The sequence below is a fragment of the Panthera leo genome, chromosome C1 (assembly GCF_018350215.1).
Source record: "Panthera leo isolate Ple1 chromosome C1, P.leo_Ple1_pat1.1, whole genome shotgun sequence".
NCBI lineage: Eukaryota > Metazoa > Chordata > Mammalia > Carnivora > Felidae > Panthera > Panthera leo.
In genome coordinates this window covers 109,907,066-110,028,961 of record NC_056686.1, presented here as the reverse complement: position 1 = coordinate 110,028,961, position 121,896 = coordinate 109,907,066, and the positions used below count along the sequence as shown (strand labels likewise).

Below are 121,896 nucleotides of genomic sequence, written 5' to 3'. Positions count from 1 at the left end.
TAGTAGCTTTGTCCTTGAGGGTTCTGTGATGGAATAAATTTGTGAGCAGGAATTAAAGTTATTCCTCATTTTTAGTTTTTGTATTGTTTGTTTTGTTTTTTCTTTGGGTTATATATACATATGAATAGAATAATATTTGACATGATTGAATATGCAAGGGTAAAGTGTTGCTTCACAAAATACTTTCCACTTTTGTAGATATGTTTAACAGTGTTAGGTCATGATGTGAAATGTGTTGCTGTATGTTGTAGTCTGAATACTGTTCTAGGTTGGGCCATTGAAATGCAGTTGTTATGGGTAAAATTTATGATCGAACAATCTGTAGTGTAGGGATTTTTTTTTTTTTTTTTTTTTTTTGCTACAAGACTGTTTACAAAGGCAAAAATATTAAGAGGAAAAGAATTCCCAGTGGGTAGAGGGTTTTTTTTTCAAGGCATCATTGAGGTATAGGCCTCAGGCTACCATGCAGGGTAGAGATTCCTCAGAAACCACATAAAATGATCGTGGAACTTCTGGCCTCCAAATCTCTATTTCTGGTCAGAGTAAGGAGGATACAATTTCTTTCTTTCTTCTTCTTTTTTAATGTTTATTTATTTTTGAGAGAGAGAAAGAGAGAGTGAGAGCTGGGGAGGGGCAGAGAGAGAGAGGGAGACACAGAATCCGAATCAGGCTTCATGCTCTGAGCTGTCAGTGCAGAGCTGGATGCAGGCCTTGAACCCACAGTCCGCAAGATCATGACCTGAGCCAAAGTCGGACGCTCAACCAACTGAGCCACCCAGGCACCCCAGGTGGATACAATTTTAGTTGCTCTCTTTACTCCCAGCAAGGGGATCCCTTGCCCATCCAACTTCAGGTCTGCCTGGGCTGGTGTACCCAAGGCCACTCTGTGTGCACTGGCACAGGGCCACACTTCTTTGTGGCTTTGGGCTGTGTAAGAAATTACCACAAAACATGGTGGCATTAAAAAAAAATAAGAAGTATTATCTTTAATAGTTTCATAGTTTCATAGTTTAACTGAGTGAATCTGGCTTGAGGTCTTTCCCCAGGTCGCAGTTAAGACATGGACAGGGATTGTAGTCATCTGACAACAGGGGGATTGAATTCCAAGAGGCTGCAAAAGCTGATGCTGGCTGTTGGCTGCAGGCCTCACTTCCTGCTCACATAGATGTCTCCTTGGGGTCTCCTTGAGTCTCAACACCAATGTGGCAGTTGGTTTCTCCCAGAGTGAGTAATGCAAGAGAAAGCAAGATGGAAAGTCTCTTATGACTTTACCTCAAAAGACATACTCCATAATTTCCACACTACCCTATTCTTAATGCACTTCATCCATGTTCACTACAGGAGGGGACCACACAGGGTGTGAACACCAGGAGGCAAGAGTCCTTGGAGGCCATTTCCAAACCTTCTTACAGACTCCTGAAGCAATCTGATATACAGAGTGCACTAATTTACTTTAGCAGAATAAGGACCTAAATTATAGTTGCCAAGAAGTGATGGAGTTTCCATAAGATTGTAATTCAGATCGGGGGCACCTGGGTGGCTCAGTTGTTTAAGCATCCGACTTCAGCTCAGGTTATGTTCTCCCAGTTCATAGATTCAAGCCCCGCATCAGGCTCTATGCTGATGGTTCTGTGTCTCCCTCTCTCTCTGCCTCTCTCCTGTTCATATTCTGCCTCTCTCTTGCTCTCAAAAATAAATAAAACATTAAAAAAATTTTTTAAAAAAGAATATAATTGAGATCAGCTCGGGAATGAGAAGATGAACCCATATTAAATTAAACCTATATTAAAAGAACAGTAGGCAATCACTATGACATGGACACCTTATTGAAAAATCCTAGGGCATAGACATGCTTAGAGAAAATCAGGACTTGGAGACCACCCCTCCTACTACAAATGCCAAAGGTGTGAGTGATAATGGTCGGAAATTATACCTCACAGGTGCCATGTGAAAATGCATTGAGCAATGACCTCCAGCTATCGTACCTGCTGCACGTGTACATCTGGCCAAGAAGGATCAGGTGCAGGTAAGTCTCCCAAGGAGCTATTAGTGACATCTCCCAAGAGGGGTGGGGAGGGAATGGCAGTGAAGAGAGTCACCTCTGTGCCTGGAGGGCTTGCTCCCTCAGGGGCTTGCGCACACAGGGCATGCCTCCTGCAGAGCTGGTGAGCACCAGGGCTGATCCCTGCATCCTGAGACATGGAACAGCCTGCTTCCCCGAGAACTGTGATTTTTCCCAAAGGTCAGGCTTTCTCTGTAGACCTGAGTGGGCCATGGCTGGTCAGTCTGTGGGAATAGGGCTTCTTATTGGGGGAGAAAGTAAAACTTGTCGGTACCTGTGGACCTCACTACCCACATGCCACTGACCTGTAAAGCAGTGAAGCCAGTGCTCCTGTCTCACAGGTAGGGACACGTTTCTAGGTGTTGCCTTTTGGAACTTCATCTGCATTTTCTTATGCCTCTTCTCTTTTCCTCTCCTTTATTTGGCCACATGTTTAAAGTACGTTTTTTTAAAAGTTTTTTTTTTTTTAATGTTTATTTGTTTTTGAGAGAGCGAGACAGAAGCAAGAGGGGAGGGGCAGAGAGAGAGAGGGAGACACAGAATCCGAAGCAGGTTCCAGGCTCTGAGCTGTCAGCACAGACCCTGATGTGGGGCTCGAACTCACAAGCTCTTACATCATGACCTAAGCTGAAGTCGGGTGCTTAACTGACTGAGCCACCCAGGTGCCCCTAAAATATGTTTTGAAAATAAGTTCATTTACTTTTTTTATACAATTAATAGTCATGTGTTTTAAAATTTAAAGGCCATAGAGTGACATAAAAGGATGTAGAGTGAAAGCTTCCTTCCTATCCAGTGGTGGTACATGTTTAACAATTTACTTTCCAAAAATGGCGCCTCATGTAACAATGTGTGTCAACTATACTTAAATAAAAGAAAATTAGAAAAAAGAGGGGTGACTGGGTGGCTCAGTCATGTAAGCATTCGACTCTTTATTTCGGCTTGGGTCATGATCTTATGGTTTGTGAGTTCAAGCCCCACATTGGGCTCTGCACTGACAGTGTGGAGCCTGCTTTGGATTCTCTCTCTCCCTTCTCCTCTCTCTCCTTCTCTGCCACTCACAGTCTCTGTCTCTCTCAAAAGAAATAACTAAACTTAAAAAAAAAATCTGTCTCTCCCTCTTCCTCTGCCCTTCCACCATGTGCGTGACCACCTTCCCTCACTCTCTCTCTCTGAAAAACATTTGAAAAACAATTATAAAAAGGAAAGAAAAGTGGTTTCCTTCTCCATCAGGATATCTTGGGCTTTTCTGTGTGCAGGTTGGACCCTGAGAGTGAAAGGGAAAGCAGAAACTGCCAGGCCTCTTAAGGTTTGGGCTTGGAAGTCACAGAATGACATGTCCACAACACTCTCCCGGTCAAAGCAAGTCAAAAGACCAGTCCAGATTTAAGGGGTGAGGTGATAGATTCCACCTCGTGGTGGAAGGAATGGCAAAATCACATTGCAATGGGGAGGTGTGATAGCGGGAGGGGTGGGCCATGCTGCATAAATCGGATGGCCCTAGGTGTTTCTGTTGCCACAGCCCAGGGGCACAGGCCTATTAAAAGGTTGAGGCCTCATCATAGGATTACAGAACAGATTACTGAATGCTTGCCCTCTCCTTAGTCTTACCAACCACATCAACAGGGCTCCTGGATAATAATGTGGTTTACAGCTAACAGAACTATAACGATCAGACTCTACTTAAGATGCCATTTCTAGGGAAACCCAAAAATAACAGAGGAGAGAAAAACAAGGACACTGGAGGACATAGAGGTCTCTGACATGCACAGCTATAGCAAACAGTAAACACAGCTAACTGCTGGCCAGAAAAACACAAAAATTCACACTGAGGCCTATTTACCTCATTTCTTTTTACCCAGTACATCATGTATGGGTTTTAAGCAAAAGTTACAGGCATACAGGCAGATATTGTGGAATTATCACAATGGGATCTTTAAAGTAACAAGCCAAGGGCTCTAATGGAAAAAGTGGACAATATGCAAGAACTTCTGTGTCCTCATAAGATGTAAAGGCAAGGGGTGCCTGAGTGGCTCAGTTAGTTGAGTGTCAGACTTGGGCTCAGGTCATGATCTTGGAGTTTGAGTTTGAGCCGCGCATTGGTCTCTGTGCTGACAGCTCAGAGTCTGGAGTCTGCTTCAGATTCTGTGTCTCCCTCTCTCTGCCCCTTCCCTGCTTGTGCTCTCACTTTCTCTCAAAAATAAGTAAGGTTAAAAAAAAAAAAAAAAGACGGAAGGGCAAGGGAGCTCTCTGGGGTCTCTTTCTGTAAGGGCGCTAACCCCATTCAGGAGGGCCCCACTCTCATGACCTAATCACCTCCCCAAAGCCTCACCTCTAAATGCTATCACACTGACAGTCAGGTTTTACTATATAAATTTGAGGAGGACACAAATATGCAGTCCATAGCAGATGGTGAAAAGATCAGTGATCTGCTAGGGATTTGGGGGAGAATTGCAGAGGTGAATCGAGGAGTAAGTTATTATTTTTCGTTAATCTTTAACATTTATGATTTCCCCCTTCTAGATAGATTTGATTTTTAAATATTTTATTTTATTAAAAATAATTTTTTATGGGGCGCCTGGGTGGCGCAGTCGGTTAAGCGTCCGACTTCAGCCAGGTCACGATCTCACTGTCCGTGAGTTCGAGCCCCGCGTCAGGCTCTGGGCTGATGGCTCAGAGCCTGGAGCCTGATTCCGATTCTGTGTCTCCCTCTCTCTCTGCCCCTCCCCCGTTCATGCTCTGTCTCTCTCTGTCCCAAAAATAAATAAAAAACGTTGAAAAAAAAATTAAAAAAAAAATAATTTTTTAAATGTTTATTCATTTTTGAGAGAGAGAGAGAGAAAGAGAGAGAGAGTGTGCTGGCAGGGAGGGGCAGAGGGAGGGGCAGAGAGAGAGGGAGGCACAGAATTCCAAGCAGGTTTCAGACTCCAAGCTGTCAGCACAGAGCCGGAAGTGGGGCTGAAGCTCAGCACCCTGAGGTCAAGACCCGAGCCCACGACCGAGGCTTAACCGACTGAGGTACCCAGGCGCCCCTACAGAAATTTTTGCACAGCGATTTATATTGGGCAAAATTTTTTTTTTTCCAAAAAAAAAACCAAAAAAAACAAAAAAACAAAAGGTAAGCAAATTGCCACTGCCAGTATAATCTAAGCTAAATCGTCCCATAAAACTTAAAAAGTTTTCCTTTTCCCACGCTCCCAGGAACGGTAGTTATCAAAATTTAGTTAGGGGTTACGATAGTCTAAGATGCCCAGAAACATTAAGAAATTTTGTGCTTTAGTTGTGCAGCAGTGCTTGTAATGTAAGGGTTTAAGGAAGTAGCCTCTGAAGCTCCCCAAAGTCCAGGTCGGAAAAAAGGCTGAAACCCCCATTCGGCTTCACCAGCTGGTACAGCCTTGGGTCTCAGCTGTCGGCGCCTAGTCCCACTCCCCAGACCGTAAAAGTGCTCTCTTCCCAGCCACACTGCACAGCCAGAGAAAGGAGGGAGGCGGGGACTCCTCGGATACAAGATGGCGACCACACGACGCTCTAGGCTGCCCCAGCCGCGACTCGGTAGCCGGAAGTCCTCCGGCTCTCGCCAGTAGGAAGCGGAAGTAAAAATGTAGAAGGCAGCTGGGTTATTGCTTTGCGAGACCGGCTTGTGAGGGGAGCCGCGGGAAAGGCGCGTGTCGGCCGCTCACTGGCGCAGCCGCTGCTGCCGCCGTCACCGCCCCGCCCCGGCGTTGTCGCTGACATCGTCGCGGACGAAGCGTGGCCCCAGCATGGGCAGGAAGGGGGACGCGAGCGGCGCGTGTGCCGCGGCTGCGCGGCCGGTGACAGGTACCCCTGGCGTGGCGTGGGGAGGTCTCGTGGACGGGGACAGGGTCTGGGACGTGAGGCGACCTCGTGCCCTGGTCACCTTGAGCTTCCGCTTCTTCCCTGACTCAGTTTCTCCTTCTGTGTACCAGTCCTCCCCCTATTTGTGAGTCCTCCGAGTTGCCCTCACTGGTCTTACGGGCAAAGTATAGTTTCTGCGAGAGTGGCCGCGGACTCTCTTGTAGCCGTTTTTGAGCCTTTACTGAAGAGCTTTGAGATCCGTGTGCCCAAGTGCAGAAGGAGGTGGGGGAAGTGCCCTAACTTGAGTTTGGACCACGTCTGACCCTAAGTAGGTTGAGAACCAGCAGTTTGCAGGACTCTGATTGGAGAACGACTTGATCTTTTTGTAGATTTCTGTTTTTTCCCTAAAATGAATCAGGGTGATGCCTACTGGTTGCCATTTTCATTTAAGTACGAGGATCTGTTGGCTGGTAATTGGATAATTCGGTTTCACTTTTCGTGTGGGACCTGCCAGAAGATCTGAGTACATCGCCAATAAGTTATGGATGTGAACTGTTCTCCGTTGGCCAAAACCTCTAGATTGTTTTGCATTTCTTGCCAGATTTGAGAACTAGCATATTATGTTCATTTGAAGTCTGGGGGTCTTATGTCTTACTGTGCGATACTATGTTGGAAACATTCATCAAGCACTTGCCAGCCAGTTTTAGTATGATGTTTGAAGACATTTAAAATAGTTATTTAAGGCCACAAAATAAGGGATGATGGTAGCCTTTCCACTTGACCTGCTTTAGACAAACTTAGTTGGCACTCATTTTTATTAAAGGAAATAAACATTGCTTTGTATAGTTGTGTGGCAGTTGTACAATGCACGCTTACCTTGAGGGGAAGAAATTGAACTATGTAGAAAATTCTTTTAGGTTTTTTTCTGCAGTTACCTGTGATCATTTTCATATCAGATGTATAGTAACTACTTTTATAAAAAATTAGCAAATGGTTTTGCTAATAGCTATAAATACATATTAACTTTAATTATTTGAGAAGTAAAATTATTTCTTGAGGGGTCGTTCCTAATATTTTTCTCACTGTTAATCTTGTATGTTGATGCTCAGATGGCTATCTATAAACTTGCAAGGTGCAAGTTGGTTTTTTAAGAGATTGTAAGCTATTATCTTCAATGTAGAAATGGAAAAAGAAAAAGTTGGTGATTTGTAATTTTATGCCTCTTCTGTTTTCCAAAAACTGAAAAGTGTTTGGGGCGCCTGGGTGGCTCAGTCGGTTAAGCGTCCAACTTCGGCTCAGGTCATGATCTCGCAGTGAGTTAGTTTGAGTCCTGGGTCGGGCTCTGTGCTGACAGCTCAGAGCCTGGAGCTTGGTTCAGATTCTGTGTTTCCGTCTCTCTCTGCCCCTCCCCCACTTGTGCTCTGTCTGTCTCTCTCAAAAATAAATAAATGTAAAAAAAAAAGTGAAAAGTGTTTGCCAAACTGCAATTTTTATTAATATTTCCAAAATTTTACTGTAGGTCAGTGAGCAAGAGATAGTCATTGAACTGAGGAAGCTGGGCCATGGACTAGATCTTACAGATATAACATTTGCGCCTAGGACTTATTAAAGAATGTTTTTAATTTACCCATTTTGCCACAAGCATTATGTCTGTGATCATGGAGTGCCACCTTGGGATTCTGACAACGATTATTTCTTAGACTGTTCATATTTATAAGCAACATTTAAGGACCACTAGGATCGGAGTGTAAGATTCTCATAAAATGAAGGCATTCTCAAACAAAAGGCCGCTTCTGTGAAGTTCTTACTTCTGCTTCTCTAAACAGTCTTTTCTTGTGGTTTTTACCTGTTGCATCTAGGCTGCGGGGTCTGGGTAGGAAAGTTCTTCTGTAGTGGCCACTTTCCTCTGTCACCTCCAAGCGGTGCTATACCTTGCCCCAAGAACTGTCACTGTTTTTCGAACAATTCAAGGGGAACGCTGGGCGAGTCTCGGTGCGTACAATTTTCATTTTAATCTTTTAAGTCCTAAGCATCTTTCCTCTTGGTATCAAACTCCTTTCTTTGTATTTGCTTTCATTCATCCTTTAATGAAGACTTTGTTTATTTCATTCTGAGCACCTCCTGTGTTCCAGGCATTATGCTAGGCATTTGACCCTGACAAACAAAATTCCCTGCTTTTTTTTTTTTTAATTTATTTTGAGAGAGAGAGAGAGAGCACAAGCAGGGGAGGAACATAGGGAGGGAGAGAGAGAGAGAGTGCGAGTGCACAAGCAGGGGAGGAGGAACATAGGGAGGGAGGGGGAGAGAGAGAGAGAGAGAGAGAGAGAGAGAATCTCAAGCAGGCTCCTCACTGTGATCCCAGAGCCCGATGCAAGACTTGAACTCCCAAACCTCGAGATCATGACCTGAGCGGAAATCAAGAGTTGGTCACCCAACAGGCTGAACCACCCAGGTGCCCCCCAAATTCCCTGCTCTTGAGGAGGTCACATTCCATCCCCAAAGCCAGCCTGAATACAGATCTGTCAGGCTGGTTGGTCACTTCTTTTGGGTCTCAGCTTCAGGCTGGCATGCTTGGTTTTGGGTTGAAACTGTGCCTTTCTCAGCCACCTGTATCCCAAGGTCTCTGTCCCTAGAAAGTCCTTGGACTTGCCTTGGTTCTCACAAGTAAGCTTTTTGCTTAGTTTGGTTCTGCACAGTATGAATTCTTACCCTTCCAAAGCTAGGGAACCGGGGGAGATAGCATGGTATTGTAGAACTTAAAAACAGGCAGATGTGGGTTCCAAGCATTGCTGTTTATTAGTTGGGCAAGTTACTCGGCTTCTCCAAGCTTCCATTTTCTTATTTTTAAAGGTGAAATTATAGTGTTTCACCCATTATGCAGCATAGTTATGGAATATCTGCTGTTTGCCAGGTGCTGTGCTATTTGCTGTGGTGAACAAAATAGACATGGCAACCACCCTCCAGGAGCTGCAGTCTCCTGGATAAGTTGTGTGGAAGGACTAGAAGTCATGGTGTATGCAAAGCACCTGACGCAGTGTTTGGCCCAGAGCATTTGGTCGGTAATGGCTAATGTTTCCTCAGGGACCTTTTGTCACTTCCAGTTCCCTCACCACTCTGTGCATGAAGCCTGCCTGGGGTTACTGACAGTGTTTCAATTTCCTGTCCATGGTCACATCTTTTGGGACAGCACATGTAGGCCCCTTCAGGAAAAATTGTAAACATAGCTGTAGCACAGTACTGCTTGAACGTAGTTCATATATTCTGTCTCCAGTTTAGACGTTTTGTGACTTTTGGGGATGATTTTTTCCCCCTAATCACAGAATATATATTTCCAATTTTTTGAGACCATGCAGTAACAATGATGTGTTCTTATTCTATAGTTTAGAAGGTGGTTTCTTTTCCTTATAAAAACATGTTTTACTAGAACGGTTAATTCTGCTATAGTACTTGGCACTTCATGAAGTGATCTTCATGTCGCTTTTTCATTCTCACAGTGTCCAAGTGCGGTAGATACTGATATTCCTATTTCAGAGTCTGGGAGAAGGGCCAGAGATGTTACTAGGGGACTTGCTTATGGTTAAACTGCTAGTAAGTAGCAAAGTCAGTAAGTGAAGTAAGTCCCTAACTCTAAACGGTTCTCTCTTTTTTCCCAACCATGTTTTTCCATCATGCAGAGCAGGATTCTGAGGCTGCAGTCTGTGGACCGGTAGGGGAGGGTGTCTAAGAGTTTTTGAGTGGTCTGAAATTGTATCTAAAAGTTTGCATCCTTGCTTGCTCCTCTGCAGGAAATGTCAGTAACTTTTGCTACATTCCCCAAAATCACTGCTAGCAGGTTTCAGTGTTGGGGGTCTAGTTTGGTTAGCCCTAGTCTTTGCAAATTTTGTGGGTTTTTTTTTTTTTTTTTTTTAGTGCTTATTTATAAATGGGATGTTAATATTTGTTTATATTAATTTGTCAGTCGATTAAATCAATTAAGGTGGCAGTGCCTGAACTAAAGACTCTTAAAAAGCAGCTTTTCTATTTGGTATCTTTTATTTTGCTTTTGCCCATTTGTTCTTTAGAGATATTGTGCGTTATATATGAAGCAGGATGTTGGCACAGATGTTAATGCTTTTTGTAAAAAGAAGGTAGTGACTGGTCTCCCAGATGATAGCTTTTATAGCCAATATCTCGAGGAATTGGGGTGAGTGAGGTGAGCCTTACCAGACATTAGCATGCGCAAGCACAGCTTTGGCATAGTGTTTCCCACAGATTCATGGCCCCTTTGGGTTCCCATTCAAATGGGTAGAACTTGGATGCTGACTTATATAGCCCACGGGAAACCTGCTTAGGGTTCTGTGAGCAGACTTTTGAGATGAAAAATCAGACCAAAGAAGCCCTGCAGCTCGAGGCCTTTTTCTGAAATGATCTAGACACATCAGCATGCTTAAGGACATTGCTGCTGGGAGGTTGGAAGGCCTGCATTGTATGGCCATGCCAATTTACCAGTGACCCCAGCTTATTTTGTAGATAGGGACCTGTTTAACTTCCTTCATTCCGGGACTGTTTTATGTGTTTACATTGAAGTGTTAGCTTCCTAGGATTGCTGTGACAGTGCATCAAACTGTGTGGCTTACGGCAACAGCAGTTCCTTGCCTTCCAGTTGTGGAGGCTAGACATTCTAAATCATGGTGTCACAGCTCATGTTCCATCCAAAATCTGTAGGGGAGGGTCTTTCTTTCCCTCTTCCAGCATCTGCTGGCCCTAGGTGTTCTGTGGTTTGCAGCGTGGTTTGCAGTGTAGTTCCAACAAGTGCCTCTGTCCTCACTGGCACTCTCCCGGTGTCCCTTCACATGGTCTTCCCGCTGTGTGCCTATCTCTGTGTCCACATTTTCCTTTTTTTTTTTTTTTTTTAACACCAGTCATATTGGGTTAAGGTTCACCCTAATGACCCAATTTTAACCAGGTTACCTCTGCTAAGATCCTATTTCCAAATAAGTTCACATTTCAAGGTGCTGGGATTAGGACTTAATAACTTTTGGGGGGTGGGCACCATTTAATACCCATCATTTATGTTTTCATCTAAGCTTTGTTTACTCTCATGCTTCATAAAGTAGAATTATGTGTAAACTGCTGTGCCACCAACTGACTTTTATACTTCCGTAGAGGCGACCCAGGAAATGCAGTGCAGTCTTTATAGGAAAGCATTCCATGAACTTCACGGCTTTAGTTCTACATCAGTCGCTCAGCAAATATCTGTTGAACTATGGAGATATTAGGTGCTGTTATGTTTCAGAAACATTTCCATTTCTGTAATTCTCATGTTATTTTGTGTCTCTAAGTATTAAGATTCAGGTTTAAACATTTCCTGTGGCAAAACCTTTTTTTAAAATTTTCCTGTTTTTAGGAGTTTGCTATAAAATGGAACTTCTGATTGTATTCACTGGACTATGGCTGTTTTCTTCAGTAAAGGCAGATTCAAAAGCCATTACAACCTCTCTTACAACAAAATGGTTTTCCACTCCATTGTTGTTAGAAGTCAGGTAAGAAGACATCTTTTTTTTCTTTCATGTGTTTGAGTAAAAATGTAGGATCTGCTAGTGAATATTCAGGAGCCTTTTAGGCAGCGAGATTGTCATCATCACATGGATTTAGTCAGCACCTCTTTCAGTGTGCACTGTGCTGTGTACTAGTCAGAGGCTGTTATAACACAGAAGCTGTCAGTACCATAGGGTAATCATGATTCATAGAGATACTTAAGGACTTCTTTGGACAAATGTATTGAATTGGTTAAATTATCTTGCAAGAAAGGTATACATGTGGTAATAAAGGAAGAGGGTGTCGTACTTAAAGGAATTTTTCTATTTATTTGAAGAAGGTTTTAAGAGGTGTTTAATGAAAGAGAAAGAAGACAGCTTGGCAAGACGGGAGAAGGAGGGAATGCTCCTTCTAAGAAGCCGGAAGAAGACCTTGGGATAACAAGAGTGCAGAGGGGAAGCTGAGGACATAGCTGGATTTTATCTAAGATGTACATGTTCTACATTTTAACATCTCCAAAATTAGGATGCCTTTTGATGAAATCAAGATGTTACCTTACAAATTAAAATTGGTAGCATTTTCCTTTGTAGAGTTTCATTGAAAACAACAATGTGCCTTAACATCAACAGTGTCTTAAAATTGGTGAAATACAATATAGTCAATGATTTCTTGGGAGATTTTGTATTCTGAATGTACCTTCAAGTTAGTGTTTATAACATAAAAACCAGACACCTCTCTTAGTCAGATTTTTGTTTATAGAGGGAAGCTTATTTTTATTGTATCTGAAATACTATATAGCTAGGACTTGTAGAGGTAGAGAATTGTTCTAAAGCATGAATTTAGGTAGACTGAAGGTCAAGCAGTTGGTGAATCTCACAATTTGATAGTGCGAGAAATTGGAACTGTTTCATTACTTCAGTTAACTTTGGCCTTTCTTTGTACCCTTCAATTTAGAATTAGGTTTTCTGACATTTCCCCCTTAATCCCTAGAAAAATGTGAATGAGGAGATTTTGTTAAGATGATGTGTTGATGAATAGTTTCATCTCCTAAGGAAACGGCTTCATTTGGTATTGATAAGAGGACCTGTGGGAAAGTGGGATGAGTATGAGCCGGTTTTGACTTGCAGAGGAGCCTCATGGATTGTCACTTCTCTGTGCCTCCCTTTTCTCAGCAATAAAATGCACCCCCCCCCCCATTCCTGCTGCATTCATTTCTTAGCAATGTTATAGTGACTAATTTGATAAGTGGATTGAGCTCCTCCAGTGTCAGAACTTTATTAGATAGAGGGCAGCTGTAAAAGTGAAGTGACTGAAGGTTGTTGAGATCTAAACTGCCTGAGCCAGGACTCTGACAACTGAAATACGCCCCCGCCCCCGCCAATCTTATTTTAGATGATTTGTCTGGTATAAATCTAAGTGTTTGAGATTTACTATCATTTTCTAAATAATCTTGTGCAATTAACTGTAACCACTGATGTCTTATAATATTCTGCTTGACATTCTTTACTGAGTTACACTCAGTTACTCTCCACACTAATTTTTTGGTTTTTGTGCCTTGTCTCGGAAGATTCTTATGGTGTATACTTATGGGACTTTTGAAAAACTATGTTAAAACTGTCAGCCTTAATTAATCAATTTTTTCCCATTTCTTTGATCTCTGTGAAGTGAGTAATGTATAATGCTTCCTTCACCAACTTTCCTTTCACAAACATTGCCCCTTTTCATAATTTCCTGGCCATTTGCCATTTTGGTTGACTATTTAGTCCTCTTGTATGGCTATTTGCAGACAGTTTACCAAGGTAATGGGACTTCTAGGCAACTCAGAAATAAGTTGCACGTATTTGAAATCCTTGATAGTTACCTCCAGAGCTAACTGAGGCCACCAGTCTTTCCTCCCAGGTCCATGGCAGATATTGATGGCAATCACAGCCCTGTCCATCTGGGTGAGGGTGAAGAGACAGAATATTTCTTTACATATCGAGGCATGCAACTACCACAGATATTTTGCCTTCCTTGCATCTAGTGCTTAGGGACTAAAAATATTCCCGTGTATATTTTTAGACTGGCTTGATCCTAATGAAGCACATGTAGCTTTCTGGTTGTTCATGAATTGATATATATTTAATGGAAGTAAAACACTGAATATGTTTTGAACAGCCATAGTTACTAACAGAAATATTGTATAAATAAAGTACTATTATTAAAATTGAAACTTATAATCATTTATTGAGTACTAGATAGTGTAATGGCCCAAGAACGTACCATGGTAGAGATATAAATCAAATAGATTTGAGTTTACACTCCAGATTTTTAATTTGCTAATTCTGTGCCCTTAAGCAAATCAATAACCTGCCTGAATTTGTTTCTTTATGCTAAAGATGGTTGTAAGTCAGGATGGCTGTGAGGATTTAAGGACATGGGTGAATGTGTCAAGCACAGTGCCTGTCACATAGTAAACTCTCTTTTTTTTTTTTTTACATCCTTTAAAAAAAAAATTTTTTTTTAAATGTTTATTTATTTCCAAAGGAGAGAGAGACAGAGTGTGAGTGGAGGAGGGACAGAGGGAGAGAGATCGAGACATACACACACAGAATCTGAAGCAGGCTCCAAGCTCTGAGCTGTCAGCACAGAGCCTGACACAGGGCTCGAACTCACAAACTGCGAGATCATGACCTGAGCTGAAGTTGGGTGCTCAACCGTCTGAGCCACCCAGGCGCCCCTTTTTACATCTTTTTTAATGTGTATTTATTTTTGAGAGAGAGCAAGTGCAAGCTGGGGAGGGGCGGGGGAGGGGAGACAGAGTATCTAAAGTGGGCTCTGCACTGATAGCAGAAAGCCTGTTGTGGGGCTCAAAACCACGAACCATGAGATCATGACCTGAACTGAAGTTGGACGTTTAACCGACTGAACTACCTGGGCGCCCCCATAGTAAGCCCTTCTTAAATATTTATTTCCCTCCCCTTTCCTTTTGTTTCTTTAAAAAAAAATTTTTTTTAATGTTTATTATTATTGAGAGACAGAGAGAGACAGAGCATGAGCATGGGAGGGACAGAGAGAGGGGGAGACACAGAATCTGAAGCAGGCTTCAGGCTCTGAGCTGTCAGCACAGAGCCCGACGTGGGACTTGAACTCACAAACTGTGAGATCATGACCTGAGTCAAAGTCAGATGCTTAACCAACTGAGCCACCCAGGCACCCCTATTTCCCTTCCCTTTTTAGTTTTGTATGGAAGGAAGACCAATTCTGATCGCCAACAATAACTTTGGAAATCTAGAAAACAAGTTTACTACCAGATTTATGGGCATTCAGGTTGTATATAGTTTTTGTTTTGTTTTGTTTTGTTTTGTTTTGCCATAGATTAAAAACTTTTTATTGTGATCTTTCAGAACATTTTTAAGTAGAATGGTACATTTAATGTGCTCTGCTTCTACCTGTCACCCATTTTAGCAATTACCAGCTCAAGTCCAGTAACCATCACCACACTACCTTCCTCCCTTCCCCTGCTGGAATATTTTGCAACAAATCCTAGACATCATATAATTTCATCTGAAAAACTATAGATGTTTTACTCAATGGAAAAGGTATAAGAAACTAAAAAACAATTTAAAATGAAAAGCAAAAAACATAAATGGTAGTAGCATTCCTTTTAATAATAATCTTGTTATTGTCTTACCTTTCTTGGATTAGGGCAGTGTATCTAGTAATTAATTTTTTTAAGATTGTTTGAGGGGCACCTGGGTGGCTCAGTTGGTAAGCATCCAACTTTGACTTTGGTTCATGGCTTCAAGTTCTGCACTGGGCTCTGTGCTGACAGCTCAGAGCCTAGAGCCTACTTTGGATTCTGTGTCTCCCTCTCTGCCCCTTCCCTGCTCATGCTCTGTGTTTCTCTGTCTCTCAAAAAAATAAATAAATGTTAAAAAAATTAAAAAAGATTGTTTGAAACTTAGATGTTGTAACACTTATTTATGCAGTGGATGATGAAGAGTATACTTCAAGAAGTTTTCCTGTAATTATATGAAGAACATATATTTATTGGCAGATGGCCTTGCAGGAAGGTCTTAGTTTCAGTGAATCCTTGTTCTCATCACTACAACCTTTGAGTGTATTATCCCTCCCCCACTACCTCAAGCATATCTTGTGAATGCAGCTTTAATTTATGAATTCAGGGTTTATTTGCATATCATAATCTGTCTTTGTATATGTTTTCTTAGGCCATAAGTTATTATAAGGTTGTTATGATGCCTATGTCAGTTACTAGAAGGCCTAGAAAAATGCCACATTCAAGGAGGTACTAAATAATTTAATACATTATGATACTGGGTATTTTCAGAAACCTAGTTTCAGAGAGGCTGTGTATTACCAGGAAATGTTTCTTATTTTTCCCATATTTCTGTGTCTAGCTGTGGAGTAGAGTGAGAGTTGTACACCCCAGTGTTGACAAGTAATGGGAAAGCCTTCCTTTGGCTAGGTAAGCTGAGATCAGATGTGTAGTTTGCTTTAAGACAGTGAGAGATCACCACTATGTTAGTATTATGTCTCGGAGGAGAAGATAACCAATTTACATGAATCATTCAGTCAGTACACACATTTTCTTCTAGGGATTTTAGACTCTTGAATGAAGGGAAATTTAGAATGGCCATTATTTTAGGTCTGTAGAGTAAAGTCAAGAAAAAATTAAGGTGGCGTTAAGTTCTAAGACCCGGTTTTTTTTTTTTTAGATCAGTGCTAACTTTAAACTGAAATTTGGTGATCTTGAAATTTGGATTTAGGGATGTTAAAAGATTACAACATGCTGCCTTTAGTCTCCTAGAAAATTTTCTAGGGTTCATGTTTTCCTTGGGAGAGGACCTTAGGCAAAACATTTTTTGTTCTTTGTAAGGTCTTTCAGAAAATAAGTGAGCAGAACTGGTACCACAGTTATCAGTTCTTAATTCTACTTCCACTGCGGACAGCTTTTTCACAAATGGAGTTTCATAGGCTTTATTTATATTGGGACTTCCCTGTTACAGCATTGTGATTTTAGGTTTCTTAAGGGATACATATTAAGCTATTAATATGAATAAGTGAATAAGCTACTAAGCTAATTAGTTATTAATGGTTAAGCCAGTAAGAGTTATCGTTAGAATATATATTACACATGCTTGTGTATAATATAAAGTAAAAGCCAAACTGTTGACATTTGGAAACTTAAAAACCGAAACTTAAAAACCTATTTTTACTCTCTCAGAAATGTAACCTATATTAGAAGATTTTATTAAGTTGTTTCATTTCTGATATTTCCCCCCTTTTCTCCCAGTGAGTTTTTAGCGGAAGACAGTCAAGAGAAATTTTGGAATTTTGTAGAAGCCAGCCAAAATATTGGATCATCCGATCATCACGGTAAAATTGAAGCAGATGCTTCTTTGACTTTGGTATCTGTGAAAATATTAGGAAAAAAAATGGTCTCTTTCACAGTATGTATGGCTTTGCAATTAATGGAAAACATTTTTATCTTTAATGACTAGAGTTGTGATTCAAAAGTAATACTTTTGAAGCAAAGTTTATTATTTTTTATTTGAAAAATATTTTTTAAGGTTTTTTTTTTTTTGAGAGAGAGACAGAGCATGAGCGGGGGGGGGGGGGGGGGGGGCAGAGAGATTGGGAGACCCAGAATCTGAAGTAGGCTCCAGGCTCTGAGCTGTCAGCACAGAGCCTAATGCGGGGCTCGAACTCACAAACCGTGAGATCATGACCTGAGCCGAAGTCGGACGCTTAGCCGACTGAGCCACCCAGGTGCCCCTTGAAGCAAAGTTTATGACTTTGGCTGGAAGTACAACCTATGATTTCTTTTCCCCTCTTGTTTTTCTTTTGTGTTGTTTTATTAGAAGTGCTATAGAAATATTGTGTAGAAGAGAAATTCACTCAAAAATCATTTAGTATTAACTTAATCACCATCAGATTTGATTACTTTTTCTTTTGTTAATGAACTAATTATATAACTGATCTAATTATACAACTGATCTATTATCTATTAGGTTCGTTATCATTAACTAAAACCATCCAAAATGTTGCCTGTTCTGCCTGCCAGGCACCTACACCATATACCTACGAGTGTCAGGGTGTCAAATTAATGACAGTGTAAATTGTGTTGCTTATTTACAGTTTATAATGTGCATTCACATTTTGTAATTCAATAGAGTATAAACATTACTAGTCAAAGATGCCAATACACAGGTAGCTAAAACCTTGACAGGCCTTGCTGAAAAGGAAATGTGTGAAAACAATGTGACTGCTATTAGTATTTAACTGAATTGAGTCTCAACTGTTGGATTTTTTGAAAAATAATAGAAATTTTAAAAGTCAAGTCTGAATCTCTTTTGTGTGATATTAGCAGAGAAATACGGGACTAAAGAAGAGATGTACTTGGTCCAGTGAGGCATGGGGTAGGGTTTGGGAGTGACTTTGCAAAGTAGGTGATGTCCTTGCTGAATTCTTCCTGTGGAGGTAGGTAGGAGTTAGTTATCCAGGTAAGTGGGGCAGTTGCAATCCAGGTAGAGGGAATAGTGTGAACAAAGAGAAGAAGAGAGGGGTGCCTGGCTGGCTCAGTTGGTAGAGAATCTGACATTTGATCTCAGGGTCATGAGTTCAGGCCCGATGTTGGGTGTAGAGATCACTTAAATGAATAAAACTTTAAAAAAAAGAGAAAGAGTCCAATTAATTTGTGTACTCCAGGGAATTCTAAGCATTTGACAACAGTTCAGGAAGGATAGTGGTAAGATTTTGCTATCATACCTTTGTAACACATAGCTTTATACTGTATGAACTATCTTATTTGGATATGTCTACCTGTAGATAATTATTTTGGTTAATGTTCTTGGCAGGTACTGATTATTCCTATTATCATGCAATATTGGAAACTGCATTTCAGTTTCTGTCACCTCTGCAGCAGAATTTGTTGAAATTTTGTCTATCCCTTCATTCCTACTCGGCTACAATTCAAGCCTTCCAGCAGGTAAGTTCAGTCAGTGCTTACAAGATAATGGTATTTTTTAGGGGTTGTATAACATGATGATTGTTTGTATTGCAGTTATCCTGGCATTGTGTTACAGAGCTGTAACTTTTCTGCCTGAAATTTATGAGGATTTATGATGTTTATAAATAGAAAGCAAAACTGATACTAAATCTTCAGATCTCCGATTTTTTAATTATATAATTTGCGTTTACTTTCATTTAAGAAAAAAAATATCCACACAAAAACAAAACTATGAGACTTCATTTATACAACACGGCATATGGGTAATAGTCTTGCTAAACCATTTGACTGTGAATCTGATCACAGCCTGTAGAATGTAAAAGCTGTTCATAGGAAATACAGGGGATGAGAAATATGAAGCAATATCAGAAGGGTAACAGGAAAATCTGGAATGTAGAAAACTTTGTAGTAAAAATAATCTGATTTCTTCGACAAATATAAGGAAAAGAGGTAAGGAAGAGCTTCAAGAGAGACTTAAAATATATGTCAGCTTAATGCAATGTGTGGATCTTGTTGGATTTTGAGTTGAACAGACTCCTTAAAAAAAAAAGTAAGAGAATCAAAGATGAGCATACACCCATCGTGTATTTGATGTGAAAGAAATGTTAATTTTAAGATCACTATTTTATTATAAAGTAAAACAGGCACAGAAAATCATTCACAAGAAATACATGGTGTAATGAACACTTGTAACTTTCGCCCAGGTCATGAAGTAGAACTTTGCCAGGGCCACTGGCAGCCTTTGTGCTCTGTTCTCATGACAGCTGCCTCTCGCCAGCCAAAAAGAACTACTTTCTTAACCTCTGTTGGAATGACTTGCTGTGTTTCTTTATCGTTTTACTGCCCAAGAGTGCATCTCCACACGATAGAATTCAGTCTTGCTGAGTTTTGAAAATTCTGATAATTTTTTGGGAGTGTGGCCCTAAATTTACAGGTTCTAGTTCTAGTGCTTTCTTTTCTTTGAATAACATACACTGTTAGCCCTATAAATTTTTTCACAGTCTGTATTATTGATCACATACTCATGATACAGTTCAACTTTTTCTCTGTCCTCTGTTCCCTGCAAATTGGCAGCTGGATCCAGAGGCAGGGCTTGAACTCATGACCCAGAGATCAAGACCTGAGCTGAGCTCAAGAGTAGGATGCTTATAACCAACTGACCTACCCAGGCACCCACGGTTTTCTTAACTTTTAAAGGCTGGCATGGCTCCCTCTTTTTTTTTTTTTTTTTTTTTTTTTTTTTTTATGTTTACTTTTGAGAGAGAGAGACAGAGTGTGTGTGTGTGTGTGGGGGGGGGGGGGGTGGTGGGGGCAAAGAGAGGAGACACAGAATCTGAAACAGGCTCCAGGCTCTGAGCTGTTAGCACAGAACCCAGCGCAGGGCTCCATCTCATGGACCTGTGAGATCATGACCTGATGGCTCCCTCTTCTGTTGATTTTATGTAGTGTGAAAAAAATATGGTGGCTTTGAAAAAACATGGTTGTTTGGTTTTTGAGATTTCCTTTGTTCCTCTCCTGCGCTTTCATTGGATTTTCTCTTTAGTTGTCTCTGTATCTCTGTGCTATTCAAATTTTATGGCACCCTGAGCAGTTTCTCCTTACAGTGGGGTCCTGTCTTAGCAGGACTCCTGGCTTATGAGTTTAGAGAGTTGAGAGCAGCTAAAGTGCTGTTCTTTCTTATTTTTTTGTGTTTGTAAGTTTTTATAGTAATTTACCAAAAAATGAAGAATGTAATGAAAAGTTTTAATACCAATTTTTCATAGCAAGTTTACCATTTTTCCACCTCTGAATTATTTTTCTTACGTCTATAGAAAAGGACAATATTAATGTATTACATAAATTACATTAGTGCACACACCAGTGCTTGTCATTATATCCTTTCTTTTCCCATCTCTTTATACTTAGTCTTCTCAGCGTCTCTCATTAAAGCTGCAGATTGACTTGTCTCATTATGCATTGGTGTTCATGCATTTCACTCCTGTCTCCTTCAGCCTTTCCCTGGAATATCTAGCTTACTGTGCTTCGTAGATAATTTTACCTTCCATCTATACTCTTTTTTTTCGGTCTAGTTTTTTCTTTTTCTTTTTCTTTTTTTTTTAGAGTCTATGTCATTCTATCTATTTCAGAGAAAACCTTCAAGTTAATCTGCATATTGTACTTAATGTATGGATATGGACTTAATATACTTAATAGGGATTGTGTAGTTACACTTTGATGCTTAAAATTGATATTTGTAAGCTTGGTTTTCTTTAAGGTACATACCGTATTCCCTGGATATCTTTTGTTCTGTTCTGAGGTAGAATTTTAAAGTTCTGTTTTGGGGCTGGTATGAATACCAACCTCATACGGTGATATTGGGAGGAGCTAGATGAAATAATATGTGAGAAACAGTGACATGAAAAACTCTTCCTGTCACATTGTAGGAGTTCAGTAGATGTTGATTTTCCCTTTTGTTGATGTTATTTTATCATCTAATTACCTGTTTAGAGTATTCATGTCCTTACTCGTCTGTGGTTAGAAATCATGACGAGAATGTCTTGTGTCTTAAATGGCAGATAGCAGCTGATGAGCCTCCACCAGAAGGATGTAATTCGTTTTTCTCTGTGCATGGAAAGAAGACTTGTGATTTTGACACCCTTGAGACTCTTCTCCTCACAGCGTCTGAAAGGTAAATTGTGTGTTTCTTCACACATACTGTATTTCATTGTGCTTTCTTCCATATCAAGCCCACCCTTCGAATTTCTTACAGGTTTTGTGGTCTGTAGATACAGAGGTTTAAAGTATGGATTCTGGAATCAGACCGACTAGATTTGAATCCCAGCTCTGTCACTTAAAATAGTTTTGTAAACTTAGGCAAATTATTTAACCTTTCTTTCCTACCTCACTTTGAAATAGAGATAATAAGAGTACTTTATGTTCCTGTTATTATTTAGTGATGACCCTCTGTGAGATTACATAGGCTTTGTCATTAGTGTAGTAAAGAATACCCTGTGTATTAAACCAGTGCCTGAAGTAATGATATTAATGATAATGATCTCTCAGAGTATTACTAGTTTCAGACAAAAGAGACTATTTAAAAGATAATAGCAAGCATAATTTGAATATTAAGTTGGTAATTTAATGGGCTGGCTTTTTGCTTAAAGGTAGGTTTCCTTTGGTGGACAGATATAACAGGTGTCTCTTGCTGTCTGGCTATGGCAGTAACCCCATTGTACCTTCTCTGTAATGCCGTTTTAAATTGGATAACTGACCTCTCTGTGATGTTGCTCTGCTCTACCAGAGGCCTAAGGGCATTTCAGGTAGGGTAGCTCTTTAGTGAGGTACTCTTTCTTCCCAGCACTTGTTCTCTGCCCGTTAAATGGCGGGAGAGCTTTTTACTTAGAATGACAACCAGAAAATGGGGTACGTGTTCCAGCTATGTCCAGGCTGAGGAATGGACATTGGAGAATGGCTTGCATGGTAAAGTGGTGCTCCCTTGGGGTAAACAAAATTAATTGATTTAAAAAACTCTAACTTGTTAAAACAATAATGCAGACATTTATAAAGAAAAGAATGATGGCGTCTCCTCTTCTGAGAGGTGGTAACTGTTTTTAATGGTTTGTCATCATGTTTTAGGCTTTTTTCTGTGGTTATAGATTTATACAGGTAGGTAGGTTTATTTTTACAAGAGGCTTCTTCCCATTAGTACATGTATGTGTACCTCATTATTTTTAATGCATGAAAAATAGCTATGTAAGAATGTCTCACAGTTTTTTACTGATAGTTTTAAAAGTTGTTTCCTATTTTTTTGTTTGTTATTGTGGTAAGGCTATAGTGAATATCCTTACTTCTATCTCTTTACCTTCTGTGGAACAGTTTATTAAGAAATAGTTTATTGTAAAAGGAATGGCAAGTCATAAAGTCTGTGCAATAAGATCTATTGATATCTTGATGCTGATATTAGGAAATTTATTTTGAGGGGCAAGTTTAACAATTTATGAGGGAAACTTAAATATTAAATTATTTAGTAGGAAGATCATAGTAGTAAAAATGATAGAGGAGGGAGATGCTGTGGTTGACCAGTTATATGCTTAAAATCATCCTGCCTTTTCACGTTATTTGTGCTTATGTTTTCAGATAGAAGGATAGTCTATTTATATAGTAGAATAACGTAATAAAGCCTTAGTACTATGGGATGTGGATATGTATCCTTTTTCTGCCTTTCATCCTTCTCTAGGAATTGGTAACAATTACTAATCAAAGCCTGCCTTTTATGGTTAGTATGATGTGGTTTTATTATTTTTAGTCATGAATAAGACTCATATTTGACAGTGTTCTTACTGACTGAAAACTGTTTTGATACTCTGTTTTTAAATTTTTTTTTTAATGTTTATTTATTTTTGAGAGAGAGAAACAGAGCGCGGGTGGAAGAGGGGCAGAGAGAGAGGGAGATACAGAATCAGGCTTCAGGCTCTGAGCTGTCAGCACAGAGCCTGATGCAGGGCTCAAACTCATGAACTGTGAGATCATGACCTGAGCCGAAGTTGGACGCTTAACTGACTGAGCCGCCCAGGCACCCCAATACTCTTTGTATTAAGATGCTTATAATCTTTATTTAAATTATTGCTCCTGTAGCTATATCTTGTACCATTTTTAATTTTTAAGAACTTTTTTTAAGTTTAAGAGGATGGGTGAAATAAGTGATGGGGATTGGGGGTGCACTTGTGATGAGCCTTGAGTGATTATGGAATTGTTGAATTACTATGCTGTACACCTCAAACTAATGTAACTCTGTATGTTAGCTAACTGGAATTAAAATAAAAACCAGAAAAAAAAATTAAGCTTCTAATATTTATTTTTAGGCCCAAACCTTTATTGTTCAAAGGAGATCACAGATACCCATCATCTAATCCTGAAAGCCCAGTGGTCATTTTCTACTCTGAGATTGGTTATGAGGAATTTTATAATTTCCACCGCCAACTTATATCAAAAAACAATGCAGGCAAAATCAATTATGTACTCAGACATTATATACTTGTAAGTATTGACTTATGTGTGTATTGTGTGTGTGTGTGTGTGTGTGTGTGTGTATATATATATACACATATATATAAAACTTAAAAAAAATTTTTTTAACGTTTATTCATTTTTGAGAGAGAGCACAAGTGGGGGCGGGGTAGAGAGAGAAGGAGACACAGAATCCAAAGCAGGCTCCACAGAGCTGGAACATAGGGCTCACACCCATGAGCTGTGAGATCATGACTGAAGTTGGACGCCTAACCAACTGAGCTACCCAGGTGCCCCTTATAGCTGTTAAAAATCTTGATTTGCCCTGCACGACCTTAGCACATAAGCTAATAATATCCCCCCTTTATAAAATTATTTGATCTACTTTTCATCATATCTGTTATTTGCACATAGGAGGTACTTTGCTTGCCAGTCTGAAGAAATAGGAAATAATTATGCTTAAAAAATGGCTTAATAAAGTGTACATTCTACTTAAAAATGAAACATGTAAATTATATTTTCTAGATTTAATATAATCATCATACTATGGAACTGATTCTTGAATTCCTTTCCAAAAAAATTTTTTTTCCATTCGGAATCTTTTCATTTGATGTAAAAGGGAGGATTTCTAAAGGCATAAAAACAAGGAGAATTGACTTAAAATTAAGTTTTTAAAGTCTTTTGTAACATTTAGCAATTAACATATTTATATGTAAACATATTTGCTTTTAAAGTTTCTGTGTCATAATAAGCTCAGTAAAATTGCGTGGTAAGTCCCTATAAGCAAAATATATATTAACAAAATATTTTTTTAAGTTTATTTATTATATTAGGAGAGACGGAGAGAGGGAGAGCATGCACAAGCAGGGGAGGGGCAGAGAGAGAGAGAATCCCAAGCAGGCTCTGTGCTCTCAGCTTGGAGCCAAACATGGGGCTTGAACTCCTGAACTGTGAGATTATGACCTGAGCTGAAACTGAGAGTCGGATGCTTAACCAACTGAGCCATCCAGACACTCCCAAATAAATATTTAAATGAAAATTTGTATGAACAGAAACAGATTTTTAAAAAAAATTTTTTAACGTTTATTTATTTTTGAGAGAGCGAGACAGAGTGCAAACGGGAGGGACAGAGAGAGGGGGAGACATAGAATCTGAATAGACTCCAGGCTCTGAGCTGTCAGCACAGAGCCTGACGCGGGGCTCGAACCCACGAACTGTGAGATCATGACCTGAGCTGAAGTCAGACGCTTAACCAACTGAGCCACCCAGGCACCCCTTGAAACAGATTTTTTTAATACCTAGTTTTGACGACTGCTTTCCAGGCTATATTGCTGTTATTAAAGATTAAAATATCTAAAGCGCCATCCTCATTCAGGATGGTGGTAAGCCTGTGACAGTTGGTCAGCCCAAACCCAACCTGAAGACTTTTTTTTTTTTGAAGACATTTAAATTCAATAAAAAATGAATACATCACACACACATGGTCCTATCAAAGTACTTCTGGGTTTGAAACCTCATCGGTATTTCAACTCTGCTTTGTAAGTTCTGGAGTTTCCTTTTCTTTTTCTCCATTTCTTCACGTGGTTTGGTTACTTCTGCCCTGTCACTGTCCCTTCATCTGGTTTTGCCTCTGCTTTGGAATTCCCATTCCCATACTTGTGGCAGGATACAAAATCTAAAGGAGGCTGAGATTCCCGTGGAAGTTTTAGCTATATTTTGAATGCATAATCCTAGGTGGTGGCTGTGTGATGTTAACATGTTCATGTCACGTTCATTGTGACATTTAAGAAGCCAGGTGTTAATGCTGGAATACTTACTCTGCTTGCAGAATCCGAGGAAGGAACCTGTTTACCTCTCTGGCTATGGTGTGGAGTTGGCAATTAAGAGCACTGAGTACAAGGCCAAGGATGATACTCAGGTGAAAGGTGAATTTGTGAATTAAGACCAATGTGTTTTCTTTTCCTTAAATGTGAGTTAAAGGGAATTTATTTCCTTAATGTAAAAGAATAGATTTAGGAGCATGATGAACCTGTGTTTGAATTCTGGTCCTGTTACCTGTGAGTTGGGTGATGTGAAGCAAATTCTGTAGGTCCTAAATTTTCTGTCTGTAAAGTGCAGATAATGGCATGTGCCTCCTAACGTATTTGTGAAGAGAAAATGAGATGTATAGGTAAAGAATGTAGCATAGTTCTTTGCACAAAAAGGTCAATAATTGTAGCTGTTGTTATTGATGATGTGTAATTCACAAATAACCATTAATTTGTGACCCAGAGTGAAATCCTAAACTATCTTAATGAACAATTTTGTGTTTTTGATTATTTTCTGCACTTGGAATACTTCTTATTGTACTACTCTAGGGTTTTGAATTTATTATTTCAACCACACAAGTTTTATGTGCAGTCTTTCTATTTCTTCCTTATGAGCTTATTTTATTTTTATTTTTATTTTTATTTTTTTTAATATATGAAATTTATTGTCAAATTGGTTTCCATACAACACCCAGTGTGTGAGCTTATTTTAAAGATAAAAACGGGGGCACCTGGGTGGCTTGGTCGGTTAAGCGTCCGACTTCGGCTCAGGTCATGATCTCACGGTCCGTGAGTTCGAGCCCCGCGTCGGGCTCTGTGCTGACAGCTCAGAGCCTGGAGCCTGGAGCCTGCTTCCGATTCTGTGTCTCCCTCTCTCTCTGACCCTCCCCCATTCATGCTCTGTCTCTCTCTGTCTCAAAAATAAATAAACGTTAAAAAAAAAAAATAAAAAAAAAAAAAGATAAAAACGGTTGGTTTGGGTAAATGGAGGATAGCCTAGTACCTCAACATTCTGTAATAATTATATTTAGGATTAAGTTGCTTAATTGGAAGTTCTTTAGAATTTTGATACTGAAAAATCCACTGTTCATAATTTTAGAGGTATTAATTTTGAGCTTTTGAGATTTTTAACATGTAAAATTTTCCAAAGTTCAAGGGAAAAATACATTCTTACTGTATCCAGGAACACAGGATACATTGAAAAACACATGTATTCTGTCTAAAAAAAAAACACTCTACAAAAGGGTCATTGAGGTATTCAGTGTTTTAAGTAGTATTGTAATTTCAGGTGTTTCTAATTTGTTTTACATTATTCAAATTTTATGAGGTTAATAACATTTTTATTTCCTGTCTGAATGATTAGACATGTATTTGCTTGTGCTTTTATAGGAACGGAGGTAAATGCTACAGTGATTGGTGAGAATGATCCTATTGATGAAGTTCAGGGATTCCTCTTTGGAAAATTAAGGTATGTATATTTTTGGGGGAAATGCCCTTATTCTTTTAAACTTCCAAGCTTCTTTGCATTGTAGGTATCATCTTTCTCATTACTGTCTGAGTTACAGATCTCTCAGTAGTTCTTTATATATGTAACCTGATAGGAAGCGATTACCACTTAATTTACTGTATAGTTCATGATTTCCAGACATCTGAAGCACATTTTTGTTTTTTTAAATTTAATTAATTTATTTAAATTTTATTTATTTTAAAAATTTATATCCAAGTTAGCATATAGTACAACAATGATTTCAGGAGTAGATTCCTTAGTGCCCCCTCCCTCCCACAACCTCTCCAGTAACACTCTGTTTGTTTTCCATATTTAAGAGTCTCTTATGTTTCATCCCCCTCCCTGTTTTTATGTTATTTTTGCTTCCCTTCCCTTATATTCATCTGTTTTGTAACTTAAAGTCTTCATATGAGTGAAGTCATGATATTTGTCTTTCTCTGACTAATTTCGCTTAGCATGACACCATCCACGTAGTTGCAGATGGCAAGATTTTATTCTTTTTGATTGCCGAGTAATACTCCATTGTATATATGTACCACATCTTCTTTATCCATTCATCCATCGATGGACATTTGGGCTCTTTCCATACTTCGAAGCACATTATTGTTAAATGATATTATGGCTTCCTGCCTATGGCTTTAGTTGATTTTGTTTTCTGGGCCTTGCATTTGATGACATAAAGTTACACATAAAAGGAGACATCTAATTTTTTCACCCAGTTTTTCCCAAGAAAATCGACAAAGTACTTTAAAAGGTCATAGCTATTTACTTAAGCTAAACGTAGTCTGAAACAATGCAAAAGAGGTGCAGTAGATCTTATACACGTTTAGTTGAAATATATATTAGATTTCACTTTATTTTTTTAATCTTTATTTTTGAGAGAGACAGAGTAAGAGTGGGGGAGGGGCAGAGAGGCAGGGAGACACAGATAAATCTCTGCTGACAGCTCAGAGCCTGACGCGGGGCTCAAACTCACAAAACAGCAAGATCATGACCTGAGCCAAAGTTGGAAGTTCAATCAACTGAGCCATCCAGGCTCCCTAGATTTCACTTTATATGAAAGAGGATAGAGATGTTTTCTTGAAGAAAATTTCATAGCCATTTTATGAAAGTTTCAGAGAAATTTATGACTGAAAATTCTTCTTAGTAGTTACTTTAAATGTTGTAGTTATTTCTATTATGCCTTGATAATTGTTCAGAGCCCGGACTTCTGCTTTATCTGGAAATCTTAATTAGGACATCTACAGTGGCGTTTTCTCGTTTTTGTTTGTTTGTTTGTTTGTTTGTTTTTTGTAAAGGAAAGATCATGAAGAAGTATGTGTAGGCCAGTTTCACGTACTTGAACTTTAACATTGGGCCCAGTGAAATGACTTAACCAGACTAACAGGTTAGCAAAGATGACTCTGTTCATGTTGAATTTCTGTGGACATGTTGAGTCCATCCCATGCATATGAATGTTTCATTGTATTTAACATCATTTTGGCTTCATTAGTATGCAGTCAGGTTTCATTTTTATTGGACCCAGCTTTCCAGAATATTTTTTCATATTCATGTTTTTTATGTTTGATTTTTGGATAGCATTATGATCTTATGTATTTAGAGCACAAAGGTAGTATGTAGCATATTAAAGACGTTTTCCGTTTTGCACATTCGGAATAGTTGTTTAGCTATCTAGAATAATGGGACCATTTTCGGATATGATCATCATGAAGAAGACGTAGTAACTGGTTGGAAATGGATTGGTTGGAAGGTGAAGGATCTGAGTAAATATTTTACTTTCTGTATGTGGCATTTAAGAAATTTTTAGTTGCTAGCATTTAAAAGAACAGAATTACTCAACAAGCCATCTGTTGTCTGATCTAAATGATACATATCTGCCTCTGATAACTTCTGTTTTACTAGCTTTAAATAGAATGCACTGTATTTCAAGATAAAACTAAGTGAAACCCAGTGCTCTCGGTTAACTTAAGTTGTATTATTCATGTGATGGAAGGATTTATGGGCATGTAGCTGAAAGAAATCCATCTTGGGACTGGCAGCATTGTATTTCCAGTTTTATTTTGAGAATTTAAAAAGATTGAGGAAAAGTGTGGAAAATAATAGAACATACGCATGTGCTCATCACCCAGAATTGATGGTTGTAATTGTACATGCTTTTCTGTTTCAAAGAACTATTTATGAAGTTTTTTTCCAACACATGCCTTCTTTTACTTGAAAGAAATGGTAAAACACTACAGGTAGACTTGGGGTCCCCTTTGTCCCCACTCTCAGTCGCATTCCCTCTCCCTGACATAGAGAATCACTGTAGTGGTGATTCATTTTTTAATCTGTAAATTTTATGGTTTAAAAGATTGTCATTTTCTGTATTAACTTATTTTTTAAGAAAAATAATTCTGCTCTAATATTTTCCCTTTATTGTAGGAATTTACTTATTGCTAAGGGGAAAATCATGAATATAAAGTTGGAGCCAACTTCTACGTGTGCTTTGAGAAAGAAAAGACATGTTAAAGGACTGATTTTATGTTTCTTTCAGAGACCTGCACCCTGACCTGAAGGGACAGTTGAAGGAACTCAGAAAACATCTTGTGGAGAGCACCAATGAAATGGCTCCTTTAAAAGTTTGGCAATTGCAAGGTAACAAATATGTAGAGGAATCACCGGCCTACTTTTGACTGAATTTTATGGTATTAAAAAACTAATAGAATTTGAATTTAATTTTATTTATTTGCCTGATTCTCAGGGTACCACAGATTTTCACGATAAAGGGATTATGATTAATCAGAAAAGAAAGGAAGTCCTTTTGTAGACAGATTAACAGTATGCAGAAGTATGTATATAAATGAGTGCCAGATCTTTCTCTGTGTGAACAGATACTTAAGTTTATAATGTTTGTCTTAGTTTTTCTATTTCTTTATATATACATTTCTTGAATAGTGTATCTGTCAAATGTTAAAGACATATTAACATGAAGGATATGTGTGTTTTTCTGGCCCAGAGGTCTATTTTATCAAAAATTTTTTTTAAGCATAATTTACTAAAGACTTTTACTATACTTTGTGGTATATTGTAAATTCATAAAAATGAAAAGGATTTGGGATGGATTTATCCTATGCTAAATGTAAATGTGTTAGTATATCTCTAGTGTTTTATGCAAGTATAGCAAGCAATGTAACAATAAACACTAGGAATTGAACAAAACCTAGAATTAAACCATGGGTGCTCTCTGAAATGGTTGCATTCTAAAACATTCTCAATTGCCAAGAAAATAATGAGAAATAAATGTTTTTTTCCCCTTATTTCTCATTGCATTAGATTAATACACTTTATACTTGACCTTGTTGCAGATCTCAGTTTCCAGACTGCTGCCCGAATCTTGGCTGCTCCTGCTGAATTAGCTTTGGTGGTAATGAAGGATCTTAGTCAAAATTTTCCTACCAAAGCCAGGTAATGAAGAGTAAGGCTCTAAGACATTCTTCTCTTTACTATATACCTAATTATCTTCATGTTTACATGCAAAATGAGACAAGTAAAATACGAAAATGCTTAGAAAATTAAAGTTTTAATACCAGCACCATGCCACTGATGACGCTATCTTTCTGGGAAGTTGGCAGTACCGTACATTGTGGGGTTGGAGACCCATGTAGGTTGTGTCCTTGGCTCTGCCTTGCTAGCTGTGTGACATTTGCAAATAATTACCTCTCTTCTCATTACCTCACTTCCCCAGCATTAAAATGGAAATAACGATCCCTGCCTGTCAGGATTAGATGAGTTAACAAAATCTGATGTATGCGGATGTAACTAATATAGGGTCTAGCAGCGACTGTGTTTTTCTTCCTGAAGAGTTTTGTATACATCATCTAATTTAAAGTCAATGAGGCAGATGAGTTCTATAGGCTGACTTGTTCATGGTGACAGTAAGATTTTGAGTGCAGCTTTTTAAATACTGCTTTCAGTTGTATAATATCCTCCACATCTCATAAATCTTTTTAAAAGCCAAATTTTTAGAGACTAACAACTTAAATGGTTGCCATTGTTTTTCTTGAGTAACTGAATGAGCTATTTTTTTTTAATTTTTTTTTTTTTTCAACGTTTTTTATTTATTTTTGGGACAGAGAGAGACAGAGCATGAACGGGGGAGGGGCAGTGAGAGAGGGAGACAAAGAATCGGAAACAGGCTCCAGGCTCCGAGCCATCAGCCCAGAGCCCGACGCGGGGCTCGAACTCACGGACCGCGAGATCGTGACCTGGCTGAAGTCGGACGCTCAACCGACTGCGCCACCCAGGCGCCCCTGAATGAGCTATTTTGACTTCTTATGTGAGATGCTTTATAAATAAGTTTGTTTATTTGGTTAGTCTTGGCAACCATTTCTTAGAAAGACTTATAAATCATATAGTACAATCTCATTTAAGTCAGTATGCTATTGAAGATATACACGTAGGATGCCACCTCCACCAAAAGTGCTTAAGTAGCATGAGCAGTTTGTCACCTTAGTTTAACATTATCCCTTAGTCTGTGAGCAGTAGAGATTGTGTATAGGAATAGAGTTACATATATTTAACCTAAGATCTTTGGAATAACTGCACTTGATTTAAAATGCTGCTATTACTGCTACTTTTCTGTGATGTTGTATGTTGAAGTAATGAAAAAATATGTACATCTGAGTGGAGAAATGTATTATTTGTAAAGGTGAAGATTTTTTTGTTTTTTTGTATTAAGGAATTTGTTGTTTTACATACAAATATAGGGAAATTAACTAAACATCGATAACATTTTTATTTCTTTAGAGCAATAACAAAAACAGCAGTGAGTTCAGAACTTAGAACCGAAGTGGAAGAGAATCAGAAGGTATTACCCAGTGGTCTTTCTGTTTTGTATTGTATTTTTAAAGATGAGGAAATCTGAGTTACATCAATGACATTGAACAAACTTTTACCAAAGATAGTGGTGTTTTATTCATTTCTGTAATCTTTTTTTATGTTTTTAATATTTAAAGTTGAATATGAATATAATTGAAACATCAGATGGTGCCACCACTTTGTTTAGATAAGCAGCATCCCCCTAACATGACTTACTCTCTGTTTTTAATCTGTTTGTCTGTCTATCTATCTATCTATCTATCTATCTATCTATCTATGAGAGAGAAGGAGAGAGAATGTGAGCGAGCAGGAGAGAGGGGCAGAGAGGGAGAGAGAGAGAATCTTAAGCAAGGCTCCTTGCTCAGCATGGAGCCTGACGTGGGGCTCAATCCCACGATCCTGGGATCATGACCTGAGCCATAATCAAGAGTCAGGTGCTTAACCAACTGAGCCACCCAGGCTCCTGGACTTAATTCCTGTTTTGTCCTCCTTGCTAGAAGCATCTATTTTCAACCCTTAGCTGATTGTTTTGATGTTTATCCCCAGCTTTATAGTAAACTTAAATTAGTGCTTTGTTTTCCAGTTTCAAGTCTTCTGTGTCGGTCTCCCATTACAAGGATGACATTTAACTTTCTTTCACTGCCCCTCACCCCCATGTCTGCCACTACTCTGTACTGGCACTTCCCCATCCCTCCACTTTCTCTGTATTTTCATGTTGTGATTTTATTAATTTTTGTTCTGCTCCAGTATGTTCTGGTTGTTCTTTATGTCTAGGGCATACCAGTTATCCTGGGACCTTGCTTTAATCTCTTTTGTTGGATCTCCTATTTCTTGAGTTCCTGGTATTCTTTGTTTTTGGTTACTCCCTTTTTTGGTGTGGTACATCATTCTTCATGAGAAAAGTTGCATTTCAGATTCTGAGAAATCAATTTTCCACTTCTGTTTTTATTGATAGCTTGGCTGAGTATAGAAATCTAGATTGGAAGTCCTTTAGAAGTTTTGTTACTGGACCAAAGTGAGTTGCTTCTTGGTGAGTTACAGACAGAGACCACACCAGGAGGAATTGCCTCACAAGGTCATCTTTATTTGTAGAAATAGGGAGATCACAGGGAATAATTTCCAAAACCATGACTACTCTTAACAGAGGTAGGCTGGCTCCTTTATTAGGGCTTGGATGAATAGTTCCAAGAAGGGGACTTTAACATTGTAATGAAGCTGAGGAAGCTGTGGAGCACTTTCTGATTCATTTGCACAGGTGTCATATTTCCTCAAATAGTTTCTTTTCCTTTTCTAGCAATTTGTTAGTTTCTAAGAGATGAACTTGACTGACAGAAACTTTTAGGAATTTCCTGAGTTCAGTGGGTCAGTTTTGAGTTCAGGGGTCAATGGTGACAGTTTGAAGGCATTGCTTCTTAGAATTTTGGTTTCTGTTGTGGTTATTGAGAAGTCTGAAGCCTTGGTATGAGATCTAGTTTTTCTTTCCAGAATCATTCAGGGTGTTGTTTTTGGCTCTAGTAGTCTGAAATTTCACAGTGCTATGCCCTTTAAAGAAATCTCTGTACTGTTGAGTGATTGATGGGCCCTTTGAATCTGGAAAATCATTTCCTAGAGTTTTGGGAAGTTTTCTTGATTTATTTCCTTGCATTTTTTCCATCTAGTTTCTCTCTTTTGTTTTCCTGGAATTCTTTATTTTTAAGATGTTGCATTTCCTTGACTAGCTTGGCCTAATTTAAAAAATGTGTATTTTCTTTCCTATTTTCCAATTCTTTTGTGTTTTATTTTAAAACTTTTTAGGGGAGGATTTTCAACCCCTTTGTTGACATTTTTTCCTTTAGTTGTCAAATCTTTAATTTCCAAGGGTTATTGTTCTTTGATCCTTTTTTTTTATGGTGTTCTCATGTCATTTTGAACGTGTCAGTAGTGTATATGTATGTTTTCTTCTCTTTTGTATCTGTTTCCTCTTAAGTTGACTTTATTTTTGTCTTGGTTTCTTGTCTTTAATGTTAGAGGCTTTCCTTACATGTCTGGTGATTGCTGCTCATATTGAAGAGAATGAGGCAGTAGCAGTAAGGAGCCGATGGCAAGCCTTGAGGCTTTTTGACTGTAGGCTATCCTGTTATGGCCATTTCCTAGCTTGTCCCAGTGTGTCAGTCTGAAACTTTTCCTCTTGAGCTGTTCAGTCCCCAGAAAAGTATCTTCTGATCCTTTCTTACCTAGAAGGGGAAGTCTGGCTGCTGGAGTGGTAGAACCCAAGTAGGAAAGAACATTCAGGAGCTTCCACTCAGTCCCCTGTTTTCCGTATGGGATTCCCGCTCTCAGTTGTGTTTCATTTCCCTGAGTTCCCAGATTCTTTCACTCTTTCACAGGGAATGAAAGCATTCCATTTTTCTGGAGTGGAGGGACCTTGCTCCATGAAATCAACCGGGGAGTCTGGGGGCACTTATCTTTAAAAAGCTATACATCAGAACTCATTTTTTAGGCTAGTAATTACCCCCTCTTACCTGTGTTCTTTGTGCTGCCAATTCTTGAGCCTTTCGAGGAGTTCCACAGGGTAACTTGTGGTTTCTGTTGGCTTTCCCCACTGTCAGCCTAGCCTTTAGCTTTCTCAGGGTTGTTAAAACTCTTGCTACTCACATATCTCCTTTCTAGCTTCCAAAATTAGTTGCCCTTTTTCTCTTTTGTTCTCTTTGTTGTTGTGGATTTATAACTCTATAAAAATCCCTTTTTAAAAAACTGTCATTTCAATAGAGTTTTAGGAGGGAAAGAAATGCTTGTGTTCAATCTGTCTTTACCCCAGATTTTTAAAACCTGTACATAGAAGATATTAGTTAAATAGATCTGAGGGATAAGTAAACCAAATTTATCTCCAATATTTACTAATTTGAAGAAACCTTATTGACATTTTTTATTTACCTTGTTTTTGATTTTCAGAATAGCAATATTAAATATTATCTTACTTTCAGGGCTCCCCCCACCAAGAGGACAGAACATTAGATTACATAGGCTATAGTACTTCCTAGATACTTCGGGGTTTCTTGATTAAATATTAAAGTATAAAATACAAAAGTATAAAACATGTAAAAATGTGTACAAACATTAAATCTTCAGTGTGATGAATTTTCAAAAGTGAAGTTTGCTGTATTACCAGATCTTGAAACGGATATGAGTTATGCTTAGCAGCTCAGAATCTGTGTTTCTTACAGTCAGAGGGTGCTGTACTTATGGCCTGGGTGTGAGTGGACATGGAGTTTTTCCTTCCTAACGTAAGAAATTCCAATTCTGAATTGATGCAGCTTTCCATTTTCCCCTTATTTTACTTGCCATTTAATCCTTCAAGGCAAAGAAGCAAATGTTGTGGCTTCGTCATTGTTTTGTGCTTTACCCATGCAATACTAGACCTTGAAGTTTACTGAGTCTGCAGACTACTGGGACATGAAGGAAGCTCACTGGTCCCTGCCCTTCTTCCCCCAGCCCCATGAGAACTAAAGGTTTAATTTCCATCCCTAGTATCTGAGTAGTTTCTTCCCTTTGCTGTGTGGAGCGGCTCCCAAGGAAAGAGGAATTAAATGGAAAGGGTAGAAGTCAACAGAAGCTGACACATCCAAGCAGTGTGTCGGATGGGTCGGGCAGGTCTGAAGGGCTGCACAGTCACCTGTGTGCCATGGCAGCCACCACCTCAGGGAGCAGCAGTTGAGGTGCCCCATGGAGGCCAGCGCTTGGAGAGTTAGCTTGCACATAGGTGCTTCCTCGGGGCAGCAACTCAGTTTCTTGATGTGTGTTAGTTTGAAGGTCTCAGGGAGGTGTGGGATTTTGAACCCTTTCAAATTAGGTCTTTGGAGTTCATCAGGAGGCCCAGCTGTTAGTGACTGCTGTTACCACCTTGTTTGGCATCATAAACAGGCAAGAGTAACAGAAGTCTCTTATGAAAAATGATCCTCAGCACTTGGCTTATTTAACCAGTCTCCTTCCTTCTCCTCCTTCTCTGACATTAAACAGTTGTATTAATCAAAGTTGGAAGGAGGGAGGGAGGAGAGGTGTATTTTATCACAACCAGCAGTTTCATTACAACAAAATAGATGCTATGAAAGATCTGTGGGAGTACATAAAAGGAAATCTTAACCCATCCTTAGGGTTTCCTTTAGTAAATAGGAGGATGCCAACATTTGTACATGTAATAAAGTTAGAAACGTGGAAATTTTTGTTAAACATCCTCTTCTTGCTTCTTAACAATTTTTTTTTTTTTTTTAAATATTTCAGTATTTCAAGGGAACTTTAGGATTACAACCTGGAGACTCAGCACTGTTCATCAATGGACTTCACATTGATTTAGATACACAGGATATATTCAGGTATGGATAATGTTTTTCATTTTCTGAAAAGATTTTATAATGTTAGCTTCTTGTTGGGTGCCTGGGTGGCTTAGTTGGTTGTCAGACTTCGGCTCAGGTCATGATCTCATGGCTTGTGAGTTTGAGCCCCACGTCAGGCTCTGTGCTGACAGCTTGGAGCCTGTAGTTTGCTTCAGATTCTGTGTCTCCATCTCTCTTGCTCTCTGCCCCTCCCCCGCTTTTGCTCTGTCTCTCTTTCAAAAATAAATGAGAGCACTAAAAGAAAAAAAAATTACTGTGTTAGCTCCTTGTAACATGTTCAGATTGTGATGGCTTATTACCAGGTGAATGCATTTAGGTAGGCTCATGACTGGGATGGGCAGGATGACACTGTCATTTTTGTTTTAAGTTTATGTATTTATTTTGAGAGAGAGAGAAGGAGGGAGGGAGGGGCAGAGAGAGGGAGAGAGGGAGATAATCCCAGGTAGGCTTCAAATTGACTGATGTAGAGCTCAAACTCACAAACCATGAGATCATGACCTGAGCTGAAATCAAGAGTCAGACTGAGCTACCCTGGTGACCCTGTCATTTGATGTATGTTCAAGGTCTTGGACATTTAAGGCCCAAGTCTTTTGAGGGTGCCCTTTTAGAGCTATAGTTTTCCTCTCAACCATAAAAAAAAGAGAGAGCTCAAGCAGGTTCTTTTACTTCTGGAAACAGTGTGAAGTAGATTTATTCAAAATGCCTATGCATCTGGTGTCTCAGAAGGTGTTCTGTCTTACATATGTTATTTGAGTATCTACCCTTTTTGTGTTGTTAAAATGTGGCTCAGTATTAACTTGCTCTGAATTGGTCTCATGAATTTTTTGCAGGGGGGGTGGGGGAGGAGAGTGGATAGATAGAATTCAGATTTTGTCCTTGGGATTAAGGTTGATACAGTTGACACTGGGTTTCATAATAGTAAAAATAAAATTTTATTGCTAATGCTTCAGAAGAGCCAGTTCCCACAGTAAGATATTTTTCACATTAATTATTTTCATTGAACTGTTAATGTTCTCATACTGCTTTTTAGAGCTAGTAAAAAGTAAAATGGATGTGGAAACTTTAAATAAAGATTGCCCATATATGTTGTTTTTTTTTTAAATAAAAAATATACACATATCTCTTTAATTTTTCAGGATTTACAAACTGAGTTCTTGCTCATTTAAACAGTTTTAAATAATACCCAGATAAAAGAACTAAGAAAAGTAACGTCTTCATCTTTGCTTCTTGTTTCTTCCTCCTCCCCATCTTTTCTACCTTCCCTCAGAAACCTCTACTTGGGTATAAATTCCTCTAGACCTTATACTGTGGTCATATGTGTGTGCACCTTGTAAATTGACACTGATGTTGAAATTTATGTTAAATCTATATAATGTATTTTTTTAAAATAGATTTTTAATTATGAGATAACTGTAGATTTATGTGCAGTTGTAAGAAATACAGAGAGGTTACTGTAGTGTTTTTAAAAAATATGCAATGTAAAATACAGATGATTATTTCATCCTCAAATTGTGTGTTTATATTTAGAGATAATTTTATGCCTGGTATATACATGGATAAGTATAAATAAACATGCACCAAGAAGCAAGTCCTGTGTACTTTGTTTGATGTATTTTGACAAGATGAAGCAAGGGGAAGAGCTCCCTTTTTTGATTTCTTGACTGGTTTGAACAGGGCATTGAGTTTGAATGGATAGTTTTTTCATGGTGAGGTTTTTTTTTTTTTTTGAAGCTTTTTCTACTAAATACCTACTTTCCCCCATTCTCCAGTCTGTTTGATGTGTTGAGGAATGAAGCTCGGGTAATGGAAGGTCTGCATAGATTGGGAATAGAAGGTCTTTCTCTGCATAATGTTTTGAAACTGAACATCCAGCCCTCTGAAGCTGACTATGCTGTAGACATCAGGAGTCCTGCTATTTCAGTAGGTATTCTGTTTGAGTGTCCAAGGGCATTCTGGGCAGACATTTTATTACGTCTTTCTCATTTGTCTTTTGTGAGAGGTAAGTTATTTCTATCATCTCCTTTATTGGCATCAAACAGTGATGTACAGCAACTGCTTATATGGGACCATGTGTATATAATAGTCTCTCTTTTTTTTTTTTTTTTTTAACATTTATTTATTGTTGAGAGACAGAGCATGAGCAGGGGAGGGGCAGAGAGAGATGGAGACACAGAATCCGAAGCAGGCTCCAGGCTCCGAGCTGCCAGCACAGAGCCTGATGCCTGGGTCGAACCCACGAACTGTGAGATCATGACCTGAGCTGAAGTTGGACACTTAACTGACTGAGCCACCCAGGCTCCCCAAAGTAGTCTCTTAAATGCTCTAAAAGTTGAATTATTATATTTAATGTGGTTAAGACAGTGATTTTTCCAGTTTTGTATCCCCCTAGGATTCAGCTGAACATCTCTTGGGGAAAAAAGAATGCTGAATTTGTATTTTCTCAGTTGCATCCAAGTCTTGTGTAATTTTGTGTAGAATATCATTCTTTGGCTATTATCTTTTTTTTAAACATTTTTTTTAAAGTTTATTTATCCTGAGAGAGAGAGAGAGAGAGCACGTGCACAAGCAATGGAAGGATAAAGAAGTAGAGAGAGAATCCCAAGCAGGCTCTGAACTGATAGTGCAAAGCCCGATGTGGGGCTCGAGCTCACAAACCCATGAGACCATGACCTGAACTGAAACCAAGAGTCAGAAGCTTAACTGACTGAGCCACCCAGGTACCCTGGCTAATATCCTTTAAAAGAACTTTGATTACTGGGGAGCCTGGGTGGCTCAGGCAGGTTAAGTGTTAGGCTCTTGATTTAGGCTCAGGTAATTGTCTCACGGTTTGTGGATTCGATCACCGCATTGGGCTCTGCTCTGACAATGCAGAGCCTGCTTCGATTTCTCTCTCTTCCTGTCTCTGCCCCTCCCCCGCGTGCATGTGCACACACTCTTTCTCCCTTTCTCTCTAAATTAAAAAAAAAATAAATAAATAAATAAACTAAAAAAAAAAGAACTTTATTTTGTATGTGAAGGATTTATATAGATTTATATCTGCTGTATTGATGTCTCCTTGTGTATAAAAGAGAATGAGGGGAATAGAGCTGTCCTGGGCACTTGTGGTCAAAGCACAATTAATATTAGCAATGTGCCTGGCCCATCCTGCCTGACCCATCCTTGGCCCTCCTATCCTTTTTTCTTGGTTTCTATACAGCATTTATCATAGGGAAAATTTTTCCAAAGAAAATTATGTCAAATAAAGATGATCATTATTTGAGTTCTCTCTGGGTAATGTAGGTGTTATTTTGATAAATATTGTTATGTCATTTGTTTTCCTGTTAAAAACATTTGTAATTACAAAGAGTAAAGAGATGAATGTAAGTAACAGCAATATGGCCCATCCCATACTTTCTCTGCCTTAACATTTAATCATTTTGTGTCAAATCTTGTTTTCTTGGAAGAAAACAATGTTTCCATCCAAGTCCTCTTTAGCTCTCTTCCCAGTTCACCGTTTTCTCCCTGCAAGTAATTCCTCTTCAGAAGTACGTATGCATTTCCTACTGTATGTCTTGAAATTTTGAAGATGCCATGGCAGTATTCTTTGTCCTTTTGTTACTCAGTAGTTTTGTCAGACTTATGTAGGTTGATCCAAAAAGGTTGTTTATCTTCTCATGTTTTATATTTTGCTTATTAAAAAAAATCTTTCATACAGTCACAGTTTAAAATTCAGACATACAAAAGGGTATGTATTGAAAAGTCTCATCACCCAGCTGTTCAGTTTTTGTCCCTAGAAGTAACAGGCATTATCAATTACTTGTGTATCTTTCCTTAAATACTCTATTTACACGAACAAAGTAACATACCCGTAGTTTCCCTCCTTGCCCTTTTTATAGAAATGGTACATACTGTTTACTGACTGCTCCCTTTATGGAATTAGGTTGTGCCCGATTTTGTTGCTGTGATAAGCAGTACAATATCTTCTTGTATTTCTCTTTTTGTGCATATATGTGAGAATTTATTTGGAGTAGATGCATAGAACTGGAGTACTTAGTGGTAGGGTAGTAATAAAGTCTTACTTTATTACCTTGTTTTCCCTAAAGTGACTGTTCCAAGCACCAGTGTTGGGTCAGAGCTCCCATTACTCTATACCCTTGCCTATTCTTGGATATTGACAAACTTTAAACTTTTTCTCAGTTTAATGAGTGTGAAATTTGACTGTGGTTTTAGTTTCTGTTTCTCAGATTATTGGTGAAGATGTACTCCTTTCCTTGTATTAATTGCTCTTTTGAATTTCCTCTGTAAATTTCTTCATCTCCATGACTGATTTTCATTTCTCATATGTTGGGGGCCTTTTTTTATTGTTATGTTAGATTTCTGTACATTGTCTTGACCCTAGTCCTTTTATTGGTTTTGTAGGTTGCAAATATCTTTTATTCTGTGGCTTGTGCTTTAGTCACTCATTTTTATACTTGATCTTTGTAATTTTGAAAATGGTGCTTTCCATGTGATTCTTCTTAAAATCATTTCAAGTCTTACGGACAGTTCTAGCACTTTTCACTAATGGCGACTAAAGTGTATGCACCGTGTTTTGTTTTGTTTTTTTCCTCCCTAGTGGATCAACAACCTGGAGGTTGACAGCAGATATAATTCATGGCCTTCTAGTCTACAAGAATTGCTTCGACCCACCTTTCCTGGGGTTATCCGGCAGATCAGGAAAAACTTGCATAACATGGTGAGTAAAACTCATTGTGTAGCCATAAGCTCTGTTTCTCCCTTGACTTCTCCCACTTCTCCCCTACCTTTCAGCCATATAGACTGTTCACTTCTCTCCTATACTAGCTGCTTCTATCACCACTATGACAACTAAATATGTTCTTCTAACTCCATATTCAATCTGAAAGGTTTATTTTTTTAATTTTTTTTTTATTTTTGAGACAGAGAGAGACAGAGCATGAACAGGGGAGGGGCAGAGACAGAGGGAGACACAGAATCTGAAACAGGCTGCAGGCTCCGAGCGGTCAGCACAGAGCCCGACGCGGGGCTCGAACTTACGGGCCGTGAGATCATGACCTGAGCCGAAGTCCCGAAGTCGGACGCTTAACTGACCAAGCCACCCAGGCGCCCCATCTGAAAGGGTTTTTAAATGTATTTATCACATATAGGGCTGTGAGACGTCACAGTAGCATTACTGCCTCCATCAGGGTGTAAGGAAATGTTACCTTAACCTGAAAGTTTAGGTTGTGTTATATTAGTTTTATGATAGTTTTACCCAGAAGATGAATATGTTGCTACTCTTTTCCTTTAATGTCTTAATCTCTAAAATTTGATAGTTCAGTTTATTTCCTTAAACAAATCTGTGAGCTCCTACTTGTTTTTCTTTATTTCACTGCTTTCAAGAGAGAGAAGAGGTTTCTTAGTTTGCCCTCTTTTTTTCCTCTTATTTCTTCCTTTGCCATCATCTGCTCTTAAAGAGATTAGGGGTCTCCTTCACCAGACCTTGTAAGCGAAACTATCCTCTGTACTTGCCTGACTCTTGAAGCCACTTTTTTCCTTCTCAGTCAAAATTTCATTCTGTTTCTCTTACCCATATATCTGAACTTTATTAAATGAGATTATACATGGATTTGAAGCACATCATGAGACCTTAATACATAATAGCTAGTATTGGGATTTAAAAGTTAAGTTCTAAATGAATTCTTAATTCAGAGATGCTTACAATTGAATACACAAAAAGAGGTAATCTCCATTTTCTAAGGTAGGAGAGTTGCTAAAACTTGGGTTTTGTTAGGTGTAGTAGAAGTATGGGTGTTAGGAATCTGGAACACAGTTCCCATGCTATTAGCAGAACACCGTGAGAATTTAGTACTGAATTCTTTGAACATAAAGGAGGGAAACTGCTATTGTGTACCTCCTCTTTTATGTGGTTCAAGAGTAACTGAAAAAGATTACCTTCAAGTGCAAAGAGTAATGGCATTTTCATTGGCCCTGTTACATTTGAATAAATTTCATTTCATATGTTCCTTTCCCCCTTTCCCCTTCACAGGTTTTCATAGTTGATCCTGCTCATGAGACCACAGCAGAGTTGATTAACACAGCTGAGATGTTCCTCAGTAATCATATACCACTAAGGTAACACTGGTATTGATTGAATGATATATATCTAATTAGCTGAGGTTTCGTTTGTCATTTTTAAATGCAAGTCTGGTGCCATGGATAATTAATAGATCATTAATGACCTCTATATCTTTGCTTAGTATGAAGCAGTATCTTTTGAGGCAGAAAATTTCATTCTCAGTGAATAAAGGCTTATACCATTGAATTCTTAATAGCTCATGTAAAAATAATTTGTGGTCTCATCTTGCTTCCCAGTGGAAGGGAGTTTTCCTAGGTAAGTGTCCACATGACAGGGCCTATTTCCCCTTTCGGTGGAGATAAAGAGTTTTGCCAATAACTTTTGTTAGACTGACAAGAACTAAATGTGCATACAGCCTTTTGTAGATGCAGACACATTTATTTCACTTGTGTTGCCAAATCTACCAACAGGGTACTTGAATGGGTGGGTTTTTCACTGTGCTTTTTAAGACCAGTTTTTTAAGGCTTTTACATATACATGCTAAGATATTTTCACTTACATTCCAAATAATGTCTGGGAATTTTATGTGCTGACAAAAATTTGAATTCTTAGAGGACATGAAAATAGAGAAGAAAAGTCTAGCTAACAAATGTTGTGTGTTCTGTACGCAGCACTGAGCTAAATGCTGTGGATAGTATCTAAGCTATATTCCTACCTTCTTGAAAAAAATACCGTGCGTACTTCCAGACTCTTTAAGAAGATATTTGATCAGGTGCTAGGTTGTGTCCTGGTCATAAGTGCTTTAGGATTTCAGGGAAACAAATGATTATGAACTAAGACATTTGGGAGGGACAAAGGTTTCATGGAACAGTCGGATTTCAGTTAGGCTTTGAAGAAAATAGAGGGGTTTTTTGATGGAAAAGCAGAGATTTTTGTTTAGTGAGATTTTTCATGTAAAACATGAATACCCCCTGGTTTGATGGAGGACTAAACTACTAGATTACAGACAGAGGTGTATTTTGGTTAAAAGGGAAATAAAAGAAGTTGGCCCATGTACACAGTGGGCATTAAGTAAATATTTATTGAATTGCATTGAGGGACAAGAAGAGGGAATGAGGTCTTCACGTTGCAAAGGTAGGTGAGAAGTCACTTAACTCATAGGTAGTAGGGAAGCATGCTTGCTTAGTTGGTGGAGAGACCCAAGGCAGAGTGGCTGTTGTTTTAGTCTTTGTCTGTGTTGATGTGGTATACCAGGGCATTGACAGGGTCTGAGGAGAGGAGAGGACAAATCTGGGAGACTCCCTAGTGGTACTTGATGAGAAACTGGGCCTGAGAGAAACAGAAGTCTGCATTTTAGGGCCTAGCTAACAGAAAAACTCTGATGCCCTTTCTAGAAATTGGAAACTTGGAAAGGGGAATTCCTTTGTGAGGAGATACTTAGCCCTTATTTTTGTTTTCATAAGAATTAACAGGTCAATCCTCATGTGATTTCTGTTACAAGTGAGATTTTAAAAAACAAAAACGATATTCATCTATAAACAAACTCTCTTGCCACTGCCATCTACATATACACACGCTGTCCACATACCTCAGGAGAGCAGAATGTTTGATATGTGTATTTTCTTCTTCTGTTTTTAGGCTTTACCTTTTTCTCTTTTTAATAGACTTTGTATTTTTTAGAGCAGTGTTAGCTAATTAACTGGTATTAATACATTATTATTAACTAAAGTTCATAGCTTACATTAGGGTTCATTGTTTGCATTGTATATTCCATGGGTTTGACAAGTGTGTGATGACATGTTTCCACAATCACATAATCATACAAAATAGTTTCATTGCCCTCCAAGTCTCCTGTGCCCTACCTGTTTGTTCTTCCCTCTCAGGCACTGGCAACCACTGGTTTTTTTTTTTACTGTCTCCATTATTTTGCCTTTCCCAGACTCATGATGTAGGTAACTTTATTAGATTGGCTTTTTTTTTCATTTAGCAGTATGATTATAAGGTTTGTTCATGTCTTTTTGTAGCTTGATTCTTTCTTTCTTTTTTAAATGTTTATTTATTTTGAGAGAGAGAAAAAGCAGAAGTGGGGGAGGGATAAAGAGAGGGGGAAAGAATCTTAAGCAGGCTCCATGCCCAGCGTGGAGCCTGACTCAGGGCTTGATCTTATGATCGTGAGGTCATGACTAAAGCTGAAATCAAGAGTCAGCCACTCAACCAACCGAGCTACCCAGGCACCCCTAGATCATTTATTTTTATTGCCAAATAATATTCCATTATGTAGATGTACTATAGTTTTGTTTGTTTTTTTAATCCATTCATCTATTGACAGACATCCTGATTGCTTCCATGTTTGGGCATTAATGAAGAAAACTGCTATAGACATCTGTGTGCAGGTTTTTGTGTGGATATAAGCTTTCAGCTCATTTGGGTAAATACCAAGGGGCGTGATTGCTTTATCTTAGGGTAAAAAGTATATTTCATTTTATAAGAAATTGCCACGCTGTCTTCCAAAGTGGTTGTGCTACTTTGCGTTCTTACCAGCAATGAATAAGAGTTCCTATAATGAGCTCTACATTCTCTCCAGAATTTGGCGTTGTCAATGTTTTGGGTGTTAGCTTTTCTAATAGGTGTGTAGTGGTATCTCATTGTGATTTTATTCTGAAATTCCCGAATGACATGATGTCAGGTGTCTTTTTTTATGCTTATTTGCCAACTCTGTGCCTTGTTTGCTGAGGTGCCAATTCCGATCTTTTGCCTGGTTTTCAACTTTTTATTGTGGAGTGTGAAGAGTTCTTTGTATATTTTGGATATCTGTCCTTTGTCAGATATGTGTTTCTCACAGGTTTTCTGTCTGTGGCTTGTCTTCATTCTCTTCTTTCACAGTTTCTTTCACAGGGCAGAAGTTCTTAATTTCAATGAAGTTTAGCTCCCCCATTTTTTTTTTTTGTCATGGATCCTGTCTTTGCTGTTAGTTCTAGTAAGTCATTGCCCACTTAAGATCACCTAAGTTTTCTGTGTTCTTTTCTAGGAATTTTGTAGTTCTGTGTTTTACATTCATGTTTATGGTCCATTTTGAGTTAATTTTTTGTGAGAGGTATAAGGTCTCTGTATAGATTTGTGTTTTTGCACTGTGAATGTGTCCAGTTTTTCCAGCACCCTTTGTTAATAGACTGTCTGTTCTCACTTCTGTTGGTTTTGCTCCAGTATGTAGGCTATGACTTCTGTATGGGCCAGTGAAAGGCTTTTGGGTTTATTTTTAATCTTATTTTATTTTTGGCCACTTTGTAGATGTGTAATGTATCTTTTTGTGGTTCTTTCCTTTAATCTAAAATTTAAATTGTGATAAACATGAACCTTGGTTGTAGCTTTTTGCCGATGGATAATAGTAAACATTTTCACATTTTTCATATTGTCTATGTTAAATCTCAAAATCCACTCCCCCCTTTTTATATAGATTTTCACATTCTGAAAACATTTATTTCCTCTGATTTTTCTTTAAAAACCATAAAGTCTCCATCTAAAACTAGCAAAACCCTTCACATCAGTGAAGGCCTCATTTCACCATGTGAGAACAGTGTGCTTTAACAGTTGAACAGTCTAAGTCACCTTTGGGAACCTGCTTTTATTCTGCAAGTGATGAGTGCCTTTACCCGCCATGTTAGAGTAGGATGTGAACCGTGCTTTTCAGTAGAGGAGGTTTTCATTGGAGGAAGCTGCAGTATGTGAATGAGAATCAGAGATGCCATTCCTTTTAACCAGTTGCATTTTTGAGATAAGTTTCTTTTTCTTCTTTTTGCCCTTCCCCCTCTTCCCCAGAATTGGTTTAATCTTTGTGGTTAATGACTCTGAAGATGTTGATGGGATGCAAGATGCTGGAGTGGCTATTCTGAGAGCGTATAATTATGTTGCCCAAGAAGTGGACGATTATCATGCCTTCCAGACTCTGATACATGTATGTTTTCAATCAAAATGGCGAATAATTTTCTTAATCTAACTTCGTCTAAGAAATAGTATGAATTAAGAGGATTTTATATTTCTGTGAAGAGAAGAAGTATGATAAATTATTCTTGCAAACTTCATATTTTATATTTAAGGAGTTGCCTTTACTGATTCACCAGTGTTCATAATAGACTGCTGTGGTTTCAACTAAGATAGATTCCTTAGGAGCCCTACTAAGGTATCTTAGTCTTCTGACTTTTGGTAATTTGAAGTCACTAATTTTTTTTGGTAAATGTGATGTTCTTTGCTTGTTTAAAAAAATGTTTGCTTTTCCCCTCTAAGTTCTTTATGATAATTTAATATTCAAATCATAAATTCTAACTGTCTATTTTCTCCATTTTTTTTTTTTTTTTATCTTGGAAACTCTGAAATGCCCTGATTTTTATATATACTTAAGATAATTGCTCAAGTTCAAACAAGGAACTCTCATTTTTTTTCCTGGTTTTGAATATATAAAAAACTTACAAGTAACAATTGTTTTGCTTATAGGTTAGTGGTAATTATTAGAAAACCATCTTTAAAGCATTTCACTTTTTTTTAACCTATAAACATGATGTCAACATGCTATTTTTTATGTTTGTTGTTTAGAGATTCAGTCCAGAGCATTTTTTATTAAAATGTTCATATATTTATTTGACTATCATCTATTGAAGACTCACCATTTCCCAGGCCTGGTACTAGCTGCAAGGGATACAGAGAAGTGTAAGACTTCACCCCTGTCTTTAAAGCCCTTACGGTGTGGTGGGGGACACGACCATGCAGATGGTTTAAGCATAGCTCACCCTAGCAACACCAGAACTCCCTCCACTAGGGATGTCCTGGTTGTGGAGTGGGAAGTGGTCCTAGCTGAGTGCAGGAGGGAAAACAGGAGTGAGTTGAATGATGGCTGCAAATCGAAGGTAGTAATTCCCTGTTGTCAATTCCCTGGGGCTTGAGCAGAGCTGAAAGAGGAACCTAGCCATTGAGGCTGCCAGGCCAGGCCATGAGTGTCCAGATTGCAGAGGATTAAACTCCAGATAAAAAACGTTCTGGTGCATGTATGTACCATGGGTCTGACCAAGGATAGAGAAAGTGGCAGGGATACTGGTTGGTGGGCTGTTGTTGGGATCTCTGAGAAGTGATAGCGAGGGGTGCTTAGCAGTGGGGCTACAGAGAAAGAAAGAAAGAAAGAACGAAAGAACGAAAGAAAGAAGTTCAGAAGTTGTTGAGGATGTGTTTTAACGTCTGTTTTTTAAAATTGTGCCTCCCACCTCCCGCCAATATCTGTGTCTATGAAGGAAAGGATAATATGAGTTTTTATTTCTTTTTGTTTATTTTTAATTGCAACAACAACAAAAATTTTATGTTCATTGTAAAAAATTTTTGAAAATATTATTAAAGTGAATCGATTTAAAATTTCTCTCTCTCCCCTCTCTAATCCTGTTCCTTAAAGGCAACCACTATTAAAAGGTGGTCTTGTATCCTTCTAGGTGTTTAACTATATGTATAAAGACATAGTTGTGTTGTTACTTGTTTTATATCTGCTTTTTAAAAACAAGGATATTTGCTGCATGTATTTTATAACTTATCCCCCTAAACATGATGGCCATAAGTTCTTATTTCAAGGATTATGTAAAGGTATTCAGATTAAAAAAAAATTAACACATTAAAATTTTTTTTAATGTGTATTTAATTTTGAGAGAGAGAGACACAGAGCATGAGTGGGGAGGGGCAGAGAAGGAGAGGGAGATACAGAATCCAGAGCAGGCTCCAGGCTCTGAGCTGTCAGCACAGAGTCCAATGTGGGGCTCGAACTCACAAAGTATGAGATCATGACCTGAGCCAAAGTCGGTTGCTTAACCAGCTGAGCCACTCTACATTTGGGCCTTTATGTATGAACTGATTGGATCATTTTAAGAATATATAGTTTCTAATATGAGAAGGCATCTTAAAGATGTATATGAAAAAGGGATTGCTAATATGTTCCATATGACCTTTTAAGAAAAGTAGCCATGTTTCTCTATATTCAGAAATCTTTTGTAATAAACATTCTGAAATTTGGATTTAAAAGTGTGGGGGTTACCCGGTTTTTCTTTCTTCAGATCTATAACAAAGTAAGGACTGGAGAAAAAGTAAAAGTTGAACATGTGGTCAGTGTCCTGGAAAAGAAATATCCGTATGTCGAAGTGAATAGCATTTTGGGGATTGACTCTGCTTATGATCAGAATCGGAAGGTAAGAACTGCTTTGGCACTTCTCATTGGACCACACTGCTATATTTTCCTTATCTCTTTTTTGGGGGGAATTGTAATTAAAAAAGGTAGTAAAAGTATTTAGGTACTTCTCATTTAACAGTTTAAAAACCAGGTCACTTGTCTGTGTTTGCAAATGAAGGTTATATTTCAATTTTGTAAAGATATCATTGATTTTTAGCTGGCATGTTAACTATTAAATTGAAAAACAAATTTCTTTTTCGCAGTGCAGTGGTAGTACTTTGTGATATATGTTCCACATAAAAGCTATTAGAAATATATGATGCATGCTTAGCAGGTTATGATGTATCTATCCTATTGATGTGTATCATTTATTTAGTTGTTTAGGCTAAAGATAAAAATATATTTAGGAATACAATAAACAGAATGGCAAAGTGTGGTAATAAAGATATAGGGAAATATTTTAAATTTTTATTTAAAAATAATACTATTTCTTGTGAGACATGAAATACAGTAAAAGGACCTTTATCGCAAGCAGAAACAAGGTAGTCGGTTTATTGAAAATAAATGTTCAGGCAAGAAATCAAAATACATTTCTGAGATGTTTTATTTAAAAAAAATTTTTTTTTAATGTTTATTTATTTTTGACAGAGAGAGAGAAAGAGTGAGCAGGGGAGGGGCAGAAAGAGAGGGAGACAGAATCTGAAGCAGACTCCAGGCTCTGAGCTGTCAGCACAGAGCCCAATGCAGGGCTCGAACCCACGAACTGTGAGATCATGACCTGAGCCAAAGTTGGACACTTAACTGACTGAGCCACCCAGGCACCCCTGAGATGTTTTGATTTAAAACAATAAAAGTGTATTTATTTACCAACTTTTTTTTTTTTTTTACTTTTGACAAGGCCTTTGGTTCTTTTGTTTGGAGATCTGAGTTGTGATCCTTTTAGAAACTGTACTCATAATGAATTGTTTATACTTTCTTTTTCATCTGGGTACAGAATTCTTCTAGATTTTTATAATCTCCCTCCCAAGTCTTTTATAGTAGTCTTACCCACATCTAGTTTAGCATCACTTATTTTTAGCCTGTCATCTTTTTGAATTTCTAGTCATTTGATTTGTTTTCTTGAGGAGACCAGCTTTTTCTTTTTGTAATCATATTTTATTGGTTGCATAATATTAAATGATTTTATCTAACTGAGAAAAATATTTGGCTTGGGAACAGATATATCTGATCTTTGGTAAACATTTAGCCCAAATGAGGGGAGAAAAGTGTGTGCATTCTAGAGAGTAGCTCACTAGAGTTAGAGGTCAGCGTGCTTTATTAGCTAGTATTTGTTGCTATTAACTCGGTTAGTTGAGTTTAGTTAAGAGATCTATTCTAAGTTGTTCCAGGTTTTAGGGGGATTGAACAAAACACTATTTAGCAAGAACTATGAGGCTTACGTAAAACATCTTATAGATATAGTGTCTGTTTTATGCAGGTAACAACTTTGATTGCATACGAAGACTCTACCCTTTTTTACTCCTTCCCCATTTGATTTTTTTTTAAGTTTATTTTTTTTTAGAGAGGTGGGGGAGGGGCAGAGACAGAGGGAAAGAGAGAATCCCAAGTAGGCACCACGCTTAGTGAGGAACCCCATGTGGGACTCGATCTCGTGAACTGTGAAATCATTTTCTGAGCCAAAATCAGGAATTGGTTGCTCAGCTGACAGCCACCCAGGCACCCCTCCTGGTTTCTGTTTTTGATGCCACAGTTTATCTCTTTTTATGTTGTGTATTCCTTAACCAAGTATTATAGCTATCGTTATTCTTAATACTTTTGCCCTTTAACTTTTATATTACAGTTATTAAGTGGTTAACCCAGCGGTTATTAGAATATTCTTTTTGGTTTGTTTGTTTTTGAGAGAGAGAACGTGAGCGTGAGCAGGGGAGAGAGGCAGAGAGAGAGTGAGGCAGGGGATCTGAAGCAGGCTTCTTGCTGACAGCAGAGAGCCCAATGTGGAGCTCGAACTCACTAACTGTGGGATCATGACCTGGGCCAAAGTCAGACGCTTAACCAACTGAGTGTTGTATATTTTTGTGTGTTTTTATGTCACTAGTTAATCATCTTTCATTTCAGCTTAACTCCTTTCACCATGTCTTGTAAGACAGGTTTAGTGGTGCTGAAGTATCTCAACTTCTGTTTGTTTGGAAAAGTCTTTACCTCTCCTTCATTTCTAAAGGATAACTCTGCCAGGTAGTGTGTTCTTGGTTAGCAGTATTTATCTTTCAGCACTTTGATATCATCCCACTCTTTTGTGGTTGGGAAGGTTTCTTTTGAGAAATCTGCTCTGAGCCTTCCCTGGTAAGGGAAGCGTGTTTTCTTTTGCTGCTTTCAAGATTCTATCTTTGTCTTTGATTTTTGACAGTTTTATCATTATGATGTATCTTGCAGAGGATTTCTTTAAGTTGATTTTATTTGGTGACCTATAAGCGTCATGAACTTGATCAAATCTTTCCCTAGATTTGGGGAGTTCTCAGCCATTATTTCTTTAAATAAGCTTTTTTTTTTTTTTTTAAAGCTTTTTTCTTAATGTTTGTTTATTTTTGAGAGAGGGATAGAGCCTGAGCAGGGGAGAGGCAGAGAGGGAGACAGAGAATCCGAAGCAGGCTTTTTGCTCTGAGCTGTCAGCACAGAGCCCAATGTGGGGCTTGAACTCACGAGCCATGAGATCATGACCTGAGCTGAAATCAAGCGTTGGACGCTTAATTGACTGAACCACCCAGGTACCCCTGATCTAGTCTGATACTGTTTTTGGTTTTTTTTGCTTAAATTTTATTTATTTATTTTAATTATGAATAGAATTTATTGTCAAATTGGCTTACATATAACACCCAGTGCTCATCCCAACAACTGCTGTCCTCGATGCCCATCACCCATTTTCCCCTCTCCCCCAACCCCCCACTCCTCCATCTACCCTCAGTTTGTTCTCTGTATTTAAGAGTCTCTTATGGTTTGCCTCCCTCTCTGTAACTATTTTTTCCCTTCCCTTCCCCCATGGTCTTCTGTTAAGTTTCTCAAGTTCCACATATGAGTGAAAACATGGTATCTGTCCTCTGACTGAGTTATTTTATTCAGCATAATACTTTCCAGTTCCATCCATGTTGCTGCAAATGACATGATTTCATTCTTTCTCATTGCCAGGTAATATTCTGTTATGTATATAAACCACATCTTCTTTATCCATTCACCAGTTGATGGACATTTAGACTCTTTCCATAATTTGGCTATTGTTGAAAGTGCTGCTATAAACATTGGGGTACATGTGCCTCTTTGCATCAGCGTTCCTGTATCCCTTGGGTAAATTCCTAGCAGTGCTATTGCTGGGTCATAGGGTAGATCTATTTTTAATTTTTTGAGGAACCTCCACACTGTTTTCCAGAGTGGCTGCACCAGTTTGCATTTCCACCAATAGTGCAAAGGGTTCCTGTTTCTCCACATCCTCACCAGCATCTGTAGTCTCCTGATTTGTTCATTTAAACTACTCTGACTGGTGTGAGGTGGTATCTCAGAAAAATCTGGAATGCGTCACAAATTTGAGTGTCATCCTTGTGTAGGGGCCATGCTAATCTCTGCATCGTTCCAATTTTAGTATATGTGCTGCCGAAGCGAGCACTGATCTATTCTGATATTAATGGTATTTCATTTTTCCTTTCATTTGTTGTATTCTTTGGCTAAAGTGTATCTGTTTGGTTCTTTTTTTATGATTTCTCTCTCCTTTTTTTTTAAATTTTATTTATTTATTTTTATTTTTATTTATTTTTGAGACAGAGACAGAGCATGAATGGGGGAGGGTCAGAGAGAGAGGGAGACACAGAATCCAAAGCAGGCTCCAGGCTCTGAGCTGTCAGCACAGAGCCCGACATGGGGCTCGAACTCACGGACCGTGAGATCATGACCTGAGCTGAAGTCGGACGCTTAACCGACTGCCCCTGATTTCTCTCTCTTCTTGCTAAACTTGTGATTTTGTTTGTGGTTTTTTGTTGTTGTTGAATTATCTTCCTGTGTTTTCTTGTAGGTAATTGAATTTCCCTTTAAACAACTTTTTTGAATTCTTTATTGGGTAAATCACAAATATCTATTTCTTTGAAATTGGTTACTGAAAGATTATTGCAATCCTTTGATGCTATCACGCTTTCTTGATGTTCCTTATAGTTTTGTGTTGCTTTCTTTGATTTGAGGTAGCAGTCACCTCCTGCAGTCTTTACTAACTGCCTTTGGGAGAGAAGTACTTTCTGTCAGACCTGCTAGGAATTTTGAGGCTTTCTTAGGCCATCTGTGAATACATATGCTCCATACTTGTTCTTTCTTGTACAGAATTCTTAAGCATGTGTAACCTCTCAATTCTACAGTGCCCAAGGCTGGGTGCTGACTGCCTTTCTTTTATTTTCCCCAAGGTGGCCCTAAAGCTCATGTATTTTGTCTGTCTCTGGCCCACGTGTTTGGGCTGGCTTTCTGTGCTTGCTCACTAGCCATCTGGCAAAATTCACTCTTGCCAACACTGTCAGGAGCATACACATGGAGCTGGCTACAGGGGGAGGGTGAGTGTGGGTGAGGTGAGCCGAGTGCTGTGAGTGTCTGCCTGTAGCCATTTGGTGGGATCTGTGGATGAAGTGTCCACAGTGGCTTATGGGTGGCTTCTTGATGGGAGTCCGTGATAGAGTAATTGGGATCCATCCCCTTTATTTTTTTATTTTTGAATGTTTATTTATTTCTGAGAGAGAGAGAGACAGAGTGTGAGTGGGGGAGGAGCAGAGGGAAAGGGAGACACAAAATCTGAAGCAGGCTCCAAGCTCCAAGCTGTCAGCACAGAGCCTGATGCAGGGCTCAAACCCACGAAGCATGAGATCTGAGCCAAAGTTGGACGCTTAACAGACTGAGTCATCCAGGCGCCCTAGGATCCATCCCCTTTAAATGCTTTCTGAGAGTACTGTCTGCAGTCCTCCCCCAGCGTCTTTCTACTCTCAGTCACACAGCTCACAATTGAGTACTCTCGATGGGGTGAGAGAGAAATGAGCCTCTTTGGCAATGTCCCATATAGCTGGGGAAGTTGAGTGTTTGCTCACTTGTTCTCAGTTACCCCTACAGGAGAAATCATGGGCCCAGAAGATCTCTCTTGCTGCTTTGGCAGAGGGTGGATCTTCTTCTCCAGTGCATCCAATCTCATATTTTTTTTGCTCGAGTGATGTATTGGAACTTCTGCGCTGGAAACCTGGACTTACACAAAGACTGTCTTGTCTGAAGGTGATTGTTTAAGACAGTTTTTTCTAGGGCTTCTCAGACTATGGCTGGGAGAAGGTGGAGCCAGTTAATGAGCCAACGTAGGGTCCACAGCTAGGGTTGAAGTCTGTATGCCTGTTACCTGATGCTCAGGTGGGTGAGCCTTCTTCTGGTTTCCTTGGCATATGGTGCTGGATTCCAAGGCTTCCACAAAGGCACTTTCGTTGTGGATAGATACCAAATTGTTGTTCAGGATTGGGGGCCACCAATGAGGGATGTCCTGTTCAGCCACGATACTGATGTCACTTCTGCTTTAGTGTTCAGTCCCCTTGTTTTAAGGTGTATCAGGTCAGGTTTTGGGTTGCAGCTGGTCATGAGATCTACTGAGGGCTGAAGAGCATCCCATTGTTGTATTGCATTCTTCCGTTCACTCAGTTGCCTTATGTGGTTTTTAAAATCAAATAAAACTGATGTGGTACCCAGTGATTTTCCAGATAGACACAAACAGCAAGAGTAGCACTCTGTAAAAAAAGAATAGGTGAAATAAAAGAAGGACCACTTTGGTAATACCAAAGAATTGAGGGAGTTCATGAAGTTTTCTCATATTTTACATTTGGAAAATGTCTAGCTTTATTATTTTTTTTCCCTTAGAGAAATGCTGGATTTTCTCCCAATGTGCTTGCTTGCTTTTTACCACTTTAACGTTAGATCTTATGTTGTTTTTTAAAAAAATTTGTCTTTAATGTTTTATTTATTTTTGAGAGAGCACAAGTAGGGAGGGTCAGAGAGGGGAATAGAGGATCCAAAGCAGGCTCTGTGCTGACAGCAGAGAGCCTGATGTGGGCCTTGAACTCATGAACTATGAGATCATAACCTGAGCCGAAGTTGGATGCTCAACCGACTGAGCCACTCAGGTGCCTCCAAATTTTTTAATTCAAGTGTAATTAACATACAGTATTATATTAGCTTCAGGTGTACAATATAATGGGTCAACAATTCTATACATTACTTGGCGCTCATCATAAGTGATTCTGTTCACCCATCCCCCCACCTGGAAAACGTTTCACTTTAATTTTCTCTCATCCTACGAAGAAGCAGTATATAGTTGTCTTTTTATTGTGGATGATTGTATTTTCTTGAAAAATATTAGACATATTGGGAAAAAGGATATTTTTCACATGTGTTGAAATCTTGATTTTACTGAGGAGTCAAATAAATGTATAACAGACCTAGCTCCTCAGTAATTTCCTTAGACTTGGTTCTTTTCCAAGAAAAGAACTGATTAGAGGCCCTTCCCATGTAAGCAGATCATCTTCTTTGTATTTATGCCACTTAGTTTCCCAGCTGCTTGGGTAAACATATACTTTCATGACAGGGATGTTGTGAGATTCCCAGAAGTCCTAAGAATCTAATGATTAATAAGATTTTCAAAAGTGTAGGAGTTGTACCTCCGCATATGAAAAAACCCAAGAGAAGATTCTTTTGAAAGTTTTTTAAAGGAGGAATGATTTCATTTAGCAGTTGTTACTACACTTATAAATTTCTGTATGTTTTGTTATAAATCTGAAGCTATGATATCCTCTGTGTATTTGAAAGTTGTAATTATTTTTAAAACTAGGCAGTACAATTAAAGTAGAATTTATAAACTGAAGATAGTCTATAGGTGTATATTTGTATCTTTCAAGGTAGTAAGATAATGATATTTAATTTCTACCTTATACATAAAGACGTTTTGCATTTGCTATGTTAACTCTGGGTCCTTATTAATCTGTTACCATTTGAATAGCTCATTCATAAGACCTTACCTGTAATTATTAAGGTTTTAAAATTATTTATAGTTAACATTTTTAGTTATTGATAGAACTTCTCATATGTAATTTTTAAGTTTGGCTTTTTGGTAATTAGGCTACATTCTGTTATTTGGTCTGGTAAGTTATTTATGCTTTGCAGGAAAGAAGGTATATAGTCAAAACATGTCCCTCTCCTGATTTTCACTTAGTTGCCATTTCCAGAGAAAACCAGTGTCACTTATTGTTGCTTAGAGTTATAATGTGGGTATTGTTTTGTTTTGTTTTGTTGGGGGGATTATTTTCAAAACTCAGAGTATATTAGAATTGAGTTTTTGATGAATATCTTCGAAATAGTTGAGACATCAAAGAACAGAATTAACATGGTAAGAATTTTGTAAGTGTAAATTTTAAAAGTTTATACTATGGTAGATAGAAATGGTAGGAATCAACCTAGAAGGCCTTTCTCCTTGTGCCATATTAGAGTCCATCTGGTAAGTCTGTCCCATCAGATACTACTGTGGCCAGATCTGATTAGAAACTAACCAGTCTGTTGCTGCTGCTGATTACCAGTTATCCAGCTGAAGTACTTTTCTATTTGTGATATCTACAATAGAGGCTATATATAATTCTATTATTTTCAGAAAGTATCAGTTAAAAGATGTCTAACAAGAATGTTTTAAGGAATGCTTTTTACATCTTGCATAGTAATGTGGGTTTTACTCTGGCAAGCTAGTCTTGGGTCTGTGGTTGGTATCTAGGGGGAATGAACCTATATTGACAATCAGAGAAGACTCTTCATTGTAGGCTTGTTTGCCTTTTTGTTGGCCTGGCATTTCCCTGAAAAGGAACCTCTTTTGTCTTAGAAGAAGATGAGGTTTAGTATATTATGGAGCAATTTTTAAGCACTGTCTTCCCATCAGCCTTGTTTTGTTTTTTAAAAGTGTAATTTCTTTGTTAATGACACGGATCCTCTTTAATTTAGATTGGAGTGTAAATATTTCATCTCAGGCTGTCTGCACAGGAGCACTCATAATTTACAGCAGTCTGTCATTGTGCTGTGCATTATGTAGCCTCTAGCCACATGTGGCTTTTTTTTTTCTCACATGTGGCTTTTAAAATGGAAATTAATTAATTTTAGGTGCTCAGTAGTAACATGTGGTTAGTGGCTACTGCTTTGGATAGCCAAGATACAGTGTCTCCATCTTTGTTAAAGGGTGTGTTTTTACAATCTTAGCTATAGTATACGTAATTAAGGTTTGGTAGCCTGGACAGCTTCAAAGTACCGTCACCCCCAAATTACTTTCTAATTGGCAAGGCTTGTGGTTTTACAAAAACTCAATAATTCAATTCCAGATTACCCAGTAGGATATTAACTATGTCACTTCTGACATTTTTTTAATGTTTTTAGTTATTTCTTGGTAACTATATTTCTGTTGATTTTGCTTTTTTTGTTAGCACACGTATGTATGAAAAATATGCTTTATTTTGTTTGTCTCACAAAGGACAAAACATGTTGTTTGTGGTCCCTTGTGTTTCAGGAAGCGAGAGGCTACTATGAGCAGACTGGGGTTGGTCCACTGCCTGTTGTTCTGTTCAACGGAATGCCCTTTGAAAAGGAACAGCTAGATCCTGATGAGTTGGAAACCATCACAATGCACAAAATCCTGGAGACCACAACCTTTTTCCAGAGAGCAGTATACTTGGTGAGTGGTATTTCAAGGCTGATTTTGAAAGAGAATGGTTTGCTTATGTTTTTGTAGTCTCTGTAGTAAGCAAGAATATTCTGTAAGTATTACTGTTTTTCATACACCACTTATAGTTGGTTTGTAGACTCCCAGCAAGTTCTGCTATATTGAGAATATTCATGAGACTTTGTGCATTGTATTTGAAACAGCTAAGTTTATTGTTTTCAAGATTAAATGTTTAAATGTTTGTTTAAAACATTTTAAAGTAGTTAGCATTTCTAAGAGACATTTGTTTTACTGGTAGGGAATTTTGACTTAGGAAAGACTCAAATATTTGTATACACATACACACATTTACTGCTGAGACGGGTAATTCACGTGCCATAAAACTCAATCTTTTAAAGTGGAAAGTTCAGTGTTTTTAGTGTATACATAGAGTTTATGCAACTGTCACCTCTGTCTAATGTTAGAATATTATTACCACCCCTTGAAAATCCAACACACTGTAGCATTCACTCTCCCAATTTCCCCTACAGTAGCCCCTGGCAACCACAAATCTATTTTCTTTATGGATTTGCCTATTTGAGACATTTAATATAAATGGAATCATTGAATATGTGGTCTTATATGTCTGATTTCTTTCACTTAGCATAATGTTTTTAAGGTTTATCCCTGATGGAGCATGTATCAGTACTTCATTTCTTTTTATGGCCAAATAATAGTTCCTAGAATGGATGTACCACATTTTAAAAATCCGTTCATCAGTTGATGTATATTTAGGTTTCCATTTTTTGGCTACTGTGAATAATGCTGCCGTAGACAATCAAACACAAGTTTTTGTGTAGACATGTTCTTATTTGTCTTGTGTGTCCATTCTACGTAGAAGTGGAATTGCCTATTTATGTAGTAATTCTGTTTTCAACAGTTTGAGGAACTGCTCGACTGTTTTCCAAAGGGGCAGCACCAAAGCATTATACTTTGCTACCAACAATGTGTGCAGGTTCTATCTACTTTTTCCACATTCTAGCCAACAATCGATACTGTGTGTTTCTTTGATTATATCCTAATGGGTATGAAGTGGTATTGTATTGTGGTTTTCACTTGCATTACTCAAACATGAATAAGGTTGAGCTTTGTTTCCCATGCTTATTGAGCACTTATATCTTTTTTGGAGAAATGTCTATTAAAATTATTTGCCTGTGTTTAATTGGGCTACTTGTTTTGTTACTGTTATGAGTTCTGTATGTGTTCTGGGTACCAATCCCTTATATATAGGATTTGCCAATATTTTCTGTAATTTCATGGTTTGTCTTTTCACTTTCTTGGTGGTGTCTTCTAAAGCACAGATGTTTTAAATTTTGATTAGGTCCAATTTGTTTTTTTTCTTTTGTTCCTTGTGCTGTTTGTGCCGTATGTACAAAATTATTGTTTAATTCTAGGCCTCGAAGATTTATGCCTGTGTTTCTTCTGTTTTATAGTTTTCCCTCTTAAATTTAGTTCTTGGTTGTATTTTCAGTTAGTTTTTTTATATGGTGTGAGGTAGGAGTCCACATTTTTTTTTTTTTTTTTTTTTTTTTTATCCTATCCAATTTGGCATGCAACTGGATGTCTTTTGGGATATTCAGTTGTCCCAATACTATTTATTGAAAAGAATACTCTTCTCCCATTAAATTGTCATGGCACCCTTGTCAAAAATAAATTGAACATTAACGTATCGGTTTATTTATTTTATTATATTTTGTTAGAAAGAAAGTGCATGAACAGGGGAGAGGGGCAGAGGGAGAGAGAAGCTTAAGCAGGCTCCACACTGAGTGTGGAGCCCAATGCAGGGCTTGATTACATGACCCTGGGATCATGACCTGAGCCAAAATCAAGAGTCAGGTGTTCAACCGAGTCAGCCAGGTGCTCCAATGTATAGATTTATTTTTGAACTGTCTTGTTTTCCATTCATCTATATATTTGTTCTTATGTAAATACTTCACGGTCTTTTTTTTTCCCCCCCTTACAGTCTTGACTACCATTGTAATCAAGTATGAATTTTCCAACTTTGGGTTTTTCTTTCTCTTTTTTACTTTTTTAAAAGATTATTTGGCTTGTCTGTGTCCCCTTCATTTTTTTTTTATGAATTGTAGGAGTAGCTTGTCAGTATCTGCCAAAAGGGACCGTTTGGTTTTGATAAGAATTGCATTGAATCTGTAGATCAGTTTGAGGAATATTGACATCTTGGCAATATTGAATTTTCTAACCCATGAACCCAGGATGTATTTCCATTTATTTAGGTCTTGTTATTCTTTCAGTGATGTTTTGTAGTTTCCAATGAAGGAGTCTACACTTTTTTCATTAAATTTATTTGTTAGTATTTTGTCCTTTTGATGCTATAAGTGGAATTATTTCCTTAATTTAATATTTTTAAAACTTTTAAAATGTTTATTTTGAGAGACAGGGAGGTGGGAGGGAGACACTTTGTGAGTTGGGGAGAGGCAGAGAGAGAGGAGAGAGAATCCCAGGCAGGCTTCACACTCTCAGCATAGAGTCCAATGTGGGGCTCAAAATCACAGAACCATGAGATCATGATACATGCTGAAATCAGGAGTTGGATGCTTAACTGACTGAGCCACCCAGGTGCCTCCTTAATTTAATTTTTGGATCATTCATTGATAGTGAATAGAAATACAGTTGATTTTTGTATATTGATCTTATATGCTGCAATCTTGTTGAACTCATTTTATTCTAATAGCCTTTTTTTTTTTTTTGAAACTTTCTATGTGGAAAATATTGTCATCTTACTGACAAAAGCATGTCATCTAACATAGTATTGATTCTTCCTTTTCAATCAGGATGTCTTTCTCTTCTTCTCCTTCTGCTCCTCCTCCTCCTCCTCCTCCTCCTCCTCCTCCTCCTCCTTCTCCTTCTCCTTCTCCTTCTCCTTCTCCTTCTCCTTCTCCTTCTCCTCCTCCTCCTCCTTCTCCTCCTCCTTCTCCTCCTCCTTCTCCTCCTCCTTCTCCTCCTCCTCCTCTTCTCTTTCTCTTCCTCCTTCTCTTTCTCCTCCTTCTTTTTCTTCTCCTCCTTCTCTTTCTTCTCCTCCTTCTCTTTCTCCTCCTTCTCTTTCTCCTCCTCCTTCTTTCTCCTCTTCCTTCTCCTCCTTCTCCTCCTCTTCCTCCTCCTCCTCCTCCTCCTCTTCCTCCTCCTCCTCCTTCTGCTTCTCCTTCTCCTGCTTCTTCTTTTCCTCCCTCTCCTTCTTCTTCTCCTCCCCCCCTCCTCCTTCTCCTCTCCCCTCCTCCTCCTTCTCCTCCCCCTCCTCCTCCTCCCCCTCCTCCTCCTCCCCCTCCTCCTCCTCCCCTCCTCCTTCTCTTCCTCTTCCTCCTCCCCTCCTCCTCCTCCTCCCCCCCTCCTCCTCCCCCCCTCCTCCTCCCCCCCTCCTCCTCCCCCCCTCCTCCTCCCCCCCTCCTCCTTCCCCCTCCTCCTCCCCCCCTCCTCCTCCCCCCCTCCTCCTTCTCCTCTTCTTCCTCCTCCTTCTCTTTTTCCTCCTCCTTCTCCTCTTCTTCCTCCTCCTCATCCTCTTCCTCCTCCTCCTCCTCCTCTTCCTCCTTCTCCTCTTTTTCCTCCTCCTCCTCGTCTTCTTCCTCCTCCTCATCCTCTTCCTCCTCCCCCTCCTCCTTCTCCTCCTCCCCCTCCTCCTTCTCCTCCTCCCCCTCCTCCTTCTCCTCCTCTCCCTCCTCCTCCTCCTCCTCCCCCTCCTCCCCTCCTCCCCCTCCTCTTCCTCCTCCTCCCCCTCCTCTTCCTCTTCTTCCCCCTCTTCCTCCTCCTCCCCCTCATCCTCCTCCTCCCCTCCTTCCTCCTCCTCCCCTCCTTCCTCCTCCTCCCCTCCTTCCTCCTCCTCCCCTCCTTCCTCCTCCTCCCCTCCTTCCTCCTCCTCCTCCCCCCTCCTCCTCCTCCTCCCCCCTCCTCCTCTTCCTCCTCCCCCTCCTCCCTCTCCCTTCTCCTCCTCATCCTCCCCCTCCTCGTCCTCCCCCTACTCGTCCTCTTTCTCTTCCTCCTTCTCCTCTTCCTCCTCCTCCTCCTCCTCCTTCTCCTCCTTCTTCTCCTTCTTCTCCTTCTTCTCCTCCTTCTTTTCTTCTCTTCTCTTCTCCTCCTCCTCCTCCTCCTCCTCCTCCTCCTCCTCCTCCTCCTCCTCCTCCTCCTTCTCCTCTTCCTCCTTCTGTGTAATTGCCTGGCTAGAACTTCCTAGTATGATGCTGAATAAAAACTGTAAATGGACAACCTTGTTTTCTTCCTGATGTTAGGGGGGAAAGCTTTACTTTTTCACCTGTAAGTATATTAGCCATGGGTTTTTTGTGGATTCCCTTTGTCAGTTCATGGAAGTTTTCTTCTGTTCTTTGTTTATTGAATTTTTTTAATCATCAGAGTGTGTTAGATTTTGTCAAATTCTTTTTCTGTGGTGATCCTGTCGTTTTGTCCTTTATCTATTGATACGGTATATTATGATTTTTATGTAATGTTTTTATAGTTTTTTTTTTTAATGTTTAATTTTTGGGAGAGACAGAGACAGAGTGTGAGTGGGGTAGGGGCAGAGAGAGAGAGAGACTCAGAATCTGAAGCATGCTCCAGGCTCTGAGCTGGCAGCACAGAGCCTGTCACAGAGCTTGAACTTGAAAACTGCAAGATTGTGAATTGAGCTGAAGTCTGTCACTCAATTGACTGAGCCACCCAGGCACCCCTATAGTTGTTAAATTTTTTATACCAACTTAATTTCACTAGTGTACCAAATCCTTGCTCTTATATAGCTCTGTTTATTCCCCACATTATGTTGTTATTGTCATACAAATTATATCTTTATTATATGCCCATCAGTATCAGTTTATAAGCGTTGCCTTTTATTGTTGTCGCATAAGTGAAATAGAAAAAAGAGCTACAAACAAAAATACATTCAGACCCTTTTTATATTTACCTATATAGTTACGTTTACTTGTACTCTTTTTTTTTTTTTTTGGTAGGGATTCAGTTTATTATCTTGTGTGCCTTTTCATTTTCGGGGAATCTCCTTACTGTTTATTTTGGGTTACATATGCCAGTGAAAAATTCTTTGTTTTTGTTTTTCTGGGAATGTGTTTGTTTATCCTTCATATTGAGTGATAGTTTGCCTGGATATGGAATTCTTGGTTGACTGTCTTTTCCTTTTAGCACTTTTAATATGTCATTCCATTGCCATTTGATCTCTGGGTTCTCTTGGAAACTAGCTGTTAATCTTATGAGGTTAGGAGTCTCTTTTCCTGTTTTCAGGATCCTTTCTTTGTGTTTCACTTTTGACATGTCATTAATTATGTCTAGGTATGGAACTATGAGTTTTCCTACTGGAGTACATTACATTTCTTAAATACCAAAATTAGGAGCTTACCAGTCATTATTTCTTCTAGTAGTATTTCTGCCTGTAATGACTTCTGACACCAAACTATTCAGAGTTAGGCCAAATTTGACAGTTTAAGGACACAATTTCCCACAGGCATGCCCTCACTTCGGACAGACAGTGGGCACAAGTTTGGGGGTCCCCCGGTCACCCTTAATAAGTATGAACTGGATAAAAATGCAGGGGCACGTAATATCCTCCTCAGTTTTGGTAATTTGCTAGAAGAGCTTACAGAGCTCAGGATAATGCTATGCTTACAATTTGTGTTACGATGATACAGTAATGCAAATGTGAACCAGCCAAAGGGTGAGGTGCATAGGACAAGGTTTGGGAAGGTTCCAAACAAAGATTGTGTTATCTTCTCCCCATGAAGTCAGGATACATTATCCTTCCTGTTCACTGGTGTGTGGTAACTCATGGGGTATGGCCAGCCAAGGAAGCTCAGCCCAGTTTTGGTGTCCAGAGTTTTTATTGGGGCTTCCTATGTAGCCATGATTGATTGTCATTGGCTATGTAATTGAATTCCATCTGTAGCCCCTCTTGCTGTTGCCGGAGTTCAGACTGATACTATAGCCCCAAACCTCTAATCGCATGGTTGGTCTTTCTGGCTTGGGCAGCCTTCATTGAATTGTTTCATTAGTGTGAACTGTTGAAAGGCCCACCATGAGTCACCTTATTAGTATAAACTGTATGGTCTGAGGGACCTACCATGAGTAACAAAGATGCCACTCCTATTACTCAGGAAACTCCAGGATTAAGAGATTACTTTAACAAGGGAGCCAGACAAATTCTTTATTACACAACTGTCTCTTTCTTCCTTCTTCTCCTTCTGGACAGATATGTATATTGATACTCTGTAGCATCCCACAAGTCTCTTCCTTTCTGTTCCTTAGACTGGGTAATCTCAGTTGACATATCTTCAAGTTTCCTGAGGTGTTTTTTTTTTCCCTGTCGGCTAAAATCTGCTATTGAGTCCTTCTAGTGGATATTTAATTTCAGTTATTGTATGTTTAAGTCTGGTTTTTCTATTTGGTCCGTTTCCATAATTTCTTTCTCTTTATTGATATAGTCTATCTGGTGAGTCGTAAGTCCCAAAGTTTCCTTTAGTTTGTGAGACAGGATTTCCTTTAGTTTTTTGGATATATTTAAAATAGCTGATTTAAAGTCTTTGTGGAGTAAGTCCAATACTTGGGCTATTTTAGGAACTATATATACTAACTGTTCTTTTCCTTAGTGTGGGCCATATAGTCATTTTTTTTGTACGTCTTTTAAATTTTTGTTGATAACTGGGCATTTCCGTTAATATAATGTGATACTTATAGAAATCAGGGTCTCTGCCTTACCAGGGTCTGTTGTTGGAGTGGTTGTTTTGTGACTTTCCCGTGCTAATTCTTTAAAGTCTGTATTCTTTGTCCCATGTAGCATAAGTCTCTGCTTGTTAACTTATTGGTCAGCTAATGAATAAACAGAAATTTTCTTAAATTCGAGAGTCTAAGAAAGTCTCCTGTTTTTCCCCAGGAGTGTTTGTATACATGTTGGGGTGCTCCTTGAGCCTTCCCCAGGCAGTTTACAACTCTGTTGTAGCCTTCAGTTCTTGCTTGAACAGTGTCAGGTTAGTCAGAAGTGAGAGCGTTAGGGCCTTCTAAGATTTTTCTTGAGCTTAAACACATCCCTGGACACTGTGCATTTGGCCTTTTAGATTCCAAGGAATATGTGAGAGCCTTTCAAAACCTGTTATGGACATCTCATTCCCAAGCTTTTTCTTTTATGTTTTTGCCACTTCATGTGAGCCCAACGTTTGTCACCACTTCAAGCAACTGAGATATTAAACAATTGCTCCTGATTCTTTTGACAAAGATACCTAGGAAAAAGCTGTTGGCACAATATGATCTAATTCAGCTCAACTGGAGAGAGCACCTGGGAATATTCCTAGTCTGCTGGTATTTACATTTATTTCAGAGTTACTGGTTTTCAAGGCTCCTGTGTAGCTGGGAGAGGTAGATAGCAATAGGGCAAGTTAAAGTGTCTTGAAGGTTATTTTTGCTACCAGGATTTAGCCATATTTTGAATAAAAGTGTTTGGAATTTTGCAAGCCTTTGGTTAATTTCCAGAGTTTTGAAAAAAATTGATTTTTTTCTAGTGTCCTTGATGATTTTTTTGTTTTTTGTTTTTTGAGGAGGGGCTTTTAGAGATCATCACTCTATCATTCTGCTCAATGTCACTCTCACAGTATTTTTATCGTAGTAAAATATATAAAGCATAAAAGTTTATCATTTTAACCACTTTAAATTATGCATAGAGATATAATAAGTACATTCAGTATTATGCAGCATTTACCACTATCCATCACCAGAATATTTGATCATCTCAAACAGCAACCGTTTACCCATTAAATAATAATTCCTCATTGCTGGCTTCTGTCATCTACTGATAACTACTCTCCTGCTTTTTGTGTTTATGAGTTTGCCTCTTCTAGAGGGCATCATAGAATATTTGTCATTTTTGTGTCTTGCTTATTTTAAGGTTCATATGTGTTGTAGCATGTCAGAATTTATTTCCTTCCTATAAAATGGAATGATATGTATATACTACATTTTATTTATCCATTCATGTTTTGGACATTTGGGTTGTTTCCACCTTTTGGCTAGTTCACAATGCTGCTGTGAGCATTGGTGTATAAATATCTGTTCAAGTCTTTGCTTTTAATTCTTTTGGGTATATACCTAGGAAAATTGCTGGATTTTATGGATATTCTATCTTTTAACATTTTGAGGAACTACTGGACTGGTTTTTATAGCAGCCATACCATTTCACATTTTTACCAACAAATACACAAAAATTTCATTATTTCCACATCCTTACTGACAGTTGTTAATTTCTGTTATTAAAAAATAATTTATTATTTTTTTAATTTGGAGAGAGAGAGGGGTGCCTGGGTGGCTCAGTTGGTTAAGCAGCTGACTTCGGCTCAGGTCATGATTTCACGGTTCATGGGTTCAGGCCCCAGGTTGGACTCTGTGCTGACAGCTGAAAGCCTAGAGCCTGCTTCGGATTTTGACTCCCTCTCTCTCTGCCCTTCCTCTGCTCCCACTCTGTCTCTCTCTCAAAAAAATAAACATTGAAAAAAATTTTAATTTAGAGAGAGAGAGCTGGGGAAAGAGAAGAGGGGGAGGGGTGGGGATAAGGGATCTTAAGCAGGTTCCAAGCTTAGCACAGATCCCGACTAGAGCTCCATCCTACAACCCTGGGATCATGACCTGAGCCAAAATCAAGAGCCTGATACTCAAGGGACTGAGCTACCTAGGTATCCCTACTTTCTATTATTTTGATAATGGCCATTCTAGTTTGTGTGAAGTGGTATCCTATTGTGGTTTTTATTTGCATTTCCTTAAGGACTAAAGAGACTGAGCATCTTTTCATTTGCTTATTGGCCATATGTATATCTTCTTTGAAGAAATGTCCCTTCAAGTCCTTTATTCATTTTCAAATTAGGCTTTTTTTTTTTTTTTTTTTTTTTTTGTAGTTGAAGTGTAGTTTCTTACATATTTTGGATATTTATCCCTTATCAGATGTGATTTGCAAATATTTTCTTCCATTCTGTTGTCTTCTTCACTTTTTTGATAGCGTCCTTTGATGCACAAAAGTTTTGAGTTTTGTTGAAGTCCAGTCTACCTGTTTTTTCTTTTGTTGACTGTGATTTTGGTGTGCCGAGAAGTCATTGTCAAATCCAATGTCTTGAAGATTTTCTCCAAAGTTTTCTTCCAAGAATTTTATAGTTGCAGCCTTGATCTATTTTGAGTTAATTTTTGTGCATGGTGTAAGGGTCTCACTTCATTCTTTTGCATGTAGGTATACAGTTTTTCCAGCACCATATGTTGAAAAGACCAGAAATATATTTTTAAAAGAAGCTATTTATTGTGCTGATTGTTAGTGCATTTATTAAAACAAGCCCCAAAAACATAAAAAGTGTTGGCTAAATTCTATTACATGTCTCCTTATGAATGAGGACCTATCCTGGTAGTTTACTAGGGAATTTATTATTCATGGAGCTACTGAAATAAAATATGAAAACATAGTTTTTATTTGAATGAATTTGGCTTAATTTTCCAAAGTTAAGAATAGTCTAGAAGAATTGATAATTACTTTCTTTGTTCAAGTGATATTAATAAAAAGATGAAAGATAATTCAAACATTTTTGTTTTCCAGCATCCACTTAAACCATTTCTTTTACAACATTGTTGGATGTAAAAATTCAGAAGAGTTTTTCTGTTTTTAGACACCAACATACCTATTGTTTAAAAGAATGGTCATTTTCAAATATTCCCTTTTTGAATGCTAGTTTTCCTCTGTTTTTCCTTATATTGCCAGTGAGAAGTTTGGTTTGGTCTAGCTAAAGAAAGTTTTGTTTTAAATATTATGGCATAAGTCATATGTGCTCCTGTACATATTTAGAAGATACTAAATTGGGGAGAATGTTCAAGTGTGTAAAGTAAAAATGAAAGTTCTTCCCTTCATCTCAGTCCTTAGAGAAATAACTCTTTGTGACTTCATGTATGTTGAAATATATGTTTACATTTGTATTTTTTAGCTTACCTTTCTAATTGAATACGTTTTAGCTTTGTGTTTCTGAACATACAGCTCTATGTCAGTACTTTTAGATTGCTGCATAGTTTTTTAAGAACGAGCAATAATTGGGGCGCCTGGGTGGCTTAGTCATGTAAGTGTCTGACTTGATCTCAGCGCAGGTCATGATCTCACAGTTCATGGGTTTGAATCCTGTGTTGGGCTCTCCACTGATGACACAGAGTCCGCTTGGGATTCTCTCTCTCTTCCTCTCTCTCTGCACCCCCTCACTTGCATGCTGGCTCATGTGCTGTCTCTCTCTCTCTGTCTGTCTGTCTCTCTCAAAACAAATAAATAAACTTAAAAAAAAAAAGAATGAACAATCATTTATTTCATCCCCTGATATTGGACATTGCTTGTAAAGTTGTACTGTTATAAATAGTGCTGCAGCGAATAGTCTCATATGTATATCTTTGTACCTTATTTATTTATTTATTTTTTTGAGAAATATCAATTTTTGGAATTGTTTTGTCAAAGGGTATGATACATTTAAAATTTTGAATTAGAGTCACTGTAAAAAGGTACAATATGCAGATGGTATGAAATTCAAAATGTGTATAGAGGTATAAATGAAGAGAAACTTACCCATTCACTCCTATTTGCCTGCCATTCATCTTCTCTTAGAAATAATCATTGTGTGTGTGTGCGTGCGTGTGTGTGTGTGTGTAGACAGGCTGCATCAAAAGTTATGTACATTTAAAATTTTGATAGATGTTGCCAAATTGCTTTCCCTCAGCTGGCTAGGCTTCTAACTGGAATCAATTCAGATTTATAATAGAGACCAAAGTTGTATACATGGGGGTGTACATCTCTACTAAGTCATCTAGTACCTCTGTAAGTCTGTTGGGTTGTATGGATGGTTCACAGACTCATTATTAGTTTATAGTTTGAGAATTTGCATATGATTTCTCTTTCTTGGGATAATCAGTAGCCACAGAAGATGACTGATTGGAGTTTTTTAGACTTGACTGTGTATATTTGATTCACATCTATCTCTTCCTCGAAAATTGCTTTCAAATATGGTTTTGTATGAAATATTTTGAGTGTGAGAACTTGCAAGTTTCCATAGCCATTTACGCTTCGATTTGAGATCACTTCATGGAGTACAAGTATTTCTGTGTATCTGAGAGGCATGAAAAGGAAGAGAAAACGATAAGTGATTTTTCCTCCCTGCTGTGTAATTGTGACTCTGGAAATGTAGCATTACTTGGATGCCTGAGGTTGCAAAAAGCTTGTAGTGATTTTTATAAAATACGTTAAGTGCTTAAAAGAAGGCATTTGCCTTTTTCCTTTGGAGAGAGGCTAACTATGAGCAGATCTTAGGATGGATTTTTTTTTTATGTTAACTTTTATCTAGTTTGTAGAGTTTGCTTATTTCTGGGGGAAGAACAGTGATGTGTGGAGAGACCACAGAAACATGGGTTTGCATTTCATATTTGGATCCTCTTAGCTCTTTGGTAAGGTATGTCACCTTTCTATACCTCAGCTTCCATCTTTAAAATGGATGTCACGAACATTGGCTTCGTGTTGATGCAGAGTTAAAGGTAATATACATAAATAACATGTCAAGCTGTGCTTGGCAGTGATAGGGACCTATAACATGAGAACTTCAGTTTTTGGCTCTTACCAGTATAAAGTTAATGCTTTTTAGTGCCTAATAAATGATTATTGCTGTAATTGGTTTAATGCTCGTTCCACTCCCACCAGTTCCTTTTTTCCTTTTAGGGTGAATTGTCCCATGATCAGGATGTGGTAGAGTATATCATGAATCAGCCAAATGTTGTTCCACGAATCAATTCGAGGATTTTGACATCTGAGCGAGAATACCTGGATTTAACAGCAACCAGTAAGGATCATTTCAGGAAGAACTTCGGACCTTTTTTGATTTATGTTTCAGAACCTTTGCATCTGTTGGATTGTAATGTTCAGAAGATAACCTAAGATTGTGACACAGTCTTATGTTTTAATTCATAATATTAGCCTCTAAATTCACAAGAATTTTCTCCAAGTTTATATAGATAAATCCTTGTAAGCTTTGAAAAAATCCATTGTCTTTTAAATGCCAGTTAAACAGGCCTTGGGTGATGAGACTACATCTGTATTTTTTTTTTTTTTTTTTTACAGTTGTAGAGCTGTTAAGCAGCTGTCTTTTCTTCATCTTTGTTCTAGAATCAGCCAGCAGTGATGTGGACGAACACCTCAGGTGGTTTTACTCTGAGAAGCTAGGAATACCTGTCTAAAAATAAACCTTCATTGAGACATAGTGTACATGCCACAAAACTCAGCCTTTTGAAAACTTACACATTTTAAAGCACACAGTTTTAACATATTCTCAGTTGTCTAATCATCACTGTCTAATTTTAGAATATATCTCGTTGCCCCAAGAAGAAATCATGTAACCATTAGTAGCTACTCTCCATTTCCCCTCACAACCGCTGACCTAGTGTCTGTTTCTAAGGGAGTTTTCTACTGGATATGCCATATAATTCAAGTTTTCTGTGACTGGCTTCTTTCACTCAGCATAAAGTTATTGTTTACCCATGTTGCAGCATGTCTCAGTACTTCATGCCTTTTTATGGCTGATGTTTTCTTAGATGGACAGTCCACATTTGGCTTACCTAATCCTCAGTTGATGGATGTTTGCGTTGTTTCCACAAGAATACCTTTCCAGAGGTAGTTGTGTGAACAGTGTCTTCCTTCTGCCTTTCCTTGTGACTTTGAAGGCCACTTCAGCAAATAGCTGGAAATGAGGTGGAGCTGTTGTCACTCGCCCTGGGGATGTCACTGGGTGAGAAAGATAAGCATAACAGAGAAGTCCAAGCCAAGGGCCTTTGCTGCTGTGGTGGGTGTGATGCACACAGCTCCAGGTGTGGTTGTTCCTTTATGGCAGCTGTCTTTAATCAACTTGAAACCAAATTCCTTTTAGAGGAAGAGGGACATCTCTCTGCTTCTGTTTGAAAAAGGCAGTGGTTAGAGAGTGAGATAAACTGTTTCTTCATAGTTAGGTTTTAGCTTTTTACCACTAGTTTGAATAGAGCAAATCAAGCAGTATTATGAGTCTTTGTTCTAAGTTTTTGTTGTTTCCATCATTTAAAATTAAACTGTAAAGAACTCTTTTTGGAGTACTCCTGAATAAGGAGCACAACAGTAGTTCAGTGTTTTGGGGTACCTTTCTCCACTAAATGTAGTGCTCAGCTGTGAAGTGATGCTGGTTCACAGGGCCGAAAATGCAGTTTGCCTCATGAACATGTTGGAGCTGTCCTTGGAGGAGCAGCCGGCATCCTTCTGACCCAGTGGTCCTAGCTCTATTATTACCTACCCTGCCCTTGGCCTTTGTTGTCCTGGGACCTTCTTAGAAGGATACTAAGTTTCAAGGCTTTAAGTCTTCTGGAGCCTTTTCCCCTCCCCTGCATGATGTCATGAGCTCTTACTTCGCATTGCTTTCCTTTTACTTGAATCCTGACTGGAAGGATAGTAGGCCCCAGGCATAGTTGGTTGAGTGAAAGGACAGATGGGTGCATGGGTGGACACACATAGGTGGTGGGGTGGATAAGCCAGCTGTGCTTGGAGGATGGTGAGAGAAGAGTGGCATTTGTGTCGGAACACAGTAATGCAGAAGATTGGGGACATTCTTGGACATAGAGGGTTTATTATACAGAACAGAGACCATTTTGTAGGTAGGAAGAAATTACTGGGTAGTTCAGATCAAATGAATGAGTCGATGAAATTGGGATTTTAGCTAGAGTAACCCAAGGAAAAATGGTTGATAAGAGCATGGCCAGAGGCCATTAGTTGGAGAAGAGACTTGTCTAAAAAGAATGAAAATGACCTTTTGTTTATATTAAAGCTAAAATTGTATTATTTTGTTAGACGTGTAAAAAATGAAAGTCAGAGTCTTAGATCTTCTCTCCCATCATTCTCCCTCTTGCCCTCCATCGCCCAGTGGTATGGGGAAGGGCTTACTCAGGTGCGTCGACTATGGAAGGAAGACAAGGAGTTAGGGGATCTTATTAAGAGATTGGTTTCTAGTTGTAGAGTCATCGGGGTGGAATAGAATAAATATAAACCATTAAAGTGGTGCATGTATGTATATACATACATGAAAGTTATATGGGATGTGTCCATTTTTTATTAACTTTGTGTCTTAAAATGTGATTAATGGGTAGGTGTCTTGTGAAGTTGTTCAGTAAACATGAAACAACAGATTTCACTTAGTGTTTTTTATAAATCTTGTATTATGGTCAAATCAGTTTATTATTTGAATATTAACATTGGATTGAATTAGGCATGTTAATTATAAATCTGTTTCAATTTTTTTTTCAGATAACTTTTTTGTGGATGACTATGCCAGATTTACTGTCTTGGATTCCCAAGGCAAAACTGCTGCTATAGCCAATAGTATGAACTATCTGACAAAGAAAGGTAATCCATTTCTGGCTTATCTTGGATTCAGCATTTTTTTTTTTTTTTTAGTATTTGTAGAAGTAATTGAATCTTTAAGTGTCTATTGGAGATTCCGTAATTTTTTTCATTATTTCTTCAATGATTTGAATTTAGGAAATACCTATTTAAAATTCTTTTGTATGTTTTTGAAAATTCAAATGTTTTTATAAATTTATATTAGATATTAAGGTCAAATGAAACTTATTTTCGTGATTTTAAAATGAAAACATTTATGATGTAAACATGGGTTAATGGATTGCAAATTAGTTTGACTTACCTCTTCAGTGACAACACTGATTTAATTTTTTTAGGGTTTATAGGATAAACTTGGTTCTAGGAATCCTTGTGCATATTTTAAAACTGATCTTAATACGGAATCAGCTAGTTAGGCTAAAGTTGTGTGAAGTGATATTTTAATGGCAGACAGATGTTTTCCCCCTCTAGCCACTTATTACTCCTTCAGAGCACTGACTGTCATTTAAGGCAGCTCTTTTTTTTTAAATGTTTATTTATGTATTTTGAGAGAGAGAGAGAGAGAATGCCCATGCCTATGCAAGCGGGGGAGGGCCGGGGAGAGAGAGAGAGATAGAGAGAGAGAGAGAGAGAGAGAGAGAGAAGCCCAAGCAGGCTCTGTGCTAAAATTCATAAACTGTGAGATCATTGCCCCTAGGCAGCTATTTTTATCTATGCTTTAGTCTTCTCCTAGAGAGAATTTCTGGCTTCCTAGATCTATGTGAATAAAAACAATTGCTCCATTTGGTTCAAGAAAATTGGTTCTGAGGGGCCCTGGAACAGTGCTGTACCATTAGGGGGACTATGGAGCAGAGAGAAGATTGATCATGTTAGACATTATTTAAAATTTTGACTTTACAGTAGGCATCAGTTATAGCAATGACATTTTCTTCTACTCTTTTTCCTTTACCTCTGTCTAGGAATGTCCTCCAAGGAAATCTATGGTAACTTTAAACTTTAGAATGTTTTGTTTCTTTTCTTAATTATCTTATGTGGTTTCAGGCAGCATTGTGATTTAGAATTTATTGATACTTTATTGTGAACTTTCTAGAACCTGTGGATAACAGTAGATAATTTTTCAAATGCAGACAAAATTTGTGTAAATGTTTGCAAAGATTTCTATTTCAGAAAGTTACAAATCCATATGATTAAAGACTATGATCTGTTACCCACATGTTTCATTGTACATGCTAACAGATGCCTAACCCATAGTAGAATTAATAAGTGCATGTTCCTAGCTTGTAATTAAGCCAATTGGAAGGTTACCCTGCTTTCGTTCTAGTAGAGAAATTTCACTACTTCTTCTTTGTATTTTTATTAAACATCATTTTCTTATTTTTTGCATGGTTTTCAGAAATTATTTGGCTTAAGAACAATACTGAAACGTGGAATGTGCTTTTTTCCCTCCGACTCAGTATGTTGTTTTCTTTTTATACAGATGATTCCTTCATTAGGCCTGTAACTTTTTGGATTGTTGGAGATTTTGATAGCCCTTCTGGAAGACAGTTACTGTATGATGCTATTAAACATCAGGCAAGTGTCTACACCTCCACTCTGTGTACTGATGTTACTGTTCTGTGCGGAAGGCAGCTGTCCTGCTGTCTTAGTGCTTGAGGGAAAGGAGCATTGTTTCTTCGAAGGTCTGTCTTCTGGTGAGAAAAGAGAGGGGACTGTAGTGTTCAGACTTTATTTAAGGGAATAGATTCTTTTTTTTTTTTCTTTTAATGTTTATTTTTCAGAGAGAGTGAGAGTGGGGGAGGGGCAGAGAGAGACAGAGACAGAGGATCTGAAGTGGGCTCTGCATTTTCAGCACAGAGCCCACTGTGGGGCTTGAACTCATGGACTGTGAGATCATGACCTGAGCTGAAGTCAGATGCTTAACCGACTGAGCCACCCAGGTGCCCTGAGAATTGAAATTAAAAATATTTTAACTGAAGTAAAATATAGGATCAAAAGAAGTGCACAAATCATAAGATACATAGTGTCTCAAAGGGAACACCCAGGTGGCCACCATCTCAGTCAAGAAATAGAGAATTATTGAATTCCTGAAAGCCTTCTCCTGCTTGTCTCCATCACCCTGCTCTCCATTCCCTCTTCTTGATTATTTTTTACTTTATTTAAATGGAATCTTATATATGTTTGTTTGTTTTCTTTACTCAGCATTTTGAGATTTATCCATGATATTACCAATAGTGATAGTTCTTTTTTGCTGTGCTGTATTGTATTGTATTGTATGTCTATACCACAAAGTTTTGTTTGTTTGTTTAATCTATTTCATGGACAATGTCATCTTTTTCTAGTTAGGGGCTATTCTGAAGAAGCTGCTATGACTATTTTTGTATTTGTCTTTAGATAACACATTAGTATGAATTTTTGTTGCTTATGGTCATGACACAAGGTTTTATGGGTCCCAGATCTCTTCTCCCACATGGATTATTGTCTTTTTAATCAGGGAGAGATCAATTTTTACTAGGAATCTGGAAAGGCCATGTGAACAAAGAGGTGTTTGAACAGAAGCCTGAAGATTGGTTGGGGCTGAGGGAAGGAAAGATGGGATAGACTTGGAATTTGCATGCCACCATAAAGCATGGAGTATGTTAGAATAATACAAAGTGTTTTGGGGAATACAGGACTCTGATGGTCTGTAATGGAGCTGTATTTTTAGGGATGGTAAGAAATGAAAGGTAGGCTGGGGACCAGTTCATGTAGGGGTTTGAAAGCCTGGCTATAGCATTTTAATTTTATTCTGTGTGCAGAAGAGAACTGCTGACCACTTTTAAGAGAGATTGTATTTGCTACTTACTGGACTATGACTGATGTTAATGCCACTTTTTAATTTTAAAACATCTACCATATAACTCTTATTTCCCCTTTTGTAAATAGAAATCCAGTAACAATGTTAGAATAAGCATGATCAATAATCCTAGTGAAGATATAAGATATAAGAACACTCAGATCTCCAGAGCCATCTGGGCAGCTCTCCAAACACAGACGTCCAACTCTGCTAAGAACTTCATCACAAAAATGGCCAAGGAGGAGACTGCAGAGGCCTTGGCTGCAGGAGCTGACATCGGGGGGTTCTCTGTTGGGGTAAGTCTTTGTGTGTTGCATAGGGCTGCCTTGTTCTGTTACTTTCCACAGAAGTTCACTCCCGTGGGCTGATGCATCTTGTTCATGATCGGGATTTTTTATTTTAGTACTGAGTTTCAGAGGATTTCTTTTAGTTTGGAAGAATCTTTCCAAGAAATAACAATTCTGTCACATTCTGTTCACTACTTTTAATATTTTTAGATAAAATTTCATATCTTATATGATTCATATAAGTTTATATAGTTTTTAAAAGATGAGCAATATTTTGATTTGTCTATATAGCAAAATGATTGAAGTTTCTTAAAAGTTAGGGGTTTATGTGTTCTTGATGTGTTCTGATATAGGCCCACATGTATTCATCATGTAAGTTACTTACCTTTTGGACTGTTTTGTAGTTTTCAAAAAAAAAATTTTTTTTTTAATGTTTATTTTTGAGAGAGAGACAGACAGTGTGAGCCGGGGAGTGTCAGAGAGAGAGGGAGACACAGAATCTGAAGCAGGCTTCAGGCTCTGAGCTATCAGCACAGAGCCCGACGTGGGGCTCGAACTCACGAACTACGAGATCATGACCGGAGCTGAAGTCGGACGCCCAACTGACTAAGCCACCCAGGCGCCCCTGGACTGTTTTGTAGTTTTAAAATTCTTACAAAATGATGGTGTACTTGATGTTTCAGTCAGAAAAAAGACTTGAAATTAGCAAGATTTTAAAATGCAGAATAAAGGTGTGATGAATAATTTGCCAGTTGAGCAATCACATAAAAGAATAGGAACAGAAAATAAGCATTACTTGATAAGTGGGAGGGTGGGGGAAAATGGGAAGAGTGAAGAATTGAAACATCATAATGTTAATTATTAAAATTTTGTTCTGACTTTCCATTAAAAGAGTATTTTGTGATTTATTCATTATGATTATTCATTTTTATGGCTTGCTTAATAACAATTACTTTTCCTTAATAACAATTACTTTCCTAGGGCATGGATTTCAGTCTTTTTAAAGAGGTCTTTGAGTCTTCCAAAATGGATTTCATTTTGTCTCATGCCATGTACTGCAGGGATGTTCTGAAGCTGAAGAAGGGACAGAGGGCAGTGATCAGCAATGGAAGGGTGAGGATTTTGTTCTGAGACAAGCTTGACCTCAAATTAGATCAGTGAACAGTGTTGGCGGTGTTCCCTGAAGCTAGTAAACTAACTTTTCAAACAGTCACTCTTTTCCTGAGGGGAATGGGGCTTATGCAGTGCTGATGATAATTTCTGCACCCTGATTTCAGAGGAGGCTTGCTTTTGTTACAAGTGTTCTTGTGGAAAACCTTCCCGCTGTTTATTATGTCCTGTCCTGTGTACAGTGACGAGAGTGTGGTGTCTCAGAGAATAAGCTGATAAAGTTTTGATCTGTGAAGTATTCATCCCCTGTGGGGACCGTGTTCATAGCTGCGCAGTCTCTGTGAACTTCATTGGTGCAGGCTTAGACTCTTTCATGCATATCTGAAGCCATAGACATGAGACTCGGGGGGCCAGGGGGGACATACCAAACTTTAAACTCTTAGCACAGAGGGTGAAATCTCTGCTGTCTGTCACTCACCACACTGCATCTCTTAAAAACATCTTAAAAACTTCACCGCACTGCATTTAGTTTTAGTATTTATATCCAGTGAGAATTAATGAAAACTTTATTGCTATTTTGTTTTACTTCAGAGTTGCTGACTGTAAAAATAGTGTGACGTATACAAGTGTACACTCTGTGTGGTTGAGGAATTGATAAATAACTGGATGAGTTGATTTGGGTTTAATTTTTGCCTTTTTCATTGATTTTATTAGATGTATACATGTCTTGGGTCTTTACCCTGATAGGCTTCTAAGATAGCCAGATGACCACTGAGGGCTTCTTTACAGCTTGCTGATTCTAGCACTGACTACGCTGCTCCTCTTCACAGATCATTGGGCCGCTGGACGACGGTGAACTCTTTAATCAAGACGATTTCCACCTCCTAGAAAATATCATCTTAAAAACTTCAGGACAGAAAATCAAATCCCATATTCAACAGCTTCGGGTAGAAGAAGATGTGTACGTTTTGCCATGGAAGAAATTAATTAGCGCATACCATAGGGGCTGGGTTAATTGAACATTCCTCGTGCTTCCTATTTCATGGTGTTTTATTTTCAGCTTGAACATATAATAATGCTTTTCAGTTCAGGTGTTTACTTTTGCTTCTGTTGAAACAAGTTAATTTATTTAAAGAACTGAAGTAGGTCTCTTCGTTTTGTTTTTTCTTGGTTGTGGAAAATTTCAAACATATGCAAAAGTAGAGGGGTGAGGTGAGGGTTTTTTTTTAGTTTTTTGTTTTTTGTTTATAGCCTTGGAATACTTTTGTAAAGAGGTACTTTCCCTCATTTGTTTTATTTTGTTCAGGAAAGGAAAGTAGGCTAAATGCTTCTTTTCCTTTATTTATTAGCATAGAATAATGAGTTGTTTCTCTTGTATCCTGCATAGGTGATGAATTGGTTATTGTGGTTTTTAATATTTATTTTAATTCTTTCAGTGTTCTTGTTAGCTAATGTATTTTAATGAGTTATTTCTCAATGGGAAGAAAATGAATTATTTAACTGGTCCACGTCCCTGGTGTATAATGAGGGCCCATAGGTCATATACACATGGTTCTTGTATTAAATATTAAATGAATGTAGTAGGAGGGATATATTTTATGTTTAATTTTTTGAGGAACCATCATGTTTTCCCACAGAGGACGTACCATTTTACTTTCTCATCAGTAATGTGTAAGGGTTCCAATTTCTCCACATCCTCATCAATACTTGTTATTTTTTGGGGTTTTTTGGTAATACTCTAATGGATCTGAAGGGGTATCTCTTTGTGGTTTGATTTGCACTTCCCTGACAATTAGTGATGACATCTGAATATCTTTGGAAAAATATCCATTCAGTGCTTTGTACCTTGTTTTTTTTAAGTAATCTCTCTGCCCAGTGTGGGGCTCCAGCTCACAACCCAGAGATCAAGACTTTCATGCCCACTGAGCCAGCCAAGTGCCCCTACTTTGCACATTTTTAATTGTGTTTTTTTATTATTGAGTTATAGGAGTTCTGTGGAAATATGTAAATATTTGGGCTATTGATCTTTTATAGATAGATGAGATGCAGATATTTTGTCCCATTCTGTGAGTTGTATTTTCACTCATTTGTAGTGTTCTTTGATGAGTAGTTGGAGGATACGCAATTTAAAAGTTCTGTTTTTTTTCTTCATCTCTTTCATATACCCTCATGCCACAGGGTTTAAGATACATGTCTTAATGAAGAACTGACCTCGATAGCTGCCAGAGTAGTCCCTTTGCCAAGCCTTGTGTGATAGGGGAAGGAGTCTTTTTTCATCTCAGTCAGTAGTGGGGCTACAGATAAGGAGGTTTCCTTCTACCTCAGTGGCTCTTCAGTGATACCCCTTGTTCTGGCCTATGAAACACTTCTCTGATGTAGGCTAGGAGGTGTTCCCATGTCTCGAAGCCATCATGTCACGGGCATAGGCTTGGTGTGGTGTGCCCTTGGACCACTCCCTCTCTCTGTGAAGTCTTTGTGGACTACATGATTGCCAGACTGTGCACCAGAGACTTGCCTTTTACTAAAGAGAAGTGGCTCTGGGTCTCTCCTAGGTGGATTGAGGGAAATAAGGTAGTCCCAGGGCTACCTAAAGATAAGCTAAAACTATTCGGGCTCTCAGAATTACCTTGCTTGCCTAGGGCTTTCAGTAGTGCCATAGCTGCGCCACCTTGGAGTGGCCCGCTTTGACAGCCACAGCTTTCACTCATGGCCTAGACCTGCAGCCACAAGGCCATCCTTAGCTTTCTGAAGCTCAGCTCTGGGCTGTTTGATCAGGGTGCTTTGTGAACTTTTAGGGGAGTTTGTTGTTTGCCTGCTCAGCCAAGTGTCTTGGCGTGTTTTTTGACAGTGTTGACACATCACAGGAAACAAGTGGCCTGGATTATATGTATTCAGAGTCAGTAGTGAGAAGTACCAGAGAGGTAGTTTGATATAGCTGTTTGGTTCAGTGAGAAAATGTATAGGCTTGATTCCAGTTCAGATAGTTACAGGTGTTTTTTAGAATTCTTAGAATTCAGTGCTTGGTTCAGCAGATTTGACCTTTTTTATAAGTCTCCTGATTTAGTTCAAGATCTTCCTTAGTTAGAAATCAACTTTAGAAGGGTCACGGAAAGCAGAAATACTTTTCTACATTGTTTACTGCAGCTTTGATTGTAATAGTGAAATAGGAAGCAACCTGGATGTTCACTAGCCAGTTGGTGATTATGACCTATCCATAAACATATTAGTGAAAATATTGATGCACCCTGTGTTTATTAACTAACAAAAATATGTTTGTAGTATATGTTTGCAATATATTGTTAAATGAAGAAGCAGGTTACTAAATAATATAATCCCACTTATGATTATATATGTATTTATATATGTTTAAAAATATAGAAGAATTATGAACCAAAATGTCATCAGTGCTTAACTGTTGATAAGGGCATTGTATGTATATCTGTTTTCTCATTTTTTTCTGAATTTTTTCCAGTGAATTATTATTCTAATAATCATAAAAACTATTAGAGGTATTTAGCAGTGGGTGAGGGAGAAGGTAAATACCACAAACTGACAGTCTGTTACGGGATGGGCCCTGAGCTTGGTGCTTTCTGTTTAGCTGGTGCAATGTTTACAAGAGCCATACCAAGTAGGTACTACTATCCCCATTTCACATATGGGCAAATCGGTGTCTTCTTTCAAGGTTATGAAACTACTCAGTTACAAAATCGTACTTTTTCTCATGCATGCTTGTTGGTAAAAAGTTCGTACATTCTTCAAACCGTCTTGTTGGTATTCACTTAGGCTGATTATATCATGTTCAGCAATAATTGGAAAAACCTTCGGTTAAAGAGATGCTCAATCTTCACCATCCATGTCTTTCAGGGCAAGTGACTTGGTCATGAAGGTGGATGCCCTCCTGTCGGCTCAACCAAAAGGAGATGCAAGAATCGAGTACCAGTTTTTTGAAGACAGACATAGGTACAGAGTTAATGGTGAATTCATGCATGTTCTTGAATAAACTCTTAAGGTTGCCTGTATCTCATCTCCTTTATTTTTCCGTGTGAAGTGTGTACATAGTTCTTACTGGAATGGCAAATTTGTCCACTGTGTATTTTTCATATATATGCATTTTCATATGCAGAATTCATAAAGGGATCTTGGTTGCATAAACACTGATGTTTATTTCTAAATCTGAAATTTATTTAGACAGTACCCTTTTAGAAAACAGAAAGCATTTAATGACAGATCAGTTGTAATTTTCTGATAAGAATAAATGCAGGTTGTTAGAACACTTGTATCGTTCATCTTTTACTGAAAATGGTTTTGTTTTCAATAAAATAAAAATAAGTTTAGTATTATGAAGTTCTTGCCTTTTGTTTTTTTTTAGTTTTTTATTTGAAAAGTTTCAAAGCTGCTGAATAGTTGAAAGATTATTACAGTGAACACCCAAATATCTTCAACCTGGGTTCACTGGTTGTTAACATTGTGCCACATTTATCTGTCATCTACCTTGGGTCGTGTATGTATGTATAGTATATACAATGTATATGTTTGTGTACAAGCATACACGCACTCACATTTTTCCTGAACCATTTGAAGGTCCGTTTCAGACATCATTACACATCATGTCTGAATTCCTCAGCATGTGTCTCCTGAACACTTGGGGTATCTCAACCATTAGCATATTTCAGAGATTTAGCCTTGATACGGTGATAGTAAGTAGCACACAGTCCTATTCACATTTCTCTAAGGCCCCTGTAATGACCTTTGAAAATGGTTTTGTTCTTTGATTTGGTCCAGATCACACATTGCAGTCCTTTGCTGTGTGTCTCTGTAGTCTCCTTAAATCCAGAACTGTTCCCTGCTTTTTGTTTTTATTTTATTTTTTGTTGTTGTTTTTTTGTTTTTTTGTCTCTTATGACCCTTTTTTCTAACAGTCCAGGCCAATTATTTTGTGGAATGTCCCATAGTCTGGGTTGTTTTCTCATGATTAGACTTAAGATTAACTTGTCTTTATTTTTTTAATTTTTTTTTAACGTTTATTTATTTTTGAGACAGAGAGAGACAGAGCATGAATGGGGAGGGTCAGAGAGAGGCAGACACAGAATCTGAAACAGGCTCCGGGCTCTGAGCTGTCAGCACAGGCGCCCGATGCAGGGCTCGAACTCACGGACCGCGAGATCGTGACCTGAGCCGAAGTCGGCGCTCAACCGACTGAGCCACCCAGGCGCCCCAACTTGTCTTTAGAAAGAACCTCTACAGTTGATATATGTAGCCAGGCAGGTTATATATCTTGATATATCTAGATATACCACTAAAACCTTAGAGGTTTTAGATACAGATGCCTGCTTCCTGCTCCTTTATGATTCTAATTTAATTAGTCTGGGGTAGATTGGACTTTGGTTTAGTTGACCCATGCTTTCTGATATCCAGTCCTTGTGGGGATCAAATCTGACTGGACTGTTTGATCCAGGCTAGAATGGAGAATCTGTTAGAAACCAGATGATTTCTGAAGCTGGTGCTGCTGGTCTGGAGCCACATTTTGAGAACAGCTGTATTAGAGTTAAAAAAAAAAAAAACAAAAACAGTTATTTTAGAATAATTATTGGCGGCTGAAATTGTTAATTTTGTCAAAAATTGAAATCATCTGCTTTGATACAGGCACAAAGCTGTTCCGATGGTTATTTCCAAAGCTGTTAGGATTTGAAATAACCTTCATCACCATTTAAACTATACTTACACGGTTTTTTTAGTTAACATTTTATTTTGTACTTTTGTTTTCCTCCCACTGGGTAAATATTCTTGCACAGAATAGTAGTGGTTAGCGCCGGAACTACATTAAAACATTGTTCAGCACAAAGATAGGCACTGATTTGACCAGTTAAGATTTTGGAAAATTGGATGTGTTTTGGAATTCTTTCACCTTTATTCCTTTTCAAAATGTATCAGAAGTTCTTGCTCCTTTTAAGTCATCTAAGTCAATGTGACTTCATAGGGAGGCTGTGTAGCTGGAAACCACAGATGGGAAGATGCAGGTTCTCCCCCAGAAATCTTGGGGGTACAAATTGCAATCTAACCAGCTGCTGTTTTTTACTTATTAAGACAAAATATGTATAACTTAATATCCTTGTAAATTGGCTTAATTCTTCTGAACTTGTGATTAACAGTACATATTATCCAGAAAAATAATTTTTTATTTTCTTTAACGTTTATTCATTTTTGAGAGACAGAAGACACGAGTGGGGGAGGGGCAGAGAGAGAGAGGGAGACACAGAATCCAAAGCAGGCTCTAGGCTCTGAGCTGTCAGCAAAGAGCCCGACGTGGGGCTCGAACTCATGAACCGTGAGATCATGACTTGAGCCGAAGTTGGACGCTTAACCAACTGAGCCACCCAGGTGCCCTGAATTTTGCTAATTTTTAAATGAGAAAACTGGCAATATTCTTTTTTTTTTTTTTTTTTTAATGTTTGTTTATTTTTGAGAGAGATATAGAGTCGAGTGAGGCAGGGGCAGAGAGAGGGAGACACAGAATCTGAAGCAGGCTCCAGGCTCTGAGCTGTCAGTACAGAGCCTGATACGGGGCTTGAACCCACGAACCGTGAGATCATGACATGAGCTAAAGTCAGATGCTCAACCGACTGAGCCACCCAGACACCCCATCCAGAAAAATATTTGTGTCCTGTGACTCAGTAATCTCATGTCTAGGACTTTGTTCACCCTAACAAAATTTCCAGTGTGAAAAAAAGTGTATGTACGAAGTTACAGGCTGCAAGTCATCTAAATGTCCAGCAATAAGAAATAGCTTGGGTAAACATGGCAGATTCACAGGGTAAATAGAAGATTTTTTCCTATTCAGGATATTTGATGTGTAACAGTATGGAAAAATCATAAGGTGGTGGGGGAAGGAAGGAAATTGTTATAAAATTGCTACTATCTTTATACAGGCATTTGAGAAGGTCTACAGAGAAAAATGCCACAGAATGGTTGGGTTGGGGTGGCAAGATTTTATGCTTCTTTCTTTTTTCTCTCACAAGTTTTCTGTAATGTTCTTTGTATTTAAAAAATCCGTTATTTCTTCTCTCCTCATACCCTTCTTGTCAAGAAAAAAATATTGGCATGTTTGTAATTGTCAAAAACAAACATCAGCTTTTAGCAGTTTTCGGTTAAATACAATTTCAAGCTGGTTTTCTTCTATTAACACATATCTTTTGGTTCATTTTGAGTGAATTTGAATCTTCAGATTTTGCAAACTTTGAGGTAGATGTAATAACAGAGTTAACCACCATGTAGCCTTATTGTTTTAGATCTAAAGTGTTTTTGGAAATGCTGAGAGGGCTGATAGCTTATGTTGGCCTTAAAAAGACAAAGTTAACTTTGTTTCCTGTTTTCCATGAGATTCACATTTTGTCTTTTTGATCTCTGTAGTGCAATTAAAATGAGGCCGAAAGAAGGGGAGACGTACTTTGACGTCGTGGCTGTCATTGACCCTGTCACCAGAGAAGCACAGAGACTTGCCCCGTTGCTCTTGGTAGGCATGGCTTCCGAGGCTGTTCTCATCTCTATCTGAAGTGGTCACAGGTCCTGTGACTCTCTGAGAGTCTTATTGTTCCCGTAGTTATCTTCACAGGGCATTGGAAAATGCCACAGGGCATCATGGCAGAGCAAGTGTCTTCATACAAATTGGTAGTGGCTCTGGAAACATCCTTCTAACCTTAGGATGTTGGTACAAGTTTGGTTGGTTTCCTCATGTACTTAAAAAAAAAAATCCTATTTAGAGCAAGATGTCTTTTTTTTTTTCTTTAATGTTTATTTATTTTTGAGACAGAGAGAGAGCACAAGTAGGGAATGTGCAGAGACAGAGAGGGAGACAGAGAATCCATAGCAGGCTCCAGGCTCTGAGCTGTCAGCACAGAGCCCGACATGGGGCTTGAACTCACGAACTGTGAGATTATGACCTGAGCCAAAGTTGGATGCTTAACCAGCTGAGCCACACAGGCGCCCCAGAGCAAGATGTCTTTTAATTAACTTTATTTATGCCATGTTTTGATTTGTAAGGAATAAGAGGTAAAAAGATAAATGAATGTTGCTTTATCATTTTCCTTTTTTAAAACTAGCAATTTAAAAATTGTAGCATGTCTTGTACATTTGTATATGATACTACAGTTTTAAGAAAATTTAGGAGCTCTGCCAAAAATACAGTTGCTTCAACATTTTTTTTTTTTTTTGAGTTGTATTTCTTTTTTAAGGTAAAGTTTTATTGATGTGTAATCAGCTAACCTTTTTGTGGGTGTGTGTATATATATGCATTTTTCTCACTGTAGTATGTAAACTGCACTGATGAACCTTTAAAGTTTTCCTTGTGTAGGGGTGCCTGGGTGGCTCAGTTGGTTAAGCACCTGACTTCAGTTCAGGTCATGATCTCACAGTTCATGGGTTTGACCCCTGCGTCGGGCTCTGTACTGACAGCTCAGAGCCTGGAGCCTGCTTCAGATTCTGTGTCTCCCTCTCTCTGCGTCCCTTCCCTGTTCATGCTCTGTCTCTCTCTCTCTCAAAAATAAATAAACATTAGAAAAATTTTAAAATTTTCCTTCTGTAGACAGCTCTCCATTATCCATCAGTTGCCTCAACACATGGGGAACAGTAATTTGCAGTAGCCCACTTGCTATGTTTTTGCCAAATGAAACGTATGTGTGATTTAGATTGTGCCCCAGAGTTGTGATTTCCAGAAATTTCTCCATTGCAGACTATTATTCTCTTTCTGTCTTTCTTGAGATATTAAGAGGTGTTCTCTCAACTCAGTGTCAGAGTGATAAATTTCTGAAGAGAAAATGTAAATATTTTGTCTCAAATATCATTTAGTTTCCCTATAGGAAAATGTGTTTTGTCTCTTGTTTGCACTTTTAGGTTTTAACCCAGCTGATCAACATGAATTTAAGAGTGTTTATGAACTGCCAGTCAAAACTTTCTGACATGCCTTTAAAAAGGTAAAACAAAGCTCTTTAAGAAATCAGTTGAAAATGTGGTACTAAATCTGAAAGCTGGTATTGCGTGTTAAGGATCAAATGGGCTTATAGCTGGACTTCATGTTTGAAAAGATCATTTACTGAATGTTTAGTTTTGCTAAATTTCTGCTTTAATCAGAAGTTCTGAGAACTTAGCATGGGCATGGAAGCATTTAGGTGGCGTTAACCCAAGCTACCGTGTGTGCCTGCCTGCCTTTCCTTCTTTCCTTCCTGCCTTTCCTTCTTTCCTTCCTGCCTTTGCTTCCTTCCTTCTTCTTTCCTTCCTTCCTCCTTCCTTCCTGCCTTTCCTTCTTTTCTTCCTTCCTGCCTGCCTGCCTGCCTTGCCTTGCCTTACCTACCTGCCTGCCTTCCTCTTTCCTTCCTTCCTTCCTCCTTCCTTCTTTCCTTCCTTCCTTCCTTCCTTCCTTCCTTCCTTCTTGCCTTCCTCCTTCCTTCCTTCCTTCCTTTCTTCCTTCCTTCCTTCCTTCCTTCCTTCTTCCCTGCCTCCATCCCTCTCTCAGAATTATGTCATTGTTTAATTTTAAACATTTGGATCAATGTAGCTATTAAATTTACATAGTTAAAAAAATGTGCTGTGGTGCAAGAAGAAACTTGCCTGTCTTTTTTTATCTTAAAAGTGGAGCAGAATTATTTCAAGTTGTGGTATATTTGTCAGAGGAAACTTGGTGAGGTCCATTTGCATGTGTCTTGAGGAGGGCAGGCTTAGCTGTGTGTTGTCTAAACCTTGGAATGGTCATTTATGAAAAAAATTATATAAAAAGCAGTTAATAGTAATAGGGTAGCACCTTCTGGGTCTGTGGGAAATTCCTTATATGTAAATGTGCTGTGTTTTATAAATTACATTCTAAGTGAATTCAGATATTGTTTCAAAGTCACTCAATGGCTCTCAGCTTCCACTGTTGTCCTTGAACAGGAGAAATGTTTAAACTATTATGCATAGTGTTTCCAGGGCCCATCTGAGAACCCAGTCACCATTTAGGACTTTGTGTTTAAGAGAAAAAATAAGTGTTTTTCTCATTGAAGGGAAACATGTGCTTAGGAAATCTTGTGCCTCTAACAGCAGCCACCCTTAGCAGTCCCAGAAAGAATGACCTTTCCTCTCATTTCTGTCCCTCATGCCCTTATCTTGCATCTGCAACAACCACAGGAGGCATAATTAGGTCAAGAGATGGTTTTGGAAACACTTTTCCCAGTGTGGGGGGCTACCTTTCCAAATATAGTTTGTTTTGATTTGTGTGGATGCCTGGGAACCTAAGGACTGTGGGTATATTAAAAAGGCTCAATTTTTTTTTCTTTCCAATTTCAGCTTTTACCGTTACGTCTTAGAACCAGAAATTTCTTTCACTCCAGACAATAGCTTTGCTAAGGGTCCAATAGCAAAATTTTTGGATATGCCACAGTCTCCTCTGTTCACCCTGAATTTGAATACACCTGAGAGTTGGATGGTGGAGTCTGTCAGAACACCATATGATCTTGATAATATTTATTTAGAAGAGGTAAGAATATCATTGCTTCTATGTATATAATCATGTGTACAACTTTTTTTTAAGAAGTGGTGGTAGTTTCTGACTGAACAGACTGGATCTCAGTCAGGCAGGACTCTGAGATGTCCGTGTTCATGTGTGATTGTATTTTTAACAGCTTCATTGAGATTTTTTCACATATCATAAAATTTACCCTTTTAAAGTATATATAGTTCAGTAGGTTTAGAATATTCACAAATTTTGCAGTCATCACCGCTAGATAGAAACTCCATACCCATTAGCAGTCATTTCCCATGCCCCCTGACCCCTGGCCACCACTAATCTACATTCTATCTCTATGGATTTGCCTGTTCTGACTTTTCATCTAAAGAGAATCGTACATTTTTGTGACTGGCTTCTTTCACTTTAAATTATTATTTTCAGGATTCATCAATGTTGTGGCATGTATTAGTATTTAATTCTTTTTTATTGCCAGGTAATACTGTATGGACATACCATGTTCTATTTATCCATTCATTGATAGACATTTGGGTTGTTTCCACTTTTTGGCTATTATAAATAGTGCCGCTGAGAACATTCATGTCCCAAGTTTTTGTAGATGTGCTTTTATTTCTCTTAGAATTGGTGGATCATATGGTAATTCTACGTGTAATTGTTTGAGGGATTGCCAGACTGTTTTCCAAGGGTGACTGCACCATTTTCCATTCCTGCCCATGATGTTGAACATTTTTTCATGTGTATATTGGCTATTTGTATATCATCTTTGGGGAGAAATGTCTGTTTAAATCCTTTGCCTATTTAAAAAAATTTGCTTACCATTTTGTGGAGGGAGTCATAAGAGTTCTTTGTATATTCTGGAAACAAGTCCCTTATCAAATATATGGTTGGTAAATAATCTCTTTCATTTTCTTAGCTATCTCACTTTCTGGAAAATGTCCTCTGAAGCACAAATATTTCTAATCTCAATGAAATCTAAATGACCTTTTCTTTTGTTGCTTTTGCTTTTGGTCGTATACCTAAGAAACCAACGTTTAACCCCAGGTCACAAAGATTTATTCCTGTGTTTTCTTATAAGACTTTCAAAGTTTTAAACTCTTACATTGAGGTCTTTTATTCATTTTGAGTTAATTTTTGTATGTGATGTGAAGTACGGTTATAGCTTTATTCTTTGCGTGTGAATATCCATTTGTCACAGCACCGGTTTGTTGAAAAGACTGTTCTGTCTCCAATGAATAGTCTTGGTACCTTAGCCAGATATCTGTTAGCCCTAAATATGAATTCAATTCTGGACTCTCAGATCTATTTCCTTGATTTGTGTGTCTGTCCTTAGGCCACACTTGTCTTATTGTAGCTTTGTTGTGAGTTTTGAAATTGGTAAGTGAGTTTTCCAATTTTATTCCTCATTTTCAAAATAGTTTTGACTGTTTTCGGTTCTTTGCATTTTGGAATCAGCTTGTTAATATCTGTAGAAAAGGCTGTTGGGATTTTGATAGAGAGTGCATTAAATTCCTAGATCAATTTGAAGAATATTACCATCTTAACATTAAGTGTTCTGATCTATGAACATGGGATGTCTTTCCATTTATTTAGGTCTTTAATTTCTTTTAACAGTGTTTTTTAGTTCTTAGTATACAATCCTATAAAAGATCATGTCATCTGCAAATAGAGGTAGTTTTATTTTTTTCTTTCCAAACAAGATGTCTTTTAAATTTTCTTGCCTAATTGGGAAATATTTAAGTTACCAGTTCAGTCTCTTTTTGTGGATTTGTTTAGATTTTCTATCTTAAGTCAGTTTTGTGTCTCAGGAATTTATCCCTTTTATCTAGGTTACAGCTTGTTGGCTTACAGTTGGTTATAGCATTTTCTTACAGTGAGTTGGCTCTTCCTCTCTTTTTTTGTGGTCAGTCTCACTAAAAGTTTGTCAGTTTGTTGATATTTTTGAAGAACCAGCTTTTGGCTTTGGTGATTTTTCTGTTTTTCTGTTCTTTTTTTCACTCATTTTCATATAACTTAAGGTAAGTGGTCCTTTTCCCCCAGTCCATTTTCAAAGACCGAGAGCTCACAAGAGTTGTTTGCTGATGTCTCTTCATAGCCCTCACTCTCTGTACCTAGTTCAGAGTGTATTAACAAAGGAATCAAAACATATGGTCTTTACTTACAAGGAGCTTACAGCAATTCAGGGCCTCCTTCCTTTCTAAGACATCTGTCTCTGTGTCTACCCTAAATATATTCTACAATTGAAGCCTGTTTGTGCATTCTGTCTTCTTCAGAATTGGGAGAACAGGAACTTGAAGGTAGTTATTAGAGAAATTCTCAGCCCTCTTATCATTAGAGTGAAGAAGAATCCCTCAGGTGCTAAGTTAGGGGTGAGTGTTGTGTACACACTTGCCTTATTCCCTGCCTCAAACTTGTCTACCATATTTATAACAAACAGGAAGTGGAGTTGTTGCCCTTGAAGAATGAACTTTTGCTGAGGAGATTATAAAATGGCCACAAAAAGCACTAAAGAGCAGTGCAAGTAGGCACAGAACAGATGCAGAGTAGCTCTCTTCCATGTCCTTAGAATTTTTGCTGTTCTTTCCTAGACTTTCTCTGGTTTCTCTGTATCCACTAAACACACAGAGCCTAGGACTTGGTGCTTTCATGGAGGTGTACTCCTTAGCTTTCCTTATTAAACTTTTAGAATTTAGTGTAGCAGTAACATTAAGCTCCAAATAGTGTGTTATTAGCATTAGATAGGATGACAGAGCCAAGTCTGAACCAGCTTGGGATAAAAAAAATCCTTTCATCAGCCAAAGCCAGGCTGTCCCAAGACCTTGCAATTATATTATATATTCTGCAAGGTATCAGTATTAATTTAGGCAGTTGGTGTGGAACATGAATTTTATGCCATTATGGAGCCCTCAAATACATTTGGATATTTGGATTTAGAACAGCAGTATTTTGGGGCACCAGAGTGGCTCAGTTGGTTAAGCGTCCGACTTCGGCTCAGGTCATGATCTTGCAGTTTGTGAGTTCGAGCCTGGCATTGGGCTCTGTGCTGACAGCTCAGAGCCTGGAGCCTGCTTTGGATTCTGTGTTTTCCTCTCTCGCTGCCCCTCCCCTGCTTGTGCTTGCTCTCTCTCTCCCTCTCAAAAAAATATTTTTTAAAAAATTAAAAAAAAAATAGCAGTCTTTTCAGCTATATCCTAAAGGCCAAGATAAATTTACATTTTTTCTCTGCGGTTTCTCACTGTTTCTCATTATTTTTTCATTTTCTCATGGAAGTTAGTCCTGGTAGTATTCTTTTCTGTTTTCTTTATTATTTAGCTTTTACATCTGTTCATTCTTTTGGCAGGTTTTTTTTTTTTTTTTTAATATGCTTTTTCCAATACTACCTTCCGGGATGGCAGTCTTATCCTCTCATCTGTACAAAAACCTCCTTATTGTGTTTTTTTTCCTCTTTCCAGCCCATCTGAGTTTTGAACATTGTAAACAGTTGTTGACCACCAGCACAGTCAAGATACAGAGCATTTCCATCGCCCCAGAAAGTTCTCTTGTGCCCCTTTGCAGGCAGTCCCCTCCCTTTCCTGCCACTATAGTTTTGCCTGTCCATGAATTTCTTAGAAATATGACCATAGAGTATGCAGCCCTTTATGTCTGGCTTTGTTCACTTTGCACAGTGCATTTGAAATCCATGTTGTTGCATGTGTCAATAGTTTGTTTCTTTTTATTGCCAAGTAGTTTTCAAGTGATTTAATTCTGCTATTGCAGGTGGATAGTATAGTGGCCGCTGAGTATGAACTGGAGTACCTCTTACTAGAAGGTCACTGCTATGACATTACCACAGGCCAGCCCCCACGAGGACTGCAGTTTACATTAGGAACTTCGGCCAACCCAGTCATTGTGGATACCATTGTTATGGCCAATCTGGTAAATAATCATCAGTACATCACATGGTGGTATTGAGTCATGCTAATTTGGGCAGTATGATTTATGATGGAGCAGTTTGCATTCTGAACATAAGTGGGATTAAAGTTCATAATTGACAGTTTGGTCAATATAAAAATCATAAGTTTACTTAAATTTATACATTGGAATTATATGTCAGCCTAAAAAAAATGCTAGCATATTCTGAATGTTCTGCTCTAATCAAATTGGCCCCTGCAAATGCATAGCTTATGAGCTGACAGCATTTTTCTTGGCTTTGGAGCTTTGTAGCTTCTTCATACATGACACATAAAATATAAGTGACTGATACTTCAGAAAAGGAAGTAACTGTTCCTCAGAAATAGCATTTTGATGAGAACTAAAATTTGTCTTTCTTCTTACCCTAGGGCTACTTTCAGTTAAAGGCCAACCCAGGAGCTTGGATTCTCAGATTAAGGAAGGGTCGTTCTGAAGATATTTATAGAATATACAGGTAAGATTAAGTGATGGAGGTGCTTTTTTTTTTTTTTTTTTTCCAGAACATTTTGCAGAGAATCAGCTTGAATTGAGTTCTACACTGGCAGTTAGCCAGGGAATAAGAATTTAATTTATGTGTGATGAAACAATGTTTCTCTGGGAAATTGAGTATAAAAGAATTGGCAGGGTATGATTACTTAATAAGTGGTATAAACAGTAATAAGTATAGTTAAGTTTCACTCTTTAGTCTTTCCCTTGTGCTAGTGGTATCTCCAAATCAGATCATTCTGTCACTGCGATGAAAACCATATGTAGATGAGAAATTGAGTCCTTTTGAAAAAAGAGAAAAGAAATGACGAACAGTTAAACTTTTTTACCTAGACAGTGTATTTCTCCACGCTGGGTGAGTCGCAGATGCACAGCATGTGGAAGGTGTGACTGTGAAATCTGGGTGCCAGCGCTGGCTTTCCTGGTCTGTGGTAGTAAGGAAGTACTTCCAGAGCATTTCCTCAGTAGCCAGGGTTCTGCCTTTAGGTTTGCTATAAATGGCTATTAGTTTAAAAAAAATTACATAGCCTTTTAAAAAAGTGTAATCTGAATTTTGCTAAACACAATTTAAATTAGTTTTAAGCTCTGTGAAGAGACTTTGTGTCAATTTTTTAGGGAGGGATTTCCATTAGACTGTACTTAAAACACCCTCTTGTTGTGTCATCTTAGTTCTAGAAGATCTTACCCGACATTTGTGAAAGCTGTGTGGATTCTTGAAGCTATTATAATAACGTATTCTTTGTAAATACCATTCCTCTAAGTAATGTTTTCTCCACATATGGTTTTGCAGAATTTAATCCTGTCATAAGTTTACTTGTTCTTTTGAACCTTGTCCCTTCTGCCTTCTGTGTGCCCTTTCCCTAGCCATTCTTTCCCCTTCTCTTGGAGTGTGGAGACCTCCTTTCTTCCTCCTGTCTAGACCTCCCTTCCTCTTGGATATTCCTAGTCTCTGGAGCGTTTCATGCTCCCCCATGAGAATCTTACCTTTCCTGAGAACTCTGCTCTCTGTGGGATGACAGTGAATGCAGTGAATTTATATTTTATCGTGGCTTTCTGCACTTAACATCTTGAAAATTGGTACCTGGAAATTCTAGGCATTACAATTGACTGGGGATATTTTATTTTTAATTTAAAGTTTTTCTTCTTCTGCCCCAGATCTGCCTGAAAATAGCTTTTTATAGTTCTTCCTCCAGAGTATGGGCCCCAGATGGAGTTACAGGGCCTAGACTTGGCTGATTGTGTACCTCCAGGCAGAAGGATAGAGTAGACAACTTTACAGAACTCTGAAGTAGAGCCATGCTTTGTCACCTGTCCATGAAAGAGTAGAAGTGATGTGTTTCCAGTGATGGTTCAGTGGCTCATGTCCCTGGGCACTCCTTTATTGCTGGTGGTGAACATGGCTCAGACTTAGTAAATACAGGTGTTAAGTGCACCAGCACTGGGAGCCTCTCACTCTCTGAAAGGTAATTTAAAGGGGAGACCCAAGAAGAAAGTCTGGGCTGTGACTGATTGGAATGCTCAATGTTTGAAGGATAGAGATTCTGACAAGTGCTTCTGTGTATTTGAAGGGACTTGCTACGGTTTGCGGGAAAATAATTTGTTCTGGAAAACTCCTTTATGATAAAGATGATGGACAAATATGGCATTTTGATATCAGACTCCTTACTGCATTTCAAGAATTGTGATTTATAACATCTGCCTTACTCTTTCCCTTTGTTTTCTCTTGAAGCCATGATGGCACAGATTCTCCTCCCGATGCTGATGAAGTTGTTGTCGTCCTCAACAACTTCAAGAGCAAAATTATTAAAGTGAAGGTGAGCTTGGAAATACTAAGCAGCGACTTTTATAGTGGGTAAAAGTAGCAGTATTCTGGCATTCAGTAGCTCTTATCTAGAAGTAGATGGATTTAACTGATAATAATGCTATCACTGTGATCATTGTTTTACAGCTTCTATGCATATCAGATCATCACATTGTATGCCTGAAGTTTACACAATATTGTGTGTCAGTTGTCTCTCAGTAAAGTTGGTGGGGAAGAAAAGAAACTGGTCTAAGGCTTTAATTCACCTTTGGGATTTTACTGTAGGGTTTATAAGAATGCTTCTTTACGTGTGAAATGTCTTTCGTAAATATACATTTGTGGTTTTCTTCAACTGAGAGATTGCACCTTTTGAGTAATCTCAGTGAGCAATACAAGTCTCAGATTTTCTGGTGTTTACATAGCCACAATTCACATTATTGCTGACTGTTCTCAGAAAACTGGGAAGAATGACAGTGAAAATTTCAACAACGGTAATTGGTAGCCCTATTTCATTTCTTTTCACGTCTCAGAATTTTAAAGTTCTTAGTGCCTTAAATTCAAGTAAAAGGTATTACAGAATAAGCAATCATTCCACACAGTAAAATCTAAAGCAGACCACACACAGAAGAGTAGAAAACTTCTCCCTGTGCTGGTGAGAAGATTCAACCCATCTTTATTCTGGTGAATCCTGAAAACAGGCTGTGGCATGAAGTGACTCTGTCCTGACGGGTAGCTCTCCTGTGGGCTGCACTCTCCCTGGAACAGCTGTCAGCTGGGTGGATGATGCTGCTAGTTTTGCTCAGACTCTGTTTCCTATACAGTTGAATTTGAGGTTCTTTGACCATTTTTCAGACTACAATTATTACTGAATTACAAGAGGTTTCTGTCTCATCACCTGAGGTGTTAATGTGGTATGTGAAAGATCATTCTGTTGAACTGGTCTAGACTGTAGGTGGGCCGTTGCCTGCCTGCGGCACAGCTTTCTTTCGCCAGAATATGGGCACCAGATTGAGTTATGGGGCCTAGACTTGGCTGTAGGAAGTAGGGGCTTCGTCCCCTACTGTTCATGGTACCCCTCACGTATGGTTACAGGTTCAGAAGAAGGCAGACATGGTGAACGAAGACCTGCTGAGTGACGGAACTAATGAAAATGAATCTGGATTTTGGGACTCCTTCAAATGGTAAATTGGCACCATTAAAAAAAAAAAGTAATATTTTTAAGGAAAAGTATAAGCCCCATCCCTCCCTTCTTTTGAGTGTAAGAATCCCATGTGGACCTTTCAGAGTCTGTACTCTGCAGCAAATCTTGCACTTCCACTTAGAGTAGATGGGTGTTTCCCACAATGAATGAAGGAGGTTAATGTCCCCCCATGGGGTAGTTACTTCTTGACTCTTACTGCATGGTGCCTGTCCTTCAGAGAGCTTAGTTTACTTTCCATTGAGTGGATTGCATTCTGTGGAGTAGCCTATGTTCAGTTTGTTTCTGAAGCTATGTGGGGCCTTGCAGGCAGCATCCTTTTCGTTATCCTGTGGTGGCTTGGCTCCCTTGTGCCCTCCCAGGGCGCCATTGATGCTTCGCCACCTCCCCTTGCATCACCCTCTAGGGAAGGAATAGGATGGGAAACACGGTCTCTGTAGCTCTCCCCTTAAAGGGCTGTGTGTCTATACTAGCAGTTCAAGTGTTCTTGTTTTTACCTTTATTGTTATAGGGGCTTTACAGGAGGACAGAAGACTGAGGAAGTGAAACAGGATAAAGATGACATAATTAATATTTTCTCCGTGGCATCCGGCCATCTCTATGAAAGATTTCTTCGGTTAGTCATGTTGGTTATTTCAGTACATTATGAATGAGTTTGTCACAGTGTTCTTATTTAGAGAGTAAGAGAGTAAATGTTTCATGGCATTCTATCCATTATGCTTCTGTATATGTGAAGCACTCTGAGGACTGTGAATACAGAATTGTATTTGTTTTGATCTGCCAATCTCATAAAGTCCAGCTGTATCATAAATGTATATGTGTGGATATTACAAGGCTATAAACCTTTAATACCACTGCGCACACATTATAAATAATGGTGTTTAATTGGCCACCAAGCATTGCTTAACCCAGAATCTAGGAAGTTAGCACAGAGAGTAGAAGTGGAACAGGGCTGTGGACCTGTCGCCTAGAGATTCATAGGGGTGTAGAGCCAGGAGTGATCTTAGTTCTCAAATAACACCTCTGTTTTACAGACAGATTCAGAGGGTGAAGGGACTTGCCTGAGGTCACACAGCCAGAGCCAAGGAGAGGCCACAGCCATGTGCTGGTTGACACAGCGGCTGCTGGGGGAAGGCTTGGCTGGGAATATGCTCCTTTGCTTGAGAGTGACTTTCCTAATGCCAGGTTCATTTTACTTTTAATTTTCCATGACAAATCTAGTATGGCAAATAATTAAACTGTCATTTTACTCAGGTTCAACCTTCTATTTCCAAGAAATAATAACTGACCTAAAATAGTAATGTCAAATGTTAGTAATAACTCAATTTAATTAAATTCCTTGATCCAGTGTGTTTTTGTCTGTTTTCGTAGTAGGGAAATCCTGACGCTGTAGCCACTTGCCATCCCCTGACCTCGTCCTGCTCTCCTCCCTAGCAGTGTCTCCAGGATAGGCTGTGGGGGGCAGTGCAGCCACACACAGCTGCTGCGGCTTTCCAGTTTTCTTTTCATAGTCATGTAGACTGTTAGCTACAACCTCCGTTATTCATTTGTAGCATAATTAATACGGCAGTTCATGAAGCAGAGTATTTAAAGATGTAACATGATTAAAACATCTGCCTTTGTCAGTTAGGTATATTTTTATAGGTGAGAAATACCCTTTCTTTTCCATTCAGTGATAACTTTATAATGAGTGCAGTTTTTCATTTTCCATTACTAAGGGTCTCTTTTTTAAAGCCATCAGCTCTGCTGTGAAAAACATTCAGCGGTCTTATGATCAGCTCTGCTCAATTTTGTTGAGATTAAAAAGCATTGGAAAATTAATATTGATTATTATTTGCTTTTGTTTGATAGTATAATGATGCTGTCAGTACTGAAGAATACCAGGACTCCTGTGAAATTCTGGTTCTTGAAGAATTATCTGTCCCCCACATTTAAGGTTTGTTCTCAGGGGAGAGGAAAGGAGACATTAAGGAGATATGATGGTATAATATACTTCTTACTGCTTCTCTGTTATTTGTGTAACTTAAAAATCTTTTCTTTCTTGGGTTTCCGTAGCTCAGCTGCATACTTCGTGTTGATTAGTCTTCTAGCCTGGACTCTTTAGGGGAACAGTCATCATAAAACCAAACATAAAATTATTGTGACCTGTTTGAAGTTTGGGTAACATAGGAGGAGAATCTGTATCTTTGTATTTTTTTTTTTTTTTTTAATTTTTAAAAAAAATTTTAGGGAGTGAGAGAGTGCAAGCAGGAGAGAGGGGCTGTGGGAGGAAGGGACAGGGACAGAATCTTAAGCAGGCTCTACGGTCAGTGCGGAGCCCAACGTGGGGCTCAGTCCCGCAACCCTGGGATCCGTGAGCTGACGCACAACCAACTGAACCACCCAGGTGCCCCTGAATCTTTTGTTTTGATGAAATAATGTTGTCTTCCTCGGAGCATGTATATTCTAATTTAATTAGAAAGCATAGTGCTGGTTTCCAGTGGGGAGGATTATTCATTGTCTCATGGACAACAGTGATCTCTGGAAGTGTTGTTTCATCTGTGCACCATGAAAAACAGACTTGGGAAGTTTTCTGCTTTATTTATTAGTTAGTATTTGTCATCTAAATTTGTTTGTATCTTGTATCTTGTTTGTATCTTTTGTTGTTGTGGTTCTATAGATGTTACTAAACAACTTTTATTTTATTCAGTAATTCACTTCTGGTCCCCTGAAGGTACTTGTATTTAGGATCTAAAAACTTAAAAACAAATTTGTTCAGAATATTTGGATCTGCCGTGTCATTCCCTGGGTTAGGCCCAGGTCTGAGAAAGCCTTTGAGTCAAGCTCAAAAAATGTTTTACTGTAAATTAATAAGTTCATTTCCATAAAACACACACACACACACACACACAAACCTAAAAGCCTTCATTGAAAGATTTGTCATTTCACGTGATAGTTAGAAGTCCTAAAGAAATGGGGGTTTGACAAGTTTATATGTATTCTTTTAGTCACCGGTGAGTCACGGTCAGATTTCTGTATTCAACTGCCGTTATGGTAAATATGTTTTACTTGTGCTGTCATCATGGTGGCTGACTTCCATTAGAGAGCCGATTTTCTTCATCTGAGTAAATGGTTGTCTGTTGTTCCCTATGTGCCAAAATAGGAGTTCATACCTTATATGGCAAATGAGTACAACTTCCAGTATGAGCTTGTTCAATACAAATGGCCCCGGTGGCTTCATCAGCAGACTGAGAAACAGCGCATCATTTGGGGTTACAAGATCCTCTTCTTGGACGTGCTGTTCCCACTGGTTGTTGACAAATTCCTGTTTGTGGATGCTGATCAGGTAAGCTTTTAGAAGCCAGGTTTAAACAGTTTGTATTAAAGCCGTTAGACTTCCTTCTCCTTTTTAAATGATTTTACTTTTCTGGTTACAGAAAAATACATGCCTCTGTGACATTATTTAAAATATATGAAAAGGTACACCCAGGTGTGATCACTTTTACAGTTTGCATTTGAGGTATCTCCTTTTAATCTTTTTTTCTATGCCTCTATACATCATACATGCAGTCTTGTGTCTTAATTCATTTAACACACAGACTAAAAACTGGAAGATTGAGGTTTAACAGTGCTTGCTATCGTCTCCAATTATTTACCCAAAAGCTAGGAGTTATCGGCATGGGTAAGACAGAGGAAGTTCTACCAGATAGATGCCTAGCTTTGATAGTTTGTAGCTCTTCAGATACTCTTCCTCCTGTCAAGATTTGACTTAAAACGAACACACTGTGATTTTAGAGCATACACACTCAAAAAGTGTTAATATAGTTCTCCTTTACAATCTTCCCCTTTTCCCTAGCCGGCTGAAACCTGAGATGATCATTTGAATGGAAGTGATAGAATGTGTGCAAAGGTCATGCGGCCAGAAACTTCATCCACCTTTTTGGGATTCCCTGCCTCCTTCAGCTCACTGTGTCACAACCAGCTTGACCTGAAGCATGTTTTCTGGGTTCTCATATAAACACACTTACCTTTGTTGAGCACTTGGTCTGTGTCAGTTATCATTCCGCATGTGTTCATATGTTAATTCATGTAATCCTGTGAGGTCTCCATTTTACAGATGGGGAAACTCCATCACAGAAGCTAAGCAGTATAAATTTGTTTTACTGCCACCTTTTCGAATACTTAGAATACTGTGTGCCAACCACTATGCAAAGTGTCTTACATGTTAGCGAAGGCAGCCCACTAATCAGTGAAGGAATCTGGGCTTAGCCTGGGTCTACTGCTGGAGCCTGTGCCGGTAACCTCAGAGCTGCCCTCTGTAATGTCTCAGTGAGACAATCTGTGTTTTAAGGAAACTGCTGTCTGCATGGCTGTTTAACAAATGACTTGTGATTTTTTTTTCTCCAGATTGTCCGAACAGATCTGAAAGAGTTAAGAGATTTCAATTTGGATGGCGCTCCTTATGGCTATACTCCCTTTTGTGATAGCCGAAAAGAAATGGATGGATACAGGTTCTGGAAATCAGGGTACTGGGCCAGTCATTTGGCTGGGCGAAAGTATCATATCAGGTACTGAAAAAGGAGTACTCTCCAAAGCTGTTGGATTTTCTTATCTCAAAAAATTAATTTTACATATTTGAAATTATGAATAGGTAATATGTTATTAATGTGGCTCAAAAATAAAAATTATAAAAAATATACTGTGAAAAGTTCTCCCAATTCTGTCTGTTTTCTACCCAGTTCCTACTCCTATAACAGATAACATCATCTATTAATTTACTGCAGTATGTCCTTCCAGAGTTTCTTGATTCTTTTTTTTTTTTTAATTTTTTTTTTTAATGTTTGTTTATTTTGAGAGAAAGAGTGCATAAGTAGGGGAGATGCAGAGATAGAGGGAGAGAGAGAATCCCAGGCAGGCTCGAACTCATGAACCATGAGGTCATGACCTGAGCTGAAATCAAGAGTCAGATGTTCAACCAACTGAGCCACTCAGATGCCCCTAGAGTTTCTTGATTCTTACATCTTTTTTTTTTTTTTTACACAAAATATACCATCATATTTTCAGTTTTGTGCCTTTTTTTTTTTTTTTTTACTATAGTAGATCTTCTATCAATGTGTTGAGAGACCTTCTTTCTTAACATCTGCATTTTATTGCAGTATATGTAGGTTATTTGTGGTCTTTTGCTGTGACATACAGTGTTGCAGTGAATAAATACATCATTTGGTATATTTCAAATATATCTGTAGGACAAATTCCTAGAAGTAGAACTCCTAGGTCAGACTGTGTACCATTGCATTATCTGTTCTTGGCAGAATGTGGTTTGGAAGATCTGGAAGGTCTGGGATGTGTAGGAAGCAGCATTTACAGAGAATAAAAGTTGGGGTTTGGGGATTTCTTTATCATTAGTTATGTCCTTGGTCCAGAAGATCCATAACAGTGTGGATGTTTTTTTTTCCCAGCAACATCTAAAACATTATCAGGCTATTTTTGGCTGATGGTCAGCTTTTATTATCTAATCTGCTGACGTTTGGTAGAAGTTTTCTATTGTCAGAGACTTAAGGCAGCTAAATAAGGAAGGCAATTAAGAAAGAGTGACAAAGTGAGCTTATGGCAGAGTATGTGTTTTGCAATAATTTCCTGCCATCTTTGAAGAAGCACATGCTGACCCTGAGCTCCAGTGGAGGCCACAGCTTACCTTTTCACAGAGAGGGCAGAATGTTTACCTGGTGACCATTATTCAGTGGGGTTATTCTTTGTCATAATCCATGGTTATAACAAGTAGTTCTTCTCTATCCAGTGCACTATATGTCGTGGATCTAAAGAAGTTTAGGAAAATAGCTGCTGGTGACAGACTCAGGGGACAGTACCAAGGTCTGAGTCAGGATCCTAACAGCCTTTCAAATCTTGATCAAGTAAGTGGCTATTTTTTTGGTTAACACTTGCAGTGATGGGTATGCAATATTATGTCAGAAATTGAATTTATTATTTTCCTCTCAGTTTTCTCCTCTGTTGGAACAATGTTTTGTTTCTTCATGGACAGGAGTGTGTGTGTGTGTGTGTGTGTGTGTGTGTGTGTGTGTGTGTGTGTGTGTGAGACATTTTTGTCCTCAACAGAATGCATAGGAGTGAAAAAATGTCGTAGGCCTAATGATGTTGGTTTGGAAGGGAGATGGAAAGGAGGATGCTGCCTCCTCAAACCATTACCATGTTGTTTAATTTTGCACCTAGGATAACCTGATAAATGTGTTTTCCTGCTTGCTAGGGGAAATTTGTTTCTCTTTAGAGACTAACTAGCAAGGATTCACAGTGTATAGTTTCACAATTTCCCTCTTTTCTGTTGGAAACCATGGTGTTTTTTTAAGAAGTTTATCTGAATCGATTTTTTAATGCTCAACATTTTTCAGAAGTAAGCTTTTAGTTTGTTGTGGATACCTACTTTCACATATTTTGTTTTGCTAAAGTCTGCATTAAACATTTTAAAACTTTCATTATGATATTTAGCACCCATAAAAGAAAACATACAAAACAAAACTATACCAATATATACATATTCACATGCACCAGTGAATTACCACAGATCTAATGCCCATATATGACCATCCAGTTCAACAAGTAGAACATTACTAAAATCCTGCAGCTACCATTCTTAATAAAAGTATCCAGCATCCTGACCTTTGTGGTAATCACCCCATGCTTTTCTCTATAGAATTACTACTTTAACGTGTATCCTTAATACTGTGGTTTAGTGTTGCCTGTTTTGTTTTTTTTTTCTCCCTACCTCAGTTGTATCTTAAAAGATAAACTCTTTTAAGTCTGATTTCTTTTGCTCAACATTATGTTTGTGTGATCCATCCCTGTTGGTGTGTGTAGAGGTACTACGTTTTGTTTATTCTACATTTGGGTTGTTTTCCATTTTTGTCTTCCGTGGATAATGCTGCTGTGATCATTCATGCACCTGTGTTGCTGCACATGTACACATATTTCAGTTGTGTGTTCAGCTACATGTGTATTTGCTGGGTTACCATATTTGTATATTTATCTTTACTAGATGATCCCAGACAGTTTTCCAAAGTAGTTCTAACTTATATACTCATCAGCTGTGTAAGGATTCCTGGTGCTCCATGTTTTGACCAGAACTTATTGTCAGTCTGTTAATTTGGTACATGTGAACTGCCATCCCTTGTGGCTTTCATTTGGAGAGTTTATCACATTTATATCTAATATAAAATTATTAGTGAAGTAGGATTAACATCTGCCATTTTAATTCCCTTGTTTCTCCTATATATTTTTGACTTACTTTCTCAGTGGTTGTCCTGATGATTATCATTAACACTTATTTATGAAAGTTTAATTTGGGTTAATAATAACTTAATAGTATACAAAAACTTTGTTCCTATGGAGCTGTGGTTCCCCTCCTCCCCTGCCTACTTTCATTATCATACAGTTTGCATGTTTATACATTTTATGCCTGTCAACACAGATTTATAATTATTACTGTTTGTAATTATTTTTAAACCAGGGGCAGGGGGAAGGAGCTCTAAACCAGAAATACATTGATACTATCTTTTATATTTACCTACTTACCTTTACTGCTTTTTATTTCTTCATGTGGATTTGAGTTACTGTCTAGTGCCCTTTCATTTCAGCCAGAGGACTCACTTTAGTATTTCTGATAGAATGGCTCTGGAGCTACAAACTTCTTAGGTAATATGTAAATTTCTCCTTCATTTTTTTCATGAATAGTTTTGCTTGGATATAAAATTCTTGCTTGATAGTTTTTTTTTTCTCATATTTTTCTTTGACTATATTGTCTCACAGCCTTTTAGCTTCCATGTTTTGTGATGAGAAATTAGCTGTTAATCTTGAGAATCCCTTATCTGACGAGTCGCCATCTCTAGTCTTTCGGGAGTTTGATTATGATGTTGGGTCTCTTGAGTTTATCCTACTTAGAGTCCATTGAGCTTCTTGAATGTATAGACTAATGTTTTTCACCAAATTTGAGAAGTTCTATATCTTTAAGTATTATTTCTGCCTCTTTCTCTATCCCCTTGGGACCCCCATTGTGTGCGTTAGTATATTTGATGGTTTCCCACAGTTCTCTGAGGCTCTGTTTATTTTTCTTCATTGTTCTTTCTGCTCCTGGATAATCTCAAGACTGGATAATCTCAACTGATTTATCTTCACTTGACCTGATTATTTTTTCTGCTGCTAAAACCTGTGGTTGAACCTATCTAGTGAATTTTCATTTATTTAAGCTATTGTGTTTTCAACAGATTTTTCTGTTTGGTTCTTTTGTATAATTTGGTTAATTTGTATAATTAATAATTTTATTAATCGTCTCTAATTTTTTGGAACATCATTCACATACTTGCCTTTAGTTCCGTTAGACATGATTTCCTTTGTTCCTATTCGAACATATTTAAGATACCTGATATAAATTCCTTGTGTCTAGGCCTCCACAAGTATAGTTTCTATTGATTGCTTTTTTGTCCTATATATGGGTTTTGTATATTTGGTATTTTGCTTATTGTAGTAGTTGTTTGTTTTTGGACTTCTAAACCAGTTCTGTGAAGTCTGCATATTTGGTATGCCTGCTTAGCTTAGTCGTCAGCTAAAATTGGACAGAGATTTCTTAAGTGTTCAAAACCACAAAGATTTCCAGTCTTTGCCAGAGGCCTCTGGGTGCCTGTTGGGATACATCCTCAACAGTCAGCCAGGCAGTTTACAACTGTACCTTAGTCTGCACTTCTCTGTTGCGTAGGGCTTCAAGATCAACAAGAGGTGAGAGTTTATGGCTTTATTAGGGCTTTCTTACTTATGTACGCAACACAGAGCATGCTCAGAGCCTTACACGTACTGTTCTCATGGCCTTTTGTCTTCCCAGGAATCTGTCTTTTCTTTTCACAGCCTTCTGTGGTTATCTCAATCTTCAGTATTTCTTGTTGAGATTTTTGTTTAATGTATTCTTTGCTCCATCTCAGACATCAGACAGCCTCAGAAAGCTCAACACATTTTTCAAGGGCTGCCAAGGAGAAGCTTTTAGCATGGGGTAAGTTCAAGTGAGATTGAATAGAGACAGGCCTATACAGTACGGTCTTCAAATGATGGTTCTGCTTTTGGAATGAAGTTTGAAAGACCTCCAGCCTTATTCTCCTTACTCCAGTATGGCAGTGCAGGCTGTTATTTTTTGAGACTAATGGGGAACAGGAGAATGGGAATAGAAGTCCAAATACCTCAAAGTTCACTGTTCTTAGCAACATTCAACCATTTTTTGTTGACTTTTAGGTGCTCCTTGGGTTGCTGCAAGCCTTTGGTTAATTTTCAGAGTTCTGAAAAAAGTTGATTCAATTTTTATCACTTTTTTGGTTGCTTTTATCAAAAGGCAGACTTTCAGAGCTCCTTACTCTGCCATTTTTGTTGGCGTTGCTCCTCATTGTGGTCTTATTTTGCATTTCCATAATTTAATGAAGTTGAGTACCATTTTGTGTATTTATGGTCATTTAGATATTCTCTTGTGATATGCTTATTTAAATACAGTAAAACCTTGGTTTTCAAGCATAATTCGTTCCAGAAACATGCTTGTAATGCAAAACACTCATATATCAAAGCAAATTTCAAGAACCATTGACTTAGTTGTAATCATGTGACATTCAGCATTGCATATTACTCGTATTGCAAGACATTGCTTGTTTATCAGGTTAAAATTCATTAGAAATGTTTGCTCTTCTTACAGAACACTCGCAGAACAAGTTACTCACAATCCAAGGTTTTACTGTGTTTAGATTATTTGAAATTTTTCTTCTTGATTTATGGGCATTCTTTATGTGTACTAATAGTGTAACCTTTGTTGTATATGTTGCAAAATTTTCTACTTGAACTCTCTTAATGGTATCTTTTGTTTTCAGGCTGGTCAGTATTTTCTTCTATGGTTAATGCTTTTTGACCCCTATTAAGGTCACAAAGACATTTTTAAAATATGAGCTTTATTTTTTTTCGCATTCAAATCTATATTCCAGTAGAAATTTGTTTTATATATGGTGTGAGATAGAGTTCAACTTCCACTTTTTTGTGCATATACAGTTACATCAGTTTGTTGTTGTTCTTGTTTAATGGAATGCACTGCTCTGCAATGCCATCTTTGCCAGATATGAGGTACTCATGTATGCGTGGATCTGTTTCTGGGTCTTCTAGTTTTTGACTCACCTGTTTGTCTATCTTAACATCCTACACAAATCTCAAATACTCTAGTTCTATATATAATAAGTCGTGATATCCAGTAAGTCAAATCCTCCCACCTCATTCTTCAAGAGTGTCTTAGAGTACTTTTTTGTCCTTTATTTTCTCATATACATTTTAGAATGAGCTTGTCAAGTTTAGGAGGAAAAACACATTTACTAGGATTTTATTTTTTATTTATGTCTTAAAAAAATTTTGTGTATTGTGATATTTTGACATTTTTTTAAATGTTTATTTTTGAGAGAGAGAGAGAGAGAGTGTGTGTGAGTGGGGGAGGGGCAGAGAGAGAGGGAGACACAGAATCCGAAGCAGGCTCCAGGCTCTGAGCTGTCAGTGTCAGCACAGAGCCCGACACAGGGCTCGAACTCATGAACTGTGCGAGATCATGACCTGAGCTAAAGTCAGACGCTCGACTGACTGAGCCACCCAAGTGCCCCTAGGATTTTATATTTGGGTTGTGTTTAATTTCTCATTGTTTTCCTCATAGAGATCTTAGATCTTATACATCTCTGTTAAGAGTTATTTTAAAAAATTTTTGTTTCCATTTGTTGCTGGTATCTAGAATTGCAGTTGATTTTTGTTCATTGTTGTATTCGGCTACCCTACTAATCTGTATATAGGGGCACCTGAGATATAATTTTGTATTTTCTGTATATGTAAGCATATAATTTACAAGTAATGGCAATTTTACTTTTTCTTTTCTAATTGCACAATTTTTTTTTTTTTTTTTTTTTTTTTTGCTTTTGCTGTTTACTGGGACTTCCTAATGTTGAACAGAAATGTTGATAGTGGACATTCTTGACTCAAAAGCAAAGTTTTCAGCATTTCACCACTAAGTATGATGTTTATTGTAGATATTTTTTAGATATTGTAGATATTTCCTCTTATTCAGATTAAGGAAGTTCCTTTTATTCCTAGTTTCCTACTTTATTTTTTATTTTATTTTTCATTTGGGGCCTGGCCTGGCCCTCCCTGCGTGTCCTACTTTGCCCTGCCAACCACTTGGTGGCTCCACAGCCCTGAGACCCCGCCTCTCCTTATGTGCCCCATGCTTCAGGCCCCAGGCCACACCACCAGAAGTCTAGTTTGCTACTTAAAAAAAATCACTTGTGTTAAATTTTTTTATGTTTTTAATATCTGCTGAGATGATAGTATTTTCTCTTTTATTCTGTAAGTGTAGTTTAATTATATACCTAAATAAAATTTCTGAATTATATAATCCAGCTTGGTCATGATTTATTATTCTTTTTTATATATTTCTGGATTTTTTGTGCTTACTATTTATTTAAGAATTTTGTATTTATGTTTTTGTGTGACATAATAGCTTGTAATATCTCTGTCAGATTTTGATGTTGAGGCTATATTGGCTTACTAAAATGAGTTGGGTTTTGTTTTTTTCTTTTTTCATTTACCAGTAATGGTTTGTGTAAGATTGACCTTATTTCTTTCTTTAATGTTTGGTAGAATTCACTAGTGAAGCCTAATAGAAATTTCTTTGTGTTTAAATTATGACTTCAGTTTCTTTAAGAGTTTTGGGACTATAGGGGTGCCTGGGTAGCTCAGTTGGTTGAGTGTCTGACTTTGGCTCAGGTCATGATCTCATGGCTCGTGAATTCGAGCCCCATGTCAGGCTCTGTGCTGACAGCTCAGAGCCTGGAGCCTGCTTCAGATTCTGTGTCTCCCTCTCTCTCTGCCCCAACCCACTCTCATTCTGTCTCTGTCTCTCTCAAAAATAAATAAACATTAAAAAAAAAAAAAAAAAAAAAAAGAGTTATGGGACTGTTGACATTTTCTATTACTACTTTAATCAATGTTTTTGTTAAGGTGTCGCTAAATTTACTAACATAACATCATGAAGTTGTTTATACTACCCTCTCATTTTTAAAAAAAATTTTTTAATGTTTATTTTTGAGAGAGAGATAGACACAGAGCATGAGTGGGAGTGGGGGGGGGGGGGCGGTGGCAGAGAGAGAGGGAGACACAGAATCTGAAGCAGGCTCCAGGCTCTGAGCTGTTGGCACAGAGCCTGACGTGGGACTTGAACTCACCGACTGCGAGATCATGACCTGAGCCACCCAGGTGCCCCGTACTACCCTCTCATTTTTTAAAATTGAGATGTAGGGGCTCCTGAGTGGCTCAGTCAGTTGGGCATCCAACTTAGGGTCAGGGCATGATTTCACAGTTTGTGAGCTCAAGCCCCACATTGGACTCCCCATATTGGACTGACAGCTCAGAGCCTGGAGCTTGCTTTGGATTCTGTGTCTGCCTCTCCCCCACTCATGCTCTGTTCTCTCTCAAAAATAAATTAACATTAAAAAATACTTAAAAAGTAAAATTGAGATATAATTTATATAGCGCAACATGTTCAGATTGTAAGTGCACTGTTTTGGAAAATGCTTTCATCACTTCAGTTAAAGTCTGCTGGATCTATATTGATGTCTTCTCTCTCTCTCTCTTTCTCTATCTTTTATAATTTTCTGACATTGTTTACTGTGCTTTCTCTTTTTTGCCTTTATCACCTCACTGGGAATTAAAGAAACATCTTTTAGGGGCACCTGGGTGGCTTAGTCAGTTGAGTGTCCAGCTCTTGATTTCAGCTCAGATCATGATCTCACAGTTCTTGAGATCAAGCCCCACATTGGGCTCCATGCTGACTGTACAGAGCCTGCTTAGGATTCTCTCTCTGTCTCTTTCTCTGTGTGTCTCTCTCTGTCCCTCTTCTGCTTGCATGCGTGTACTCACTCTTGCTCAAAATGAATATACATTAAAAAAAAAAAAAAAGAAACATCTTTTAATGTTTTTCATCCTGTTTCTTTTCTGTTTCATTAATTTGTTCTTTATTGTGCTTACCTTTTACTTTATTTAATTTGTTGATTTTTTTTTCCTAGTTTCCTGAGATGTTTAGTTCATAATTTTTAGTCTTTCTAATGTATGCATTTGAAATGATCAGATTCTATCTCAGCAAGACTTTGGCTGCATTGCACATGTTTTATATGTAGCATTTTCCTTGTCATTTGGTACAATGTATTTCTAGTTTCCAGTGTGATGTCTTTGACTCTTAAGTAATGTAGAAGTGACTCCAAATACACAGGGATTTTCTAGTTACATTTTTGCTATTAATTTGTAGCTCAGTGGCTTTATGGTTTGAGGATTTCTTCTGTATGATTCCAGACATTTGAAATTTGTGGAGATTTACTATTAGACCCAAATGTCATCAGTTTTGGTAAACATTTCATTTGGTTTTTTGTATTCTGTAGATATTAGGTATAGTCCATTTGGTCATATTATGTGTTTTTGTCTGTTTTTCTATTAGTTACTGAGGGAATTGTATTAAAATATTTTTCTGTATTGTGATATCTTCATCTCTGGTTTTGTCAAATTTTGCTTTATGTGTTTTGAGACTATACCATTAGGTACCTAAAATTTAGAAGCATATATATCCTACAACTGAATTTTTAATGATTTTTGTTGGGGGAACCTTCACCCAATATTAGTACATCTATGCCAGCTTTCCTTTTGGTTATTGTTAAATGGTATATTGTTTTTATCCTTCTGTTTTCAATTTTTTCTATCCTTATATTTTAGTTCTATTAAAAAAAAATTTTTTAACATTTATTCATTTTTGAGAGACAGAGACAGTGGGGGAGGGGCAGAGAGAGAGGGAGACACAGAATCCAAAGCAGGCTCCAGGCTCTGAGCTGTCAGCACAGAGCCCAATGCAGGGCTCGAACCCACGAACCGTGAGATCATGATCTGAGCTGAAGTTGCACGCTTAACCAACTAAGCCACCCACGCACCCCAGTTCCATTTCTTATAAATAGGCTTATATCTGTTGGTTTTTACATTTTGTATAAGTCATTTAATTTGAACATTTAGTCCATTTATAGTTAACGTAATCACCAGTAAGACTGGCTTTTCTAGTGTTTCTGCTTATTTTATGTGTTCTGTTTCTTTTTTCTCCTTAGTTTCCTTCAGATGGAGAGTTTTTTATAATTCCATCTTCCCTCTACTAGCTTGAACTATACACTTTTTTTTAAAGATTTTTAAATTTTTAAGTAATCTCAACACCCAGTGTGGGGCTCAAACTCACAACCCAAAGAACAGGAGTCACATGCTCCACTGACTGAGCCAACCAGGAGCCCCTTGAACTATATACTTTTTTGCAGTTCTTTTAATGATTATCCTAGAGGTTACAGTATTATGCACTCCTGACTTTGCAAAGGCTAATGCTAGTTGGTATATTTGCACCTACCACACAGTGCAAAAACATTAGAACAGTGCTTTTCAAACTTCAGCATACATAAAAGATTCACCTGGAGAACTTATTGAAGCGTTAATTCCTGGGTCCCACTCGCATGGGCCAGTTCAGTAGGTGTATGTATGGTTGGGCCTAAGAGCCCACATTCCTAGCAGACTCCTTGCTGCATCTGCATAACCTCAGGTTGAGTAATACTGGCCTTAGAGTTCACTAACTCCATTTATCCTTATCCCAGCCTGAATGGCTGTTGCTGTGGATTTTAGATATCTCTGTATTTTAAACCCCAGAAATTCTTCTCCTACAATGGGATTGTTATCTATTTAGATATGCTCATGTGGTTACCCTGCAATCTTCTCTGCATTTCTGAGCTTCCATATAGGATTATTTTCCTTCTGCCTAAAGAATATCCTTTAATTTTCCTTAGTGTAAGTTCACTAGTAACAATTTTTTTCAATTTTTGTCATCTACAAGTGTCTTTATCTGTAATATTAGGTATAATTCAGGTAACACAAAATTTATCACTTTAACCATTTTTGAGTGGACAGTTCAGTGGTGTTAAGTGAATTCACAGTGTTGTGCAGCTGTCCATCTCCAGAAGTTTTTCATCATCCCAGACCAAAACTCTGTACCCATTAAATGGCAACTCCACCTTCCTTCCTCCCTCCAGTCCCTTGACAACCTCTATTCTATTTTCTGTCTGTATGAACTTGCCTATTCTAGGTACTTTTAGAATCATATAATATTTTTCCTTTTTGTGCCTGGCTTATTTTACTTCGTATAATGTTTTCAAGTTTCATCCATGTCATAGCAGCTTTCAGAATTTCCTTCCTGTTAAGCTGAAAGAATTTTCCTGTGTGTGTGTGTGTGTGTGTGTGTGTACACACACACACCGTATTTTGTATATCCATTCATCTGTTGATGGACATTTGGCTTATTTCCATCTTTTGACTATTGTGAATAATGCCTCTGTGAACATTGGTGTAAAAGTATCTGTTTGAGTCCCTGCTTTCTTTTGTGCATATATCCAGAAGTGGAATTTCTGGATCATATTGGTTGTGTCTTAAGATAGTGCAACATTTTATTGTGTCAAACTCAAAAGTTTTCCTGAGAAAAAAGCTTCAAAGCATACAGTTGGCTTGAAAACATGTAAGCTTCATCCACTTGGGATCAAGCCTCAGTTGACAAGGTTGATTTGGAGCATCCTTTATGCAAAGTTGTGAAGTATCAAAACCACACTCTATGCTTAGTTAACTTTCAAGAAGCACTAGTATTTTTTCTTAGAATTGCCCTCATGGAGAGAAGTCTAGGTGTAGGTTATTTTTGAGTTTTAAGCTAAAGTTTTTCAGGTGCTTATCATAGGTAGATGTTTTAGAAGTCCTCTAAACTGTAGTTTTACAAAAAATCACAAATAAGTATTTTAGCTTCTCACAGGTTTTTAGTAGACCCTTTCAGTTCTAAAAAATTGTGATTGGTATGTGATATGTAATGAGCAGCCATTACCGCTAATTTGCTCTGAGTTTATTTCAGTTTCCCTCAGAACTTGAGAGTATTGTGTCTTATTTTCTTTTTACCAAACAGGATTTGCCCAATAACATGATCCATCAGGTGCCAATTAAATCACTCCCTCAAGAATGGCTTTGGTGTGAAACGTGGTGTGATGATGCCTCTAAGAAAAGGGCTAAAACAATAGATTTGGTAAGCTGTCTGTGGTTCTTTTCTACATCTTATTCCAGTGTGATTTATGACTAGATCGTTATTAACACACAGATTCTTCTTTAGTCTTCTCTGTAGTTGTGCAGTTGGGGGACTGTAGCACATCCTGTAGTAACATCCACAGATCTCTGCTGCGTGCAGCAGGCAGCCAGGTTCTCTGGTGTCTGATGGGGCTGTTTCACTACTTACAATCAGTGAAGTTACTACTTGTCCATGGATTATCTCTGTGCCTTGTAATTTTATCAAAGGAACTTTCAGTTCCTGCTTTCCAGTCATTCTCCACAATTTTGTAGAAGCTTTATGTGACCCACTACCACATTGCTTCTGCTGGTCTCTCATTTGGCTCTTCAGTGTTGTTCTTTTTGTTCAGTTCGGACTTAGAATCCAAGAACAGACACATCTTTTAATTCTGTATAATGTGCCCTGTCTTCAGCTTGGTTGAAGCATGTGATTTGGGTTTTACAGTGTAATAATCCAATGACCAAAGAGCCCAAGCTGGAAGCAGCTGTTCGAATTGTCCCAGAGTGGCAGGACTACGACCAAGAGATCAAGCAGCTACAGACCCGGTTCCAGAGGGAGAAAGAGACAGGAATGCTGGACAAGAAGACGACACAGGAGCCACGCTGGGAAGGTAAGTCCAGCGGTCAGCCTTAGGGAAGTACTTATTTGCATTTCTGATTTGTGTTTGTTGCAAAAACAACAGAATAATGAATAAAAGGAATCTCAGCCCTTCCATCCTGACATCAACCAGTGTATATTTTTACTTTCCTTTTTTAGTTGGCCTTCTAAACGTATGTATTAATACAGTTGCTGCCCCCTTTTCTTTTCCCTTATTTTATTTTATTTTATTTTATCTTTTTGAGAAAAGGTGCGCTGAGAATTCTGTTATTTAGGCTCATGAATTTTGTGATATATAAGCTAAGCCTGACATTATTTTGGGGATCTTTTGTCAGATTCCTTGGTTTTTTATTAAATCTGTCCAGGCATTATTAAATGAACATATTTAGGGTCAAGACAAAGTGTATATTGATTTTGAAAAAAAAAGTGTTCTTTCAAAGAAGAATATTGGAGTGGACTTATTTAATTTAGGCTAAGAATAGAAGGGACTAAATCTTAATGTAATATTTTCCCCACTCTTGTGTAAATCTCTAATGGTATACAGTTGACAAAAATCATTAGAATACAATAGTGACCGTTTGTAAACTATTAATAAGCTGAATTCTGGTTTTTTAACATTATTCAGCTCAAAACTAATTCTAAGAAGTCAGTTACAGAACATGGATCTTGAATGATTCACCTAATCATCCCGAAGACTGTACTGTGTTGTTTAGTATCATAAAATAATAATAATAATAAAATAAAAATAATAAAAATAATTCAAATTCGCTATTAACACCTGAAGGATTTCTATCGATACGTGGGTAAATAATGTACAATTCTGTTCAAATAAGAGGAAAACACAAATAAATGAAGTTGAGAAAACAACAGTTACATTAAAGGAATCTGTCATTAATAAATATTCCCTTGAGGGGCACCTGGGTGGCTCAGTTGGTTAAACACCCAACTTAGGCTCAGGTCATGATCTCATGGCTTGTGAGTTCGAGCTCCGCGTTGGGCTCTATGCTGACAGCCTGGAGCCTGCTTCAGATTCTGTGTCTCCCTCTCTCTCTGCCCTTCCCCTGCTTGTGCTCTCTCTCTCTCTCTCAAAAATAAACATTAAAAAAAATATATATACACTCCATTGAAAAAATGTGCATATTGATACTGATAATGCTATTTGTTGGGAAGATGATGAGGAAAGTGCTCTGGGTCTACCTTGCCAAAGCTCTGTGTATTAGAACAGTCCTTGTTAAAAAGCAGAAACCATTAACATGTTTATACCCTCAGTAATTCCTTTCTTGGGAATTTACCTTAAAGAAATAAGTTCACATAAGAAAAAAGTAATAAAAATGGAGAAATTTATTATTTATAAACCAAAATTTTTTTAATTATTATTTTTTTTAATGTTTATTTTTGAGAGAGACAGAGAGTGCTAGTGGGGGAGGGACAGAGAGAGAGGAAGACACAGAATCCAAAGCGGCTCCAGGCTCTGAGCTGTCAGCATAGGGCCTGATGAGGGCTCAAACCCATGAAACCTGAGATCATGACCTGAGCCGAGTCAGACACTTAACCGACTGAGCCACCCAGGTGCCCCTAAACCAAAATTATTTTTTTAAGTTTATTGTTTTATTTTGAGAGAGTGTATGCGTGAGCAAGTGGGGGAGCGGCAGAGAGGGAGAGAGAATCCCAAGCAGGCTCCGTGCCATCAGCACAGAGCCCTATGTGAGGCTTGATCCCATGAACCATGAGATCATGACCTGAGCCAAAGTCAAGAGTCAGATGCTTAACTGACTGAACCATCCAGGCTCCCCAGTAAACCAAAATTATTAAAAACAGTTTAAACATCCAAGAATAGAGAGTGGTAAATGAGCTATACTTTTACTTAGGAAAATGTGTTTGTGTGTTATTAAATGAAAAAAGAAGAATCTTGACTAAAAATGTGTATATTTTTACCAGAAGTAAAGATTGTATTTGTGAAACAGTTCTGCTGGAATAGGGATATGCAGGTGGTTTGTGTTTTTAAAAACAAAAAGGTCTTTTTTGTTTTGTTTTTGCTTTCAAAATATAATACACTCCACACCAAAGCTTCTAAAAATTTCAAAATAGAGATAAAATGGAGGTGGGGCCACAGTTAATAGGTTACAGTACCAGAAGAAATATTCAGTCTGTATTTTTGTCACTTGAGGATAAAACCATTCTATTTTCAATTGTTCTCCTTTTCCATAGGACCTCAGAAACGAGAAGAATTATGATCTTCGCAGGAGGACAGGAAATTGCACCATTTGAAAAACACTTTTTGTATTAAATGCTAGTTTTTTCTGATCTGTCTTTACAACTGCTGATAAACTGGCTGGGCAGGCGTGCCACACCTTTTGATTCTGAGCATTTGATTTTGACTTCTACACGCCGGTGGGCTCTGGATCTTTGGAGTCAAGGCTCTATTGGATTTGTACCTCAGAGGAAGACAAGTGGCTGATCTTTTGGGACTCTGTAAAGAGCAGTCTTCTAACCAGAAGGGAAAATGGCAGAGGCAACTGGAAGAAAATGAGTCCTGTGGTGCCCACACCAAGAGCACACACATGCTGCATCACCATGGGAAGCCGACCCGCCAGAGCCGCCATGTTCTTCCTTACCTCAGTTTACTGACAGCGGAGCTCAGTCTGCAGCCTGCGCTGTGGTGGCAGAAGCTTTGTCCGAGGTCCACACACCTTGAGGTTTATGCCAGTGCGTCCTGTGTCCTTGTGTTCTCTTCCCCAGCAGTGGGTTCATTGTTAAATGGAAACCCAACCAACAATCATGTGTCTTTGAGATTGGCTCCAGGCAATTAATTTGGAGACAGGATGGGGTGGGTTGGGATGAGGGTAGGAAAACTATCAGGAGTAGGATGACTTTAAGGTATTTTGGGGGAGGTGAAGAAGACAGAAATTGGCCATTCCCTTTTATAAACCGTCAGTACCACGTGACTAATTTAAAATGAAAACATTATTCTTATTCCCCACCCAACCCCAGTAAACTTCTTAGGAAATTGTTTTGTAAATAATTTTTCTATTTGTGAAAGTCTTTGCTTTTTCTTCCCACTTTCTTAAAAAAAAAAAAAAAAAAAGTCTGTTATTGATTTCCTCACTGGATACAGCCATAGTGAGCCCCTCTGGTGATCCATCTTGACGGGCTCCAGTCTCCCTCGGGAAGGTCATCACATCATCCACCTTCTGCTCCTCTGGGTGGGGGGCAGGGGGTTCTTTCTCAGACCCAGGCAAAGTTGGCTTTGACTTTTCTCTACGCAGGACTCCCAGAGCTGAGAAGAGGAGAGATGTTGACTGTAATCCGTGTTCCTCTGTACGTGGTCCTCTGTTCCTTTTAGTTCAGTGCTGTGGGCTGCCTCTGGTTTGCCGAAATTGCCGGCACACCACTCTTCTGACAGCACATAGTTGCATCTTGAAGCAGCATCAGCCCTGCTCTTAGTGTCTTTACTTCAGTGGCCCAGAGTGGCCTTTCTGGAGCGGCCTCTCCTGGTGAGCGGACAGTGTTGGGAGGCACCCAGAGGGAGTCGTCTGGTGTGTTTTTGGCCTACATGGGCGTGAGGCTCTAGGGGCTTCCCTCTGTCTGCCCAGGCTGCAGGGTACACAAGAGCACTCCTGTGGACTGTGCCTCCTTCCATTGCAAACCATTTTTGTCCCTAATATTTTGCCTGCTTTTTACAAATGTGAGGAGGGGCTGCAAATGATAGCTGAATCCTCACTCTTCTAAGCCACGGAACATAGGTTTTCAGTCTTTTTTAGAAATCAAAGTCTTATGGCAAATATCAAGTAATTTATTTTTTTCTATAGTCACATAAGCAAAAGTTAGCTTAGGAGTCTCTCAGTCAGTCAGAAGGAGCTTTTATAATTCCATTAAAAGTTGGGAAGAAGGGAGCTCAAATTTTTAGATAAATGGATCCAAGACTGAAAAGGTCCCTCAGAGTCATTGCTGTTGACAGAGGCTGTAGCTTGAGTTACCCCCCCCCCCGCCCCCCCCTCCCTGCCGCTCACTGGTCAGAGCAGCTGAAGGGATAGAATCAATGAGAACAAAAAACATTTGTTTAGCCTCATCTTGGATCGAAGAAAAGCTGTCAGAGAGCCTTCTCCCACCACCACTTCAGTCCACCCGTGAACAGAACTGTGTACTTTCCGAGTTGATTTTCTGGGAGATTGAGTGGGAAATACTAAAGTCACTGGGGTGTGCTTTTTAAATGCTGGTTCCCTTGGGACATGGAACATGCCACCTTTCTCCATGTCTTTCCACCAGGTCTCTTATGCATATTCCATGTGAGGAACGTACAGTGTGAAATTTGTTCTCCGTGTAGTGTGTGTCCTCACTGCTCTTGTCCGTCACCACCCTAAGCACAAGTCTTACCAGTAGTTGTTTCTAAGTGTGTAAGACCTCGTTTGCTTTTGAAGTGGTGTAGGGCCTTCCTTCCTTCTCTTGGTTCATGTGGCAACAGCATCTTTCAGGATGAACCTCTAATGTCCTAGGAAATGATAATACCACTAAAATTTGGTCTTGGTCAGCTTTGTCCATTGACTACTGTGCGAAAGCAAATTGTGACCCAAAAGATAGAGATTTTTTTCCCAAGAAGCAAGAATTGATGGCACTGAAATGCTCAAGGTTCTGGAAACTGTTCACAGTGCATTGTTTTTAACCATCATTTTTATGGAACGGGATTTGTTGTCTCTCATCATGCCATAATGGGAAATTTTCTTTATGAATCAGGGCCAGTGTGATGTGAAATAATGTGACATGTCCGAATGACATGCAACATGTGAGTTTTTATGTTCTACGAACAGTGGCATTTGAGACCAAACCCCATTCACACAGCCTGCTGCTGGAGCTGAGGAGGCATGCCTATGTGTGTTTTACAATTGAACTCAGTACTGACCACACCGAGAATGATGACACATTAGTTTCCCATAAGGATGATAAGGTGTAGAATCTCAAGATGTGGCGTTTCTAACGGAAACATGCAGATGTTTGCCTACCTACTATGTGTATATGCCTCGAGGTAGGCCCTTGTTTCGTGAACTCAGCTAGTGGGAGAGCAAAGATTTTACATATGTTTCAGAAATAGTTTCCAGGAACGGAGCTTAATGAACTCTGCTCTCCTCCAGTCCTCATGCTGTGAACCATGTGGAGGCTGTGCTTGAAGGAACAACTTCTGTCTGGTTGCAGGACGTGGTGCCTGAACGAAGGTCCGGAAGCTGGCGGTGTGAGTGGGGTTTTCAGAAGGGACGGGCCCAGCTAATAGGAAGGAAATTCCATTGTCCTTTAGCTGGGAATCATACTTGACTGCCACTGTAATTTGGAACAAGTCAGACACCACCCTCCTAGGATTCAGTAAAATTCCTCTTACCCTACATCTCCCCTGTGAGTAAACTCGGGTACTTGAAAGTAGCCCTTTTCTAAAATTGCCATGAATGAGTCACAAGGGAATTTCTAGTGTGTTTTTCTGATTCCAATGTTAATGCTATGGCGTCAGATTTCATGGAGATGGAAATGTTCTGCTAAATCACCTGGTAAACTGGTAGATCATTTGGTAAATGGAAAGTTTTTCTTGGCAACAACAGATGGAAGGTGCATTGTGCACAAAGTAATTTAAGTATATATTCAACTGTTGTATAATTTTAATTTTTTAAGTATTTGATTTTATGGGGACATTTTTGTGGGATGATTAGAGTTAAATATAGCTGTCATGTGTCTAGTTTGGTGGGATAACATTTTTTACTTAAATTCATGTTTTCCCTGTCTTGATGTAGTGGGGGAAGATCTCAATCACAACTTTGGTAATTGCCTGATTGAATTCAAACAAATTTGACTTCATTAACTCAGGTTGTAATTAATATTTCAGACTATCTGGAGGATACCAATTTCTCTTTCATTTGCTATTTGATCTCTTGATCTAATTCAGAAATGACACTTGTGGGTAGTAGTGAGTCAGTGCACTAAGTAGATGGTCTCTCCCCTTCAGGGTGCCATTGAGTGCTGACAGTTTATAAAACGAAACCACAAAATCAGCTTCAAGCAGCGGCATGCTCCCCAAAAGTAGCACATTAAGCTTAAACTCCCTGATACTGATTTTGCAAGCAAGAGGCTGTCTCCTGAATCTTAAATTACCTAGCAACATAGAGGCCAAATGTGGAAGATTTAAGAAGAAACAAGTTGGGGTATGAGCTAAGGCCTTCATCCCACCTGTAATTTATGCATTGCCTTACTCGTCATTATTTAGATGTCCAGAGAAGTGGGCATAATTCCTCGTCAGAGTAAAAGTAGCAAAATTCAAGGCAAATGATTTGGGAAAAAGATTATCAAGTACCATGTTTTCCAACCAGTTATCCTTGATGATAATGAGGTAAACATAGAAAAAATGAAAAATACTAGAATTTTTAAAGGAAAGTATGTATTTAGAAAACCTTCTTTATAACTATTCTGTTTTACTGTAATCCTGCTCGTTAAATGCAACATAGGTGCAGGTGCTGCCCCTTGCTTGGGAACAAGTACCGGGGCCCTAGGTGTCTGCAGAGCCCTCTGCACCCGAAGTGAGTGGAGAATGAATTTCCTGGTACTGTAATGAAAATAAGGTCTGCTCAACACAATAAACTTTTACTTGTCTTCTTTAAAACTGTCTGGTTGGTCATTCGGCTTTTATGTTTAGGAAGGACATATCATTAGAGCTCAAAATCCCACCGTTTCATCTGACAGAAGAAGCAAGCCTGCAGGAAGGAGAGCTTTATCTGCACATTTGCTCTGGTGATGGAGCTGGGTCCAGCTCCACCAATTCTCACAATAGCACCCGTGCCTCTTGAAGGTTGCCAGCCTTGGAGAACTGCCACAGGCAGGATCTTGTAGGCAAGCTGCCCCAGGGGAGCTCACCATAATGGGCAGGGTGGCAGAGTTTGAACATTTTGCAGATTCTCTAAACTATTCTGGGGCCAGACTTGAAGATATGGTTCCTAACATTCAGATGCTCATTGGATACTGCCAGCCAGTGTATGGAGTGCTCCTGCTGAGGTGGAGGTCAGGGAGGGGGACTTGGTGGCTGTGAGAAGGCAGCAGAGGGCCCCTCAGGTGGAAGAGAGGAGGGATTTCTTTGGTAGTCAGGAAAAGCTTCTACAAGGAGATGATGCTTAAAATGATGTCTGAGGAATTATCCAGGTAGGGTGTGGGAGGTGGGGATAGAGGGAGGAGCAGGAGCTAGTTTGTCTCATTTAGAGAGCTGCAAGTGAACCTAGAGTCCATAGTCAGGAGAGAAATTCTGAGGCAGGGATCTGAGTTTGATCCCAGGGCCACAAGAAAGCCCGAGTGGTTTTTAACTGGGTACTGACAGGAAGTTGGCTTTTTCTTGTAATAAACTTTACTGGTAAATAGCACATCTAGGCCCAAGTACACAAACATACATCTTGGTAGGTTTTCAAGGTGAACAGACTTAACCATCATCAAGATAAGTAAAAAGAAGATTGGATTTTTTCAAAACTAAACTGTTTTGAGAGAGGGAGCTAGAGCGTGTGTGAGCTGGGGAGAGGCAGAGAGAGAATCCAAGGCAGGCTCTGCACAGGGGCTTGAGCTCATGAACTGTGAGATCATGACCTGAGCTGAAATCAAATGCGATGCTCAACCGACTGAGCCACCCAGGGGCCCCAAGGAGGTTGAATTTTATTTTAAACAACATTTAAACATCTGGCTTCCTGTAATGGCCAGAGTGTCTTGTATCAGACTAACTCTCCTACCAATAATTATATACATTTTATATACGTTTTTGAAATGCACTGTAAATTTTGAAATGCACTGTAAAGTGAGGAAAGTGACCAGAGACAAGCAAAACTGGAGGGGACTCATCCACTGAAAGAAGAGTAACACACTGGACAAGATCACATTTAAGTGACGGTTCCTCATGTAGCCCCACAGGGAATACAATAAAAAGTGGCAATCTCACAAGGTTGAGGAGCCAACTCAGAATTCAGGGTTGTTGGAGCAGCTTGGAAATTGAAAGGGAAATTCCAGAAAGAGGAAAACACAGAGCCTTGAGTTCACCTGTCATACTCCCCTCCAATTCTTGGTTGACTCCTCCTAAATTATGCATGAGTTGGGTAGGATTCCAGAGAGCCCAACAGAAAGCAACTGGAAGTCTGGAGAAGGTCAGCAGAGATTTCAGCAGATGTCTGGTGCTGGGGAGGGAAAGTTTGGAATTTATGACCCACCAGGTTAGAGAGACATAGTAAATTTTGGGGGCTTTCATTGAAAACCTGGAAAGCCATGCTTTAGAATGAGAACCACATCTGAGAACACTGGTTGAGGCCCTAGGACTAAGGGCAAAACTAAAACAGACCCACTCTACTAAAGCCTAAAATTGAGCCTTCAAAAAAAATCAAGGTGATCTGCTAGTAACTTGACTGCCTACTAAACAAAACTCAACAATTCAGTCTCCACACTGTATCACCCAGAATGTCCAGTATACCATTACAAATCAGGAGCCATCAGAAGAAATGTATGACACACAACCAAGAAAAAATCAAACAAATCCCCCAATAAGCAAGATGTTGAAATTACTGAATAAGAATTTTAAAATAATTATAAATACCTTAAAGGATCTATAGAAAAGGACAGACACAAAGATGAAGATGTGGAGAATTTTACAAGAGACATACAATTTTTAAAAGTCTCATGGATGGGCTTACAATATTAAACACTGCAAAAGAAAGGATCAGTGAATGTGAAGACAGGCTAATAGATATTATCCAAGTTGAATAGCAAAGAGGGAAAAAAAAAACATAGATAAATGAACAGAGATGTAACAACTTGTGAGGCAATAGTGAAAATATAAAATATGCTAAGTGGAACCCTAGAGGAAAAAGAAAATATTTGGAGGAAAAGAAACAAGCAAAATGTTTTGGAGAAATATTAGCTAAAAATTTTCAAAATGTGATTAAAATATCAATATCCAAAAACCTCAGTGACCCTCTGTAATAGTTTTTAAAAAAATTCTAAAACCAGTTTTGAGGCCCTGGCTAGAGACCAGTGAATTATCTTGAGCATCCAATTAAGTTCATACCATCAACCACTTTACTGGTTGGATATGCACATTCTGGGCCACTGTACACCCACCCTAATCGCCCAAAACCATATACCAGACAGCTAGCGGCAGCTCCCAAGCCCCAGAGCCCACTGGAATTGTTCAAATTAGCTAGTCCTAATCTTTTTTACCCTTCCTTGCCCATTCATTCCTGGGGAAACCATTATAAAAATTCTTTCCCACTGTTCCTATCTTGCCTTTTTCTTCAAGACCAACTCTAGTGTTTCCCCTGAGTGATCCTGCATGGTGTGAACTGTGAGCATCACAGAACTCTGACACTCTTCGGGTTTCTAACCATATGTCACCCCACCACCCAAAAGCAGGATAAGTATACAGGCCACACCTTAGGCACATCTTAGTCAAATGCTGAATACCAGAGATAAAATCTTTTCAAAGTAGCCAGGAAAAATAAAAAAGACACATGATACACAAGAACAGCAATAGGAATGACAGTTGACTTTTCAGCAGGAGAAAAACAGATGACAGCAGAATAACATTTTTAAAGTGCTGAAAGAAGGCAAAGCTGTTTTAGCATTCTATGTGTGGGGGAAATGTTCTCTGAGAATGAAAATGAAATAAAACATTTCAGAATAATTGAATGCAAATAAAATTCATTCCCAGTAGATCTGGACTATAAAAAATGGTAAAGATCCCTCAGGCTAAAAGGGAAATGATGCCAGATAGAAATTCAGATCAACAGGAAAGAATGGAGAGTACTGGAAATAGTAAATATGCAGGTAAATATACTATTTTTTTCTTTAAGATATTATTGATTGCTTAAACCAAAATTGATACCTATATGTCATAAGTATAATAGTTATATAGATAGAAGTAAAATATATGACAATTGCACAAAAGATGGGAGTTATAAGATTCTTATATGTGAATTGGTGTGATAGTAATGCAAGATAAACTGATAAGCTGAGGAAGCATGTTGTTTTCCCTAGAGTAACCATTAAAAACCAAATATGAAGTTATAGCCCTCCCCAACCAAATGGGAGATAAAATTCAGTGCTTAAATTTTTTAAATAATAAAAAAAAAAACCCTATAATAATCAACCTGATAGAGGCAAGAAAGCAGGAACAAAGGAACAAGTACAGAGGAGATAAATACTAAACTAACAGCTAAACAGCAGACTTTAAACTGAAAAAAATCAAGATTTGCATCATATATTAATAGTTTTAAATATTCTAAGTAAAAGGCAGAGATTTTGAGATTGTGTTTTAAAAAATAATTTACAAGAATTAACAGTTAATACAAATAGGTTGAAATTAAGAAATATACCACACAAACATAAGAAAACTGGTGTGGCTATGTTAATGTCAGGCAAAGTGAAATTCAAGACATTACCAGAGGTTTACAAAAAGGACATTCTATAATGATAAAAGTCAATCAAGAAGACATTAACAATCCTAAATATGTATGTACCTAATGACATTAATTTACAATGCATATGGGGTCAATCACTATTAAAGTGGGAAAAGCTATTGCAATAAACTATTTTGGAACTCTGGAACATGTTTGGACACTTAGAACAACCAGCATAGTGCTTCATGAAGAAGCTTCTGATCTTGTGTGAATGGCATGCATGAACTAACTACCACTTCCTATTTTTTTGGCACCACTGTGGCCATGGGGACAGCAGCCTGTGTTCTTGGAGTAGATGGGTGGTGCTGGTGTGGACAGAGATGACCTTGTTCTCAAAATATTTGGATCCATACATTTGAGCTGATCTAGTGATATGTGAGGAACTGGCACAGATACTTGCCTTGGTTTGGGCCCTCAGTAGCAGTGGCTTACACTGGTGTCATCCTTCAGAAGACTTACAGAGACAGGACCCTCTTCTTTTCCTTGTTGGAGACAGACATTTAAAGAAATTGTTCTCAGGTCACTGCTTGACTACAGAGATAATGGGATAGAAACTTCAGGAACCACACGAAAGGGATATATACTTTGCAAAAATGGTTTGGGAAAGTCACAATCATATGGCTTTGCCCTCAATAAACAAATATCATCAACCCCTGAGGATTGGGAAAATCAGATTTCCAGATTTAGCATATTATAAAATCCCAGAATGTCCATTTCTTAAAAAAAAAAAAAAAAAACAAGTGAAAAACATAAAGAAACAGAAAAATATGGCTCACCCACAGGAAAAAAACGATTTGACAGAACTATCCTTGAAAAAGCCCAGACATTGGAATTATTAAACACATTGAATCAACTGATTTAATATGCTCGATGAGCTAAAGGAATCCATGGACAGAAAACTAATGGAAATCAGGAAAATGACATAAGAACAAAATGAAAATATATTAAAAAAAATAGAAATGATAAACAAGTAACCAAATTGTGCAGCTGACAAGTACACTAAGTGACATAAAATGTTCACTGAGGGTATTCAAAGGCAGATGTGTATATGAGCAGGCAGAAAAAAAAGACCAGAGAATTAAAGACTAAGACAGTTGAAATTATCCAGTTTGGGGGGATGGGGCGCAGAAAGAAA

The 121,896-nt window shown here is 38.4% G+C and overlaps 1 protein-coding gene and 1 non-coding gene across 3 annotated transcripts; one reads left to right on the top strand and one right to left on the bottom strand.

Moving 5' to 3' along the window:
- Positions 1 to 5,677: 5,677 nt before the first annotated feature.
- Positions 5,678 to 116,944, top strand: UGGT1 (UDP-glucose glycoprotein glucosyltransferase 1). Of its 2 annotated transcripts, XM_042954057.1 has the most exons (41): positions 5,678 to 5,878; positions 11,262 to 11,397; positions 16,689 to 16,771; positions 18,253 to 18,383; positions 20,960 to 21,072; positions 23,246 to 23,420; positions 25,219 to 25,315; positions 26,588 to 26,666; positions 29,239 to 29,339; positions 30,050 to 30,149; positions 31,491 to 31,551; positions 35,820 to 35,911; positions 37,702 to 37,852; positions 40,527 to 40,646; positions 41,958 to 42,043; positions 45,804 to 45,939; positions 48,068 to 48,199; positions 56,765 to 56,929; positions 68,664 to 68,784; positions 71,262 to 71,360; positions 72,314 to 72,337; positions 72,832 to 72,926; positions 74,277 to 74,483; positions 75,456 to 75,587; positions 76,415 to 76,545; positions 79,449 to 79,544; positions 82,992 to 83,094; positions 84,471 to 84,550; positions 85,896 to 86,085; positions 89,827 to 89,985; positions 90,390 to 90,475; positions 92,237 to 92,321; positions 93,401 to 93,489; positions 94,018 to 94,122; positions 95,358 to 95,442; positions 96,649 to 96,831; positions 97,893 to 98,053; positions 99,283 to 99,397; positions 109,558 to 109,674; positions 110,158 to 110,323; positions 112,519 to 116,944. In XM_042954057.1, the coding sequence occupies exons 1-41, from the start codon at positions 5,821 to 5,823 to the stop codon at positions 112,542 to 112,544; spliced, it is 4,671 nt and encodes a 1,556-aa protein (XP_042809991.1). In that variant the 5' UTR covers positions 5,678 to 5,820; the 3' UTR covers positions 112,545 to 116,944. The 2 variants fall into 2 exon arrangements, with proteins under 2 accessions (XP_042809991.1, XP_042809992.1); XM_042954058.1 differs by lacking the exon at positions 72,314 to 72,337.
- On the bottom strand, positions 51,729 to 51,832 carry LOC122228941. The gene has a single exon (XR_006206826.1). It is a non-coding gene; the product is annotated as a U6 spliceosomal RNA (small nuclear RNA).
- Positions 116,945 to 121,896: the final 4,952 nt, after the last annotated feature.

What these genes read in the sequence shown, in the direction of transcription:
- UGGT1 (XM_042954057.1), top strand. Translation starts at nt 5,821, where the DNA reads ATGGGCAGGAAGGGGGACGCGAGCGGCGCGTGTGCCGCGGCTGCGCGG. An exon ending in AAAAGTTTGGCAATTGCAAG is followed by an intron (nt 29,340 to 30,049) that starts GTAACAAATATG and finishes ACCTTGTTGCAG; the next exon opens with ATCTCAGTTTCCAGACTGCT. An exon ending in GATATTTATAGAATATACAG is followed by an intron (nt 90,476 to 92,236) that starts GTAAGATTAAGT and finishes TTTCTCTTGAAG; the next exon opens with CCATGATGGCACAGATTCTC.